Genomic DNA, 144,179 nt, shown 5'->3' with positions numbered 1-144,179 from the left:
CTTACACATTGACAGTTCCTCAGAGAAGAAGGAGGGTCCTTAGCCTGTCTTGTAGGATACAGAACAGATAACTTTAAACTTCTCGGAATCTCGGACGTGTTCGACACTGGCATGTGGTTTCTGTCTCCACTATATGCGTGTGTTGTGTCGGTTGGGCGCGACTCCCCCCGTAGGAGGTTCGAGTCCTCCCTCAGACATGGATGTGTGTGTTATCCTCAGCGTTAAGTTAAGGCCCCCACACTAGAGATGGGGGATCCGCTCCTGAACTAATTCACAGAGTTGAATCTTTCAAAGGAGTGAACAATCAGTGATTCAGAAAAAAATAACGGTAGCTCCAAACGTTTCCCACAGCAGAGAGAGAGAGAGAGAGTCGGAGCAGACCAGTGAGGCCTCTGCTGGTCAGAGCACACTGCACGCCACACAACACAGCCAGCGCCGGCCTCTACCCTGCTTCTGCCTTGGCTGCCTGCATTGTGCAGTGCCCCATTGGATTTTGTGTTTCACATATGCCGTGCCCTCTCTGTGCTTCCTCTGCCGCGTGCAGTGTCTGGCGCACCTTAACTTAGCATAGCACTCCGTCGGCAGTCGTTTCAGACGCACGTCCTGCCCTCTGGGCAGTTGATTCGAGCAACAGGACAGAGAGCCTCCTAGCGGAGAACATAAGAACTACTTGCAACAACCTGCTCGCACGATTTGCCTCCGAGCGGGTGAGTGGTGGCCGTTCACCACTCCCCCCACCCTTGGAACTCGCCCGCTCAACGCTCACCCCTCACCCCACCGTTCTCGACTCTAGCCAGAGCGTTGAGCAAAGCAACTCAGGTGTCACTCTGGTCTCTGCGGTCTTAGCTCACGCAGCAATACAGCTCGCGGCTCGACCAGCTTGACTCAGGGCCTCTGCATCAGGCTTGCACAAGCAGCTCGACGCTTGACCGAATTTCGATTATGCGTGCTTGTGCAAGCCTTCATGCGTGTCCATTCTTGCTCGTGTGTGCCTAGAGTAGGGAGGCTAGAACAAGCACACATCTGTCATTCGGACACAGACCGTGGAGAGCGCAGGTTTATTTAGATTTTGTGTCGTTTCCTTCTTCGTTCTGATGTCGAACTGGGAAGTGCTGGAGGAATTTATTAGGTGCTACGAAAGACAGCCAATGTTAATGGAATATTGGCTCAAATGGCTCTAAGCACTTTGGGACTTAACATCTGAGGTCATCAGTTCCTTATAACTTAGAACTACTTTAACCTAACTAACCTAAGGACATCACACACATCCACGCCCGAGGCAGGATTCGAACCTGCGACCGTAGCAGTCGTGCGGTTCCGGACTGAAGCGCCTAGAACCGCTCGGACACAACGGCCGGCTATGGAATATTAAAAGTAAAGAAAATCACGATAAAATGCAAAGAGATGCGGCATATGAGGTGCTTCTCACAAAGTACAAAGAAATAAAGCCATCAGCAACTAAAGATACTGTTATTAAGAGCCGGCCGGAGTGGCCAAGCGGTTCTAAGCGCTACAGTTTGGAACCGCGCGACAGCTACGGTCGCAGGTTCGAATCCTGCCTCGGGCATGGGTGTGTGTGCTGTCCTTAGGTTAGTTAGGTTTAAGTAGTTCTAAGTTCTAGAGGACTGATGACCTCAGAAGTTAAGTCCCATAGTGCTCAGAGCCATTTGTTATTAAGAAAATTAATACATTATGAACGAATTACGGACGAGAAAAAAGGAAACGAGACAGCACTTACAAATCTGGCGCTGCAGCAGATGAAGTTTACAGACCTGTCCTGTGGTAAACAAACTGATGCTCGTACGTGCGTGCTTGAGTCGTGTGGAAGCGCGAGGAATTTGTGCACACTTGAGAAAGCACGCTTGCGCAATTGTGATTGTCAAGGATGCCAGTAGAATGAGTGGGGGCCTTTAAGTTAGATTAAGTAGTGTCTAGGCCTAGGGACCGATGGCCTCAGCAGTTTGGTCCCTTGGGAACTTACCACAAATTTCAATGTGTGTCGGTTGACCTTTCCTGGAAGGGTGTATAAGGGTCGTCAACAGCGTCAGATGTTGATTTATCACTGTGAAGGACGTGGGTCTGTCGCGTTCACGTGTACGACAACGTTATCAACACCTGACAGAGTTTGGAAAGGACATCATTGCAGGTCTCCATTTGACTGGCTGATCGAATCGTGTAATATTGAGATTGGTGAGGCATTCGAATGTAACAGAGCGGTTTCGGACACGTCCGAAAGAAAGTACACCACATGTATCATTAAGGCGATGACGACCAGCGATCCCTTAAGGGCAGATACACACAAAGCGAGATTCCGCGGGTAATGAAACTAATGAACAGGGGCAGTGGCACTGCATCAGTAGTATGCGGTAGAGGCTGAGAAGCTGAGTCCGATGGGAGGCGTGCTAGAGTAACCCGTGCGATTGTGACGACAACTGCCGGCCGCGGTGGTCTCGCGGTTCTATGCGCGCAGTCCGGAGCCGCGCGACTACTACGGTCGCAGGTTCGAATCCTGCCTCGGGCATGGATGTGTGTGATGTCCTTAGGTTAGTTAGGTTTAACTAGTTCCAAGTTCTAGGGGACTGATGACCTAAGATGTTAAGTCCCATAGTGCTCAGAGTCATTTGAACCATTTTTTTGTGACGACAACTGTGTCCGGTTGGTGTAGTGGTCAGCACATCTGCCTAGTAAGCATGAGACATGTAGTCGAATACTCGGCCAGCACAAACTTTCAAGTTGCCCCACTGCCCACTGGCAGCTAACGTCTTTTAATTCCTTTGTATTTTAATGTTTGTATTTCTTCCCCTGAACTTTAATACTGTTTACTCAATGAATAAAATGGTTCAAATGGCTCTGAGCGCTATGGGACTTAAATGTTGTGGTCATCAGTCCAATAGAACTTAGAACTGCTTAAACCTAACGAACCTAAGGACATCGCACACATCCATGCCCGAGGCAGGATTCGAACCTGCGACCGTAGCGGTCCCGCGGTTCCAGACTGTAGCGCCTAGAACCGCTCGGCCACTCCGGCCGGCTTACTCAATGAACAGATTGACTGACATGGGTAATAGGCTACAACTGTGTCTCTCGTCTCAATCACTGCCTTCCTTTCAATCGTTCAGTTCTTCTGCTTTGATAATCTTCGGTTATCGCAATAAAGAACAAGACAGAGGGAAAGAAGCAAGTAACCCGTTTGTTATTTCAAACGTAATCCCCATAGCTTTCAATACATTCAACGCAAGACGGTCAATGCCTTCACGGGAAAATGGCTTTGCGGTTGCCTATGTAACCGTGATGACACCCAGGTGTGCACCTCTTCGCACGAAGAAAATCGGCGGCCGCGAATGTCTTCCTTCAGGACTCTAAAAGTATGGAAATCACATGAGAAGTGATTGGGACTGTATGGACGATGCATAAATCCTTCCTAGTGCGACTTCTGCAGGTATTGAAAGAACCTTAGCAATATCTGGGACTGCCTCGTGTTGCCAAGTTTGTTTCGACTACGATGCAGACGTTTCGCTGGGAAGCCCTTACACATCAGCTATACAGTTCTGATCTCTCCCCATGCGATTTCTGTACTTTTGGTGACGTCGGACGAAGAGTTGCACGTCTGGGGCACAGTCTGGTTCCGTAGAAAACTGCAAACATTTTTCCATAAAGGCATTGACCATATTGTCTCACAGTGGAATAAATATGTAAACAGTTATGACGATTACTTTTGAAATAATGAACAGTTAACTTATTTCTTCTTTTCCACTGTCTCGTTTTCATTTGACTGCCTCTTATACTTGCAGGTTCAGCATATCAGAACAATTTACACTGATATCTTGTCGTGTCACTAAATCTCCGTTATTCCCAACGATCGGTCCTATAATTCCATTTCCTTGAATGAAGCCATTTCGTATATTCAAACTACTTTTTAACTGGAATGAGATTTTCACTCTGCAAAGGAGTGTGCGCTGATATGAAACTTCCTGGCAGATTTAAACTGTGTGACGGACCGAGACTCGAACTCGGGACCTTTGCCTTTCGCGGGCAAGTGCTCTACCAACTTTTTTTTTTTTTTTCGTTGTTGATCGTTGTGTTGGGTCGTTGCGGACGTCACATGACATCCCTTCAAGTTCGTTTATTGGTCCTTGCACTCAGTTTTTTTTTTATTACAGAGGCCAACTGGCTCTCTGACCGAACACACTGATCTACCGTACCGGCTGTGTGTCGGACCGAGACTCGAACTCGGGACCTTTGTCTTTCGCGGGTAAGTGCTCTACCACTGAGCTACCCAAGCACGACTCACGCCCCGTCCTCACAGCTTTATTTCTGCCAGTACCTCGTCTCCTACCTTCCAAACCTTCCAGAAGCTCTCCTGCGAGCCTTTCAGAACTAGCACTCCTGAAAGAAAGGATATTGCGGAGACATGGCTTAGCCACAGCCAGGGGGATGTTTCCAGAGTGAGATTTTCACTCTGCAGCGGAGTGTGCGCTGATATGAAACTTCCTGGCAGATTAAAACTCTGTGCTGGACCGAGACTCGAACTCGGGACCTTTGCCTTTCGCAGGTAAGTGCTCTACCAACTGTGCTACCCAAGCACGACTCACGGCCCGCTCTCACAGCTTTGCTTCTGCCAGTACCTCGTCTCCTACCTTCGTGAGTCGTGCTTGGGTAGCTCAGTTGGTAGAGCACTTGCCCGCGAAAGGCAAAGGTCCCGAGTTCGAGTCTTGGTCCGGCACACAGTTTTAATTTTCCAGGAAGTTTCAGTCTTATTTTTTAACTGGTTAAAAATTTTTGTAATCTTATTCCACCCAGGCCTACAGTGAGTGATTAGTGGCTCATGAAACACATAGCTAAGAATTCTCGAAAGTTCATTAATTCCGAGATAACGGCATCAACTTTGCTTTTTAAACGGAACTATGGTTTTTTTTTATCGGCACCAAAATATCAGATACCGATGTGGCAAATTCAGTGATATAACGCTTTTCTACATCTAACAATAAATTGCTGATTAGAAACACTGAATATTTTGATTCCCCTTTTTTTCTAAATTAATTAAACAACTGTCCGTTCCACAGATGAAACGACACAACTTGTTGTTATTTTTGCTGCTGTGATCTCTAATTCAAAGCCTGGCTTGATGCAGCCCTCCATGCTGCCCTATATCCTGCGCAAGCCTCTTCATGTCCGAATAACTACTGCAACCTGCATCCTTCTGGATATGCTTACTGTATTCATCTCTTGGTCTCCCTCTGCGACTTTTATCCCCCACGCTTCCCTCCAGTACCAAGTTGGTGATCCCTTGATGCCTCAGAATGTGTTCTACAAGCCCATCCCTTCTTTCAGTCAGGTTGTACCACAAATTTCTCTTCTCTTTTGCCCTTGTCTAAATTGTTTATCGTCCATGTTTCACTTCTATACATGGCTACACTCCATATGAATACTTCCAGAAAGGACTTCCTGACACTTAAATCTGTACTCGATGTTAACAAATGTATCTTTTTCAGAAACGCTTCTCTTGCCATTGCCAGTCTACTATTTACATCTTCCCAACTTCGACCATCATCAATTATTTTGCTTCCCAAATAGACGAACTCATTTACTACTTTAAGTGTCTCATTCCCTAATATAACTCCCTCAGCATCACTCGATGCAACTTATTTAAAAACAATCTGGGAAACAAACGATTCTAGCTTCTTTAGCGAGGGGTCTTCTCTCCCTTTTCTTCTTCTTTCTTAGCCTCCGACATAGAGCGCGCTTTTAGAGGAGATGCAGTATTTTTTTCGTGTTTGTACCTTTTATGGCAATACATACGTTAAACTTGAAAATGTTGTTATTTAAAAAAGGTTATCGTATCTACCTCGTCCCAAAACGCATCTTTCTGTTTCAGAATTTGTTAGACGAGGCAACGGGGAAGGCCTACCAAGGTGATGCAATTTATCGGCCGTCATTGTAGCAATATGCAAATTTGCATGATTGATCAGCTTGCCTTCATTATCTTTTCATGATTTATACGTTCGATTCCAAAATTTTGTACGCATTTTTAAGCACGACAGCACTGGCGACACACACAGCCTTATTACCGATTCACAGGTTAACGTCACCCTATTAATGACTGACCACGAAAACCAGCTACGCCTATCATTTCATTTTCTTTGTCTGAACGTCTCGTCTTGATAGGGACAAAATATTAGAATTTGCTGGCCTAAACTTATTACTTCAAATGACTGTCTAATTATTTCTTCCATTTTTTCACATATGCTGTGTCATTTAAACAGCGGTTAAAATTTACTATAAAATAATATATGAAACAAATAAAACCGTGGAATCTCTCATTTTAATGCCAGCTGAATGACTTTCTTCAGTACGAAATATGTTTAAATGTTTGTAACGTTTAGAGACCAAGCACGATATTGCATCTTACCCTGGCGGCGCTAGTTCCCTTGGAGAGTGGCTTATACTTCCCGGTGGTACGTCTTTCAAATGCACGCCTTAGATACGACGCATAACCAGGGATCACTACGGGGGATTCCTTTCGCAACTCGCTAACGAAAAATTTTCGGATCCCAGTTCAAATGAACTTTTTGTAATGTCTGATGTCAGGAACACATCTCTACATTTATGTATTTGTAAATTCGTGAATAATAATTTCCCAATGACATGAAATAGCACAAATATAAAGCGTAACTTCAGCTCTTGCGCGCCGCAGTGTCAAATAATGACAAGAATCTTCGGCAAGTCCTCCCTGCGGTGTGACATTATCGCATGGCGGTGGCGGCCCACTTCCCGAGTACTCACGCGACAGAGACTGACTCATCATGGACTGGCCAAAGCACTTCCTGGCAACTGTAAAGATAAAGTAGCGCACATCTGGCGGCGACGGAAACGGTCGAAAGCGGCGGGGGACATACCTGAGGCAACGGAGTGGGGGAACCGTCTACTGCAGCCGGGCGTAAGCTCAAATATCCCAGCAGCTGCCGTCTTCCGCCTGCACGACACCTGCTATAAGAAATCTCTCGCCCGACTGACAAGATATTCTTGTTGTTTCCATTAAGAACAACAGCACCACTTACACAAGTGAAATCTGTTATTTGCTGTTAATGTTGCACATTAATCATCCGGCATAATGATAACACGAGAGACATTCGATAATTAATGAGACAAATTGACGTAGAAATGAAGCAGTTTATAGGAGTTTTGTATCACAGGGATCAGCTGAAAACAACAGACTGCTTTGTTTATAACCTCAATATTTACTTAATTAATTTATTATTTTTTGGCCTCTGGTATCTAAAGGCCATTCAGCAAACTAAATGTTAAGTAGCAGACATGCAGTACATTGACAGGATAACAGTGACAAATATACATAACATTAATGACTGACACCACAAGTTAATACATAAAACGAAAAAGCAGGTGCACTAGAAATGCAACTATTCAGAGCCTAAATTAAAATAACTATAGAAATAAAGTACATATTAACATAACATTTAACATAATCATAGTTCCCACTGCTGGGTTATTATTAGAGAGGTATCTTGGCAGCTTGTAAAGTAAAAATCTGAAAAGCTTTTTGTTATATGCAGCATTATTCAAAGAAAGTAGAATGCTGGTACTTGAAAACTCTGCTTATTATAAAAAAAGATTGTCTGCACCTCTCCTATTTTGCACATGCAAACAAGATGTGATATCACCTTCTGTAGTGTTAATACAGTCACAAAGCGGGGATAGAGTAATTCCAACGCGGCGGAGATGCATCGGAAAGCTTGCGTGTTTAAAACTCACATGACAGATGGCAGATATCAGCCATCTGGGTAAGCGAACATCGCGAAACCAGGGTCTACTAGGGATAACGGGCTGAACACAGACGTAATATCTTCCCCTGAATAGTTGAAACACGTTCCGATCCTCTTTCCATTGTTGAAAGGTATTCTGTGTGGACAGACTCTACACTTCAGAAGGCGAAAGTCTGAGGTCGATGAACGTTCCGGAAATTGTGGCTTCTTTAGCAAGATTGTCGACTTCTTCGTTATGAATAGAGGAGCGCCGGAACAAAACCCGATTTACCCACTTTTGCTGTATTCGCGTGTTTGAGCTGTAAGGGGGGAGATGTGGGAGTAATAATACATGCTGCAACAAAATAGTTTTCAGCACAACGCGACATCAAGTGTTTTATGGGGTGTTTCTTCTTTTTATAGCTTGTGGAGCCATTTAGAGATCACTATTTGTTACTTTCTGTTGTTGTCGTTGTGGTCTTCAGTCCTGAGACTGGTTTGATACAGCTCTCCATGCTACTCTATCCTGTACAAGCTTCTTCATCTCCCAGTACCTACTGCAACCTACATCCTTCTGAATCTGATTGGTGTATTCATCTCTTGGTCTCCCTCTACGATTTTTACCCTCCACGCTGCCCTCCAATACTAAATTGGTGATCCCTTGATGCCTCAGAACATGTCCTAGCAACCGGTCCCTAAAAAATGGCTCTGAGCACTATGGGACTTAACATCTGAGGTCATCAGTCCCCTAGAACTTAGAACTACTTAAACCTAACTAACCTAAGGACATCACACACATCCATGCCCGAGGCAGGATTCGAACCTGCAACAATAGCATTCGCGCGGTTCCGGACTGAGCGCCTAGAACCGCTAGACCACCACGGCCGGCAACCGGTCCCTTCTTCTAGTCAAGTTGTGCCACAAACTTCTCTTCTCCCCAGTCTTATTCAGTACCTCCTCATTAGTTATGTGATCTACCCAGCTACTCTTCAGCATTCTTCTGTAGCACCACATTTCGAAAGATTCTATTCTCTTCTTGTCTAAACTATTTATCGTCCATGATTCACTTCCATACATGGCTACACTCCATACAAATACTTTCAGAAACGACTTCCTGACACTTAAATCTATACTCGATGTTAACAAATTTCTCTTCTTCAGAAACGCTTTCCTTGCCATTGCCAGTCTACATTTTATATCCTCTCTACTTCGACCACCATCAGTTATTTTGCTCCCCAAATACCAAAACTCCTTTACTACTTTAAGTGTCTCATTTCCTAATCTAATTCCTTCAGCATCACCCGACTTAATTCGACTACATTCCAGTATCCTTGTTTTGCTTTTGTTGATGTTCATCTTATATCCTCCCTTCAAGACACTACCCATTCCGTTAAACTGCTCTTCCAAGTCCTTTGCTGTCTCTGGCAGAATTACAATGTCATCGGTGAACCTCAAAGTTTTTATTTTTTCTCCACGGATTTTAATCCTACTCCGAATTTTTATTTTGTTTCCTTCACTGCTTGCTCAATATACAGATTGAATAACATCGGGGAGAGGCTACAACTCTGTCTCACTCCCTTCCCAACCACTGCTTCCCTTTCATGTCCCTCGACTCTTATAACTGCCATCTGGTTTCTATACAAATTGTAAATAGCCTTTCGCTCCCTGTATTTACCCCTGCCACCTTCAGAATTTGAAAGAGAGTATTCCAGTCAACATTGTCAAAAGCTTTCTCTAAGTCTACAAATGCTAGAAACGTAGGTTTGCCTTTCCTTAATCTAGCTTCTGAGATAAGTCGTAGGGTCAGTATTGCCTCACGTGTTCCAATATTTTTACGGAATCCCAACTGATCTTCCCCGAGGTCGGCTTCTACCAGTTTTTTCATTCCTCTGTAAAGAATTCGCGTTAGTATTTTGCAGCTGTGTTTTATTAAACTGATAGTTTGGTAATTTTGACATCTGTCAACACCTATAAAAATTTCCGCGGTTTGTCCGACAATTGCATTTAACGATGGTGTGTCTCCTTGAAGTTTCCACGTTAGTTGAACAATTTTCAGTGATTTATTTTTTGTTTTCTGAAGATTTTACAGTATGGTGGAAGTTGTACGAACCGCGGAAATTTTTATAGGTGGGTATAGCAGTTGAGGAACGGTCACACCTCAGTGGCTGGGAAGGTGTATCCAGACTGGTCAGTTGAAGTGAGAACTCCTTCGGTTATTCGTGATGATAAACGTGTTACAGCTGAAAGTTCATGACGGTATCAGTAACAATATCAAGTGCACCAAAACAACTGCAAGGTGGGTCCCGAAAGAGTTACTGCAACAGCACAAGGAAACAAGACTCTAAGTGTGTACGGATTTGCAAGAAAGCTATGAAATGGAAGGTGACCCTTTCCTAAACAAGGTCTTAACGTGTGATGAAACTTGAGTTCACCATTTTGGACCAGAGTCCGAAAGACAACGCGTGGCAAGGAAGCGCACCAGCTCACCTATCCAAATAAATTCAGAACGCAGTATCAGTGGGATATATGATGGTGACCGTCTTTTGGAATGTCCAAGGTGTCGTCTTTAGTGATTATCTGAAAGATTATTGTACAATCAACAGTGCCTACTGCTCACGCATGCTGATGAACAAAGTAAAGCCAGCAATGAAAGAAAAATATCGGGGATCTCAAAGAAAAGGCGTGGTCTTGATACACAACAACGCTCTCCACCACACCGCCCAGCTGACCCAAGAAAAAAGGGGTTGGGAGATACTACCTCATCCTCCATACTGTCCAGATTTACAATACATTTCCAGCTATAAGAATGTATTGTGATGTAAACTGGGAGGCACCCATTCGTTTGCTAAGTTGCTAGTTGTACACATAGGAATGTAGGGTGAAAAAGCTGCAGACATGCGCTACATCCTCTTACCTCCAATTATTTTATTACTGTAGAGTGTGATTTCTAAGACGTCCTTCATTTGGATTCTGAATGCTATAGTATTCTCTCCCAATACCTACGAGCTTCAAGTCGTATGTATTTGGAATTACAAAATTTTTGGATGCAATGTAAACTGGAATGATTCTGTAAATGAAAAGCGATACACGTAGATCACATACTTACATCATAACAGATTAAATCACAAGAAGGTTTATCTACACAACTTAAATTAACAACTAATAGTATTGCTCGGTATTCGTCTAATTTTTAAGAAATTTATCTTTTTATCGGTTATTCTCTCTGACAGTACCAGTGGTGAGAAACTTACTGCTTTTGAGATACACTGATCAGTCTGAACATTATGACCACCTGATAGCCGGTATGTCCACCTTTTGTACGGATAACAGTGGCGACGCGTCGTGGCATGGAAGCAGTGAGGCTTTGATTGGTTGGCACCACATCTGCACACAAAGTCTCCTAATTCCCGTAAATTCCAGGTGGTGGGGCTATGAGCTCTGACCCAACGTTCAATCACACACCCCATGTGTTCAATTGGTTTCAGATCTGGCGAGTTCGGAGGCCACAACATCAACTGGAACTCGCTTCTGTATTCCTCGAATCACCCCATCACACTCCGACCCTAGTGACATCACGCATTAGCTTGTTGAAAAATGCCACTGCCATCAGGAAACATGGTGGTCATGCAGGGGTGTACGCGGTCTGCAACCAGTGTATGATATTCCTTGGGCGACTTCTTGTTTTGCACGAGCTCCACTGGATCCATGGATGCGCTTGTAGATGTTCTTCAGAGCATAATGGAGCCACTGCCAGCTTGTCTCCATACCGCAGTACAGGTGTCAAAGAGTTGTTCCCCTGGAAGACGACAGATTCGCGCCCTTCCATCGGCATGATGAAGATAGTATCAGGATTCATCATACCATGCAAAGCTCTGCCACTGCATCAATATCCAGCGCCGATAGTCACGTGCGCATTTCAGTCGTAGTTGCCGATGCCGTGGTGTTAACATAGACACATGCATGGGTTGTCAGCTGCGGAGGCCCATCGTTCAGAGTGTTCGGTGCACTGTGTGTTCAGACAGGCCTGTTAAAGTCTGATGTTAGTTCTGTCACAGTTCGCCACCTGTCCTGTTTTACCAGTCCGCCCAGCCTACGACGCCCGACATCTGTAATGAAATGTGGCCGCCCAACCCCACGACGTCTGGACGTGGCTTCACTTTGTTTCGCCACATATTGGAGACACCACAGCACTCCTCGAACACCCGACAAGTCGTGCAGTTTCCGAAATCCTCGTGCCGAGCCTCTAGGCCATCACAATTTGCCCCCAGTCAAACTCAGATAGATCGCGCACCTTTGCCATTCTACATACAGACAAAAGGCTCACTGACACTTCGTGCATCATGCATGTGGGTGAGTAGCTGTCATTAGCTCGCCAAGTGACGCTGCCATCGCCTGGACGGGTTTATATCGGTAGAAAGTAGGCGGTCGTAATGTTCTGGCTGATCTGTGTATATACACTGAAGAGCCAAAGAAATGGTACACCTACCTAATACCGCGTAGGGCCCCCGTAAGCAAGCAGAACTGCTGCAACACGACATGGCATGGACTCGACTAATGTCTGAAGTAGTGCTGGAGGGAACTGACACCATGAATCCAGCAGGGCTGTCCATAAATCCTTAAGGTTACGAGAGGGTGAAGATCTCTTCTGAACATCACATTGCAAGGCATACCAGATAAGCTCAATTATGTTCATGTCTGGGGGGGTTGGTGGTCAGCGGAAGTATCTAAACTCAGAAGAGTATTCATGGAGCCACTCTGCAGCGATTCGGGACGTGTTGGATGTCGCATTGTCCTAGTGAAATTGCCCAAGTCCGTCGGATTGCTCAATGGACGTGAATGGATGCAGGTGATCAGACAGAATGCTTACGTACGTGGTACCAGTCAGAGTCGTATCTGGACGTATCAGGGGTCCCATATCACTCCAACTGCACACGCTCCACAGCATTACAGAGCCTCCATCAGCTTGAACAGTCCTCAGCTGACGTGCAGGGTCCATGGATTCATGAGGTTGTCTCCTTACCCACAGACGTCCATCCACTACTCGATACAATTTGAAACGAGACACGTCCGACCAGGCAACATGTTTCCAGTCATCAACAGTCCAATGTCAGTGTTGACGGGCCCAGGCGAGGCGTAAAGCTTTGCGTCGTGCAGCCATCAAGGGTACACGCGTGGGCCCTCGTCTCCAAAAGCCCATATCAATGATGTTTCGTTGATTGGTTCGCACGCTGTCATTTGTTGATGGCCCAGCATTGATATCTGCAGCAATTTGCGGAAGAGTTGCACTTCTGTCTCGTTGAACGATTGTCTTCAGTCTTCATTGGTCCCATTCTTGCACGATCTTTTTCTGGCCGCAGTGATGTCGGAAATTTGATGTTTTACCGGATTCCCATATTCACGGTAAACTCGTGAAATGGTTGTACGGGAAAATCGCCATTTCATCTCTGAGGCCCAGTGTCCCATCGCGTGTGCGCCGACTACAACACCTCGTTCAAACTCACTTAAATTTTGATTACCTGCCAATGTAGCAGCGGTAACCGATCTAACATCTGCGCCAGACACGTGTTGTCTTATAAAGTCGTTGCCGATCGCAGCGCCGTATTCTGCCTGTTTACATATCTATGTGTTTGAATACGCACGCCTACACCAGTTCCATTGCCACTTGAGTGTATATAATTCACTGCTTTTGGAGGAGCGTTAACGCACATTGGAGAGAAGAACAGTGTGAACACCGCTCATATCAATTCATCGCTCAGCGGTAGGTTATGGATGTCGCTGATTAATTGCCAGAGCCACGTGGAAACGTTATCTGACGGTCTACGAATGGTTATGTCGTCCTATGGTTTTAACACCAACTTTTGTCGTCACGCATTATTTTTTTTTTTAATACGAAAACACACTTGCTACAAAGTGTAGCTGGTCGACGTTAAAATGAGTGTTCTTATGGAATATTGTAATAATCACGAGTAGGTGACTCATATATTATCCACAAACAACCTACTATTAAAAAAGCTATAGAAACATTTTTTTGGTTTCGTCTTCAACGCGACATGGTTCGTAAAGCTACAGGGTGAGGCAGTTAAAAGTAGCCCGCCTGCCCTTTGAATGCGAATGCAATATTTCTACTTCTAAACAGCTACAACAGTGTGCAGCTTTATGCAGCAATCGATTATTATCATTCTTCTGTTAATATTTCTTCAGTGAGGTTAGGCGTTTCTCTTTGCGGTCTGCAAAATGACTTTCTCGAGAGAAGGAAGAATAGCAATTGTGAAAGTATATGTGAAAACTGGTTCAATTCAGGAAACTCTCGAAATTTTCGGGGTCATGTATCCAGATAGAGGGCTACCAGCAAAGAGAGCTATATAGAGTCAGTATGAAAACTGGCGCACCTACAGATCTATGCAAAATGTAAAACGACAAAGAATTCCTACAGTTCGCACATCAAAAGTTATTTCAGACATTCGCCGAAGAATTACTCAGAGCCCAAAGAAGTCTACACGTAAATTGGCCCAACAGGCGCATGTAAGCAGAAAGAGTTGCCAGCGGATATTGAAAAGTCTTAATCTAAAGCATCGTGCGACGGTTGTGCAGCGATTACGGGAGGATGACAGAAACGTGTAAACTAGAGCATCAACGATGGTTTGTTGGACTCTTTCCATTACATCATGGGTGATGAAGCATGGTTTCATCTTTCCGGTCATGTGGATTCACAGAACACGAGATACTGGGGCAACGAAGAACTCTAACATTGTGTGCCAGCACCCATTCCGTGATGAAAAAATCGTCGTTTGGTGCGGTGTAACAGGAACGTGGGTATTGGATCGATATTTCTTGACACTACCCTCAACACAGTTCCATTTAGGGAAATTTTTGATACATTTTCTGCACAACTCACTGAATGTGAAAGACAATACGAACTGCTTCTTCCAACCAGATTGGGCAACATGTCACATGTTTAAAGTATCCCTGGGATGAGTCCACCATGTCTTCGCTGAGGAAAAAACTGTCAGCAAACATTATGGCCACCACTTTCGCCAGATCTAACAACATGCGATTTTTTCCTGTGCGGACACTTGAAGAGTAAGGTCTACGAAACAAATCCACACAATACAGGAACGGCAAGCCAACATCAGCCGTGACGTTGCCGTCAACGATACTCGAACTTTACGACAAGGTATCTGAATATGCTTGGACGTGAACAGCTGTGTATGGATGTGCTGCGTGTAACAAGGTGAAAATCCCCATTAATGTACAAGTACAAAATAAATGCCCAGTCTTTGGAAGCGGTAACATCCGTCAAGTATCTGGGTGTGACTATTCGAAATGATCTCAAATGGAATGATCAGATTACACAAGTAACGGTCAAGGCGAGCTCTAGATTGCGATTTATTGGTAGAATCCTGAAGCGATGCAGTCCTTCAACAAAGTAAATTGCTGACAATACATTAGTTCGTCCAGTCTTAGAGTACTGTTCCTCTGTATGGGACCCTTACCAGTTGGGTCATATTCAAGAGATTGAAAAGGTCCAAAGAAGATCGGCAAGATTCGTGACTGGTACATTTAGCTATCGCGAGAGCGTTACAAATCTCATAGAAAGTTTGAAGTGGGACACACTTGCAGAGAGGCGACGTACTGAACGGAAGCGGCTGCTAACTAAATTCCGAAATCCGATCTTCGCCGAGGATGTAGAGCATATGTTATTACCACCAACTTTCAAATGGCGCAATGATCATCATTCAAAGATAAGGGAGATTAGAGCTCGTACTGAGGCGTTCAGACAGTCGTTTTTCCCTCGTGCGATCCGCGAGTGGAACAGAGAGGGGGGGTGGGGGGAGGAGGGGGAATATGACTTTGGCGCGAATTGTGCCCTCCGCCACACACCGCTTGGTGGCTAGCGGAGTATATATGTAGATGTAGATGTACAGCAGGTTTCTTTCAGCATCTTATATAACTGTATTTTTCACTGTAAATAAATAGCAAGTCCATTTCAGCTCCTTGTTTCTGTATTTTCACAATAATCTTGTTATATCTACATGGGCTACTTTTATCTGCACGACCCTACATTAGTGCGCATGACTAGATTGTGTTTCATAGGTGCGTACCTAATGCAGACTATCATATGCCTGTCTACAGTTTTAAGTACTTAACTATAAATCGAGGCACTATTGTATAGAATGTGGTATATCTGCTTGCAGCATATAACTGATCTTATTACACTATTTTTTACGTCTGTATGCATCCAAGTCTAGATTGCCCATATTATTTTGTCAAAATACACCTCTTAGTTCTACTTAAAACAACTTAGGAGTCATTCACACATTGTGGCGACCCTTCATGCTGCGGTAACTTCCAACGTTAACATTACCTCGTTCTTCCTTACAGTTGCCAAGCTAAGATATACTGTTCATTTGGGAACATCTCACTTTTTTAAGACATTCCGGCTGATACTTTAATAAATACATATTGCAGTAAATTTCCTCCCTTAGTATGCATTTCGGTGTATAGAGTAACGCTATGCGTACAAAAAGCACATGCATGTTGCTTGTCGTTGGTGGATGCACTCTCGCACCCTACCCGTGCTCCTATGGTATCCACGATGCAGCGCACACCAAAGAGGATAAATGGGCTTGGAGTTTACAACTGTATTGAAAATACAACCAGATTTAGAATGTATGGCTGGAAGATCACATGACCAGGAGTGCTGCTATTTGGTCTTCATCCAGAGATTTTTGCTATTAGTAAAAGTAATCGTAATCAACGGAAAGTATTTGCTGTTGGTAGGCATTCTGATCGTATTTCTGTGCTAAAACGCGTTCCAACGTTTGTCCTACACAGATACAAACACTGAGACAGACTGACATGGGAGCCAAAGCAACACCTGCCGATGAATTAAAGTAAATATGTACAAGTTGACAGTTGACTTGGGTAGAAGTACACACATTCCAGGTAATCGGGACTGATAATTGCGTTATAAATTTATGTTCTGTTCTCTATAGATTTAATTACTTAATGTGTAAATCAGTGACACAAATTTCCAAATAGCGATGCTGACAGTGGTATTGTAGACTATATCTCGGTAGAATTTTATGTTGCACATCTGGATGACTGTCTATTAGCCACAAGCAAATTACATTTCACTATCACTATCGGATGCATGTGCATACAAGAATGTTGGTTTACTGGAAGACTTGTCAATGGCAGCTTGGTTTGGAGGTAGCAGGGATCAAATAGAGGGAGCGAAAGGTTCTTTGCAAATTGTGCTGAAACTAGACTACGGTTATAAAGAAGACATGGAACAGAAGCTGTCGTTGAGAAAGGTATTAGACAAGCATGAAGCCTATCACCCATGTTATTCAATCTTTACATTGAGTACGCAATGAAGAAAACCGAGAAGTTTCGAAACGCAATTAAAGTTCAGAGAGAAGGAACAGAAACATTAACTTCTGCCGATGGTATTATAATTTTGTCAGAGACATCAAGGGACTTGGAAGGGCAGTTGAACGGAATGGGTACTCTAAATAAATCTGGTGACGCTGAGGGCATTAGATTAGGAAATGAGACACTAAAAGTAGTAGATGAGTTTTAGTACATGCAAACAGACAAAGGTTGCGGCAGCTATTCACCGATGAAGAAGCTTGCACATGAAAAAGGAGAACTGCACCAAAAGCTTCAGAAACATCTAAAGTGATGCAAAGGCTAATAATAACAGGAACTACCACCTACAAACTGCCGATTCTGGCGCTCGGAATCTATTATCGTGCTGTATTTACGGTCACCACCTGCTTTTGACCAACGTGTGGGCGTGCTAAAGCTGCTAAGTTCTTTCCTCGAGCTATACGAGACTGGAATAATAGAGAATTGTGAAGGTGTTTGTTACATAGTTTAATTCTTAATTTCTTTGCGTGTTTTTGGTACTTGCATTGTTTAATTCATAAATTTCGAGCGTATTATAGTATTTGAGAGTTGTAGCATCGCGTTTTAGTACCTGAATAGTGTAAATTCGCGTAGTCGTTTGTCTACTGTTTTGTTTTGAACGGCCAGTGTCGGTTGGTCGCAGTCAGTGTGCTCCCTGCCGCCGTTGGATAAGCAGCTGCAGCAGCAAGTCGTATACTCCTAGCTCACTCATTTGTTACATAGTTTAATTCTTAATTTCTTTGCGTGTTTTTGGTACTTGCATTGTTTAATTCATAAAATTCGAGCGTATTATAGTATTTGAGAGTTGTAGCATCGCGTTTTAGTACCTGAATAGTGTAAATTCACGTAGTCGTTTGTCTACTGTTTTGTTTTGAACGGCCAGTGTCGGTTGGTCGCAGTCAGTGTGCTCCCTGCCGCCGTTGGATAAGCAGCTGAGCAGCAAGTCGTATACTCCTAGCTCACTCATTTGTTACATAGTTTAATTCTTAATTTCTTTGCGTGTTTTTGGTTCTTGCATTGTTTAATTCATAAATTTCGGGCGTATTATAGTATTTGAGAGTGTAGCATCGTGTTTTAGTACCTGAATAGTGTAATTTCGCTTAGTCTCCTTCCGCCGCCGAGCAGTGTCAGCAGTGCGCAAGTAGCAGCATTATTGCATTTACTAGGCAATCTTGTATTTTAATAACCGTTTAAATTTTGTCGATTTGTTTGTGCTCTCTGTAGATTAGTTCAGACGTTCTTAGCAAAACAGTTTTTAGCATGGATAGGGACTGCAACTGCTGTGTTCGGATGCAGGCTGAGTTGGCATCCCTTCGCTCCCAGCTTCAGGCAGTGTTGGCTTCGGTCACACAGCTTGAGGCTGTTGCCAATGGGCATCACTGTGGGGGTCGGGATGGGGGTTTGTCGGGGACAGCCAGCTCGTCCCACGCATCCCCTGATCGGACTACGACTGTGGTTGCCCGGGATACTGCCCGCATTGAGGCTGATCCCTCACCTGTGGTAGAGTGGGAGGTCGTTTCAAGGTGTGGCAGGGGGCGAAAGACATTCCGGAGGGCTGAACGGAAAGCCTCTCCAGTTTGTCTGACGAACCGGTTTCAGGCTCTGTCTCAGGCTGATACTGATCTTCGGTCTGACATGGCTGCTTGTCCTGTTCCAGAGGTTGCCCCTCAGTCTGCAAGATCCGGGCAGTCGCAGAGGGTGGGCTTACTGGTAGTTGGGAGCTCCAACGTCAGGCGCGTAATGGGGCCCCTTAGGGAAATGGCAGCAAGAGAGGGGAAGAAAACCTATGTGCACTCCGTGTGCATACCGGGGGGAGTCATTCCAGATGTGGAAAGGGTCCTTCCGGATGCCATGAAGGGTACAGGGTGCACCCATCTGCAGGTGGTCGCTCATGTCGGCACCAATGATGTGTGTCGCTATGGATCGGAGGAAATCCTCTCTGGCTTCCGGCGGCTATCTGATTTGGTGAAGACTGCCAGTCTCGCTAGCGGGATGAAAGCAGAGCTCACCATCTGCAGCATCGTCGACAGGACTGACTGCGGACCTTTGGTACAGAGCCGAGTGGAGGGTCTGAATCAGAGGCTGAGACGGTTCTGTGACCGTGTGGGCTGCAGATTCCTCGACTTGCGCCATAGGGTGGTGGGGTTTCGGGTTCCGCTGGATAGGTCAGGAGTCCACTACACGCAACAAGCGGCTACACGGGTAGCAGGGGTTGTGTGGCGTGGGCTGGGCGGTTTTTTAGGTTAGATGGCCTTGGGCAAGTACAGAAAGGGCAACAGCCTCAACGGGTGCGGGGCAAAGTCAGGACATGCGGGGACCAAGCAGCAATCGGTATTGTAATTGTCAACTGTCGAAGCTGCGTTGGTAAAGTACCGGAACTTCAAGCGCTGATAGAAAGCACCGAAGCTGAAATCGTTATAGGTACAGAAAGCTGGCTTAAGCCAGAGATAAATTCTGCCGAAATTTTTACAAAGGTACAGACGGTGTTTAGAAAGGATAGATTGCATGCAACCGGTGGTGGTGTGTTCATCGCTGTTAGTAGTAGTTTATCCTGTAGTGAAGTAGAAGTGGATAGTTCCTGTGAATTATTATGGGTGGAGGTTACACTAAACAACCGAACTAGGTTAATAATTGGCTCCTTTTACCGACCTCCCGACTCAGCAGCATTAGTGGCAGAACAACTGAGAGAAAATTTGGAATACATTTCACATAAATTTTCTCAGCATGTTATAGTCTTAGGTGGAGATTTCAATTTACCAGATATAGACTGGGACACTCAGATGTTTAGGACGGGTGGTAGGGACAGAGCATCGAGTGACATTATACTGAGTGCACTATCCGAAAATTACCTCGAGCAATTAAACAGAGAACCGACTCGTGGAGATAACATATTGGACCTACTGATAACAAACAGACCCGAACTTTTCGAATCTGTATGTACAGAACAGGGAATCAGTGATCATAAGGCCGTTGCAGCATCCCTGAATATGGAAGTTAATAGGAATATAAAAAAAGGGAGGAAGGTTTATCTGTTTAGCAAGAGTAATAGAAGGCAGATTTCAGACTACCTAACAGATCAAAACGAAAATTTCTGTTCCGACACTGAGAATGTTGAGTGTTTATGGAAAAAGTTCAAGGCAATCGTAAAATGCGTTTTAGACAGGTACGTGCTGAGTAAAACTGTGAGGGACGGGAAAAACCCACCGTGGTACAACAACAAAGTTAGGAAACTACTGCGAAAGCAAAGAGAGCTCCACTCCAAGTTTAAACGCAGCCAAAACCTCTCAGACAAACAGAAGCTAAACGATGTCAAAGTTAGCGTAAGGGGGGCTATGCGTGAAGCGTTCATTGAATTCGAAAGTAAAATTCTATGTACCGACTTGACAGAAAATCCTAGGAAGTTCTGGTCTTACGTTAAATCAGTAAGTGGCTCGAAACAGCATATCCAGGCACTACGGGATGATGATGGCATTGAAACAGAGGATGACACGCGTAAAGCTGAAATACTAAACACCTTTTTCCAAAGCTGTTTCACAGAGGAAGACCGCACTGCAGTTCCTTCTCTAAATCCTCGCACAAACGAAAAAATGGCTGACATCGAAATAAGTGTCCAAGGAATAGAAAAGCAACTGGAATCACTCAATAGAGGAAAGTCCACTGGACCTGACGGGATACCAATTCGATTCTACACAGAGTACGCGAAAGAACTTGCCCCCCTTCTAACAGCCGTGTACTGCAAGTCTCTAGAGGAACGGAGGGTTCCAAATGTTTGGAAAAGAGCACAGATAGTCCCAGTCTTCAAGAAGGGTCGTCGAGCAGATGCGCAAAACTATAGACCTATATCTCTTACGTCGATCTCTTGTAGAATTTTAGAACATGTTTTTTGCTCGCGTATCATGTCATTTCTGGAAACCCAGAATCTACTATGTAGGAATCAACATGGATTCCGGAAACAGCGATCGTGTGAGACCCAACTCGCCTTATTTGTTCATGAGACCCAGAAAATATTAGATACAGGCTCCCAGGTAGATGCTACTTTTCTTGACTTCCGGAAGGCGTTCGATACAGTTCCGCACTGTCGCCTGATAAACAAAGTAAGAACCTACGGAATATCAGACCAGCTGTGTGGCTGGATTGAAGAGTTTTTAGCAAACAGAACACAGCATGTTGTTATCAATGGAGAGACGTCTACAGACGTTAAAGTAACCTCTGGCGTGCCACAGGGGAGTGTTATGGGACCATTGCTTTTCACAATATATATAAATGACTTAGTAGATAGTGTCGGAAGTTCCATGCGGCTTTTCGCGGATGATGCTGTAGTATACAGAGAAGTTGCTGCATTAGAAAATTGTAGCGAAATACAGGAAGATCTGCAGCGGATAGGCACTTGGTGCAGGGAGTGGCAACTGACCCTTAACATAGACAAATGTAATGTATTGCGAATACATAGAAAGAAGGATCCTTTATTGTATGATTATATGATAGCGGAACAAACACTGGTAGCAGTTACTTCTGTAAAATATCTGGGAGTATGCGTACGGAACGATTTGAAGTGGAATGATCATATAAAACTAATTGTTGGTAAGGCGGGTACCAGGTTGAGATTCATTGGGAGAGTGCTTAGAAAATGTAGTCCATCAACAAAGGAGGTGGCTTACAAAACACTCGTTCGACCTATACTTGAGTATTGCTCATCAGTGTGGGATCCGTACCAGGTCGGTTTGACGGAGGAGATAGAGAAGATCCAAAGAAGAGCGGCGCGTTTCGTCACTGGGTTATTTGGTAACCGTGATAGCGTTACGGAGATGTTTAATAAACTCAAGTGGCAGACTCTGCAAGAGAGGCGCTCTGCATCGCGGTGTAGCTTGCTCGCCAGGTTTCGAGAGGGTGCGTTTCTGGACGAGGTATCGAATATATTGCTTCCCCCTACTTATACTTCCCGAGGAGATCACGAATGTAAAATTAGAGAGATTAGAGCGCGCACGGAGGCTTTCAGACAGTCGTTCTTCCCGCGAACCATACGCGACTGGAACAGGAAAGGGAGGTAATGACAGTGGCACGTAAAGTGCCCTCCGCCACACACCGTTGGGTGGCTTGCGGAGTATCAATGTAGATGTAGATGTAGATGTAGGTGGTTCGATGAATCCTCTGCCAAGCACTTAAATGTGATTTGCAGAGTATCCATATAGATGTAGATGCCAAGTGTAGATTGCCGAGGGCTCTGAGGGGTGTGTTAGTATGACTTACCTGAGCATTTTTACTCATACCGGTAGAACCGCTGGTTGTTATTTTGGGAATAACCTCAACAGACAGTCCCTCGCAGATTAAAACTGTGTGCCGTACCGAGACTCGAACTCGGGACCTTTGTCGTTTGGAAGGTAGGAGACGAGGTATTGGCGGAAGTGAAGCTGTCAGGAGGGATCGTTCAGTCGTGCTTGGGTATATCAGTCTGTTGAACACTTGCCCGTGAAGGCAAAGGTCCCGAGCTCGAATTTCGGTCCAGCACACTGTTTAGTCTGCCAGGAAGTTTCATACCAAGCTACTGGGGTTGGGTGCTTGCTATAGAAACAAGACTGGATAAAATGAATGATGCTGGAAAACATGTTTACTATTATTTGCAGTTAAACACTCGCAACTATGGCTGACAAAACTCCACCTTTCCAGAGAAGGAAAGGAAAGAAGGATACACGGCAAATCTTGATGTCCAGCACTTTAAACCTGATGATTTTATTTTAGTAAACAAAAAGCACGTGGAATGTGAAGACGAGCGCGGTTACACATCAAGACAAGTCACCTGTCGTTACAAATTACTTCCCTGATACACATAGCTGTACACTCCACTGTGCTATTGGTAAAAAGCCACTGTAAGCTTATGTTGACACATCTGGATCGATCTAATCTATAATTATATATCGCTTGCATACCACGTTTCAGGAAGTGTTTCTCATTTTCCAGTGCGCTGGTCCAGGATGTGCACATTTACCAGTCTAAAGTGTAATTACTCTCAAGAGGGAATGTGAACGATTCCGTGATTCCTGCAGTAGGGCAGTGTCTGTATTTTACACTGTCTGTGAAGTCGATGGAATGTTCCTTCAGACGTGAGTGCCTGTCCGAAGGAACAGATTCTGCTGACTGTTGACAACCATATTAAATTATGAAATGCATTCGTAGTTCGCGAAAATTCTAAGAGTAGGATGGAGACTCTGTTGCATAGATGTGAAAAATACACACTAAGCCAGAGAGAAACTTTTTATGATAACTGCGATGTTAATAATATGGAAAAATCTAGTGAAAGTCTTTGTCTCCATGACGGTAAATATGAGAACGCAAGGAACAGCTATATACCTCATTTATCACTTGCATGACACATTTTGGAAAATGATTCGGATTTTCAAAGTGCAATTTTCGTCGTGTGTTACATAAAAATGTACATTGGTTACAAAATTTGCTCGTCAGCATGAGACCCTTACCCCAGGTTGGATTAAGAGATGTGGTATATAATTTTCACACAACCCTGAAAAATTACACCGAAGACAGCGAACTATAAGAGGAAATCACCACTTGCAAGGTCCGCCCTCGGTAGCTGAATAGTCAGCGTGACAGATTGTCAGTCCTCTGGGCCCGGGTTCGATTCCCGGCTGGGTCGGGGAATTTTCTCCGCCCAGGGACTGGGTGTTGTGTTGTCCTCGTCATCATCGACTGCAGGTCGCCGAAGTGGCGTCAACTTGAAAGACCGGCATCCGGCGAACGGCCTGCCCGACGGGGTGCCCTAGCCATACGATTAAATAAAAAGTAAAAACCACTTTCAAGCATCTCAGACAACCTCCAAATGAAGTGCCACATTTACCACCTTCCAAGTAAACGAAAAAGAAGAATTTAAGCAGAGATATACAGGTAATATCTTATCTACAGAGGTCTCCTCTCGTCAGCATCACGCACTGAACCTCACCCTTATATCAGCCAATTCGTGCTTCATATTGAATGACACTGTCGTAGACGGAAAGTTGTGGGAGCTATTACTGCTATAACGACATATGAGAGACAGGACAGGAGGATTCATGGTAAATCTATCGTAAATCTCAACGTACAACACTTTAAATCTGCTGATTTTACTGCAGTGGAGGGATATCACAAGCAATACAATAACACAGCAGTGACGTAGATCTGGAGTGTAGCGGAAGTTTGTTTGAATGTCATGTTGTGGTACGTTTATTTTACTTACAAGCCTGGGAGGCACTGGCTGATTCCTGCGCTTGCTGGTTCAAAAAATGGTTCAAATGGCTCTGAGCACTATGGGACTTAACAGCTGTGGTCATCAGTCCCCTAGAACTTAGAACTACTTAAACCTAACTAACCTAGAGACATCACACACATCCATGCCCGAGGCAGGATTCGAACCTGCGACTGTAGCAGTCGCACGGTTCCGGACTGCGCGCCTAGAACCGCGAGACCACCGCGGCCGGCGCGCATGCTGGTGTTTCATGATGATTCACTCCCTATGATGAACAGATCAAGAAAGATGCCACCCACACATAGGCTCTCGCCGGCCGCGGTGGTCTCGCGGTTCTAGGCGCGCAGTCCGGAACCGTGCGACTGCTACGGTCGCAGGTTCGAATCCTGCCTTGGGCATGGATGTGTGTGATGTCCCTAGGTTAGTTAGGTTTAAGTAGTTCTAAGTTCTAGGGGACTGATGACCACAGCTGTTAAGTCCCATAGCTTCCCACGCCCGGGTTCCTGGGTTCGATTCCCGGCGGGGTCAGGGATTTTCTCTGCCTCGTGATGGCTGGGTGTTGTGTGCTGTCCTTAGGTTAGTTAGGTTTAAGTAGTTCTAAGTTCTAGGGGACTGATGACCACAGCAGTTGAGTCCCATAGTGCTCAGAGCCATTTGAACATAAGCTCTAGTACTAAAAGTGGAATGATTGGGGAAGAAGGGGGGGAGGGTCTTGTTTTTCGTTGGTCTAGCGAGAAAGGTGCGGGATGTGAGAAAGTGTTCCATTTCGTGGGAGTCTCTGTCAGCCACTCAAGATACCTGTAAACAGAAATGAAGAGAATTGATTATTCGTCAGCGAGCTTTCAGAAGATTCGAGCAGCAATGTATTTATCGTTAATTTTTTCCGATATTTCTGATAAGATATGATCCACATGCAGGGGGATATGATAGTTTCGTCTCTAGAATCACATGCATCACTCCTGTCCATATTTGAAGGAAACTGCTTGCTGTTCCTGAAGGCAAACCGTACCAAAATGATGTACACACACAATTCGCCTAGAGGAGTGGATAGACTGATATCTTTCGCCATTTTTGCAGAAACATCTAATAACTCACAAGAATCAAATTTAGATACAATGTCATGCTTTGTAAAGAATGTGTTTGAGTCTTCCCCCTTACTGAACAAAATTTTCCACCATTCTGCATAATATAAAGTGAGATAATTAATGTTGACAAACACTGCATTGCCACAGTGTCTTTCATCGGAAGGTATGTTAATGTTTACAAACGTTTTGCATAATATATAGTAGCATCATTAATTTAGACACACAATGCATTGTCAAAGTGTCTTATACCATAAATAATGGGAATATTCGCAGCCATTTTGCATAATATGTTGTGACATCATGTAATTTATAATGTCAAAGTGTCTTATCTCATAATATTTACCACCAGTTTACTGAGAGCATTATGACAATATGACGTGATATGAAATGGTAGTAACCCGATGAGATGCTGTTGTTATGTGATTTTGTTGTGATGAAATGTTGACGTAAAGTCGAGAGCAGTGAGACAAAACTCATGTAATTAGAATAATTATAATTTAACACATTATTTATAACAAAAACCCACACCTTAATCCTCTCACTATGGGGTAAAGACCATAATTGACTAAATTCATGTCATTCAAATAATAATGTAATTAATTTATTATATACAACAAATTATCATTCCCTAGTCCCCTCACTACAGGGCTCAGACATAAAATGACAAAACTCACATAACTGGAATAATATTAAAATTAATGTATTATTTGTAGTAAACCAACACCCTGACCCAAAACAAACCCGATCTTCTCCTTATGATGCACAGAACAAGGGTGACTTCACCTATTCAATTACTTCAGTTATAAAGGATGAGGAGGAGGAAGGGGGCTTGATTCTTATTGGTCCATAGGAGTGGGGATGGGGTTCTTACGCAGGATTGTGATTCCTCGGTCACCCAGGGGAAAAGGGAGTGGGAGGGTGACATCGCTCTGCTGCCTCTGGTGTATGGGCTGGACAGGGGGAAGGGGGTGGGGTAGGCTGGCCCAGTGGTAGTGGATTGGGGAGTGACCTCGTCCAGTTTCCTGAGGTGTAACCTGACACTGCAAGTGACCTTGAGATAAGATCGTTACCTTGGCTTGAACTGGCCCTGCATATCTACTCCTGACCAGTTGTGCTCTTTTGTCTATTCAGTTTTCTGTACATTTAGCCAACTGCCCAGAACACAAGTTGGTTCTATGATTTCATAATTAATTTGTACTGCACTATTTTCGATATGTTGATCAGACATTATCTTAGTCTTATAATTATTGGCTTTCAGAGCTACTTTCAAACTTGTTCTATCAAGTTCCTGCTTTACTTGTTATTGTTTATCTTCACCATGGCAAACAGCACGATATTTTCAGCAAAACATACTTGGTTCATGCATATAATGAGGAGAACTATAGTTTTAGCAATAACTTCAAAACATATGTTTCTTCGATTGCTACAATGGTCACATAAAATTACATCGTTTCCTTTGGGGTAACGATTTTATGCTGAATTTAAAGCAGGGAACATGTGAACATTTGTAGAACACTGGTAAAAAACAACCCCCACTCTTTTTTCTATTGTTTTCCTGTAATGGCTATAAGTACAGACCAGTCATGTGGAGGCTATTCAGTTATGCACATCAAATCGTTGGGCTGGCCCTCAAACAATGTGGTTGTATTATACAACAGGTGTGCTTGTTTCTACTGCAGCAATGTTCTTGTGCTAAATGATCAGTCGTCTCCAGCATTTGGTCTGTTATATAAAATATTACAGATGTCCACAGTACGTGTCGCATTATGGGCTTTGTACGAAAACTTTTAATTTTTGTAGATATTCAGAATAATCAGTTGTTTAGAACTTGCTACAATGTTCTATTAAAATTTCTATATGTTTTTCACTCGTTTCAACAGCGTAATCATCAGTTCTCTTTACCCCTTACAGAGCCATTTGTACATGCCGATGAGAGTAAGCAACAGGCCCTAGAATAGGTCTCATAGTGCGCTCTGATTTGACTATGTAAAGTGCTCCATATATTTGTTAACCATTTACCAAGTCCTGTAAGCCTGGATAATTGGGCAAGTGGGAACCAAACGGCTATTCAGGTTGGTGTGTAGAATCAATGAGTCTGAAGACATATCATCAGAGTTTCGTAAAATATCATCTACACAAATCCGAAGATAGCGATGGCAGATATACGTGCAGACTATCGCACAATTACCTAAACATCTCACACATCCAAGTTGCTGACAAAAGTGATATACTGAAGAATGGAAAAGAAAAATGAGATTCTGCTCAATGAAGATCAGTTTGCCATTCGGAAAGGTAAAGGCATCCGACAAGCAGTTGTGCGATTGATAATGGGAGCAAGACTTAAGAAAAATGAAGATACGTTCGTAGGACTTGTCGACCGGAAAAAAAGTTCGACAATGTAACATGGTGCAACAACTTCTGAAAAAAATAGGGTTAACCTATAGGGAAAGATGGGTAATATATAAATAATATGAACAACAACTAAGAAGTAACAATAATAACAGAGGACTAAGAACGAAGCACTCGGACTAAAATGGGAGTAAGACAGGGATGTAACCTTTCACCCCTACAGTTCAGTCTACAGGGTGGTCAGAAGCAGTCTAAAAAGTTTGTAAGGGTGTTGCAGGGTAGGCAATGCTGATCAGAAATAATTTTTAAGAAAAAATTCGGTACCTTGCGCCGTTTCCGAGTTAAGTAGTGTTGAAGTTAGCCAATCAGGTAGTTGCGTGCGCAAATTCAAACGGCATGCCAGATAAAATTAGTGTCAGTGTTTCTCAGAGCGTACATGGTACCGCACGAGACGGCTCAGCCTTTGGTTCGGGTTCGATCTTTACTAATGTCCCAAGTCCATTTTTTGTATCGCTCTCTTGTTAGGTTTTAGGAAACCATACGAAGAACACCTTTACGGACACCTTCTCTGGCGGGCCGCTTGAATTTGCTTGCGCAACGGCCTGATTGGGTGATTACAGTGCTAATTAACTCCGAAACGACGTAAAATATAGATTTTTTTCTTAGCATAACCTACTCTACTAAACACTTATGAGCCTTCCAGGCTGTATCCGACCATCCAGTACACATCGAAGAATCACCGACAGAAGTAAAAGAATGGTTCAAGAATACGATTAAAATTTAGGGTGAAAAGATATCAACGGTAACGTTCGCTGACGACATTGCTATCACAGGTGAAAATGAAGAATTTTGGGGGTTTGTTAGATGGACTGAACTGTCTAATGAGTACAGAATATGGACTGGCAAGGAGAGGTCCTCAGCAGTGGGATCCAATTTTTGAAACCATCTATATGCTTAGGTAGGTTAAGGCCCCAGGTACCACACACTGCAGCCATTCACCCTGGTGGGCTCAAATTTTCTAGTAATTGACGAAAAAATTTTAGAATTTTGGGTGACACACAATAGTGTTAATAAAGTTCCAACAAACAGTTGGGTGGCTGGTTTAATGGGTCGGACATCAGCTTCACATTCAGGAGGTTGTGGTTTCAAATATTGCAAAGAGCAGTTTTTTATTGTTAAATCTCTATCGAAATGGCTTTCATCATAATTTTTATTAAATGAACTGATTTAAACGCAATTTTTTATTTCTGTTCCCTTGTCACATAATTTTAACCATAATATCAACTTCTTCAGTTGCTCTCATTTTTCTTCCTATCAATCTTTTTTCACTTGAAATCTTTGTTCATGTGTTTTTAATTAATTTTATGTATTAATTTCGATTAATTTCTTTTGTTTTGTCACCCTGTTTTTTCGTGCACATTGCTGTATTCATTATATCTATTTTTAATTTGTTTGAATTTCGCTATCTCATAAACACTTCTTTCATTTAATCTTCATTTGCTTTATTTTGTCCATAGTGCAATAGATATTTAGATTATGTTTCAAATGTTTGCAAAACGATTACCACGCAAAGAAACTGCACATCTGGTAACGAAAAATAATTTTTCACACCACCACACAGTCGATAGAAATAGTTTATGTGGTCTTTTGTTTTATAACTGATGGATCGGAATTTCCAAATAGTTAAATATTACAATAGATAAATATAATTAAATTCATATTCACAAAAATTTCAGTTGGAGAAAGAATGATATAAAGACAAAAATGAAGCAAATGAAAAAAGTTGATATGGTGATTACAATAATGTGGCAAAGCAATAGAAATAAAAAATACATTTAAATCAATTAATGGAATAACAATAATATCGGAGTCATTTCTATGAAGTTTCACCGCCCCTGACAAGTTCGAATCCATAACCTAATGCATGTTAAGCTATTATTTTTTCCATTACAACATGCAACCAAAACACCTAACTCAACCTTTTTAATGTTATTGCGCAGCACGCAAAATTCTGATTTATTTATTTTTTCATCAGTTACTCACAAACGAAGGCCCACCAGGGTGAATGGTTGCACAATGTGACACCTGGGATCTTAACCTACATCACTACACATTTGGTTTCAGACAGTCGATCCTACCAGCCACCGATGAGGACATGAACCGCAGAAGAAAGGTGAACGTAAAGCCGGGTTCCCACAGGGCGTGCTTGATTTCGTGCCATGACAGGAGTGAAACCATCAGTCGTGGGGCGTGGACAGCTCACACGGAGTGAAGTGTCAACGAAAGCATGATTCAGTTGATCGTGCGAAGCCAGCCATGAACGAGCCCCTTATCAAGAGTTGTGCTGCGGTGAGTTCGGTTTTTGCTACTATTTTGGCACAGAGAATGAATCGGTTGGTGGAACCTCAAGAAAAACGAAAGAAAAGACAATGGTGGGTCAGGAACTGGATACTTCAAAGAACATCGAGGGCACATAATTTCGTTGACGTCGAACTAAGAAACCATTACTCTGAAGATTTCAAAAACTTATTACGAATGTCTCAGGCGCAGTTTGACTACCTTTTCGAACGCGTTTCACCTCTGATTTCAAAATCAGATACTAATATGAAACAAGCAGTAAAAGCAAAAATTAAACTTCAAGTAACTTTACGCTATTTAGCCACAGGGGACTCTTTTAAAAGTCTGGAATATTTATTTCGTGTTCCAAAGAACGCAATTAGTAAATTTATACCTGAAACCTGCGAAGCGGTGCACAAGGCAGTTATGGAATACATACAGGTAATTACAATAACATACAGTATACAACTTTTTCATTTATTATTCTATTTGAATTTTCAACATAGTAATGTACGAGTATTCTAGGTCTAAGTATTTAAGGAATAGAAAGAAACAATTATACGAAAATGGTTGATCAGCATAATAATATTGATCATTAAAATGTTACCAGAATAGAAAGAAAGTAATCGTTTGAGTAATAAAGTAAGTTCGACCTATAAATTTGTAAATAAATAGTCATCTGAGAAATCAGCACTCATATTTGATTCTCTCTTACTCGGTAGTGTTGATTGGTTGGAGGGTGTTGGTGGTGGGCACATTGCATTTGAAGAGCACAAGGCAAAAATGATGATATTCAATTTTTTCCCATTTTCAGGTTATGACAGGAATTTGTAGCTCAAATACGGCCGAATTTGTAGTGGGGGTGTACACGGCGAGAATTCTGTTAGTTACTAAGTTATTTGCAATTTTATTTTTGTTGTGCACGGTAAAACCGATGAATGCCATTTATGTTCACGGCACATATGATAAGAATCATTTCATAAGGTTGGCAAAACCTGCTTGATCAGGAGTTCAACGTGCTGTCTTCATTCTTTTCTTTACTTTGTGTTTGTGGTTAGAAAGTTGCCAAAGTTTATAGCTTGTGTTCTTGGTAATAGTTTCTGAGAAAATGAGTGAATTAAGTGAGTCAAGTGTGGATGAAGACTGTGAAAACGTCAGTAAACCTAGCACAAAGAAGAGAAAATCCCATGGAAGGGTAAGAGATGAGATGAAAAAACTTAAAGTGTGTACTCACGAAACGGCCCGATTTCAGATGTAACTGACTACAGTGTTTTGATAGATTTTGTGAAGGTGAAAGAAAAAGATTAATTTCTCATTTTAATAGTTTAGAATCTAATGATGCTCAGTCCACGTACGTGGCTGGGCTTATCAATGTTTATGACGTCAAAAATCGCAGACCAAGAAAGCCTGAAAATGAATCACGTTTAATGATAAGAGCTACACCTACAAAGTAAGAATAAAGGATGGTGATAATATTATTGTTTATTTTTGTCTATTTTTGGTTTAACTGGGAGAAGGGTTCAAACTATTCAAACGAGTCTGAAAGAAACAGGTGAACCCCCAAGAGACAAGAGAGGAATGTATGACCACAAACATTGTAGGACCTCAGAAGTAGTTAATCAAAGTGTCATTGATCACATTGCATCGTTTAAGGGCCGTACAAGCCATTATAGTTTTGATAAAACTAAAAAAACATACTTGCCAGACACTTTAAATTTGAAAAAATGTGCACATTGTACAAGACAAGTAGGCCTAGTGGTAAGATTGCGTCTTATGAATATTATAGACAGATATTCGTATCTAAGTTTAACACAGCTTTCAGATATCCCAGAAGCGACACCTGCAGTGCATGTGACAGGTACCAAGCAGAAATGAAAGCTCTAAACCTCCAGCTGGAACAGACTAATGATGACAAGGAAAAAGCAAATATTTTAAGCAGCATTAAGACAAAGCAATGTGAAAATGAACTACACTTGAGGAAAGCTAACATGTTTTATGACACAAAGAGAAAATGTAGGAAAATTTCAAGGAAAAGGGAGGATACTGAGGCACCTACTATTGATGTTCAAAAAAAATTTAAGGTTACCTAATTTGACCACTGTCAATTGTCATTGTATTTATTAAATGTCCGCAGCCTATCTACGGGAAATGCAACTTTTCTTGCTTACCAAGAAACAGAAGGAGGTAAAGGAGCAGACGAAGTAGTATCGATGTTGTACTATTATATCTTCACCATGTTACAGTCCAATGTCAAAAACTTGTACATATTTTGCGACTCTTGTAGCGGACAGAACAAGAACTACACCATGTTTTGCTTCTGTCATTATGTGGTACAAATCCTAAAAAAACTAGACTGCATAACAATCATATTCCCTATTCGCGGCCTCTCTTGCCTAGAATGCGATAGAGATATGGCCCTTTAAACGGCAAATTTCCCGCAGAGATACCAGAACATTGGGTAAATGAAATAAAGAATGCCAGAGTAAAGCCTTCGCCTTTCACTGTGATTGAAGCTGATCAAAACCTATTTCGAAAATGGACTGTTTTTTTGGAAAATCACTATCACAAGAAAGGCCTATTTGCTACACGACCAGTTCGCGAAATAAAATTTTCAAAAAACCATTGTAGGTTAGTTGAACACAGATCATCTCACACTGGGCACTTTCTTATGTCACCGATCCTAACACAACACCAGCTTACCAAGCTTTCAAGAGAGACAGAAGACCCTGGTGATAATACGTCCTCCTCTTTACCACCAATTCTGCGTCAAGGTAAGAGAAAATGACTCAACACTTTACCTTTGCTTTCCCATATCAATAATCTATAGACCTATATTGGGTTATAGAATAATACCTCATAACAATAGTGTAACCTTGAAAGTAATGAAAACTTATCAGTACACAAGTTTTTTATGACTACCATCACTTTTACCATGTTTTTTGTGTACCTATTTAAGTTTTTAATTAATAAAGCACCTTAAAATTGAAAATGTGTTTATTTTATTACATTTATTACCTAAACAAATAGATATAGAACAATAAAAATGTTGTGATAATTATACGGTGAACGTTTATGATATACAAGAGACTAGAGCAGAAAATTCGTCGTCCTGAAAAGTTACAAAAAAGTGACTATCATCATTTTTTCCTTGTGCTCTTCATTTGTTATTTGTGACGTAATTGACTCTTGAAGCCTCATGGCAACTGGAGGCCCAATACTGCGTAGCATTGACGCAACATGCTTTCCGGAATAGTCGTAGGAGTCCTCTTGGTTCACTACTGCAGCACGATTTGAAATAGCTTGTAATTTCTCAGTCGCACATGAAAAAAAAAAAAACCGATTTTGGAGTCGAGCAGAGCTTTTTCGCTGATTTTTGATGATGAAGGCTGCGATGGAGTTGCAGGTACTTTTCGTTTTAGTACTGCTTTGGGTGTCTCAGTTTCTGCTGGAATTTGTGATGTGCTTGGCGTGGTCTCGTTGAGATCGTCGACAGCAGTTAAATCTACAGATAGGGATTGTGGCTTCTCCAGTTGTGATTGTTCCTTTGTATTTGTTGGTGACACCTGCAATCAAAACATCAATTTTTTTTCAGGCGCCGGCAACTTCAGATAAATGGAAAAATATAGAGAATGGGTTTAAAGGACGATGGAACTTTCCAGGCTGTGCAGGAGATCTGGACGGAACTAGATTTAGCTGATTCCTATTATTGTTTCCTGTATGTTGATGTAGGAGCTAAAGGAAGAAATTCTGATGGTGGTATATTTCAAAACAGCACATTGTACAACGCTTTGGAGACAAATTCCCTTGCAATGCCAACTGATTTTGTTATTGTAGGGGATGATCCGTTTCCGCTGAAGATTTATCTAATGAAACCTTACAGTCGGCGTTACATGTCTCGACAGGAAAGAATCTACGACTATCGAGTTTCAAGGGCTCGAAGAGTTGTAGAAAATACTTTCGGCATACTTGTGACTAAGTTCAGAGTATTTGAAAAACCAATATCTTTAAAAATACAGTCGGTGGACAAAGTAGTACTAGCCTGGTGCTCGTTGCACAACTGGCTGCGGAAAACGAATCCCGCCTGCATCTCACGAGGCTTAATTGACTTCGAGAATGAAAACCATTGTATTTTCCCTGGATCGTGGCGTCAGCAGGAAATTACTGGCCTACAGAACCTTCCGTAAACTGCTAACAGACATCCACATCGACAGGCACAATAAATTCGGGATAAGTACCGTGATTACTTTAATAATGAAGGTGCTGTGCCCTGGCTAAATGTACTACTCGGCGACGTTCCAAATATAGAACCGTAGAGCACATCAGTGTCAATATTGTGCTCAGTTATTTTGTACATGGTTGTCTTCAATTAGTATGTGTCACAAAGTAAATGCATTGCTAGATATATTTTATTATAAGAATGTACTGTTATAGCGCTAGATATTGTTGTATTGTAAGAAGCTGGTACTGTTCCTATGATATACCTACTATTCTGTATAATCATTATAAAAACTGTTGTAATAATGTAAATGTAAGTAACAATTTTGAAAATGTATAAAATTTCAAATATGGAAAAAGTTTTATTTCGCTTACCAGATTTGATAGTGCGGGTCGTTGCTGAACGAATGGGCGAATGAAAGAATTCATCTTGTCAAACCAGAATATTTTTGGTTTATAAACCTCGTCAGCGCCAGCTCCAGACCGTTCGCTTTCGATTATTCTCTTCAGTTCCTGACAATTCGAACTCCTCAAGTTTTTAAATTTCGCAATTACTTCCTTCGGTCCGAATCCTGGAATTTGGAGCGCATCACTAATTCTTTTGGCAGCAGCCATTCTTGCATCTCGGTCTCTGTATTCTTCTCTGCTTACATCATACAAGACCTGCTCAGTAGCGTAAAGTTCCAGAAATTCTAAAGTTTCACTGTCTTGCAACTTGATCATACGACCTATAATGGCACTAGTTGCCATCTTGTTGTTCGTAGCACTAGATTTTGTAATCTGACACAGCCAAATATGAGGCAAACTCCCGACTGAAGATCAAACACGTCTGAAATGAAGCGTAAGCCCTCAAGCCTGCCCGTGACGTCACTGTCAAACTCGTCTCTTCGTCCACAGGGGTAGTGTTCCACGACAGCATGTTTCACGCTAGCGTGTCACGCCTCGTGGGAACCCGGCTTAATGAAGAGTAGCAGAAGTGACGTTAGCGATAAACTTAACAACAAAATTGGATACCACGAAGCAGACGAAATTAACTAATTATGCTATCTTGGAAGCAAGACATGCGTGACGTCCGAAGTAAGGAGGACAAAAAAAGCAGACTAGCATAGGCGAAGAGGGCATTCCTGGCCAAGAGAAGTCTGCTAATATCATACATCGATCTTAATCTGAGGAAGAAATTTCTGTGAATATACTTTTGGAGCACAGCATTGTGTTGTAGTGAACCACGGACTGTGGTGAAACTGGAAAAAAGAATGACATAGATACAAAAGTCTTCCTTTTTTTCTCCAATTCACATATCAATCCGGCTATAAAAACCAGAAATGTATTCACCCAAAAATCATCCTTTACCTCAAAAGTAGAATCAAGTTCGGCCATTTCGTCCAGATTCAGTTGTCTTGACTTTTCTCTTTTTTTGGCTGTTTTATGCATATTTTTATCTTACTCTTTTCGAAGCCAGCGTTTTCGTATATGTCGTGCGTAGAATGATTCTCTCGAACTTATTCAAGTAAACAAGCGTACAACTTTATTACACTCCAAGTACCGCTATAAACACTATACAATAGTTAGTAGCATCGAATTTCTTCAATATTGCTGACCAAAAGTTTTCATTATTGCGATTTCCAGACACTGCAGACTGCTCAATAATCCAGTCGCCTCGAATCTTACTGAAGCCTTTTGAGATCCATCGTCCTGAATAACTTCTAAAGCTGATGTTCGTCCTACCCCATTAACACTGAGAGTGTATCGTGACGCCCTGTTCAAAGTGTTTCGGAAATTCTGATTGTAAAATATTCCAACGGCGGATCGTCGAAGCTGAGAAGGAAGAGTACATTTGTTGCAACAAGCGGAAAAATGAAGCCGTTTGAGGACAACACACAAGTTTAGGGCGGGGGGGGGGGGGGGGGGGGGGGGTGAGCTGCACACGGAATATACACAGCTAGAGGGTTTATTTGTTTATTTCTAGCTTTGAAACCAGAATAAGTACCATGTATATTGCTTACATTGACATATGTACGGAGATATAATAAGGTGGCGCTACGGACCTACGCTGTACATTGCTTTGAAGCCGGCGCCACCATGTTAGTAGCCCCTCAACATAAGCAGACTACTGTTTACAGTCGCTTCTGGTTCTAAATTTCTGCCTTGTTCACGCAACAGTTGTCTTACATAGTAAATATTACAGTGCTTTCGTGAATAACACAGTCTCACGAAGGCAGTGTCGGACGTTATTCTGATCTTAAAGGCATATTTTATCCAGTGATACGACGCATTTGATCTCGTTAATGTAACTTTCTTCTTCTTCTTACACGCTTCGAATGACAAGGAGCGAAGTATGTGATGAGAAAAGGCTGTTTTCGTAAGTCAGCATTTTCCTTAATAGGGACTGACGGAACTGATGTTCTCTCCCCGAAAATGCTGAGGACCTATTTTGCTGTATCTGTACGGTTTGCAATATTTCCTTCTCACAGCTTTCAACCGGAGCGCTCTAGGACAGCTAAAATCAAATTGCATAAATGAAACCACTGCAGTAAAAGTAACCAGCACAACTAAATTCCTGTATATAACAGAAAATGTCCACTTGAACGAGTCCACTTACAAATGACAAACTATTTCTTCAGACTATAATCAGAACGACTAGAATACCTGTAAATGACGCAAGCTGGCATTTTTTTATCAGAACACTTTCACCAGAAGCTATATTTGGCCCTACTAACATGGCAAACGTCGGCTTCATACTTAATTAGTAAATTTATTAACGAATCAGCTAATTCTTATGATTTGTGTCCTGAATTTGGAACAGATAAATCTTGCAAAGGGAAATCCATCTTTTGATATAAACGTCACAACAAAAGACAGCTGAGCTACATGTCACCCATTTGTTGCAACAACGTCATAACTCAGAAATGACGATTTTTCAACTACCTAGTTTTAACACTTTTAAAGGCCACCGAAATCCTATGAGAAATGTGTAATTGCATGACCTTGAAAAGTAGTTGAAAGTAAGTAGTTAGAGGCAAGGCAACCCCCGTTTCTTCACACATTGGAAAAGAAACATTTGATGTACTCCCTTTTCCCTTGTTCCTGTGAAGTTCTTTATGTTTGGTTAGAAAGGATCGAATTCTCCTACTAGCGTAGTAACAACTCGTATTAGCATGTCCCATCAACATTTTTCTTCTGTCTCGAGCGGAAATATTAGTTGCTTATCTATCCTCACCGTAATTTGTCCTCTAATTTTTAAAGTGAACACGCTGTTCCTACGTTCAGCTGAATTTTCATGGGCAGTTAATTGTGGCTGACGGTTTTTCCACTCATTTAATCCCTCATTAGGTTTTGTAAACAACAAGCATGGGACACAAAATACACTGCCCTTGCATTGAGAGTATACTAAATATAGTCTTTTTTGTTTCTCACCATTCCAAATGATTATGTAAAACAAACCTTTATTTAAGAGTCCCGGAATGTCAGTACAAAGCCTGCATGAATCACTGAAATCACAGTCCATATTCTGTTGCCACAGGACCTTGTTTAACGATCTGATCGCGAAGGAATTCATTTATTATCCAGCTCGCAGAATCGTCAAAAATTGGACCACTATCATAATTTGCTTTGTGTAATTTATGTCAACTGAAATTACTGTTTCCGCGACATTATTATTGCTTACATTAGCGGAAACCCTTACTCAGAATACCCACGGGCTGTTCACCACATTGTTACCCTCCACTTTATTACACTCTGATGTTTCTAGACGCGAACTCGAGCTGCAACTAGCTGGCTGTGTTTCATTTTTAAATGTTGTTATTGTTGTGATCTTCAGTCCTGAGACTGGTTTGATGCAGCTCTCCATGCTACTCTATCCTGCGCAAGCTTCTTCATCTCCCAGTACCTACTGCAACCTACATCCTTCTGAATCTGCTTGGTGTATTTATCTCTTGGTCTCCCTCTACGTTTTTTTCCCTCCACGCTGCCCTCCAATACTAAATTGGTGATCCCTTGATGCCTCAGAACATGTCCTACCAACCGATCCCTTCTTCTAGTCAAGTTGTGCCACAAACTTCTCTTCTCCCCAATCCTATTCAACACCTCCTCATTAGTTATGTGATCTACCCATCTAATCTTCAGCATTCTTCTGTAGCACCACATTTCGAAAGCTTCTATTCTCTTCTTGTCTAATCTATTTATCGTCCATGTTTCACTTCCATACATGGCTACACTCCATACAAATACTTTCAGAAACGACTTCCTGACGCTTAAATCTATACTCGATGTTAACAAATTGCTCTTCTTCAGAAATGCTTTCCTTCCCATTGCCAGTCTACATTTTATATCCTCTCTACTTCGACCATCATCAGTTATTTTGCTCCCCAAATAGCAAAACTCCTTTACTATTGTAAGTGTCTCATTTCCTAATCTAATACCCTCAACATCACCCGACTTAATACAACTACATTCCATTATCCTCGTTTTGCTTTTGTTGATGTTCATCTTATATCCTCCCTTCAAGACACTATCCATTCCGTTCAACTGCTCTTCCAAGTCCTTTGCTGTCTCTGACAGAATTACAACGTCATCGGCGAACCTCAAAGTTTTTATTTCTTCTCCATGGATTTTAATACCTACTTCGAATTTTTCTTTTGTTTCCTTCACTGCTTGTTCTATATACGGATTGAATAACATCGGGGAGAGGCTGCAACCCTGTCTCACTCCCTTCCCAACCACTGCTTCCCTTTCATGCCCCTCAACTCTTATAACTGCCATTTGGTTTCTATACAAATTGTAAATAGCCTTTCGCTCCCTGTATTATACCCCTGCCACCTTCAGAATTTGAAAGAGAGTATTCCAGTCAACATTTTCAAAAGCTTTCTCTAAGTCTACAAATGCTAGAAACGTAGGTTTGCCTTTCCTTAATCTAGCTTCTAAGACAAGCCCTAGGGTCAGTATTGCCTCACGTGTTCCAATATTTCTACGGAATCCAAACTGATCTTCCCCAAGATCGGCTTCTGTTAGTTTTTCCATTCGTTTGTAAAGAATTCGAGTTATTATTTTGGTGCCATGACTTATTAAGCTGATAGTTCGGTAATTTTCACATCTGTCAACACCTGCGCTCTTTGGGATTGGAATTATTATATTCTTCTTGAAGTCTGAGGATATTTCGCCTGTCTCATACATTTTGCTCACCAGATGGTCGAGTTTTGTCAGGACTGGCTCTCCCAAGGCTGTCAGTAGTTCTAATGGAATGTTGTCTACTCCCGGGGCCTTGTTTCGACTCAGGTCAATCAGTGCTCTGTCAAATTCTTCACGCAGTATCATATCTTCCATTACATCTTCATGTACATCCTCTTCCATTTCCATAATATTGTCCTCAAGAACATCGCCCTTGTATAGACCCTCTATATACTCCTTCCACCATTCTGTTTTCCCTTCTTTGCTTAGAACTGGGTTTCCACCTGAGCTCTTGATATTCATACAAGTGGTTCTCTTTTCTCCAAAGGTCTCTTTAATTTTCCTGTAGGCAGTATCTATCTTACCCCTGGTGAGATAAGCCTCTGCATCCTTGCATTTATCCTCTAGCCATCCCTGCTTAGCCATTTTGCACTTCCTGTCGATCTCATTTTTGAGACGTTTGTATTCCTTTTTGCCTGCTTCATTTACTGCATTTTTATATTTTCTCCTTTCATCAACTTAATTCAAAATTTCTTCTGTTACCCAAGGATTTCTATTAGCCCTCGTCCTTTTACCTACTTGATCCTCTGCTGCCTTCACTACTTCATCCCTCAAAGCTACCCATTCTTTTTCTACTGTATTTCTTTCCCCCATTCCTGCCATTTGTTCCCTTACGCTCTCCCTGAAACTCTGTACAACCTCTGGTTTAGTCAGTCCATCCAGGTCCCATCTCCTTAAATTCCCACCTTTTTGCAGTTTCTTCAGTTTTAATCTACAGTTCATAACCAATAGATTGTGGTCAGAGTCCACATCTGCCCCTGGAAATGTCATACAATTTAAAACCTGGTTCCTAAATCGCTGTCTTACCATTATATAATCTATCTAAAATCTGTCAGTATCTCCAGGCTTCTTCCATGTATACAACCTTCTTTTATGATTCTTGAACCAAGTGTTAGCTATACTTAAGTTGTGCTCTGTGCAAAATTCTACCAGGCGGCTTCCTCTTTCATTTCTTAGCCTCAATCCACATTCACCTACGACGTTTCCTTCTCTCCCTTTTACTACTACCGAATTCCAGTCACCCATGACTATTGAATTTTCGTCTCCATTCACTACCTGAAAAATTTCTTTTATCTCATCATACATTTCCTCAATTTCTTCATCATTTGTAGAGCTAGTTGGCATATAAATTTGTACTACTGTAGTAGGCATGGGCTTCGTGTATATCTTGGCCACAATAATGCGCTCACTATATTGTTTGTAGTAGCTAACCCGCACTCCTATTTTTTTATTCATTATTAAACCTACTCCTGCATTACCCCTATTTGTTTTTTTACTTATAACCCTGTATTCACCTGACCAGAAGTCTTGTTCCTCCTGCCACCGAACTTTACTAATTCCCACTATATCTAACTTTAACCTATCCATTTCCCTATTTAAATTTTCTAACCTACCTGCCCGATTAAGGGATCTGACATTCCACACTCCGATCCGTAGAACGCCAGTTTTCTTTCTCCTGATAACGACGTCCTCTTGAGTAGTCCCCGCCCGGAGTTCCGAATGGGGGACTATTTTATCTCCGGAATATTTTACCCACGAGGACGCCATCATCATTTAACCATACAGTAAAGCTGCATGCCCACGGGAAAAATTACGGCTGTAGTTTCCCCTTGCTTTCAACCGTTCGCAGTACCAGCACTTCAAGGCCGTTTTGGTTAGTGTTACAAGGCCAGATCAGTCAATCGTCCAGACTGTTGCCCCTGCAACTACTGAAAAGGCTGCTGCCCCTCTTCAGGAACCACGCGTTAGTCTGGTCTCTCAACAGATACCCCTCCGTTGTGGTTGCACCTACGGTACAGCTATCTGTATCGTTGAGGCACGCAAGCCTCCCCACCAACGGCAAGGTCCATGGTTCATGGGGGGGGGGGGGGGGGCATTTTTAAATAGCACATCGATTTTTGCATTCCTTCTCTCAATTCCCTCTTCCTTTATTGCTTTATCTTTCGCAAGTTTCCGGGACTGGGGACCACTTACACTTCGCCGTCTGCCACGCATTTTCATTAATACTAAAATATAAATCACAAACTAAACAACTGCGCTCTATAGAATTTCAAATTATACTGAACTGCCAGCCAAGGGGCGGGCTATTACAATCACTGGCGATATTTTCTTTGAATCTGAAGTTTTAATCGGCATTGTTGGGTGTCGACACTGGCTACTCCTATGACAGTGTTAGCGGCGTCTCCCATTACAAAGCTTAATTGCAAGCAACGAGATTTACCTTCTCGACGTATATCACGTGAGAAGGCACAACAATGAATACACTGAATAGTGGTCACATAGTTGCGACGTAACTTCGTTACTAAACCAAAACCTGTCCTTATTCCGCTGCCTGACCAGATCGTTCGCGAAATTTGAGCTGATTTATGCCAATATTATTCATATACTTTTCTTTGTAAGTTAATTAGCATTCTGTTTTCAAGAGTTTAAAATATTTTTAAAAAATATTAGCAGCCTGTAAGCCAACCATGAAATCCACCGCCCCTTAAAATGCGCAGCAATAGGTAGCTGCCTAGTCTGCCCAGGCGTAAATACGTTTCTGGATATACCTGCAAAATTATATCATTGTACAGCTCATAGTTCAGGAGATAAGATGTCATAGACATTAAGCTGCGTGAAAATAAAACTGCAGCGTGAAATTCGCCACAGATACAGTCAAATATGTGTATAAACACGTCTGAAATGTGTTAAACATATGTGATATATATTTGACCTGTGCATACGCGGGCAAAGCCACGTGTGAAAAGGTCATCTTAAACCCCCTGGAACGATTTCAACCAAATTAAGCCCACATATTAGCTTATATCTGGAAAGAAATACAGATACAGTCAAATATGTGTATAAATACGTGTGAAATATGTTCAACATACGTGAAATATACACTACTGGGCATTAAAATTGTTACGCCACGAAGATGACGTGCTACAGACACGAAATTTAACCGACAGGAAGAAGAGGCTGTGATATGCAAATGATTAGCTTTTCAGAGCATTCACACAAGGTTGGCGCCGGTAGTGACACCTACAACGTGCTGACATGAGGAAAGTTTCCAACCGATTTCTCATACACAAACATTAGCCTATCGCGATTGCGGTTTGTCGTATCGCGACATTGCTGCTCGCGTTGGTCGACATCCAATGACTGTTAGCAGAATATGGAATCGGTGGGTTCAGGAGAGTAATACGGAACGCCGTGCTGGATCCCAACGGCCTCGTATCACTAGCAGTCGAGATAACAAGCATCTTATCTGCATGGCTGTAACGGATCGTGCAGCCACGTCTCGATCCCTGAGTCAACAGATGAGGACGTTTGCAAGACAACAGCCATCTGCACGAACAGTTCGACGACGTTTGCAGCAGTATGGACTATCAGCTCGGAGACCATGGCTGCGGTTACCCTTGACGCTGCATCACAGACAGGAGCGCCTGCGATGGTGTACTCAACGGCGAACTGGGTGCACGAATGGCAAAACGTCATTTTTTCGGATGAATCCAGGTTCTGTTTACAGCATCATGATGATCGCATCCGTTTTTGGCGACATCGCGGTGAACCCACGTTGGAAGCGGGTATTCGTCATAGCCATACTGCCGTATCACCCGCCGTGATGGTATGGGGTGACATTGGTTACACGTCTCGGTCACCTCTTGTTCGCATTCAATTCAGATGTGTTACGACCCGTGGCTCTACCCTTCATTCGATCCCTGCGAAACCCTACATTTCATTAGGATAATGCACGACCTCATGTTGCAGGCCCTGTACGAGCCTTTCTGGATACAGAAAATGTTCGACTGCTGCCCAGGCCAGCACATTCTCCAGATCTGTCACCAACTGAAAACGTCTTGTCAATGGTGGCCGAGCAACTGACTCTTCACAATACGCCAGTCACTACTCTTGATGAACTGTGGTATCGTGTTGTAGCCGCATGGGCAGCTGTACCTGTACCCGCCATCCAAGCTCTGCTTGACTCAATGCCCAGGCGTATCAAAGCCGTTATTACGGCCAGAGGCGGTTGTTCTGGGTACTGATTTATCAGGATCTATGCACCCAAATTGCGTGAAAATGCAATCACATGTCAGTTCTGGTATAATATATTTGTCCAATGAATATCCGTTTGTGATCTGCATTTCTTCTTGGTGTAGCAATTTTAATGGCCAGTAGTGTACATTCAGGGGGAGTACAAAAATATGGAAACATCAAATACACAACACATCACCATGTTTAATACAATGTATGGAAACCATTGCCATTCAAAACAGGTGCCACTCGTCTCGGAATGGATAAATACAGGTCCGTTGTGGTTTTCAAGGAAATCCTGTACCATTCATTCTGCAAAAAAAGTGGCGAGCTCATTTAACGGTTATATAGGTCGATAGCGATCACGCACCATAGTCTCCAAAGTAAACTGCAAAGACTCAATAGAACTGATGACTTTGGTAACCAGGGGAGATTGAGAATTCATCCTCGTGCTGGAAAAACCAGTCCTGGACGATGCGAGCTGTGTGGACGGGGCGCTGCCTCTTGGAACACAACGCTACAACTACCACAACTGGAGAACAAACATTGCACCATGACATGGACCTGATCAGCAAAAATGGCCACATAATTCTTGGTAGTAATGCGATCTTACAGGGTAACCATGTGGCCCCTATAGAATACCACGATATGGCTGCGGAAGTCATCGGCGAACCCACACCATGTTTCACTTTTAGGACCTAAACTCTGCCAGAAGTCCCAAACAGTGTAAAACAAGACTCATCTGACCAAATGCCTTTCTTCCAACGCACCTAAGTGCAGAGTTTATGTTTTCAACACCACGTTTTCCTTTTACGGGCTTCTGCATAACTGATCAATGGTTTTGGAATTCCAGTTCGCCCTCCGATTTCCTGATTATGGAGCTCCCTCCGCGTTGTTTTGGTGCTGACAGGATTCGCGAATGCAACATCCTTTGACTTTTGCAGCTGACATCCTCTTATTTTTCGCCACAATCCTCTCCAATGACCTTCTGTCACGATCACTCAACACACACTTTCGTCTGCTTTGTGACCTAGCGGATGATCTTTCTCCGCTTTTCCTGCATGTGGTGTAAATCTTTGATACGATGCCTCTTGAAACATTAAATAGTCCGACTACTTTGGTTACGAAACCAATCACCAAACGAGCTCCAGTAATTTGCCCAAGTTCGACTCCGCTGGGCCTCGACATAATGCACTCACAACAACACATAACACTGTTCAGACCACCACTCACAGTTGCATCGTATTGAGGTCATTTCCACAGGTGTCGTTCACGGTCAAATAGAACAGCGCAACCTGCATGTTTGACGATCATCTGCATTTATGTTCAAGCAAGTATTTCTCGCAATGTTCCCATATTTTTCTCTAACTCCGGTACAATGCTCTCAAATATTAGTGTGTGTCATATTGATCTTTCGCAGTTAGTCTTTGGTGGCAAGAAGGAGCACTTGCCCCCCTGCCCCCTCTCCCCCACCCCCCGCCACCCACAGTGTATTCTGGCGTACAGTGCTTTTTTTTTTTTTTTACATGCATATTGATCAACTAGGATCACGTTCGCAACTTCAGTTCCTCTTATTCCTTTGTTTTTGTTTCCTATTTTTCCAGTATTCCCTCATTTTCTCCCCATGAAGTCTCTTCCTTTCTTCTATCCATGTTGTTCCCGATTTTTTATTTCTTCTGTTTTGAAAGCCTTCCACGTTTACTATTTTGTTTTTAAAACGGTTTCTTTCTGCTATTTCTGATTCTTTGATGTTGTTTCTTTCAAGATCTTTTCTTACTTCTGTAATCCATGCTATTGTCGATTTCTTCATCCAGAAATATAGGAGTATTTGTTTTGTTAGTCTGTTTCCATCCATTCGGTAGAGATGTCCAAAAAAGGTTAATCTTCAGATATTTTCTCTATATTTTTGTAGATCTCCTCATTACTTCTTATTTTCCAACCATCTGCAGTTTTCATTGCACCCATTATTTTTCTAATAATCCTTCTTTCCAGTACCTCTAGTTTGTCCATCTTATAGTTCATCTTAGGCATTCAGATCCATATAAACATCCTGGTCGTAGCACTGTGGTGTAGTGTTTTAGTTTTGTTTTTCTGGATATACATTTCTTGTTGTAAATATTTATGGTCAAACCATATGCTCTTTCCATTTTGTTAATTCTTACATCTATTGCAGATTTTTCTAGTCCATTCTGTCGTATAGTTTCTCCAAGATATTTAATTTTATTTACTCGCTCTATTTTACCTATTTGTGTTTCTATGTATTTTGGAGCATTTTTTATATTTGCCGTGAATTTTGTTTTTTTCAGCTGAAATTTTGAGACCAGTTCTGTTTGCTAATTTTTCCAGAATGTTTATTTGAGTAACTGCTTCTGTCAGGTTTTCTGAAAGTATTGCGAAATCATCCGCAAAAGCCAAGCAGTTTACCTTAATTCCATTTGTGTTCCTTCCCAGAGTTATTGGTTCAATTTTGTGGTTTTTTAGCTCCGAATTCCAGACCCTTACAATTTTTTCTAGAACACAGTTAAACAGTAAAGGTGATAAACCATCACCTTGTCTAACACCAGTTTTTATTTCTAAAGGCTGAGATACTTCTCCCATAAATTTGACTTTAGATACTGTACCTGTTAGTGTTTCACGAATTATGTTTGCTAGTTTTGATCATCATCATCATCATTTAAGACTGATTATGCCTTTCAGCGTTCAGTCTGGAGCATAGCTAGTTTTGATTTAAGTTTAAATTTTTATTCATTACAGAATTGCAAACGCTTCTAGAAGCGAGTGTATTACGATCAATTCCCTGAGATATAACGAGTGTTTTTCGTCCACCGTACTTTCTCGTCATATACTTGTCGGCACTTGGTGCCTGTACTGCTCAAGAGTCAAGTTGCTTAACGCGCTGATAGCCTCGTGCTGCTCCAATGTCAGCTTCTTCTTAGCTGATCAATTATTGGATAGCGGCATCTAACTCGTCACACAAATATTTCACTTCCTATCGCTAAGAAACGATCTCCCAACTTGCTTAATAACTTAAGCTGAAAATTTACTACTGAATATTTAACCTTTCACGACAACAATTTAACTGTCAATATTTACGGAACAAAATGACATACTCTTACAGTTCTTGTACGGAGGAAGGGGGGGGGGGGAGGTTATTTTATGTGTTGAAAGTGACACCCATTAGTAGCTAAACCACGTCGATGCCGCTGAGCTGTGGACCGAACTACAGTTGTCAGTGCTGCCAATATGACAACTGCAAAGAACGTCTCTATGGTTTCTCGTATCTCGTTCAGTGTAGCTGGCTTCTGCTGATAAACTTCATTTTTCAAGGTTCCCAATAGGCAGAAGTCAAGAGGTGTAAGGTGTAAGTACCGCGTTGGGTACTCAACAGCTCCTCTTCGACCTATCCATTGTCCAGGTAGATTTTCATCAAATGGTTCAAATGGCTCTAAGCACTATGGGACTTAACATCTGAGGTCATCAGTCCCCTAGAATTAGAACTACTTAAACCTAACTAACCTAAGGACGTCACACACATCCATGCCCGAGGCAAGATTCGAACCTGCGACCGCAGCGGTCGCGCGGTTCCAGACTGTAGCGCCTAGGACCGCTCGGCCACCTCGGTCGGCGTAGGTGTTCATCCAAGTAGGCTCTAACACCTCCATTGTAATAAGGCAGAGCATCATCTTGTAGACGGAAACTTTCATTTCCAAACATCTCTCCGATGGCAGGTAAAAACGAAGTCTGCAGCATATTAAGGTATACCTCACCAGTTACATACCTTCAAAGAAGAATAGGGCAATCAAACGGCATGATGAGAGACCACACCACACATTGACACCCAGTAGATTAACATGTTTATCCACATGAACTGGGGAATTTTCAGGAGCCCAGTACACGCCGATGTGGCGGTTTACAGTACCGTTCAGTTAGAACTGCGCTTCGTCAGACCAGAAAACCATCCATGCAAAACGTTCATCTTCGCCAAGCATGCCTTCAAACCATTCGCAGTACTCCATCCTTCGATCCGAAATGTCCTCTTTCATAGCGTGCAGAATTTTGGAATGTACGCGTTCCACTTTGCAGCCTTCAGAATCGTACGCTTGATCGGCATACCCCGCTTTTCACGTGCACCCTGCTTCACACATTTCTGAGGTGACCTAGCAAAATGTTGCAACAGAGCAGCGCTTCTGGACTTGTTGGCGTTTTTGGTCAGCCAGACCTTTCCCTATGCACATCCTGAACAATTCCGTCGGCTTCAAATTTATCCCTAATACGATAAATTGTTGTATGTGTTGGTGGCTGAATTCCGTACACGTTACACCATTGCCGTTGTACTTCCACCGTGTTTTCGCACTTACCCTACCACTTCAATACGGACCTGCGTTGCCCAAACGACAATCTTACATCATTCACTGCTGCACTGTCATCTGCTATAAAATGCATGCCAAGATCTGTTGAGAAAACAATCGACATGTTACATCGACATCTACATCTACATCCATACAGCGCAAGCCACCTGACGGTGTGTGCCGAAGGGTACCTTGAGTACCTCTATTGGTTCTCCCTTCTATTCCAGTCTCGTATTGTTCGTGGAAAGAAAGATTGTCGATATGCCTCTGTGACTCTAATCTCTCTGATTTTACCCTCATGATCTCTTCGCGAAATATACGTAGGAGGGGGCAATATACTGTTTGACTCCTCGGTGAAGGTATGTTCTCGAAACTTCAAAAAAAGCCCGTACCGATCTACTGAGCGTCTCTCTTGCAGAGTCTTCCACTGGAGTTTATCTATCATCTCCGTAACGTTTTCGCGATTACTATATGATCCTGTAACGAAGCGCGCTGCTCTCCGTTGGATCTTCTCTATCTCTTCTAGCAACCCTATTTGGTACAGATCCCACAGTGGTGAGCAGTATTCCAGCAGTAGGCGAACAAGTGTACTGTAATCTACTTCCTTTGTTTTCGGGCTGCATTTCCTTAGGATTCTTCCAATGAATCTCAGTCTGGCATCTGCTTTACCGACTATTAATTTTATATGGTCATTCCATTTTAAATCACTCCTAATCCCTAATCCCAGATAATTTATGGAATTAACTGCTTCCAGTTGCTGACCTGCTGTATTGTAGCTAAGTGATAAATGATCTTTCTTTCTATGTATTCGCAGCATATTACACATGTCTACAGTGAGATTCAATTGTCATTCCCTGCGCCATGCGTCAATTCGTTGCAGATCCTCCTGCATTTCAGTACAATTTTCCATTGTTACAACCTCTCGATATGCTACAGCATCATCCGCAAAAAGCCTCAGTGAACTTCCGATGTTACCCACAAGGTCATTTATATATAATGTGAATAGCAACGATCCTACGACACTCCCCTGCGGCACACCTGAAATCACTCTTACTTCGGAAGACTTTTCTTCATTGAGAATGACATGATGCGTTCTGTTATCTAGGAACTCTTCAATCCAATCACACAATTGGTCTGATAATCCATATGCTCTTACTTTGTTCATTAAACGGCTGTGGGGAACTGTATCAAACTGAGACGTCCCCTTAGAAAAATTATAAATGACGGTGCTTAAACTGAAACACAATATTTTTAGCGCAACGCAATCTGACTTTCATAATTCTTACAAAAGAATGGCCCTGACTAACAATAACCTATACCTTTCATGAATCACTTACCTCACAAAAATCTTCGTTACTCAAACTACTGTAATACAGCGTGCGCCAGTACTGCCAGCTGAATAAAAGATTCTAACTACTGAAGGCACTAACTACTGTTCGGCATAGTTAGCAAATGAAAGATTTTGATAGAGAACAAAATGGTTCAAATGGCTCTGAGCACTATGCGACTTAACTTCTGAGGTCATCAGTCGCCTAGAACTTAGAACTAATTAAACCAAACTAACCTAAGATCATCACACACATCCATGCCCGAGGCAGGATTCGAACCTGCGACCGTAGCAGTCACGCGGTTCCGGACTGAAGCGCCTAGAACCGCACGGCCATCTCGGCCGGCGATAGAGAACAAACAATGTCTTTACCTTAATAGTGAACATATCAGTTCATGATATCCAGTATTACAAATTTACTCTTTCTGGCGGACACACGTCCAGATCGTCCGCTCTTAAAATTCTGCCATCTCTCTCCCCATATCCACCACTGCTGGCGGCCACCTCCAACTGCGCAACGCTATGCGCTGTTCACATCCAACTGCCCACCACTACAATAGCGAATATTTCAACAATGCCAACCAGCCACAGACTGCACGCAGCACAGTCAGTGATTTTCATACAGAGCGCTACGTGGCGTTACCAACATAAAAACCTAAACAGCCTACTTACAAAACGCCTTGCGGAAGGCAAGAAAAACAGCATCTACCTGAGAACCTGTGTCTATGACCCTCTGAGTCTTGTGGACGAATAGCGCGAGCTGAGTTTCACACGATCGTCTTTTTCGAAACCCAAGCTGATCTCTACAGAGTAGATTTCTAGTCTCCAGAAAAGTGATTATACTCGAACATAATACGTGTTCCAAAATTCTACAACTGATCGATGTTAGAGATATAGGTCTACAGTTCTGCACATTTGTTCGACGTTCCTTCTTGAAAATGGGGATAACCTGTGCCCTTTTCCAATCTTTTGGAACGCTACGCTCTTCTAGAGACCTACACTACACCGCTGCACGAAGGGCGTCAAGTTCCTTCGCATACTCTGAGTAAAATCGTACTGGTATCCCATCAGGTCCAGAGGCCTTTCCTCTTTTGAGCGATTTTAATTGTTTTTCTATCCCTCTGTCATCTATTTCGATATCTACCATTTTGTCATCTGTGCGACAATCTAGAGAAGGAACTACAGTGCAGTCTTCCTCTGTGAAACAGCTTTGAAAAAGACATTTAGTATTTCGGCCTTTAGTCTGTCATCCTCTATTTCAGTACCATTTTGGTCACAGAGTGCCTGGACATTTTGTTTTGATCCACCTACCGCTTTGACATAAGACCAAAATTTCTTAGGATTTTCTGCCAAGTCAGTACACAGAACTTCACTTTAGAATTCGTTGAACGCCTCTCGCATAGCCCTCCTCACACTACATTTCACTTCCTGTAATTTTTGTTTGTCTGCAAGGCTTTGGCTAAGTTTTTGTTTGCTGTGAAGTTCCCTTTGCTTCCGTAGCACTTTTCTAACTCAGTTGTTGTATCACGGTGGCTCTTTTCCATCTCTTACGCTCTTGCTTGGCACATACTGATCTAATGCATATTGTACAATGGTTTTGAACTTTGTCCACTGATCCTCAACACTGTACTTGAGATAAAACTTTTGTATTGAGCCGTCAAGGACTCTGAAATCTGCTTTTTGTCTCTTTTGCTAAACAGAAAAATCTTCCTACCTTTTTTAATATTTCTATTTACGGCTGAAATCACCGATGCTTAACCGCTTTATGATCGCTGATTCCCTGTTGTGCGTTGTTTTAAATAGTTCGGGTCTGTTTGTCACCGGAAGGTCTAATATGTTATCGCCACGAGTCGGTTCTCTGCTTAACTGCTCAAGGTAGTTTTCAGATAACGCACTTAAAAAAGTTTCACTGGATTCTTTGTCCCTGCCACCCGTTTTAAACGTTTGAGTCTCCCAGTCGATATATGGTAAATCAAAATCTCCACCCAAAACTATAACATGGCCAGGAAATCTACTCAAAATATTTTCCAGATTTTCTTTCAGGTGTTCTGCCACAACAGCTGCTGAGCCAGGGGGCCTATAGAGACATCCAATTAGCATGTTTGAGCCTGCTTAACTGTGACCTTCGTCCAAATTATTTCACATTTCGGATCTCCGTTGATTTCCTTTGATACTATTGCACTTCTTATCGCTATAGACACGCCTCCCCCTTCACTGTCTGGTTTCAGCCAACTTTCCGTCCCAAGTACTATGTGGGCATTGTGACCGTTTATTAATGAGAGCAGTTCTGGGACCTTTCTATAGACGCTCCTGCAGTTTACTATTACCACATTAATATTGTCATTCCCTGTTTCGTCTCAGGAAGCGTCTTGTCGGGCCTAGGGAGGGAATTCTCTAACCTAAAAAACCCACATGTGCACTCCACACGTTCTCCGCTATCCTTGTAGCCGCTTCCTGCGTGTAGTGCACGCTTGACCTATTCAGGGGGACCCTACATTTATCCGCCCAATAGCGGAGGTCGAGAAATTTGAACCCAGATCTCCGCAGACTCGTCTGAGCCTCTGGTTTAAACCCTCCACTCGGCTCCAAACCAGAGGAGCGCAATCGGTTCTGGGAACGACTCTACAAATAATTTGCTCAGATTCCACTCCGCAAGCGAGGCTTTCCGTCTTCACCAACTCCACCAACCGCCTGTATGAACTGAGGATAACCTCTGAACCCAGACGGCAGGAGTTATTGGTGGCGACATGAGCAACAATTTGCAGTCGGGTGCAACCAGTGCTCTCTATCGCCGCCGGCAGGACTTCCTCCACATCTCGGATGAGACCCCCGGCAAGCAGACAGAGTGAACACTGGCCTTCTTCCCCGACCTTTCCGCTATTTCCCTAAGGGGCTCCATCAACCGTTAACATTGGAGCTCCCAATCACTAATAAACCCCTCCCTCGTGTGCCTGCTCGGACCTTGCTGAAGGAGCGGCCACATGTCCACTCAGACAGAGCGGGCGATGCCACACGGCCAGCCTCCACATTTACCCTCCGCCTCGTGCGACGCGAACGCCTTTGAACCCGCCACTCCCCTTGGGGAGAGGGTGGCCCAACCGCGCCCGGAACCTGCGAAGATGTCTCGGCAGCAGGGACCGTGGGTGAAGCATGTAACACCTGGGGTGTACCATGCGACGCACCAGACTTCCCACTGCCGCTACACTCCGAAGCAGCAGCCTGAAAACGGCTAACCGCGGCCATCAGCACATTAAGCTGTTCGCGAACAGTGGCCAGCTTCTCCTGCGTCCGTACACAGCAGTCACACATCCTATCCATCCTAAGAAATCAACAGTTTACTGTAGAGTTAAGTAATCAACTTTTAACTAGACTGCTAATTCACTAAAGCTGATAGCTGACTAAACTGTGGTTACTAGTCACTTCTTGTTGGAAACAATGAAAATAAGCACTAACTGTCTCTGCATTGTATTCAAAACAAAGACGAAATCTATGGAACACTATTACTAGTACTCGAAAATTAAAGCTTTCTAAAAACAAAAACACACGGAAAAGAAGTGACAAGTAAGAAAAACGCAGTTAATACTTAAATTTGCGTAACTTGCTTCACAAGAGATGTGGAGCAGACGGCGGTTACGACGACACTGAAAGTTGCAACGGTACGCCACTTTGTTCCAAAGATATTAATTATCAAGGAGTGTCTACATATTTCCGGAACCCTCTGTGTAACTGACATTTTTAGGGAGACAGTCTCAGTAATGTTGTATAGTATTATTGCGCAGTGTTATCGACCGATCGACCGCGTAGTGACCGCTTAAGGCAAGCTCGGAGAGTTAGCTGCCCGCTGTAATAAAAAAACTGAGGAAATAGATTAACTCTGAATTTGATGAGATGTCATGGGACGTCCGCCCCGCAAAAATACAATGAAGAAAAAGGCACAAGACACCCATTGGGGCGCCAAGGAGAGACGGCGCCACAGGTGCATGCTTTCTTTACAAGATGTATCATATTACTAACGGCCTCTTGAGTCGTGTAGCTTGATAGCGCTTCCATCAGCATTGTACTCAATAGGCTTCCAGAAGAATTGGAAAAAAAGTGTGATAAACCCCAGGTAATCAAATTTAATGCGGAGATTTACTTGTGGCACGTTCCGTCTTTTCTGCACAGGAGTTCCTCACAATAGTTTACAGCTTTTCTCTATAGTATGTTATTTATTGAAATATTCTCTTCAATTTTTGTCGTCTTTATTAATTCGTTTTTTCACAGATTTTGTTATATGTAGATTACATACTGACTACTTCCATGACGAAGTACACTATGTGATCAAAAGTATACGGACACCTGACTGAAAATGACTTACAAGTTCGTGGCGTCTCCCATCGGTAATGCTGGAATTCAATATGGTGTTGGCCCACACTTAGCCTTGATGACAGCTTCCACTCTCGCAGGCATACGTTCAGTCAGGTGCTGGAAGGTTTCTTGGGGAATGGCAGCCCATTCTTCACGGAGTGCTGCACTGAGGAGAGATATCCATGTCGGTCTGTGAGGCCTGGCAAGAAGTCGGCGTTCCAAAACATCCCAAAGGTGTTCTGTAGGATTCAGGTCAGGACTCTGTACAGGCCAGTCCATTACAGGGATGTTATTGTCGTGTGACCACTAGGCCACAGGCCGTGTATTATGAATACGTGCTCGATCGTGTTGAAAGATGCAATCGCCATCCCAGAATTCCTCTTCAACAGTGGGAAGCAAGAAAGTGCTTAAAACATTAATGTAGGCCTGTGCTGTGATAGTGCTACGCAAAACGACAAGGGGTCCAAGTCCCCTCCATGAAAAACACAACCACACCATAACACCACCGCCTCCGAATTTTACTGTCGGTACTACATACGCTGGCAGATGACGTTCACTGGGCATTCGCCATACCCACACCCTGCCATCGGATCATCACATTGTGTACCGTGACTCGTCACTCCACACAACGTTTTTCAACTGTTCAATCGTCCAATTTTTATGCTCCTTACACCAAGCGAGGCGTCGTTTGGCATTTAGCGGCGTGATGTGTAGATTATGAGCAGCCGCTCGACCATGAAAACCAAGTTTTCTCACCTCCCGCCTAACTGTCATAGTACTTGCAATTGATCCTGATGCAGTTTGGAATTCCTGTGTGATGGTCTGCATAGATGTCTACCTATTACAAAATGGTTCAAATGGCTCTAAGCACTACGGGACTTAACATCTGAGGTCATCAGTCCCTTAGACTTAGAACTACTTAAACCTAACTAACCTAAGGACATCACACACATCCATGCCCGAGGCAGCATTCGAATCTGCAACCGTAGCAGCAGCGCGGTTCCAGACTGAAGCGCCTAGAACCGCTCGGCCACAGCGGCTGGCCTGCCTGCCTATTACACATTACGACCGTCTTCAACTGTCGGCGGTTTCTGTCAGTCAACAGACGAGGTCGGCCTGTACGCTCTTGTGCTGTACGTGTTCCTTCACTTCACTATCACATCGGAAACAGTGGTCCTTAGGGATGTTTACGAGTGTGGAAATCTCGCATACAGACGTATGACACAAGTGACACCCAATCACTTGACCACGTTCGAAGTCCGTGGGTTCCGTGGAGCGCCCCATTCTGCGGTAGCCTCTTGGGGCACCAAGTTGAGAGGGGCACCAGAGGCACACAAGTCCAAACTTTATATACGAGGACTAAGGAAATCTGTCAAAGGTGAAAGTATATGACGTTAAACGCAAAAATATTCACCAATTTCACTACTCTAATCGTCCTGGACAGTATAAGTGTATTTTTTCGATGCGTCCCGCCTCACCCGCCATGAACCATGGACCTTGCCGTTGGTGGCGAGACTTGCATGCCTCAGCGCTACAGATAGCCGTGCCGTAGTTGCAACCTGAACGGCGGGGTCTCTGTTGAGAGGCAGGACAAACGTATGGTTCCTGAAGAGGGGCAGCAGCCTTGTCAGTAGTTGCAGAGCAATGACTGACTGATCTGGCGTTGTAACATCAACGAAAACTGCCTTGCTGGCTGATACTTCGAATGGCTGAAACCAAGGGGGAACTGCAGCCGTAATTTTTCCCGAGGGCATGCAGCATGCAGCTTCACTGTATGGTTAAATGATGATGGCGTCCTCTTGGATAACATATGCCTGAGGTAAAACAGTCCTCCATTCGGCTCTCTGGGGGGAAGGGGGGACTACTCAGGAGGACGTTGTTATCAGGAGAAAAAAAGACTGGCGTTCTACGGATCGGAGCGTGGAATGTCAGATCCCCTAATCGGGTAGGTAGGTTAGAAAATTTAAAAAGGGAAGTGGATAGGTTAAAGTTAGATACAGCCGGAATTAGTGAAATTCGGTGGCAAAAGGAACAAGACTTCTGGTCAGGTGAATACACGTTTAAAAATACAAAATCAAAAATAGCTAATGCAGGTGTAGATTTAATAATGAATAAAAATAGAAACGAAAATAAGTTACTACGAACGGCAAAGTAAACACATTATTGTAGCCGAGATAGACATGAAGCCCACGCCTACCACAGTAGTACAAGTTTATGTGCCAACTAGCTCCGCAGATGGTGAAGAGAAAGAAGAAATGTATGATACGTTAAAAGAAATTATTCAGACAGTTAAGGGAGACGAAAATTTAATAGTCATAGGGGACTGCAAGGGAAGAAAAGGAGAAATAGTAGGTGAATATGGACTGGGAGAAAGGACTGAAAGAGAAGGCCGCCTGGTAGCATTTTGCACAGAGCATAACATAGTCAAAGCTAATACTTGGTTTAAGAATCACGAAAGACGGTTGTATACGTGGAGACACTGGAAGGTTTCAGATAGATTTTGTAATGGTAACACAGCAATTTAGGAAATAGGTTTTAAACTGTAAGACATTTCCACAGGGCAGATGTGGTATCTGACCACAATCTATTGATTATCAACTGCAGATTAAAACTGAAGAAACTGCAAAAAGGTAAGTATTTAAGGAGACGGGACCTGGATGGACTGAAAGAACCAGACGTCATAGAGAGTTTCAGAGAGAGCATTAGGGACGGTTGACAAGAATAGGGGAAAGAAATACAGTAGAACAAGAATTGGTAGTTTGGAGAGATGAAATAGCGAACGGAGCAGAGGATCGAGTAGGTAAAAAGTAGAAATCCTTGGGTAAGAAAAGAGTTAGTGAATTTAATTAATGAAAGGAGAAAATATAAAAATGAGGTAAATGAAGCAGGCGAAAATGTATACAAACGTCTCAAATATGTGTGTGTGAATTCCTAATGGACCAAACTGCTGTGAGGTCATCGGTCCCTAGACTTACACAAACTTAAACTAACTTATGCTAACAACAACACACACCCCCACACACACACACACACACACCTGTGCCCGAGGGAGGACTCGAAACTCGCGGCCTCTCAGCTCGGCACAAACTTCTCAAAAATGAGATCGACAGGAAGTGCACAAAATGGCTAAGTAGGAATGGCTAGAGGACATATATAAGGATGCAGAAGCCTGTATCACTAGGGGTAAGATAGATACTGCCCACGGGAAAATTAAACAGACCTTTGGAGAAAAGAGAACCAGCGGTATGAATATCGAGAGCTCAGCTAGAAAACCAGTCCTAAGCAAGGAAGGGATGCAGAAAGTTGGAAGGAGTATACAGGGCGATGTACTTGAGAGCAATATTGAGGAAATACAAGAGGACGCAGATGGAGATAAAATGGGAGATATGATATGGCGTGAAGAATTTGACAGAGCACGGCAAGACCTATGTCGAAACAAGGTCCCGGAGTACACAACATTCCGTTAGAACTACTGATAGCTTTGGGAGAGCCAGCCATGACAAAACTCTTCCCTCTGGTGAGCTAGATGTATGACACAGGCGAAATACCCTCAGACTTCAAAAAGAATATAATGATACCAATCCCAAAGAAAGCAAGTGTTGACAGGTGTGAAAATTACCGAACTATCAGTTTAACATGTCACGGTTGCAAAATACTAACCCGAATTCTGTACAGATGAATGGAATAATTGGCAAAAGCCGACCTCAGGGAAGATCAGTTTGGATTCCATAGAAATGTTGGAACACGCGAGACAGTACTGATCCTACGACGTATCTTAGAAGATAGGTTAAGGAAAGACAAACCTACGTTTCTAGCATTTTTAGACTTAGAGAAAGTTTATGACAATGTTGAGTGGAATACTCTCTTTCAAATTCTGATGGTGGCAGGGGTAAAATACAGGGAACGAAAGGCTATTTACAATTTGTACATAAACCAGACGGCAGTTATAAGAGTCGAGGGGCACGAAAGGGAAGCAGTGGTTGAGCAGGGGGTGAGACAGGATTGAAGCCTATCCCCGATGTTATTCAATCTGTATAATGAGCCAGCAGTAAAGGAAACAAAAGAAAAATTTGGAGTAGGAATTAAAATCCATGGAGAGGAAATAAAAACTTTGATATCCGCCGACGACATTTTAATTCCGTCAGAGACAAGAGAGGACCTGGAAGAGTAGTTAAACGGAATGGACAGTGTTTTGAAAGGAGGATATAAAATGAACATCAAAAAAGCAAAATAAAGATAATGGAATGTAGTCGAATTAAGTCAGGTGATGCTGAGGGAACTAGATTAGGAAACGAGACACTTAAAGTAGTCAAGTTCTGCTATTTGGGAAGCAAAATAACTGATGATGGTCGAAGCAAAGAGGATATAAAATGTAGACTGGCAAATAGTAAGGAAAGCGTTTCTGAAAAAGAGAAATTTGATAACATCGAATATAGATTTAAGTGTCAGGAAGTCGTTTCTGAACGTATTTGTATGGAGTGTAGCCATGAATAGAAGTGAAACATGGACGATAAATAGTTTACACAAGAATAGAATAGAAGCTTTCGAAATGTGGTTCTACAGAAGAATGCTGTAGATTAGATGAGTAGGTCAAGTAACTAATGAGGAGGTACTGAATAGAACTGAGGACAAGAGAAATTTATGGCACTACTTGACTAGAAGAAGGAATCGCTTGGCAGTACACGTTATGATGCATAAAGGGATCACCAATTTAGTGTTGGAGGGAAGCGTGGAGGGTAAAAATCGTAGAGGGAGACCAAGAGATGAACACACAAAGCAGATTCAGAAGGATGTAGGCTGCAGAAGAGACTTGCACAGGATAGATTAGCATGGAGAGCTGCATCAAACCAGTCTCTGGACTGAAGATCACAACAACAATAAACTGTTCGATTAAGTCACCATCTGGAGAGGGTGGACAAAAATATGGAAACACTGCGAAATATCCATTCTTCAACATAAATGCAGATGCTAGCCAAGCCTGTAAGCTGCACTGTTGTATTTGGCCGTCAACGGCGCCTTTGCAATGTCCTCGATACGTTACAAAAGTAAGTCATGGTCACAACAGTGCTCTGTGTATGCAGTATGTCGGAGCTAAGTCAATTCGAACGGGATAAATTGTTGGTGCTCGTATGTCGCATGCTTCTGTAACCAAGGCAGCGGAAGTGTTGGTTTTTCAGGAGGCACCACATCCAAGCTTTGTACTGCGTACAGGGAAAGCGGAAAAAACGTCATCAGCCAAGTCACAAAGCGGACGAAAGTGTGTGCTGAGTGATCTTGATGGACGATCGTTGAAGAGAACAGCGACGAAAAATAAACGAACGACAGCTGCAAAACTCACTGCAGAACTGAATGTCGCACTCGTAAACCCTGTGAGCATCAAAGCAACACGAAGAGAGCTCCATAAGCAGGCTGGAATTCCAAAACGACTTATCAGTGATGCAAAAGCCCATAACAGGAAAAGGAGGTGCCGAAATCATAAAATCTGGACTATGGAGCACAGGAAGAAGGTCATGGAATAGCGATATGCACATATACATATGAAGGTCGTATCGCTTACACAAGGCATAAAAGGGCATTGCGTTGTACTCACGTGATTCATGTGAAAAGGTTTCCGACGTGATTATGGGCGTATTAACAGACTTTGATTGCGAAATTCAATATTCTGCGATCCGCAGTGTCAAGAGTGTGCCGAGAATATCGAATTTCAGTCATTACCTCTCGCCACAGACAATGTAGTGGCCGAATGGCTTCACTTAACGACCGAGAGCAGCGGCTTTTGCGTCGAGTTATCAGTGTAAACTGCCAAGCTTTTTTATAGAGTGGAGCCCCTCCACGCCCACACCGGCATGATGACCAACACAAAAGGTCCACGGCCACCTCTGCATAGCGATTAGTGTTCACTAAGTGAGGCCTCCGCAGGATATGGGTACTGCAATGTTTGCGTACAGCTGGTTATGATTAACCATTAACACGCGAACATCTGGAGATTGACTGGATCGAAAATTGAACGAAGGGCAGCGGTTTGAAGAGCAGAGGAAAGAAAAGTGCCAAGGCAAGGGCCGAGGGAAAAAACCTCTGCGATAGTTGTGTCGGGTAGCAAGAGCAGTAGCAAATTGCCGCCCGCAGTGGCCCAGCGGTTCTGGGCGCATCAGTCTGGAACCGCACGACCGCTACGTTCGCAGGTTCGAATCCTGCCTCGGGCATGGATGTGTGTGATGTCCTTAGGTTAGTTAGGTTTAAGTAGTTCTAAGCTCTAGGGGGCTGATGATCTCAGAGTTAAGTCTCATAGTGCTCAGAGCCATTTGAACCAAGTAGCAGATTACTTGCTGTCTTCGACAGACGATGCAAGGGTTAGGTAGGTTAGTAGTGGGTATCATGCAGGCGAATACCTTTGACGTTGCGAGGCGTTTTCACCCGGCGGCTGCAGCGGTAGGGCGTTGTCGTCTTGGCCAGCATCAGCATACCTGTAACAGTTGAGTTCATCATCGGTTTGTGTCCGATATACCGGATGTACAATGTAGGATAGTTTAGGCGGTTTGTTTGTGCGTTAGTGAGCGAGTTTATCGGATTCCCCGCTGTTGCCCGCTGATCGGTTGTGATAGCAGCTGGCATGTCCAGTCAGTATATCTGATGTGCAGAGGCTCGCCAATGTTGTCGCTTGTTCGTCTGTGTTAGCTCGCTATAGGTCCTTGGGCCATTGGTTGCTTGTGCTTCCATCTATGGTGGTCATCATAATTCCTTAGAGTAAGGATGAAATGATTGTTCGAGTGTCTCGAGTTCCTGTATAGTCATGTGACGAGTTTTTTGACTACTTCATTGAGGGTATCGAGGCAGTATTCATTGCGAATATCCGCGATGCGAGTGTAGCGTGGAATGTTGCTAGTTGCTAATGATATGTAGCACTTTGTTCTGTATGACCTGCAGGCGGCGCAGACGCTTAGGAGCTGCATGTCCCCAGACGGGAGCTGCGTACATCAGAGGTCTGATTGGTGTCGTGCACCTCAGTACCCTCCTACTTAGCGTACTTTCGCTGTTGAGCAATGGATAGAGTTGTCTGCGCCTCACGTGCGCTCTGTTGGCAACGTATTCTGTGATGTTCCCCCCCCCACGATGTAAGTTTCCGGTCCAGCCAGCCAGATATCTAACTTTCTCTGGGAAACGTATTGGGCCTGCATGTAGTGTTAACTGCCTACAGTGTTGAAGTTCGAGCCATGGTTTCGGTCTGTGTGAACAGAACTGCTTCGCACAAGCAAAACTGCGAGAAATAACAGCAGAAATCAATATGAGACGTACGACGAACGTATCCGTTACGTCAGTGCGCCAAAATTTGATATTAACAGGCTACGGCAGCAGACAACCGATACAAGTGCCTTCGCTAACACCACGACATCGCTTGCATCGCCTCTCAGGGCTCAAGGTGCTGGACGACTGGAAAACCATGGCCTGGTCAGATGAGTTTCGATTTCAGTTGGTAAGAGCTGATGGTAGGGTTGGCGCAGAAACCACGGAACCATGTAACCAAGTTGTCAACAAGGCACTGTGCAAGCTGGTGGTGCCTCCATAAAGGTGTGGGCTGTGTTTACACAGATGGACTGGTTCCTCTGGACCAACTAAACCGGTCATTGACTGTAAATGGTTATGTTTGGCTACTTGGAGACCATTTGCAGCTATTTCGTGTTCCCAGTCAAGGATGGGATTTTTATTGATGTCAATGTGCCATGTCACTGGTCCACAGTTGTCTGCGATGGTTTGAAGAACATTCTCGTGAATTTTGAAAGAAAAAAAAAAGAAAAAAACATTTCACTGTCACTAGATTTAGATTTACGAGGGAGTCCTGAAAAGTAATGCCTCCGAAATTTTTATTCCGTTCTCAATATCGGTTGAGGTATTACTTGTCGTGCAAATTGCTCTGTTGACCTTCCCGCCTCGCTGATGCAGGCTGCAACCATCTGTCGCTGGAACGCTTCGAACTGTAGTGTGTACCACCTAAAGCCGTGTAACAAGGCATGTGTGACGTAACTATGTCGTTGCTTGAGTAACAGCATACTGTAATCGAGTTTCTAACCGCAGAGTCCGCAGCTCGTGGTCGTGCGGTAGCGTTCTCGCTTCCCGCGCCCGGGTTCCGGGGTTCGATTCCCGGCGGGGTCAGGGATTTTCTCTGCCTCGTGATGACTGGGTGTTGTGCGATGTCCTTAGGTTAGTTACGTTTAAGTAGTTCTGAGTTCTAGGGGACTGATGACCATAGATGTTAAGTCCCATAGTGCTCAGAGCTATTTTTTTTTTTCTAACCGCAGGAAACGTGCTTCCAATAGAAATCCATTGAGGAATGAAAGCTGTGTACGGCGATGATTGTATGGAAATCAGTTATGTGCGACGTTGGGTTGCTCGTACTCGTAATGAAGGAAACGAGGGTACTAAACTCAACGTGTATCTCAGAGCTCGGAGCGTTCTCAAAACTTAAAGAACGCCTTCGAGGACTTCACTTCTATAGTGATGCTGCGGTGCAAGCGGACGTGAGGTTGTGGCTCCGTCAGCAATTTCAAACGTTCTACAGTGATGGTAACAACAAACTGGCCGCTGAGGGAAATGTGTTCGTCGCCAGGGTGACTATGCCGAGAAAAAAGTATCTAGACATGAATGGTAAAGATGTAGATCGTTGATAAAGTTTGTATTATGTAAAAAGCTTTAAGAGTTGTCACATAAAACATTCGGAAGCATTACTTTTCAGGACGTCCTCGTACCGAATTTTTATAATTAAAGTACAGCTAGTCGGAGGCGTCTAGAGCGGGCTGTAGTCATGGTATTGTAGCAAAACTTGGTAGATATGCTAATGTGTTAATATAGAACACTGGAAAAAAATTAGTCCTAATTTTGGCCATCAGATGCAAATCTGACGCTGTACAACATGTCGTCAACGTCTCCAGTATTCATACTGTACAAATTTTGCAAGCGCGATTAACAATCAAATCAGCATTGTGCCTTTCTCACTTAGAGGCGTTTTGTTCTGACGGACGACGAATGTTGGGTACAAAGTTCCGAGCTTCTCAGCTGTAATGTTTTAGTAATATGTTCACCTGAAGATGTGGCTTTTAATGCCACAAAACCGGTAGTGATCCAGTAGTAAAAGACTAAATACAGCTGAAGCGGTTTACTAATACCCTAGATGAATAACCATATCTGTGGTTGCCCTACCGACAAGGTTGTCTGCCTTACTCACTTGTTTGACCTTTTCCGCCCACGTCCCGTTCCTAATCCATTACATATGAAAACATTTCTATACGTCTTTCTTGCATTCACAGCGCCAGATTTGAACCTGGTGGCCAAAATTGGAACAATTTTTTATTCCGGAGTAAATCTGTTATGCATTAACGCATTAGAATATCTACGAAGTTTCGCTGCAGTATGATAATTACAGCCAAAATGGGATCTCTGTGAGTAGCTGCACCTTAATTATAATCACCCGGTATTTTAAAGGTCTCACCTAGAGCCTAGGGAAAGGAAGCTAATGTCTGAGGGGTGGGGGAGGGGCGCCAAATGACATGTCGCTTGTGTGGGGAAAGCGTTCTCGAACCTCCCCCCGGTATAATCTCTGTTCCACTTTACTGTCGGGCAGTCTGCTGACTAGTTTGATGCGGTCTGTCACGAATTCCTCTATGGCTCCAACCTCCCCATCTCAGAGTAGCGTTTCCTACATACGTCCTCAGTTATTTGTTGGATATATTTCAATCTCTGGCTTCCCCTATGGTTTTTATCCTTTATAGCTCCCCATACTACCATGGAAGTCAGTCATTGACGTCTTAACACATGTCCATCATCCCCTCCCTTCTTCTTATCAGTGTTGTCCATGTCTTCCTCTCTTCACTGATTCTGGGGAGAACTATTCATTCCTTAATTTATCACTCCACCTAATTTTCAACATCCTTCTACAGCATCACATCTCAGACAATTCGATTCCCCTTCCATCCCGTTTTCCCACAGCTCATGATTCCCTGCCATACGATAGTGTGCTCCAAAATTAGAAATTTCTTCCTCAAATCAAGGCCAATATTTGATGTTAGTAGATTCCTTTGGGCACATGTTTTTTATACTCTTCTTGCTTCGTCCCTCATATGTTATTTTACTTCCAAGGTAGCAGACTTCCTTCACTTCGTCTGCTTCATGGTCCCCACTTTAGATGCCAAGTTTATCGCTATTCTCATTTCAGCTACTCCTCAACACTTTCGTCTGTTTTCGGTTTACTCTTTTTACCAGGGCCGATCCAAGAACATTTTTCCGCACAAACGACATACCATTTGGCGTTTCGGCCACACCCCTTTTTTTCTTCATCCCTCGGGCAATAGCAGTCTTTCCTTGTGCTCTCGGAAAGATAACAGAAGCAAAATCGTTCCAGTAAACAGGCGTCCGGAAACGGACCGTTTCTGAGATAATTGCGATTGTGTTCTTACAAGCCGGCACTTACCTGTACTTTCGCACGACGTACTGTGCTACAGACGCTGACATGTGTGAAAATTACAGAACTATCAGTTTAATAAGTCACGGCGCCCCTCCCCCACCCCTCAGACGAATGGAAAAACTGGTAGAAGCCGACCTCGGGCAAGATCAGTTTGGATTCCGTAGAAATGTTGGAACACGTGAGGCAATACTGACCCTAAGAATCATCTTAGGAGATAGATTACGGAAAGGCAAACCTATGTTTCTAGCATTTATAGACTTAGAGAAAGCTTTTGACATTATTGACTGGAATACTCTCTTTCAAATTCTGAAGGTGGCAGGGGTAAAATACAGGGAACGAAAGGCTATTTACAATTCGTACAGAAACAAGATCTCAGCTATAAGAGTCGAGGGGCATGAAAAGCAAGCAGTGGTTGAGCGGGGAGTGAGACAGGGTATAATGAGCAAGCAGTAAAGGAAACAAAAAAAAATTGGAGTAGGAATTAAAATCCATGGAGAGGAAGTAAAAACTTTGAGGTTCGCCGACGACATTTTAATTCCGTCAGAGACAACAAAGTGCCTGGAAGAGCAGCTGAACGGAATGGACAGTATCTTGAAAGGAGGCTATAAAATGAACATCACCAAAAGCAAAATGAGGACAATGGAACGTAGTCAAATTAAATCTGGTGATGCTGAGGGAACTAGATTAGGAAACGAGACACTTAAAGTAGTAAACGAGTTCCGCTATTTGGAAAGCAAAATAACTGATGATGGCCAAAGTAGAGAGGATATAAAATGTAGACTGGCAATAGCAAGGAAAGGGTTTCTGAAGGAGATCGATTTGATAACATCGATTATAGATTTAAGTGTCAGGAACTCTTTTCTGAAAGAATTTGTTTGGAGTGTAGCCATGTATGGAAGTGAAACATGGACGATAAATAGTTCATACAAGAAGAGAATAGAATCTTTTGGAATGTGGTGCTACAGAAGAATGCTGAAAGTTAGATGGGTAGATCACCTAACTAATGAGGTGGTACTGAACAGAATTGGGGAGAAGAGGAATTTGTGGCACAATTTGACTAGAAGAAGGGATCGGTTGATAGGACATGTTCTGAGGCATCAAGGGATCACCAGTTTAGTATTGGAGGGCAGCGTGGAGGGTAAAAATCGTAGAGGGAGACCAGAAGATGAATACACTAAGCAGATTCAGAAGGATGTAGGTTGCAGTAGTTACGTGGAAATGAAGAAGCTTGCACAGGATAGAGTAGCATGGAGAGCTGCATCCAACCAGTCTCTGGACTGAAGATCACAACAATAACAACTGTGCTAATCAAATGTATCTGAAGTGTAAACTTTTCGATAATGTGCCAATCTAGCTGTCTAGCTGGGCTCAAATGTCGCCGATAGCCTACCTTGCCCGTAAGTTGAACCGTGGCCTCAGCGCAGTGGAGGGTGCACTGACTTAGCAAATGTCATGGGATAGTGGGACACAGGTGGCGCAGGTGTGTTGTATGCGCTCCAAACTGCCCCTCTGCCAGCCATAGTTGTATAAGAGACTTTCTGAGAAGTGGTTGTGCATGTGATTTATGTAACATTAAACATTGTCGCGAGTAGACGCCGTTCGAACGTTATATGGTGGTCGGTGCCCGAGGTGCAGGAATCTCGAAGTCGTCAGTGGTGCAGGAATTCGGCTTCACATTTTCGGCCGTGCCCAGAGTATATCGTGAATAGTTGAATGAGTGTGTCACAGTCCACAACAGAAGACCTACCGGCCATCCAGCCACTCGCGATCACCGTGACCGGCGGCATCCGAGACGGGTCATCTGTAGTGACACAAGGGCAATACTACAACCGATCACGACTCAGTTCAACACAGGACGTGCTAGACACGTCTCCCATGGACAATTCATAGGAACATGGGTTCCTTGGGGTATGGCAGCCGGCGCCGCAAGCGGGTGCAACAGTTACTCCAAAGTCATAGGGCACGTGGATGGACACTGGAACAATGGTGTAACGTGATACGGTCGGACGAATCACGTTTTCAACTGCACCATACCGGTGGGAGACACTGTGTGAGGCGCAGACCACATGAATAGATGGATCCCGCCTGCCAAGAAGGTGTGGTCCATGACAGTGGTCTCTTTGTTATGGTCTGGGGTGCATTTCTCTGGTGTAGAATGGGCCAACCTAGTTATTCTGAAAGGGACTTTGAATGATCCGCAGAATGTTTAGTTTCTCGTGTACAATCTCCATCCATTGTTGGCCTTCCAACACTCTGGCGGTTCTGCCGTGTTTAAAAATAATGCGCCGCCACATCGTTCTCACGATGCACAGGAATGGTTCCAGGAACATGCACGGGAGGTCCAGACACTGAGATGGCCTCCCTGGAGCCCAGATTTGAATACTATCTAGCATATCTGGGATGTCATGGAACGCAGGCTCCGTGCATTGGATGCTGCACCCACGAATAGACCAGAACTGGCTGCCGCTTGCAAACGATTTCGTGTCAGCTGTTTCCAGAGGAGTACCGGGGACTCACATCTACGGCGTCTCCCAGTAGTCCGCATGAATGCCGGACATTTGCCACGCCGGACATTCGCCGAGCTTGCCCCTTCGCCAGGTAGCTTGAGTAGCGATCCCTCAGGTAAGGGACGCCCTTCCTCGTATTTCTTCTGTCAACTTTCTAACCGCCGTCTAAACATCTTACTCGATACAACCAGTACGTAAGGGAACTTCTTCTTCGACATCATGGCTAAATACAGAGCTTCTTTTCCGAAGTCGAAATATTTATAACTTTTGGGAAACGAAAGCAATACCGACGATTATGTCAGTATGTAATTAGTCCTGCCAGGTATAAATAAATATCCCTCTGTCTGTACGGTAGCTTCCTTTCACGCTTACTGATTGCGATAGAAACAGTCCATCGCTATGGGAGCAACAAGAAAGGAACGCTGTAAAGAGAATGCGAATGTACGCTAATCATTTCTTTTTGATCATTGCATTTGTGCCTACTTTAATTACTACAACTGCATGCCCAAAAGGCAATAAGGAAAGAAGAAATGGGTAAGTGAATGTTTGAAAAGAAGAACGACACACTCCATGTTAATTTAGTCTCTAAAATCCGATATCCCTTGCGGCGAAACATTAGTTAATAAAGTGTAGCGGTACAATGTTCAAAATATGGCTGAAAATACGTTCAGTAAATAGAGATAAGAACATCTACGACTGACATGTCATCTAAAGTCAACGTACAGTTTTAAAATGTTAGAAATAAGGAAATGAAGTAATACAGAATGCAATGCTTGTAACGTACGTTGTTGTTCTACATTGTTTAGCTCTGGTATTTACAGTGTCACAGAGAAAGCATCCTAGATTTTGGAGGGAAAAGCCGTAATTGTAATGGCTTGCACTATAACAGAAAGAAGGAGCACAACTTAAGGAAAAATAATGTAATGTGTGTTCCAGCTCACAAGCGACATTGAAGCAGATAGTTCAAATGCTCAAATGTGTGTGAAATCTTATGGGACTTAACTGCTAAGGTCATCAGTCCCTAAGTTTACACACTACTTAACCTAAATTATCCTAAGGACAAACACACACACCCATGCCCGAGGGAGGACTCGAACCTCCGCCGGAACCAGCCGCACAGTCCATGACTGCAGCGCCGAAGCAGATAGTTCCTGTGACTTAGTATGGATAGAAGTTACATTCGACAACTGTCTCCTTTTACCGACACCCGGTCTCAAATGAAACAGTTGTTGAACAGTACAAAGAAAATTTGAGTCTCATTACAAATAGGTACCCTACTCATACAATTATGGTTGGCAGTGACTTCAATCTACCTTCCGTGTGTTGACAAAAATACATTTTCAGACCCTGTAGTAGATAGAAAACAACTTCCGTAAGTGTTCTAAATGCTTTTTTTTAATTTTTTGAACAATTAGTTCACGAGGCCATTCAAATTGTAAATGGTTACGAAAACACACTTGACCTCTTAGCCACAAATAATCTGAGCATCACGACGAATCCAGGGATTAGTGAACACACAGCCGTAGCGAGGCTCAATTCCGTAACAAAGAAATTCACCAAAACTAAACGCGAAATATATCTATTTATAAAAGCAGCTAAAAATTCGGTTGACGTCTTTCTAAGAGACAGTCTCCAATCCTTCCAAACTATGTAAGTGAACGCCATATGTGGCTTATGTTCAAAGAAATAGTATCAACAGCACTTGAGAGATTCATACCAAATAAATTAATAAGAGACGGAACTGCCCCCCGTGGAGCACAAAACACGACAGAAAGCTGCTGCAGGAGCACCGAAAAAGGCTCGTATAATTTAGACGAACGCAATATCTCCAAGATTGGCGAAGTTTTACTGAGGCTCGAAATTTGGTGCGGATTTCAATGCGAGATGCATTTAATAGTTTCCACAATGAAACTCTCTCTAGAAACGTGACGGAAAATCCAAAGAGATTCTGGTCCTATGTTAAGTAAACCAGTGGAAAGGCTCAGTAAGTACCTTTACTGCGCAACAGCGATTGTAATGTTACTGATGACAGTGCCACTAAAGTGGTGTTACTAAATGCGGGTGAGGAGGAGGAGAAGGAGGAGGAGGAGGAGGAGGAGGAGGAGGAGGAGGAGGAGGGGGGGGGGGGTGTGGAGACAAGGGACCCAATGTCCCCACACCGTCCGCATGGCCAGAGGAGGCCCCACACGAATTAAACGTCTATCCCACGACATTTGCAAAATCAGTGTACAATAAATTGTAGCATGTAACTTGCTTAGGTAGTATTGTATATCGTGTTAAGGTAGGCCATGGGCGAAAATTGAACCCAGTTGTATGGAAACATTACCGCATAGTTTACATTCAAATAAATTTATACTAACCAGGGAATGTCTTTTAGTAATCGCACTCACACTTCATAACCACACATTCGGAATTACCTCGCAAATGGCGGCCTCATATTTACTGGAACATTTTTTCTTCTGCTGTCGTATACTTCACCAGTGTTAGTTTTCGCTACTAGTAACTACACACACGGTATACACATTTTGCACTTAAGCGCCTCTGGCGCGCCTCTCTGGCCGCTTGTCTCTTAAACCGGCCCTGCTTTTCGCTGAGGATCGCAATGTCATCAGTAAAAGCCTAAGGTCTTGTACAAACTATCATACAAAGTTGAGCGATTTTTGTATCTAGACAGTGTCTATAGAGAATCGAGCGACTTAAACAGCTGAGAGACATTTCATGTCTATAAACAAGCGTTTTCTACAAAATCGCAGAACCTTTGATTCCCATTCGAAATGGGAGACATGAGACAATTCTTAGATAATATTCAGCGATATTTCGTAGCGTGGGCGAGATGGTAGACATGGCCTCCATTTTTCTTTGCAACGTGGCATAACTTAGTCGGCTTTTTATCATTTTTGTTTTTATTATTGTTAAAAATTACTTACGAAAACGTGGAAAACGGAAAAGTGTTGCAGCTGACTGAAGATCTCTACGCAGTATCATGTATCATGTTTGTGGGAAGTTAGCAATTCCGAATTTAACAATCGCAATAAGAAAAAATTGTTTATCGCAAAGCTAGCCAGAAAAATATTGCATTATCAGTCAGTGACGTTGAAAAAAAAAACATGTTGTCTTCTACTTTCAAAGTCGAAAGTAAATTACAGCCGAAACGAGGCCCCTCCACAAAACGTTCACGTTTCCACCGGCATCTCCTCTTCCGATTTCTTTCGCTGCCCATTATTATCACTGCAAAAGCCACGATCCCAACAAGATTAGTCATCTTCATCAAAAATCGAGGAAGGAGGCATCCACCTATTTACACGAGACAAAGTATGTAGACTGTCTGCATATTGTATTGTCTAGCCGTGTGTCTATAGACAGTCTCTCTACAAGGACTGTATACAATCGCTCAATTTTGTGTACAAGCGTGTACTTACATTATGAGGAAGAAGATTATCAACTTCAAACATTGGAGGTGTGATCAAAAAGCAAGGGAAGTTTTAAATTTCGGGGCCTTCATACACCGATTATCAAAATTTTTTATCTTGTTGGTACACATGTTCCTGATGTATGTTTGCATTGTCAGCTATTTTGAATATTAAGTTTGTTGTTAACTGTCGATAAGGCTATACGTGTTTTCGAGTGCTCGGCGAATTTTTGCTTTCGAAGAAGGCAGATCAAAGAATTTGCATCAAATTTTTCTTGAAAAATGGAATAATGCGCAGCACAGCATTCGAAACGTTGACTGTGGCTTTTGGTGAGTCTTCTATAAGTAAGACAAGAATTAACGAGTGGTATAAACGTTCCGAAGATGATTGAGAAGACGTTGAAGACGACGACCGCGCTGGATGCCATAGCAGATAAATTGTTGACGACAGTGTGGAAGAAGTACAGAAAATGGTTCTGTAAAATCGCCGGATCACCATCAGATAGGCTGCTGATGATGTCGGAATATCCTTTGACTCATGCCAAGCAATGTTTTCGGATGCTAAGGGCATGAAACGTGTAGCAGCAAAGTTTGTTCCGAAATAGTTGAATTTTGACCAAAAACATCGTCATGTAGACATCGCTCAGGGATTGCTGAATGAAGTCGACAACGATCCAGAACTTCTAAATAAGGTTATAACAGGTGACCAAACACAGGTATGTGGGTATGACGTCGAAACCAAGGTCTGAAGATCCAAGACCAAAAAAAAAAAAAAAATTCGACAAGTTCGATCACATGTGAAGGTTCTTCTCACCGTTTTCTTCGATTACAGTGGGGTAGACATCATGAATTCTTGCCTTATGGTCGTACGATCAATAAGGATACTACCGGCAAGTTATGCGTCGTTTTATGCCGAAGGAAATAACCAGTATTGTGGCCAAATCACTCGTGGAAATTGCATCACGATAGCGCTGTCGCCCACACCCCAATTCTTGCTCGTGATTTTTTTGGCTAAAAACCTAAACTGTTATGTTGTCTCAGCCACCGCAGTCGCCAGACGTTGCCACCTGCGACTTCTTTCTATTCCAGAAGCTGAAGAGGACCATGAGTGGACTTCGTTTTGCCACCATTGATGAGGTAAAAACAGAATCGCTGAAGGAGCTGAATACCGTAATGAAATGTCAGTTCCAGAAGTGCTTCCAAGATTGGAAATATTGCCGGCACGAGTGTATTACGATGAGGTGACAAACGTATGGGGTATTTCCTAATATCGTGTCGGACCTCTTTTTGCCGGCGTGGTGCAACAACTCGACGTGGAATGGACTCAAACGGCCAAATCATTCGCTCGAATGGACCAGAACGTTCTTCAAACCAATCGCGAACAACTGTGACCCTATGACATGGCACATTGACAGCCATAAAAATTCCATCGTTGTTTGGAAGCATGAAATCCATGAATAGCTGCAAATGGTCTCCAAGTAGCCAAACATAACCATTTCCAGTCCTTGACCGGTTTAGATGGTCCAGAGGCTCCAGAGCATTCCTTGTAAAGGCAGCTCCAAGCCCCTACCACGCCGTAGAGGAGAAGCGAGGCGACTGTCCCCCAATTGAAGCAGCTGATCGCCGCCATTTGCAGAGATGAATTCTAGTACTGGGGTTGTGATTTGAAGTATATGAGACGCAACAAGAGCAAATTGAAGCAAAAATTAAACACATGTTTGTTTAAAAAAAATACTGAGTATTCGAGTCTATTTTAAAAGTATACTTAAATGAATCAAGTTTCCTAATTTCCGAAATACGTCTGTATAGAGACGCGAAATTTAAGAACGTAAGGCTCTTTCCTGACAAGGTGGAGCGAATTTACATCGAGTTATTTGCATTAGATAATTACATGAAACTTTTAAAGTAACAGACAGTTGATTATATTTGCCCCTAACTCCCTTGCCACTGCAATATTACTGGAAAGTCCATCACAAGTAACAGCTAATACACTGACATTTACATCATACAACATTGTAATGGCCATCTCCAATAACATGTCATTGTGAGTAGCGTTAATAAGCGAGATTACTTTATCGTTTACTAAGTTTTTAGCTTTTAGTTCTTCTAGAACATTTGCTAATTTGCAAATCTTGTGTGTCTGTATTTTGCACTTTTTGTTCACTGTATTTAACTTAGTCTTACATTGCCCAATTTTTGCTTCCTCCCTTTCTTCAATTTTTTCGAACTTTTCCCTCAGCTTACTTGGACTTGATGGAAATGAATAATTGTGGTCTCCAGTGTAACCAGAAACGTGCACATCCACACACACGTTTTCTGCTGTCTCAACATTTCTTGGCTTTGGCTTTCGAGGTTTCCTTGCCTTGGTAACCTGGAAAAGGAACGTTCAAACTTATACACACTGACAGTATTTCCACACTATTTAACCTAAGCCTATATTGCACGATTTCCAGGACACTGTACCTTTTTCAAATGAGTTGCAAATCCAAATACTGTCGGTATAGCATCGTCCTTCAGTTGACGTCTATTTACATAATTTTCCATGTAACAATTCTCTTCAAAATGAAGAGAGCACGGCAAATGATCTGCTGTCGGTTGGAAGTTCTCTCTCCGAGTAGCAGCTATCCATTTCCGATTTATAAAATCATCTGTAAGGGGAAACCTAAACAAAAACAAACGCTCATAATGTATTATTTCTCCATGAAAATACTATATATAAGTAATAGAAAGTAACGAACAACCAGAAATGACTGACCTGTGACATGTAATATTGTTTCCGTCTTCGTCTTTGCTTCCGTTCTTACTGTTACAATTAAAAGCAGCACACGAACGAACCATGTTTACGCACTGTTTCCCTGAAAATGGCGGCTTTTATCACGTTCAGTGTGGGGACGCGACACTAGCGCCAATGCGCTGTCTAGTTTTTATTTAGCAAGTCTGGCAGCTCACACCTTTATGGAGCCACCACCATCCTGCAGAGTGCTTTGTTGACAACTTGGTTAGATGGTTCCGTGGCGTCTGCGCCATACCTCAGCCCTATCATCAGTTCTTACCAACGTAAATAGGGACTCATTTGAACAGGCCATGGTTTTACAGTCGTCGAGCGTCCGACCGACATGGTTACGAGCCCAGGAGAGGCGCTGCAGGCGATGTCGTGCTGTTAGCGGAGGCAGTGGCATCGGTCGTCTACTGCCATAGCCTATTAAGGCCAAATTTCGCAGCACTGACCAAACAGATACGTTCGTCGTAAGCCCCACGTTGATTTCAGCCGTTACTTCTCCTAGTACCGCTTGTGCGAAACAGTTATGCTCACACGCAGAACGAAACTACAGCGCAAACATCAACACTGTAGACAGGTAACAATATATGCACGTCCAACACGTCTCCCAAAGAAAGTTAAGATACTTCGGTGTCTGGCTGGCCGGAAACTTACATGATGAGACCACATAGAATACGTTGCCAACAGAGCGCACATGAAGCGTAAACAAGTCTACCCGATGCTCAACAGTGAAAGGACATTAAATAGGAGGATATCGAGGTGCAAATACATGACACTAATTAGACCTCTGATGTACACAGCTCCCGTCTGGAGATATGCAGTTTTTACGCGCCTACGCCGCCTGCAGGTCGTACGGGACAAAGTGCTACCACTAGCAACGCCCCAAGCTACATTCGCACCACGGATCTTGGCAATGAATACCGCCTTGAAACCCTCCATAATGTATTCAAAACACTCGCCACACGACTAGACAGGAACTTGAGACACTCGAACAATCCTTTCATCCTTACTCTGGGGAACCATGATCATAACCATAGGTGAAAGAATAAGCGACCAAAGACACTGTTAGTTAGGGTACAACCACCTATAGCGAGCTAAGGCCGGTGTTACACTATCACATTTCTTTGTCAAAGATTTGATCAAAGATGTGATCAAATATTCCGTCAAATATATTTGACAAAGATCTTTGACGTAGCGCTAGAAGGGGTATTACACTGTCATCATATTTTTCGTCAAAGTTCAAGAAGGCTGACAAGAACAACTTGTTATTAACCGCAGCAGTTGCATGTACCACAATTGCACTGTGTGCACATGCGGAAGAGAAGCGGGGGGTAAAAAGGAATCATACCTGGGTGAAGCCGTGGGTTTTACGACGACATGATAAAAGCATTCAACAAAACTTGTTACGTGATCTTATAGTGGAGGACATCAAGTCGTACATCAATTACTTAAGAGTGGATGAGCATACATTTCTGTATGTCCTCAATGAAGTGTATCCTCATATCACGTAGCACAATATTCACTTAAGAACTGCTACATCTGTAGAAGACAGGCTCACTGTAACACTCCGATTCCTTGCTACAGGAGAGGGTTGGGTTAGGTTAGGTTAGGTTAGGTCTCCAATCTTCTTAATCTATTTTTGTATTCAGCGTGCCTCACGTTGTAAAGCGCCTCATCAGCTTCATATATCTCTATTAATTTTGTAGTTGTCGGCACACACCAATTGTATTTACTGGCAATGTTTATTAAAAGTTTAAAACACTACAGACGACAGAATGCTGCAGCGTTGCTAGCGCTCCATGTGGTAACATGTCGTATTGCAGTGAACAGAAGACAAGCGACTTCTTTGATCAAATCTACAGCGAGGCCCTAGATTTGATCAAATATTGGACGACATTTGACAAAGTTCACTATTACACCATCAAATATCTTTGACAAAGATATTGGACAAAGATATTTGACAAAGAAATTTGATAGTGTAATACCGGCCTGACACATACACGCACAAGCGACAATATCGGCGATCCCCTGCATATCAGCAATGCTGGCTGGACATGCCAGCTGCTATCACAGCCGGCCAACACGCAACAGCAGGGAAGACGATAAATTCGCACACTAACGCACAAACAAACTGCCTACACTACTCTACACGGTGCATCCGTTAGATGACTAATCGATGATGATGAACTCACAGGTATGCTGATACTGGCCAAGACGACAGCGCCCTACCGCTGCAGCCGCCAAGTGAAAACGCCTCGCAATGTCAAAGGTATCCGCCTGCATGATTCCCACTACTAACTTACCTAACCCTTGCATGATCTGTCGCAGATAGCAAGCAATACGCTGCTGCTCTTGCTACCCGACACGACTATCCGAGAGGTCTTTTCCCTCGGCCTTTACCTTGACACGTTTTTTTTTCTCTGCTCTTCAAACCGCTGCCCTTCGTTCAATTTTCGACCCAGTCTATTTCCACTGACTGCGTATTAATGGTTAATCATAACCAGACGTACGCAAACATCACAGTAGCCATATCCTGCGAAGACCTCACATGGTGAACACTAACCACTATGCAGAGGTGGCAGTAGACTTTTTGTGTTGGCCATCATGCCAGTATGAGCGTCGAGGGGCTTCAACCAGAAGTTTGTCTGTTTACACTGACAATGCTACGCAAACGCCGCTGCTCTCGATCGTTATGTGAAGGCATTCAGCCACTGCATTGTCTGTGACGAGAAGTAATGACTGAAATTTGGTATTCTCGGCACACTCTTGACACTGTGGATCGCAGAATATTGAATTTCCTAACGATGTCCGAAATGAAGAGTCCCTTGCTTCTAGCTCCAACTATAATTCGGCGTTCAATGTCCGTTAACTCTAGTCTATGGCCGTAATCACGTCGGAAACCTTTTCACATGAATCACCTGAGTGAAAATCACAGCTCTGCCAACGCAATGCCCTTCTATATATACCTTGTGTAAGCGATACTACCGTCATCTGTATATGTGCATATCGTTATCCAATGACTTTCATCTAAGTTTTTATATGAAAGGAATCACTTTGAAGGAGACAAAGCAAAATTTTTTAAGAAAAACTGAAATTCCCGTTACTTTTTGATCACACTTTGTATGACACATTCATAATTATCTTAATAACACAGAAGTAATCTACCTTCAAAATTACTGAGTGCATAACTATTAGTTCTCTAGAATGTAAGTTTTCTGCCTCTCATGTAAAATTTAGTTTCTGTGACATGGTAATTTCCAAAGTTACCAACTTGGTTATATTAAAAACGATTTTTTTTTACTCTTGCCCTCCTTTGAATAAATTTCTGCTGTCGCCTGTGCATGGATGACTGTTTCTTTGGGAGGAGCCTCAACTCCACGTGTACCGGTATGTCTTGACCAGGCAGAACACTAATACCGGTTTCAAAATATTCTCCTTTAGTTTTTTTACTGATCAATTTTTTTCGTTGCTTCTCTAAAACCGTTTCAGTTCTCGAAAAATATTGCAGAAAGTATTAATATCGTTCCTCCGAAATATGTTACTTCCACCCGTCTTCCGCTACCGTCAGCTACTAGGGTAAGTCAAAAAGTATCTGCAATTTTGCTCTAAATTTCTTTAGGCTTTCTCTACGGCTTTGAGTGCTCACGAGCCGGTAGATGGCACCGTTGTCTTCGCCTGTGATAGGTATCTACATTGCGTTTTTGCGACGTAGTAATGGCCGCACCACGCTCTGCTTCAAAGACGTAAGCAAGACGTGGGGCGGGGGGCAAGTAGTCAGGATGCCCCCTCTCCCCCCCCCCCCCAATCACTTAATGAAACTAGACATGATCTAGTTGCTGTGTAGTGAAATTGAAAGATATTTTAATTTTCAGTCATATGACGAAAAAGGGATACGCACTATCGAAGGTCAGCAAGGCTAACGACAGATTTAAACAATCTATACAACAACAGCACTATCGGCTGTCGCCCATCCCTGTTTCAGCCAAGACCAAATGTTGGTCTTGCTTCAGCTCAGTTGTATTTTTGTTAATCAGTTCAGTTCTTACTTGCAGCAGAATTTAATATAAGTGCTACCGTTTATTGTTTTTGTTGTGTGTGCTATTGTAACAGTTTCTAATTATGGATAAGTCAGCAACAAGAGGAAAACCTGTTTTGATTCATTCACTAATGTTATAGGAAATTAAAAATATGTACGCACTACTATAATACCCTAGCTACCTATGTATAGCAGTTCAATGATAGCACCAGAGTCGTTATTTGGTGGTTGGTAGAGCTTTGGGGTTTCAATATTTCAGTATTTCACAAGGCAGTGGAGCGGTAAATATCACTACAAATAATATTAAATTAAAATCAGTACATATAAAAATACACTTGGATTTGTCTGTGTTGCCCAAAAATGCGTTGATCAACGAAAATATCGCCCAAACGGCGATGGTTGCATTTCTTTAAAAAAAATTGCTCAATGTTCCATCATTAGTAGCCATTAGTGGCCAGCTTGGCGATATCTCACCGTTTGGTGAACCCTGGCGGTACTCAGTTAGGAAAACCAGTTCCGATACGGAAGGATGGGGAGCGGTTTTTGGAGAACGGAAGGGGTACCTCATCACCGTTTTTAAAACATTTTTTCAGTGGGCTACTTGAATTCGTCCGAGACGACTGCGTCCTGCATCCTTCCCGCACTCTTCCGTCCAAAATATAGTTACGCTGTTCTAATACGGTACTATAATAACTGAAGCTAGCAATTCCACATGCAATTAAATCTTAAAATAGCATGTATTCATGCATTATCAAATTACTAAACGCTCACCATTAAAGGAGAAACACGCAGTGTCATAATTCAGTATTTTAATGTGAAGTATTTTATTTTATTTTGAAACAATATACAACAACCAGTTTTTTCCAAGTTCTCCAATGACTTGGAGCAGCTCTTCACGTTGAGCCAATGAGCTAGCAATCCCTGGATTCGGGAGCCGAGGAAGTTTGAATCCATCCCCTTGTAACGTTAAAAATAGTTTTCTGTGGTTTCCAATTTTCATTTTAGGCAAATGCCGCGGTTGATCCCTTGCTATAGGCTACAGCCAATTCTTTCAGAATACCTTTCTTCCCTGACAGATTCCAATTCCCTCGAATATGAAGCCCCTCTGCTGAAGTAAAGAGCTGCATTGAAGCATCTCTCCGTAGACTCTTGCGACTAAAAGCCATATGAACACAAATAATATTCCAAATTCTCCTCATTTAGGCTCATGTATTTGTCTGCCGAAACATTCTTTAATGACGAAAACGGTCTTTCCTACATTGCAAGCCCTGACAGATGCATACATAAATGAGGAAATTTGTAAAAATGTAAGGTTGAATAATTCTTGTCTGTCGAACAGAGATCTCTCTATTCCAAAAGCACTATCGATAATATTGTCAGTATGCCAAACATTAACGCTCGTGCACTCCTGAACGCTTCCTCAGCTCAAATCCGAACTGAAAGAAGTGTTAAACGACCTTGGAGGGTGAAGGGAAATTGGAGCAAGAGTGTTTCTTATTGTTTTGCCGAAATACAGTACTTCATAGTAACGAGATTATACCTCCGCTTGGTGAAAACACCGAAATCATTGGTGGTATAAAATGGTTTATCGTTCTTTATGGAAATTTTCAGTATAAATGAAAACCATGAGTCTTCTTACATCCTCTTTAACAAATCGGACTCCGACCTTTGACAAAATCCAGGATACGTCCTTGTCTGTTTGTACTATAGAAGAACATCGCTCCGTAATCGGTTTTTTCGTCATCTTTTTTTTTTTCAGCACAATACAGCGAAGTGTTTACTAGTGGACTGAACAATTCAGAAGTGGTCCAACGAGCGTGAAGGATGAGGAAGAAGCAGTGCGCCCGGTTACAACCGCAGCTGACGCCAATACTGAACAAGTCTGTACCTTGATTCTTAATTACAGGCGAGTGACTGTTGATGATGTGGCAAACAGATTCAGGTTAGTCATGGTTCTGCATATTAAATCATGCATAACAGGTTCAGCTTTTACAAGTCTATGAGCGATGGTTTCCAAAACAATACGATGAAGAGCACAAGCGTATCCATGAAGAAATCTGTCGGCACCTACTAACAAAGGTGAAATGTTTTTGAAGCGAATCATTACTGGAGATGAAACATGGATTCACCACTTCGAACCAGAGAACAGCTCTGATCAACAGGTTATGGAAGCGGTGCGTAAGTGGCTTGCTGCGAAGCCAAAGCCATTGTTTGCAGAGGGTATCAGAAAACATGTGCAGCGGTGAACCAAGTGTATTAAAAAGCGGGCTATGTTGAAACATGATATCAATTCGAACTGTGTACTCTTGTTATAAAAAAATTATAAGCATTGGTTCCAGATACTTATTTACTTAATCACATATTATATTATTATTGGTGGTACAATTTTGGAAGGTGTTTATGTAAATTGTACACAAAATATCAGTATAAAAACCATTCTAAGAATTTCCAGCGTATAGTATCCAGTTTCTCGAAAAGGAAGGAAAGAGGATTAGGGTCGACATTCTGTCGACAAGTACGTCAGTAGAGACGGAACACAAACTCGCAATGTTTCAAGGATGGGAAGAAAAAGCAGTCGTTCACTTGCAAAGGAACCATCCCGGCAGTTGCCTGGAGTGATTAAGGGAAATCATGGATAATCTAAATCTGGATGGCCGGACGCGAATTTGGATCCTCGTTCTCAAATGTGCTAATGACTGTGAAATCTCGCTCGGTCAGTCTTTCGACCGGTTTGATTGACGCCCTACCAGCATCGTACTCTCCACTGAACTGTCCGCTCAAAATTCTCTGGATGAACTAGTTTTCCAGTCAGATGAAGAAGGATTTGATAGGAAGGTTATAGTTGAAGATCCAGTCGACGACGCGGTCATTAGTGACGGTTTTGCCAGAAGATACAAGTGGGCCATGCCTAGCAAAGTACTGAGCTTAAAAATGCCATCTTCATTTCTCTTTAGTTCTTGAACTCCTTAAAGTCCTTTAGGGAGATAAAAAGTATTTGTGCACTGGTGTGTCCCTCTGTCTCATTATCTTAAGATGATAACAGGCCACGATGGAGCTTTTTACTGAACAGCGTTCACTACATGAGATGGGAAGCAGACCTCAAGACCCTTTAAACAATCTTTGAATTTAAAGGGAAACGAATTGATCTAAAAACAGCTATCACAGTCTGAGCACCAGCTCTTCAATGTTGCTCGCTATGAAACTTATATCACATGTTTCAAGAATAGTTGTTACCCGAAACTAACCAGGTAGCACGACATGCTATTCAAAGCTTTTCGTCTTTATTCATACGCTTCATCATGTTAAGTTTTTCCATAAATAATTGTAATAACAGAAACTCCAAAATAAGTTCCTAAATTCCTACCATGACACAAACTCTACCATAATCCTTTAGCTATTCAAATCGTATTTCAGCGTATACCGTCACTACCGTATGATATCTGACCGCTGGTCACCTCTAATAAATGAACTGCTAAGGAGGGACTCGTAGAGGATAATCACTTTATTCACTCCTTTCCTATATTCGCTGGATGGCGAGGAAAGAAATAAAACGATTCGTTCCCGAAATATGGGAGGGACCAAAAAAGAATTATGTGAGTTTCTTCGAGTTAAATGCCCGGATGATTCTTATGTAATTAGTTTACTTGCATTGAAAGTTCCTAAATTCCTACCATGACACAAACTCTACCATAATCCTTTAGCTATTCAAATCGTATTTCAGCTGGAGTTGCAATGGCGAAGAATTCAGTCAGCTGATTTGATCAGAAATACAAAGGCATATATTCCCTAATATTCACTCACTAACGCAACAGCTACCTCACTGACGTGAACAGTTTCAACGAACTGCTTTTTTTTCTCCCTTGTTCACGAATGTCATGAAACCAGCCACGTAACGTACCTTTGTTTTCACTATGGGATCAGCTGACTGCGCCTGGTCGCTTTCCTCGGCCGCTGCTGCCATCTGCTGAAATATTCGCCCACATACCACTGAACCCTTTCCATTGTTATTTCTGAGGATAAAGATGGCTGCTGGATGTTGTGGAACCAAGAAACAGAAGCTGAACAATTCTACCAGTATAACGTGTAACGGGACATCGTTAATACCAAATGGAGTGCGAAATGGAATGGTGGCGCATCCAGAAATGTGCTTTTTTTGTTTCGATGTTTTATATTGTCATTTACATAGCCTTGAGCCTCCGAAAACCCCTAACTTCTGCAACGATCCATAGTGAGTATTTTATTACTGTACTTCTATGATTGTATAGAATTTTTTGGTAATTTTGTTCCTCGCAGTTCTATGTTTTAATGCAGGCAAATTTACGGTCAAGCTGGATCCTAAGTGCAAGTGCAGGTATTCCTAGTTTCTATGACGAGTTGCATTACTAGTCAGTTTTTTCACTAAATAACGTAGTTGATTGGGTTTTGGCTGCATATTTGTGCAGTTCTTCAGCGTAAATTTTATTTGATTAGCAGAACCAACTCAGAAATAAAATACGCTTCACAATGTGCAGCAGCTTATTTTGCTGATTAGCATTTGAACAAAATAGTGAAGCAAAGACCCTAGGAATCTCCAAAATGTACTGATTGTATTGTATTCAAATGATATTGATGCAATCCTTTTCTATTTGTTGAAATTAATACAACGGTAGGAAAACAAATATATATTTGCCTTACAGTGTAACCCTATTTGCTGTAAAAGATCAGAAGTAAAATAGAAAAATATATTATTGATTTTGGCATAATGGTTCCTTGTAATTGGCAGTAGTTAAAGATAGTGGCAAGTAGCCATATGTTTCAGCTGTGTACCTTTATTGCTGCTTACCAAAGGCCTGTTTTGTGATGGTAATCTAAAAAAAACCATGCCCTCATGTTGCCCGTGTTTGAAGGAACAAGAATTTAGAAAAAAAAATTGCAAGAAATTACTAAATGTTGTTGACAAGTAGCTTTTCCTTGCATAAAATAGTAGGAGCTGTTATTTTTTATGTGGAGTCAAGTAGACATCGACAAGATAAGATATTGGGGTTATGTTGGATAATCCTCATTCTGTAAAAAGTTTGATGATACTGTTTGTTAATGTACTGTTTGCTCATTTGGAGAGTTTGTCATTTCTAGTCAGCAACTGACTAGGCCTATAGTTGAGACTTAACTTAGTAATGCTGCTGTTTTGAAATGATAATTGTAGTAGAAGGATATTGTAATTAGTGTTTACTTTCTAACAGGGAGCATCAGTTAGAGAGTTTGATCATTGACCTATAATTTTTCTTTGGTAGCTGCTGGTGGTTGTTTTGACTATATTCCGAAACAGAACAAATACTCATGCCTTTATGGTTCAAACCTATTTTGTCTAGCTAGTCATTTTCCTTATCACCAGTCAGTTGTTACTTTGTGTTCACGTTTCACTGTTCTTAGTAGTTTTGACCTTACTGTCTCGTAGGAAAATGTAGTAGGTCATCAGGATGAGGGAGATTTTACTGTTATTGTTCACAAACACACTCTAGACCTACATTTATCCTCATTTGTTCTGTGAAGTTATTGTAAATTAAGATTGAAGTTGTTAAGTTGTGTCTAGTGATTTTAATTAATTGTTTCAAACACTCTGGAAACAATGTTCATTAAGGATATTCAGCCAGCTATATTGTGCATTGATAAATACTGCTTTTGTTTGTTCTCACAAAGTGTCACTTAAATGCTGCAATGTATACAAATTAAATTTTTCTGTCTTGTTTCAGTCCCCTGTTCGTGACATGGAAGATTGGAAAGGATAGGCGGCTACGAGGCTGTATAGGCACCTTTAATGCCATGAATCTCCACTGTGGATTGCGGGAGTATGCAGTAACCAGGTGAGCAGAGCTCTCAGACTGGTTTCCCCTGGCCGGACACTTCACTGCTTTGATTTTGATTGAAGTATTAGTTTTAATAAGTCTAAGGAACTACTGTGGCCCTATCTTTATATAGATCTGTGAATTCATGTTTGGAACTGGTAAGTAACTTACAGGGCATTCTGAGTAGGTCTGACCCACTGCCGAAGCTCCTAATCCTAACCTGTAAATGGAGGAAATTTTTGTAAATGTTTGTAAAGAAGTTGTTGGTCAGTGGATCCATTCTATTGTGTTGCTTGAAAGATGAAAATAGGGTGGGGGAAGGGATTGGAATTGGTTACTGTACAGTAATGGTGATGTAGAATTAGAGATAGTGTTGCTTCTGCTGAAGTTCGTACTAGATAGCTTAGCTCTCGTGTTTTTTTTTCCAGGTTTGTATATGGGACAGGCTTCAGTTCCTCTTGTAAGTGAATCCTCAACAAATATATTTGGCCATAAAGACATAATATAATTTTCTTCGCTTTCAATGCACAAATCTAGCATCATTGAAGAGTCATGTTAATCTGCATTTCTAAACTAGGCACGTCTTAAGAAGGGGAAAGCATAGATGATTAATGTGGAAATAATACACGAATTCACATGAACAGATCTGTATTAATGGAGTTGAAACACAGTAGGCAAATTACACACCAGGTGAAGTTTAGTTGCTAGATAATGAAGTGATGCAGTTTATTGAGTTCATATTTTCTTAAAGCTGTGGAATTTTTTTGCCTTGACTTAAAAATGTTCTTTCAAAAGTTTGCCATGCTGTCTTAAAGCTGAAAACAGTGACATATATCATAAGAAGCAAATACAAATAGGTTACATGTTACTGAGAGGTGTCTGTGTGTAACTCGTTTCCATTAAGTAATTAACTTTCTTTAATAAGGTGTTATGGAGTGCCATGCATTCATGTTCTAGATTTGGCATGTAGTGACGTCCCCTGTGGTAATACGTCTTTCCTGGGTGCACCATTGTTCAAACTCCATGTTAAACTGTAGATTCCAACATAACTATCGAGAGTTTTCAAATGTTGGAGGAAGGCAATTACATACAAAAATCACGGCAATAATACGTAGTAGAACACTGTAGTGTCAAAAAGGTAGTTTGGAGGTAGCTTTGCTTTGAATTTGACTAAGTACCATCTTATACATCTCACAGAGTGGGCTACCTTCACTAGGCTATTGCCAGTTTTATCCCTTTTTACTCGCTGAGATTAGTTACTCATCTCCAATGGTTTCACAGCCAGTTGGTTATGTGAAAATGAGTACCATTGTTTTTCTACTTACACACTGAATCTTAAACACAAGTATTATTGTGCACTTTCCGAGCACAATTTTAAAGTAAATCAGTAGAAACAATAATAGATTACTGCCATGAAAAATGTAAGTGGACTGTTAATGATGGCAGGCATAAAAAATTATAATAGTTATGAGAAAAATACTAATTTACTAACAAACATTTTGGAGTTTGCTTTGATGTAGCAAATATAATCAGCATGAACAAGAAATAATCAGATAAATACAAGTGGAATATTTTACTTATCAAAAAATTTGGTGTTTACATCTGCTGCTTTTTTTCCTTGGAATTTTTTTCTCAGAACAAATTAGGGGTGCCCACATTTGCCAACTGTGTATTACCACCACTCTGGTATTTACATGTTTCTTAATTGCCTGTGAAAATGTTGCACTGAGTGTGAGAGCATAATTACTTGTTTTTTAATTTTATTCCTTGAAACACTTAAGAATATTCTGTCGAAGTAGTTGAACTGGCCTACCCATTAACAACTTAACTATCTGTGTAAACCACTGTTTATGTTGATATCTTGTATGAGCTGCAAGTCTTCTGAGGTGACCTGTCTGATGTGCTGCACAGCATATGTTTACAGCATTGAGTTCCTGATGTGTTCATAGTATGACATGTGAGTTTCTCAGGTTATTTTATTGTCATGGGTTTACTGTACAAGCATAAGACAGCTTGATATCTTTCATTGTTCTAGTAGCAAATTTAATATTTTACAGTGTGTTTGCCTATTCGTGATTAATGAAATCTAAAACAAAATCCTGTCCTTTATACATTACTTTCTACTAGTTTCAGATTTGACTAATGGTTACAAATTTCTTCTTAATTGCATGCCATTTTGTTTTTAGATAACTGCATTTCCTAATTCCAGGTCAGCAGTCACAGACAGTGCAGAAAAGGTTTTATTGTGCAATATGGCCCATTCCGTATAATCTGCTTTAAGCATGATACAACTGTAATTAAACATACTGAATGAAGTTTTCATTATTTATTACTTAATTTGACTGGCTGATTCTGTTTTTCTGCCTTTAAAGATGATGATGGGAGAAGGAAAAGTTTTGTGGCAACTGGAGTAGTCAAGACTGAGAAAATGGTTTTGGTTCTTCCACAAACAACACTTATGTACAAACTGCAGTACTTCCATGAAAGTCATAGGAGGAAAAAAGGGGTATTTTGCTGTCCAGTTTCTATGACATTCGGGCATCAACTCTATAACCAAAGTTTTTGAATTACCATTTCACTCACTTCACTCTGCAATGCAAAATCAAAATTTTAAAAAGTTCAAAACAAAACTGTTTATACCTCATAAGATCTTAAGCATGAGATACAAAAAATTGAACTACACTTAAGGACATTGAGTTGGTACATACTATGTTTTATGGTAGCCATCTAAGTTCACAATCCAAAAATCATTTAGAAAGTAATTAGAACCTGAAAGTAGTGCTAGATACCATCACTACTTACTTCACATGTGATGTTGCTTATAAATACTTCATTAAGCTGCAGTAGATTGACTGAATGGTATTTAGAGCAGAGTGTGATCTATTTAAAACTACAGCTCAAGAATTTTGTGACCATTGGTTGTTACATTTGCTACCCTTAGGCAAACATTCTAGGAGATATGGGCAGACTGTTGTCATTATTGTTACTAAGTCAGTCACGAAAAAACTCTGAAAGTTGTAGAAAAGCAGTAACATTTTTCACCAGAGTGCTGCTAACAAATTCTTCAGCTGTTGAATCACCCTAAGATACCCTTTTGAGTAAGACATTATGAAAAAGAAAAGGAAAAAAATATATATAATTTGTGATGGGTTGCTCCAATGCACTAAAAGCAGAATGTAGTTACAGAGATTCTTATTCAATAGACAATGTGTATGAATTGTTGATTGATGATACATTCCTAGTAGAGTTGGTGAGTATGCAAAAACAGGATCATAAATTTTGCTGAACTCTTGAAACTGTGCTGCAAACAGTCACCTTAGAAATCAAATTAATTTTTTTGAATGTGTAAAGATCATCATTAGGCTGTACAGTACAATGATCGGGTTTGTTGATGGATTATTGATGCTTGTGAAATGAGTAAATAAAGTATGTGGGATGTGAACTTCTATAGTGTTTGAAGGGAAAAAATAAATCACAATAATTTATGACACACTTCTCCATATATAAAAGAAATGGGAAAGAATGGTGGATGCCCCACAATGAACATGAGGAATGTAATTGTTGTGACTCGTAAGTCACAACCATAGGCTATTACACAATCAAACAGAAATGGGAGAAAGAATGTTGGACAAAGGCAGAGCGGACAGGAAAACCAATGCTAGGAAAATATTTGTTTATAAATTTTTTGTCTTATTGTAAATGTTGTTAAAAAGCTCTTGAATCCCACAGAGCTAAGCAGAAAGAAAAGATTATACACCCAGAGCCGTAAGTTTTAAACAGACATTGAAATTGTTATTGTGCTTTGTAGTTTGTTGTTGCAATTTGCTTAGAAATTTTTTATTTTTAAATGTCTCGTTCATTTTAAGTTAGAATTGCTGAAAGCGATTTTCTTAGTTGCCTGCACCCATGCATTGTTTTCATTTCCTGTCTTAGAAACGTCCTATTCATTTAATTCTTCTTACCTTCCCCACAGAATCGGTACTGTAGTGCGATACATAGCCCTGTTGAACTTCATTGGCGATGTTAACGTTTACAACCTCCTCCTTCTATTACTGTTATTGAGAGGACCCGGCCCACTAATGTGAACACAGTCGATTCCATCTGTTTTCTCAGTGATTAATGTTGTGACCATGTGAAACGACTTAGATCCAGCCATAACCGTGGGTTTTTTGATTGCTGTGGGAGAAGGCTCATCAAACTAGAGTACATGGAAATATTAGTTCACTTTAGTATATAAATGAACGAAAGATTTACTTAACATTGACACAATTGCCTGCTACAGGATTGCTTGATAATTTACAACTGATACTGACTATGAAAGCATCACATGATACACAGTTTAACCAACTGTCATTGTGAGGCACTATGTTAGACATTTACAATTGTAAAAGTTTGTCTGAAACTTTTATCAACTCATTGGTCCTACTGGGTGATGTTGACTGCTGTAGCTAAGGTCTCGAACTGGGCTGAGCTTACACTTGCTCGACACTATATTGACCTCCAGTGCTAGGGTGCTGCTGTGTGGAAGGGGAGATGTGGTCTTCAGGTTAGCCTCCATACCTCATTGCAGATTGCAGCGAGACCTTGCTAACATCTGTGTTATCAATTCTAGTTGCCGACCTTGTTGTGGCACTGCGATGTCTGGACGATACCACAGCTAATTAGTAACAGGTTTAAGAAGTTTTCCAGCAATTCTGTCTCAGACCAATAAAGCAAGGTAAACAATAATGCAAACATAGGTATGAATATTAAAAACATGGTTTTGTCTGGAAATGGTATGAGCTCTGTGTACTTAGCAGTGGTAATATATTTATTAATGAATTGTGGTAGCTCTTTCTGTGCAGTTCTGTTTTAAGTAGCAAATTGAGTAAATATTATTTTAAAACATCTGAATTTGTAAGCACATTGAAGAACATTTTCTTGGCTTCAGAGCCCAGTAATTGATACAGAATCCAGTTGGCATGTTAGCTATATACGTGAATTGTAAATTATTTATTTTGATTAGTAAGACATTGCATTTCAGTGATTTTTAGAGCTAAGTGTTTTTTCCAAACCAGAGAAAAAAAAAGAACTTCTTAGGGTTTGCTTTAGAAGTGTCGTAAATTCATAGTTGCTTCAGAACATATATTGTGTTCTTAAAAAAAGTTTGCGCAAAATATGAATGGAAACGAAGAGGTCAGTTTTTCCAAGATGCAAAGAATTACAGAAAATTGATCTGTCAAAAGAACTGATAGAATTTTTTACAAGAATAATTTTCCTTTTTGGGGCCGAAAAGTTTGTGGCTCTACTAGCTCAGGTGTGTTTGACAGTTGCTGCATTAAGTATGATATTTGCAATGAAACTGGTAGAAATTACTCTGTTTTGTAGTTTTACCTGTCTCAGTAAGATATGAGTAGGAAGAACCACCTGTATGAAGTGAAACACATTTAAGACATTTTTGCTAAAGGTCTGTAATAGGTATTTTGGTGCATGTACTATGCCAAGAAACTCCCAAATGTACAAAAATTTACTTATGACAATGAATTGCACAGATATAAACTGAAACAACTCTCAGGCTATCATGTCTACGCAAAGTTTTGTTAGAAGAAAGATGGAATTTAAAATTGTAGAACAGGATTTGCATTGGGTTGTAGAGCATCGGAATATAAGAAAATGTTAGCTTATTATGTTGTACATTACTAATGAAACAGTGGAGAGTTCAGCTTGGAATATCAACAATTTTGTGGAAAGGATAGATTGCTAATCACAATTAAGATAACAAGTGTAGTTGCAGAGAGGCACAATGAAAAGACTGTTCCACATTGAGCTTTCAGCCAAAGCCTGCCTCAGAAAGAAAAATGTACCTTCATACAAGCTGGTGCACCTCATGCACATGTGACTGCTATTTCTGGCCACTGCAGTAAGAATGCCAATTTTACTGTAATGTGTGTGACAGCTGTGTTTGCTTATGTGATTATTTGTGTGTTTTCTTTTATGAATAAGGCTTTGGTCAAAAGGTCGATGTGGAACAGTTTTTTCGTTGTGCCTGTTTGCATCTCATTGTGTCTTCTTTACAGTGAGCAGCAATTTATCCTTCTCATGAGTGCTGAACATTAATAATGGTTTGTAGAGACATTCACGTGTCCTTTTCTCCTTCCTAAGATTGCTCTTTGGTAGATTGTAGTATATCCCATTACCTAACCTTGTTATTTCTGAAGTTTTTATCTTCCTTTTCTTGTGGAGGTTCTGGTTGCTTTTTGAAACATTTATTTTATGTGTATGTAGGCTAGTTGCCTTCCAGAAGCAGAAATACTATTTACGTGTCCAGCTTTTTTCTGCAGTAGGAAATCTAAAATTGTTTAAGAAGTTACTAAAGTGTTATGATTGCTACAACATGGCCTGTAGTTTGAGGAAAGTGGAGTTTAAGAATTGTGGAGCATCCATCTACAACTATCCTATACTTCAACAACATCTAATTAATACCACATGTTCTTCATTGTAAAAGCAGTAAACGGTCAATGGCTAACGTTTCTGGGAAACCAGGTGAAGCTCTGATTTTTATTCTTGGAGGTGAAGTGGTCTTAAAGGTGTTCCATGCAGCCTTGTAGCATGCCTGAAACATCGTGAGATATTCTCTACAATACATTTGAAACATATTGGATCACTTCATTACGTATGGTAACAGTGGGTTTAATTGCAACATGTAACATATGTCTGTCTGTTATTTATGTATAATACTTTTAAAACAATTTGTGGTATGAACTATATATCATATTTTGACTTTAGATATATATTTTCAACTGTAAATGTAAATTTACATCCCTCTTAATACATACTGGAAAACATACACTGACTTCAGTATTTCTGCTGCACGCAAATGCAGGCTTGAAATTTTGAATGAGATGTTTGATCACCAGATCTGTATCTTTGACTGGAGAGTAGCAGACACTAAACATTACTTCTGAAGAATATGTTTTCACAAACTGGTAGTAAATTGAGATTCGTATGTATAGTATTAAGCATGTTGTATCTGAATGCAGATTTTTGTTGCTCAGTAATAATATATTTTGTGCAGATCATGCTGAGATACAGCACTGGTGTCCAAACTTCATTGGTTGCAGGTAAAATCTACATCTTCAGCTGATAAATGAAGTGCGATGTTACTTCGTGTTGCTTACCATAATATAGATGTTGTATTTCAATGCCATATAATATTTCCTTGATACTTTTTTTTTTGGGCATTGTACTCTGCATTTACTGCTTTCAGGCTCACCTCGATCTCGCAGTCTCTACAATGCATTGACTTCCAAGTCTCAGATGATTTGGGCATTAAGCTCCAGATACAAATGCTTGCTTTTGCATCTAATAGTGGTATCTTTGCATATTTGAACAATGTTAAAGCACATTGTGGTTAACATCACATTTAAAGCTGAAGATCCATCAATGAAATAAAAGAAGACATGTTAAGCCATCCCAATTGGAGCTTTTTATGCTAAAGCTTTTGAAGCAGTGAAAGCATACAGCAGGTTCAGTAGAACATTTGCTGTTACCGCAGTGCACTAAATGTTAGGAAATGGGATCTCCAGCATAAATGTTCATAATTCAGTTTTTCTTTTAGTTGTTCATTTGCTTTTGAAACTCTTACTGTTGTTAAGCAGTTATCTCCATCCTTTAAGGACATAGGTTTTTTTTTTTTTTCAGAATAATTTGACTAGTTTAAAGTATGAAGGTCATTAGTTGCTCATTGTCTCCCAGAAGGCCAACCCCTCGTCCAAGATCGTGGGAGACGGACAACGGCACATAGTAGGGGATATCTGTAGGGATGAAATATGGCTAATAGCTCATATGTATGATTGGTGCCACAGTTAATGTGATTCCCTTACAGAAACCCTGAAGAGTGGCGGCTGACGGGGCTCTGGTGAAGCATGATGCTAGCAGCAAAATATCAGTGGATGAAATATAGATAGGTTCCGTAGAGTGACAAAGAAAAAGGGAATTTACTGCCTCTACCATTACATCTTCAATGTTTACACACTACAGAAATGTACATGCTTTCATGCTTCCTATGTCACATTACAAATAAAAGCTAAGATATAGATGACATAATGGCCTGTGTTTTCATTTTGGTCTATATAAAAGAAAATGCTGGCTTTTCTCCTCCATTGAGGAAGGTATATCTGGGACAGCATGATACAAAGCTTGTGTGTGGGAATGTGGTTGTTTCAAAAGAGTTCGCTGTCGATTGCAGTTATGAATACCTACAAAATGTTAATACCTGAAAGCCAAGTGGCATATTTGGTGCAGTTTGATACTGTTAGGTTGCTAATGGGCTTATGCAAAACTTAAGTGCCTGGAAATTTAAAAGTACCTAATTACTGAAGTAAGCATATGTTGATGTGGTTGAAAGAACATATAATGGAATAAACAAGTGTCTACAGACCACATAGAACATACTCTTGATATTGAGAGTCAAACTCAAATGAATTATCCTGAGATAAGGCAGCAAAAAAAAAGGGGGGGGGGGGGGAGAATGAAAAGGAAGACAGTACAATCATGAAACGTAACTGCGTTAAATATTACAATAAAATTGTTCTTGTCTCCTGTTGTGTTCTAGTATGAACCAATGGTTCGACCACTATGCCAAGTGGCCTGTGTCAGGATGGAAATTGCCCCTATTATCTCATCATTTGCCACTGTATAGCTCATCACTAGAGGAGAGGATTCGAGAGGAGGGAGCTGAGGTTCATTATTAATAGGTAATTAACTTGATTTTTATTGGCTGATTATTTGCAGGATGGGTGTCACATCGTGGCAACAGCTTCCTCCTAATTCACAATATTATCCCATAGAATCAAATATAAATGCAGTCAGTTGGGACCTAATCTCGTCTCACTTCTCCACTACAATCATTTAGTATTCAGGCAATTCTTAGACATATTTCTCATGTGATAAGAGACAGGGAGAAAAATTGAGTATGTAGACCTGTAGTTGCCCTGAAGTAATAGTGGTGACCTTGATGAAGACTACTTGTCATAGTGGCTGAAACATTGACATTGTAATGATAGACATACTACAGCTGATTTTTTTGAAATAGACTTCTATGATGTTTGAAAATTGATAAACAACTGTCTTTAAGATGACTACATTTTTTAAGGATGCTAATAAAGTAAAAGAGAGGGAGAGGGAATTTTTAGCTAGATGTTGCTTGATGATTTCAGTTACTTTCAAAAAGCTGGAAAATTGCTGACTACAGAAAAACTTACTGAGGAATATTTTCGGAGGCTGAAAGGCACACAATAATTAATCTGAAGTGGACATGAAAGGGCTGCACTGTTGCCTATTTAAAGTTAATAGCCATATGTTCAGACGTACAAGTGCTACTTAACAACTTTTACTTCTAGTATGAAGGTCGATATTGTACCAGATTTGATGATGATGTAAGATAAGAAGACAGAACAAGGTTTCTTTTTTACATCAATGAGATAAGCCTACAGAAATCAGTAGATTATCCAAAGAAAAAAAGAAAATAATGAAGCACAGAAAGCAACAGAGAACAGGACGATGTAGTTTGGTGACACATAAGGAAGTAATTAAAATAAAGTATTCAGTATAAGCATGTGAAGTGCGAGAGGAGGCTTGAATATGAAACGAATGGGAGAATAGTTTCAGTAGACTAGAATGGTAGGGAAATAATTGATAGTAGAAAGCAGTACTGATATTGAATGGAGGAGAATGATTTGGGTACAGAAATTTCGCAGTAGCTGTGGAGTCCAAACCATTGTTGTGTAGAATGCAGATGTATTATAATAGCCAATTTAGGGTTGAATGGGGAGGAATGAAAAATAAGCTCTAGGGAAGAGGACAGAAACAAAGGGAACGTAATCTGACCAACTACTGTAAATCCATCATTGTAATCATGGGAGATAACAATGTTTGACTACATAGCAGGTGAGACATTTCAGAAAGAGAAATTGTCAAGATTAACAAAGAAATCTACTCACTACAAGAGATTCGCAAAATACTTGCAGTTTCATTTGGTTGCATTATAAAAGTTATTTTTTAAATGTACTCTTTAATTTTTTCATCAGTTATTGTCATTTTTATTTTTTAAATTCTAACAAATAAATTGACTATTGTTGAGATAATGTAAGGAGATCCTTGTCGGCTAGCAGCGTTGTTGCAACTTTCAACTGCAAAGCACAAATGGGTACAGGTGAGACAAAGGCCTTGTGTAGAGCTGTGAGAACTCGGAGGTATATTGATTTGGTTGATGTAGGCGAGCAGGAGGCTGCCACACTAAGCCCACTGCAATTGTAGCGGGTCTTAACTGCTCCGAATTGTTTATGGGTTGCACTACATTGTGATGAAATAACAATTGGATTTGAGCTTTGAAAAATCAATAGAACAATATTTTGAGCTTAGTATTACTGAATAATTTGCCTTACACATCATTAAAATTCTAAGTTGCAGGAAACGACAGTTTAAATAGCCATTCTGGGCAGGTGAAGGACATGATGTGCAGTACATAATACTGTATTGGGAAAGTGTGTCAAGGTGCTGTCTTTTGTTTCTTCTCCTTCATAGCAGCTGGTTTATCACATTAATCAGTTATATTCATTTACACTTTCTTGGTTTCAAGCACTTTGTTACGGAATAATCCCTTGCACACTAGAACACACAAGATTTGTTCTGCATAACTACAGCTATGCATTGAGGCAAAGGTGTATCAATCTTATTGTCCCTCTCTTCACTATTGATGCAAATGTATGATATTACTAATGCATAAGAGAGGGAAATCTCTCATTTCTACAAGCAGTGCACTGTCCAATGAACAAAATGACACTATGAAAGAAGTGTTTTAATTTGTACCTTTCGTTCATTGTGTGTTGAACCTCTTCCATTATGTAAACATTGTTGAGATCATTCAATCATCCTCTTTTCTTTTTTTTCCAATGTTACATATTGTTTCATTCAAAAATTGTTCCTGCTATGAGACTTTACAAAGCTGCCAAGTTACTGAGGTGATGGCCACACATGCCTTTTGGAGGGATGTGGTACAAAGGGTGGATGTAGGAAAAAAAGATGTCACAGGTATGAGCACTTCCATTTCTCGTGTGATAGTAACACCGGAAGAAGAAGAGACCGTTCATTTCTGTCTGTCATTTGTGCTGCTTGTTGCTTGTTTGAAATGAACTGTGGCATCCCATGCATTACTTCCATGTTGATTTGGCTTCCAACCAAAGTTTTATGAAGAGCAGTACTTGGCAATCAATAAAAACAAAAGATTTTTAGCACCACATGGCACTAAAATTTCTCTTACATTCTGTGAAATTTCTTTAAATATTGTGCAGTGTGATTTGAATTCGCAGTAAATTGTTCAGAATTAACTAATGAATTTTAAATCCACCCATTTTAGTTGAAGATCCTGTATGTCATCAGCATATCTTACAGGCTGAAATGATCATTTGCACCAGGTGTTCCCTTAAGCACACAAAAATGCTGTTTTGTTCATAATGTTACTATCAACATGGTTACAGGAATGAATTTGTGCTGTATAAAATTAGACCTTTTCAGAAATCTGCTGATTACCCTGTCCTTGTTCAGATTTTCATTAATTACTTTTATTAGATGTGTGATGAGGAATGAGATAGTACTGAATATATAGTTAACTGTGACAGCAATACCACACAACATAGGAATAGATCCTCCCTCCCCCCTCCTCAAAAATGTGTGTGGATGTTTTGTGTTTTAAATGGATTTGCTATGCATTGTTGATGTAGTTTTCAGACAGTGTTTTAGAGCCCAACAAAACATTCAAAACACTTCCAGAATGAAGTTGTTCGTGCCAGCATTGTGACCAAAATGTCCTTGAACTAATCTTAGTTCTCAGTTTCAAATATGCAGATGGGGAATATATATTGCAAATGCTGATACTAAGATGAAACCAGAAAGAGAAATTGCAAGCTGATAATTGTGGGACAGTTTCAGGTGAACGTGTGTGTCCAAACTGTGGGGTAGTTCTAACTGTAAGCACAATATGTAAGTTGGGAATCTGGATGTAGGTTATATTTCAGTCATGCAGTCATTGACCTCAGATGTGTGCGTTAGTACTGTCTAGTATGTCATTTCAGTAAAATGGTACTGTGTTCCTTTCTGCTACATCCATGTGCACACATTCTGATACTCACCTCAAGTCCTATGCTTTGTGATCTCCCATAAGAAAAATTTGTTCCTAGTGTGTAGTTTTGGTAGATTAATAGACTTTTAATTATTCAAAGTATGAATATTAACTTTCTTTTTCCTTGATGTATGAAACTGTTCAGACTGTAACCTAACCTCTCAATCAGAATACCATCATCACAAAATATATATCACAGTTGTCCTTTGCTATTGTTTAAAAACTGGTAGAAACACTGGACTCTCAGTTTGGATCCAATAAAGAATTGTGTAAAGAGGGCTTTCTGTGATATTCTTATATAGCTTCAGTGGTTTTCGTAAAACACTGTTACAGAATGTTAGTATGACACTACAGACAAGGTCACAGACAATAATGTCTCTATCTTCATCCAGTCCATAAAAATAATCCATTTTTGAAAATATAATGTAATTGGATAGATAAAAATTCTATTCACTAAGTGGTGGCAGGAGAACCCACATATAATCGTATTAAAATTTGCACTGCTTCAGAGCCTGTGGCCCCTCCTCTGGGTAGAAGGGTTGAAGGGGAAGGAGGAGGAGTGAAGGAAAAGGACTGATGAGTTTAAGTAAATGGGGAGACCTTCAACCTTTCAGACAGAATAAATAGCCTGTGGCTCTGAAAGCTTGCAGGTTTTTGTACCTTTGTGTGTGTGTGTCCTCTTGCTGCCATTAGGCGAATAATTTTTTTATCTATCCAGTTACATTATATTCATCCACTCCATGCTTTATGCAAAAACCCCAATTCCATGTTAAGCTCTTAATTTCCTTCCTTCTTTTGCACCAATAGAAAATTAGACAATGCCTTCAACCAAGAATGATTTTTTTCCTCAAGCCTTGCCAGAACTTGGAGATTCTCCAACTCTTACATGTCTTTACTATCAGTGGGACATTGAAATATTATCAAAGGAAAAACTATTAACTATTTCCCCAATTAACCATTCAGTATTTTACTAAGGGGTGTATCAGTAAAGATCTAGTAAAATGGGGTAAAATATGCAATTGCTTGGCATAAAAACTGAAAACATACATAAAGTAATGAAACTTCTTGATTAATTAAAACTGTGTGCCAGACTGAGATTTGGCTGAGGACCTTCGCATTTCAGTGGCAATGAAGTTTGGAAGGTAGGAGATCAGGTACCGGTGGAAGGAAAGCTGTGAGGACATGTCAAAAGCTATGAGGACAGGTCATGAGTAATGATTGGGTAGCTCAATTGGTAGAGTTAAAGTCTCAGTCCTGGATGCAGTTTTAATCTGCAGTTCCGTATCAACTCACACTCCACTGCAGAATGAAAAAGTCATTCCATTAAAGTAATTGACGTTAATATAAAAACTTTTATTGATGATGCCAAATGTGTTAAAGTTTTACTGATCACTAAATTCTCTATCGGTCCCGAAATAGCATTCATACAACAAACTGAATGTGTTAGATAATGCTTTCAGGCAGTCTCTTTAGTCTTCTTGATATGTTTTGTTACTTTGGTGATATTTATTTACCAAAAATTTGAATATCTGGGGCAGTACTTAACATGTGAAATAACACAAGATTTCTTATTTAGACAATAAATAAAAACTAGCAGTGAGTACATTTCCATCATCTCATACTTGATTCTCAATAGCATTCATTATCAAAGTGTCCACCTATTTCAATTTTCATTTATTCCTTTCTTTTGGTATCTATTCCAATCATGCTCTCTAAAACTTTGATAACGTATTTTAGTCAATTTAATGTTATACATATATCTAAAAACAAAGATGATGTGACTTACCAAATGAAAGTGCTGGCAGGCCGACAGACACACAAACAAACACAAACATACACACAAAATTCAAGCTTTCGCAACAAACTGTTGCCTCATCAGGAAAGAGGGAAGGAGAGGGAAAGACGAAAGGATGTGGGTTTTAAGGGAGAGGGTAAGGAGTCATTCCAATCCCGGGAGCGGAAAGACTTACCTTAGGGGGAAAAAAGGACGGGTATACACTCGCACACACACACATATCCATCCACACATATACAGACACAAGCAGACGTATTTGAAGACAAAGAAACTCTTTGTCTTCAAATATGTCTGCTTGTGTCTGTATATGTGTGGATGGATATGTGTGTGTGTGCGCGAGTGTATACCCGTCCTTTTTTCCCCCTAAGGTAAGTCTTTCCGCTCCCGGGATTGGAATGACTCCTTACCCTCTCTCTTAAAACCCACATCCTTTCGTCTTTCCCTCTCCTTCCCTCTTTCCTGATGAGGCAACAGTTTGTTGCGAAAGCTTGAATTTTGTGTGTATGTTGGTGTTTGTTTGTGTGTCTGTCAACCTGCCAGCACTTTCATTTGGTAAGTCACATCATCTTTGTTTTTAGATATATTTTTCCTACGTCGAATGTTTCCCTCTATTATAATCATAATGTTATACATACCTTGATAATGTAAGTAAATACAGATTTTCATAGAGATTATGACTCATTATAAACAACTGCACTGTTACTCTGTTTTATGAAATCATGTTTTGAATGTATACTGCAGAATATGCAAATTTCTTTTCAGTAGTAAAGAAAATCGCCAAGATTCATAGCATTTCATCATTATTCTCTTTGTGGGGACATAGGCAACAGCAAAGGAATTGTGTAGTACATTAATGGACCAGTTTTTGCAGATGTTTCATGAAACTTTATAAAGTGCTTTCTGAAATCTTTCACATTTCTAGCAACTTGCATGTAGAAAATATGAACTTCTCTTAGTACCCAATAGGTCTTAACATGTCACTTTTGCATAAATTAATTATACTATTTTCTGATGTTGGTCAGTTTGGCAAAAGAAAATTTTTTTGCCTGTGTTGCTGAAAGAACAGTATTAATCTTCACGCTACTCAAAGCGTATGAATAGATTTGATGTAGTGTTTTCCAACAATGTATGCAAGGAGGCTCATGAGGAATTCACTGGACAAATAGCTTATGACACTTCTTCATTCATATAAACCATGTACATATTGGTTGTTCTAGATTTTATAAATAATTTACTGAAGCTTCAAAGCCTAACCTAAGGTTTAGTAGCATGCATAAATGAGTAGTTTCATATTTGTTCATCTGAAGTTAACTTTCTGCAGTAGTACATATAACATGAAATGAAAATGGTATTTTTCATATAACCAGTGTTGTTTTATTTGATGCAAGTGCTTTCAAGGACTCTCGGTTCAGTCCTATCACAAGAGATGAGTTCTCCAAACTCCACGTATCCGTCTCTATCCTCCGCCATTTTGAAGATGGCATGGACTACCTTGATTGGGAAGTGGGGGTGCATGGAATACGAATAGAATTCCACAATGAAAAAGGAAGCAAACGTACGGCTACCTACCTTCCCGAGGTTGCACCAGAACAAGGTATACTTAATAAACTTAAGATACATTTGTCTACTTGCTAAGCTTATATTAACACACAGTGCAATTTCATTTTAATTAATATTTTTCAAATAAGTTTTATTTGATTTTTGAAGCAATTTCCAAACTGTTACACAGGTATGGTGCATGTAATTCATAAAAAAACTCTTTTGTTTTAGTCATAACTTTTAATTTGTTATGTGGAATGTTGTGGAAAACATTGAGAGGGCATTTCATCTGCCTCTGTTTGATAGATGTATTTTGCAGAGTTTGGTTTGAGGTAATATTCACATTTACTCAACAGGAGAGTGGCGTAGGTTGCATATCGTATTGTAGTGTGTGTTGTTCTATTTCATAAATTAATGAAGATGTCATGCTTACATTTATGTAAGAAAATTTTCGTCTCAGAAATGACCAAAGTACCAATTAGGCCTTGATTATGTAAGATTAGAAGTGTCCAGGTACCTTTTTGTGATTCATGAAGGAATGTATCGCTATCACTGCGTCGTCATATACCTTTATAGAGGATGCCAGATAGAATGTGAAGTCCAAGCAGAAGAATTGTGAAAATACAGTGTTTTCACTCAAACGTTTATGTTAACTGCTACATGAACACTTCTTAAGTTTAAATGCTAAGGTTATTCTTATCAGGTGAAAAAGTCTGAGGATGCAATTACTGCAAAACTTTGACAACATCCATTGCTTTTATGAATGTTTGTGAGAGCATAAAAAACAGCAGTTGGAGATAGTCAAGTTTCTGAGGAAGGAATATGGCACTCAGCAGTGGTAATATATTAATATACTTCATGACAAGAAATAAGAGATTATGGTGAAGTGTTACAAAGCAAAGTCAGCAATTCGTGTTTTGGTGTAAGTAGGTCCTCATAGACACCTTTCGCTCCGTTCAAATCTGACAGTAACTTGTGTATATGCAAAATGCCAAGCTGTACTATTGTTTGGAGTCCACATGAACTATAGGCCTCCTTATTATTGTCTGGGAAGGTGAACTCACAAATCTGAAGAAAGCAAGTGAATGCTAATACAACAGTCGCTAAATAAAGTGCTGCGGTGTTCAAATCGACCTCCAGGTTCACAACAGTTTAATTTTAATAATTAACAGCCTCTGTTGCACCATTTACGTAGGTTTTAGTCGGGACAACCCAAACTTCTTCAGAATAACAGTAACTAGTGTTTGTCCATAGTGGACATCGTCAAGCTAAAACTATAAATCCATAAATCATTGTCAGACTATAAAACACAACAGTTTGTTCAGACTCATCTCATGAAACTGTCTTCTTTCATGTGCACACTGATTACTTAGTTTAGTGCTACAGAAAATGATGGCTGTAAATGTAGTATGCCTGGACACTGCAATTTGTATGGCCAATTCACATGGAGTGTACAGATGCCTTCTCTGACATTTCATAGAAATCTAAATGTGGAAAGATATTGGGCCTTTTTGATGGTGCTGTTAGTTAATTTATGCTTGTCATCTTCAACTCTGTTCCTGTTTAGACCACCTTCCGAAACACATTGTAACAACGCAACAGGAAGTTCCAAAAACTAATGCAAAGTAAGTTTGAGCAACAACGGACAATTTTTTCTCATTCATCCTGCTTCAGTAGTCAGCTATACTAGGTAATGTGTTCTGGGGGCATTGCAGCTTCTTGGAGCATGTTTCACACACCAGGCTTCAACATCTAATAAAACAACAGTTTTGTGTTAGGAGAGGGCTAAAGGTTTTCTCGTTCAGCTTATGAAGTCCTTATGGCACATTCCACTTGAAAGATACAGTTGTGAGCCAATAGTCTTTGTACATAATAGTGAGAAAGTTAGTAAATATTGTGTGAATATGAACTGCGTATATTCACACTCAGTGAACCTGAAAAGCATATATTGTGTGTGTAATTCTGGAATGTAACTTCTACCAAAGTGAAAGGCCCCCGTGGTTCCTCCATTATTTTCTAAACATATATATGAGTCTCTCTGCATTTACTTCCCTTCTCTAAATGAGAACCATGGGAGTGTGATAGAGCTAAAGCTCTCAAAGATCTTGAATGTAGAAAGCTTGAGATAAAGATTGTCCAGTGATCAACCAGTTCTGCAAGGCAGCCACCATGACATACTAATTAGCATTGCGAGCTGCAAATGCAGAGGTCACATGTTCAGTTCCCAAGGGGTACTTCAGATTTCAGTGGAAAGTTCTGGAAGGAGGTGCACTTAACATCTGTAGTCCAAATGAGAAAGTACCTGATAAAAAAAAGAGCAAAATTGATATGCAAGCTACTGAAGTAGCGTCAAAATGCAGAAGCTTGTGCTAAGCATGCGACATTCCTTTACTTAAACAGTTTTTCAAATGACCAACTGTGATCACACTAGCACTGTAAGAGTATTGGATGTAACCAGATTGAGACCACATATCTACAAGTTGTTGCAAATAGCCACTTATCACTGGATCCGTTAAGTCTCTGGAGCCTATTTAATGAAACATAGCTAATTAATGTGCTTCGAAAGGGAAATAACATAGTGGTAAGTTTTTGACACAAGTTTTATTATTGCACTTAACAGTATTAACCTCTTGACAAGTACAGATTTCCACTTCCAAAAGTTGTGTGTGTGTGTGTGTGGGGGGGGGGGGGGGTGTCCAATGCCTGAACCTTTCATCTTATTGTTGGCTTTTCCATGGAGAATTACTTTAACACATTGTAAGGAATCTTTTCAACAATTTGCTTTTCTATGAAGATTTTTACACATCTAGGCAGTAATTCAACTCTCTAAACTGTGTGTAACTTGGGGAGCTCCTTGAATTATTCTCCCATGTTTACAGGAAGCTGTCCATTTCTCAGTTGTGATGACAACACAGGGAATGTGTGAGAAATTGTACTTAAACAATGAACACAACTCACAGAAACCAGGAATTTCACAGTATTTATTTATGTGGGATTTGCAAAATTCTTGCTTTGTAGAAGAAACCTTCACTATCGAAACATACAGTATTGGACTAAAATACTTGTAGATGGCAGCAATAAAGGCAATGGTTAAGAGTTCCCTGTTGTATTGGATGTAGGTACTACACACTGATCATGAGACTGTTAAACTGATAACAGTATTTGGCTTCCTGAAACAGTGTTCTGCTGCCAAATGCATCAAACTAGGCTAATAAAGATACCAGACATACAAGGACAGCATCAATTAATTAACTGTCAGTACCATTGAGGCACTGAACAATTTTTCTAAAGAACTATTCAAAACATCAGGCTGGTTTAAGAGCAAGGATACTGTATGCATGCACCCAAATCTCATGGCTGTGCAGCCTGTTTCTGATGGTGTTGGGAAACACAATATTGTAGGAATGAATGGTTCAACATTTTGTTTAGAATGAGAGTAGATTCTGCCTTAACATCAGTGCTCATCCTACGAGAGAGTGATGACGGCTGGGAGAGAATAATGTGATGGAGTGTGTTGGGCAGGAACATAAAGGACCAATTCTGAACAGTCTGTTGGAAGCCATAGACCATGACCTAACTCCTCTGATACTTGTTAGGCGCAACACTGGATATGTCTAATCACACTGGATATGTCTAATCATCTTCCAGAATATCCTTCTACAGTTTGTACGACATGAGGAAGATTCACTTAGCCAACAAGATATTGCCTGTACATACACTTCTCGCATTGCAAAGTGTGTTCTGCAAAACTTTTAAGTCCACTCACTAGCATTATGACTATACCATGTTCGTTATAGAGCATTCTTTCTGGTGATACGATGTTCACATTAATTTAACCATTTGTGACAAATGTGGAAGTAACATGTAACTGAAGACGCCAATATAACATACAGTTCCTCCAGTGCTTGATATCATGGCAGCATTGTAACTCTAGGTACTTATAGAAGATACTAAAGTTATTTTCTAAGACATTTTGTCCCTGAGGGTAAGACTTCATGCTTATGACCATATATACTCTACAACACGTCCTTGAGAAGGAAATAAATTTTGATATGTGTAGTATTGTTGCTTTCTGGTGTTTTTCTTTTCGCTCTAGCGTACTGTCACATTGGTTGATTACTCGTGAGGTGGACCTCAAAATAGTCACTCATGAGGAAATTTGTCCATATGTGTGCTGGTGTCGCAGAAATGTAGTGTTCACTTTCATTACCAAGTAGTGTTTGGTAAATGACAAAGGGCCCGGTTGTTTTCAATATACACAGACATGTATTTAGAATCCACTTAAAACTCAGTATCATGTAACTCTTTGGGTGGTAACAATAATCATTGCCTCCGGAGCATCTGATTGAGATCATGGTGTTGTGGGAATGTTAATGTTGTATGTTGCCAGATTTTTATTTTACCCTCCTTTTCTTCTTAAGTTTCAGCAGTAAATACTTCCTTCAAACTGTAAAATTAGTTTTCCATACATTTATGACTACCATCCAATGGATTGTTCAGAAACAGAAGGGATAACAAATCAGGATAGATTTAGCTCTGCAAAATTTTCTCTACAGAAAGATACTGTTCCATGTTAACATCATTAAATTAATTGTCATATGATGGAGTTCAAATATGGGAAGGTGTACTGTTCACACACTTTTCTTTCAGTTTCCCATTCATGAGAACAAACAGTGAATCTCTGTCATCAAATAACACTGCATGCAGTCATGCACACAAGTGTGTTGAATGATTTTTTCTTGCTGTGAAGTATTCCAAACATTTTTGCTTGAAAATGTGTATTAGTTGTTTTGTGGATCCTCTCAGGAAAAATAATTCCCATTACATGGAAAATATAAATATTCCTTCATCGATATGTATTATTTTCAGTTTGTTAGGTGCTGGGAAAAAGGCATAAAACAGGTCTTCTCTCTTCGACAACTCTTCATGAAGTAAGAAGAAATTATTCTTTCTCTGCTCCCTTATGAATATGTTTGAAACTGGAGAAGGAAAAGTGCATGCATAGTACACGCTTCTGAGATGACAGACTGACTGTTCCAGACACATTGTATCTGCTAACAACAGAGCCACTTTTCATAAATATTTACTGAACAGTGTTGTAATTCGACACAGATATCTGATGAATTAAAGCTAAGCTCATAAAATTAATTTTCTCCGAAGACACTGAGAAGATACAGATCAAAGTCTTTTAAAAGTTTCCAATTTTCTTCTTCATTCGAGTACCTAATTTTTTGTGTAATGTACAGAATCACACCAGAATTTTTTGCTTTGGGATAATGCTATTTTGTCAAAAATTGACATTTTAAGCCCTTGGCTGTGTACAAAATATAGGTTTACTTACACAGAAGATTACAGCAACCAGTCACATTTTACAATGCTATTTATTTATTTAGACAGCGCCGTTACTGGTTTTGAACTGATAGGTTCATCTTCAGACAGCTAGTTCACGTTTTACATTACATTCTGTGTTTTGTTTCCCCACTTGACAAAACTTCCTTGGGGTAGTGATGCCCTACAACCAAAACAAGATGTGAGACAAAATCTCTTTAATTGTAATTTTGCCTCTCAACAATTTTAAGTGATGTACACAAATTATAATTAATAATAATGATAATAATAATAATAATAATAATAATAATTTGTTTACATCACTTAAAATTGTTGTGAGGCAAAATTACAATTAAAGAGATTTTATCTCACATCTTGTTTTGGTTGTAGGGCATCACTACCCCAAGGAAGTTTCGTCAACTGGGGAAACAAAACACAGAATGTAATGTAAAATATGAACTAGCTGTCAGAAAATGAACCTATTGGTTCGAAACCAGTAACGGCACTGTGTAAATAAATAAATAGAATTGTAAAATGTGGCTGGTTGCTGCAACCTTCTGTTTAAAGAGTCAACGTATATTTTGGATAATGGTTGTTGAACTACATCTAGGCAAAAATAGATTACAAAATTATTAAAGTTTGATTTGTTCAGAGTAGTCAAATATTTCAGTTTAATGAATATTTTGTACATTTCACAGTATGTGATGCTTACTATAAAAAATAGTTTATTTTGTTCAATGCTTTGAGATGTATACATGAAATTGTCTTGTTAAAATGTGTGATTACACTCAATGCTCTGAAGTGTATTATTTTTTCATGGTATTTAATCTTGCACTTATTGTTCATCAAAGGCCATTATAATGAAATTATAAGACCTTGAACAACTCGTCTAACTCTATGCAGCTGCATTGGGAAGCATCACCTACATAAGTTTTCATAGGGATGTTACAGCATCACCACAAAATTGTATGCAGAATGAACATGGTTTTTGAAGGATATTTTTGTGGACATGCGGTATGTATTATTGTAAAATATACCATGAAAAACTAATATTACTGTTGAGTTTTGCCTGTGTATTGTATACTGTGTAATGTTTGTTTCTCATATAGTCATTTACTCCTATGTATGTTACTTTATTACTGTAAAGTGTGTGGTAGAATGACTTTTGGTGTTACGGTTTGTCTTAGTTTCACAGAAAACAATACTACACTGTGCTCATGTTATGTTGTAAATGTTTGCATTTGTACTTTGTTTCTAAGAAGTATGTTTTGCCAGCCATTGTTTCTCCATCTGTGATACATGATTTGGTATAATGACTTCTTATGTGGGCATCATTGGTCACTACTGTTTTTTGGTATCAAATTAAAAAGGTTGGTGAGAGGTCACAGTAAAATCTAACAGCAGCTAAAACTCTATAAGTCAGTTGGATTATTTGCAGCACTGGGAAGCAGGTAAGTTAGGTAATGGTTCTTCAATGAAAGGATGCTGTAGGAATTGCAAAGCAAATGTAAAGGGACTAGGTCATAGTTTAAGTGATGAGTAAACTTAGTTGGACCATGTACTTTTGTGTCCTTGATTTGTAACTGGGGTGATTGTTCATGAAAGTTTCAGTGAAATATGTCTTCTCCTTTTCAGTGCCTCCATAACTTTGACATCTTTCTTCTCATCTTGTGTGGGTCTGTTGTTCTTCTCATAGGAACAACAAAGAAAAGTATCATTTTAATGTAATTCATGGGACACCACTACCACCACAAAGTCTCAAATCTACATCTATACTCTGCAAAGCACCTGACTGAGGCTATGTCTCATTTTGCCAGTTATTAGGGTTTTTTCCTGTTCAGTTCAGATATGGAGCTTGGGAATAATGTTCAATTGTTTCTGTCCGTGCTGTAAGTGATCTAATGTTGCTCCCATGATCCCTACTGAAGTGATACACGGGATGGTGTGTTTCTAAGAGTCATAATTTAAAGCCAGTTGTTGAAACTTCATAATTAGGCTTTTTTGGGATAGTTTATATCTGTCTTGAAGAGTTTACCAGTTTAGCTTCTTCTGCATCTGTGTGGCCCCCTCCCACCAGCAAACAAATCTGTGACTGTGTTGCCCTCCTCTGTATCCATTCAGTACCCCCTGTTAGTCCTATGTGGTAGGAGTCCCACACGCTTCAGCAATAACCATCCCACTGTGGGAGCGCTTGTCGCACATGGACAAGCTGAAATACGTAGTGCAGGTGGAACACACATATGTCTGAGGTCATTTCAGGCGTATGTGGCATCCGTGAACTCGGCACTGGTACACAGTTATTGGGAGGCCAATCATATGTGGCACAACATGCGTGTGTGGGAAGTAAGGGTGAAATGCACTTGCCCGAAGTTTACACAAAACGAACACATTTGTATTGTAAATGTTATGGTATATTTACACACACCTGTAGTTCAGAGGACATAGACATTAATTTATATTGTCCTTGATGTTTTTTTCCAATGATTTTGAACTAGCATCTCAACTTTTGGTGTGAAAATACTGGTCATTAGGTGCACTGCTCCAATCAGATGAACATCTGTAAGACTAAACTTCGATTTTGTCAGTTTCATTATGGAGAATACACGTTCGCACAAGTTTACTGTTCCAAAAAAACTATAAACATGAGCAGCTATTTTAAATAACAATGGAAACTGTTTGCGTGGGAAATATTTGTGGAAGCTTTCCAAGGTTTTTTGCTGTGTGAATCTTCTCCTTCAGCACACGATTGCATTGAAATCAGTGATTTCCAACTGAATTTCAGAAAGCACATGTTAAACGTTAACTGCAAAAGGAGTTGCAAAAAGGTTGACATTGCATTCCAGTCGATTTAAGTCCTCAAATCTAATATCAGAAATGCCTTCGAGAGACTGTAGCACCGTTAAAACCCATCAAAATGTTCTTTGAGTCTCTCCAGTTCCAAATTGTTTTCACTAACAACTAGTGCAACACTCAGGAAGTGTGCACATGACATTTCTGACAGTTGCTTTGCACTCAAAAGCAGTTTTCTCTTGAACGCCAAAATAGTGTCAATTACCTTATTTCCACCTTGCAAAGCTACATTCAAGCTATTCAGGTGCTTGGTTATGTCAGTTAAAATCGCAAGGTCTAAAATCCACTGTGGGTCGTCCAATTCTTTCACTGGTTTTCTTCTCGCATCCATGAATAAAGCTATATCTGTACTTAAATTAAAAAATTGTTCTAAAATGACTCCTAGACTCAACCAGCGTACTTAACAAAAATATGGAACATTACAGTATTCACACTTGAGATCTGCTGGTAACGACTTGAATTGTCTGTGTTCCAAACCATGCGATCTGAGAATGTTAACTGTTTTTATAACCACGTCCATGACGCTGACTAGTTTGGCACATTTTGATAGCAAATTATCGCAGTGAAGAACGCAATGTATTGCTGGTAGTTCCTGCTGGACACCAACGGCTTTCAACTATTTTCGTATATCAAAATGACGACACTAGATGTAGGACCAATCACTGCAGGAGCCCCATGTGTTGCAATCGATGAAAGTTTTTCCCGACATAAATTGTACTTCTCTATTATATGTTCTACGCACGAAACTATGAGGTGCTGTCAAAAATTTTTGGGACTGTTGAAAACCTTACCTTTGGACTAATGGTCACCATCACCCTCAAAGTAGTTTCCATCCGCACGTACATACCGGTCCCATCGCTTCTGCCACTGGTCAAATGTTTTCTGGAAGCCCTGTTTTTGGAGGGCATTTATCACTGTCAGTGATGCTTCTTGAATCTTCTCTTGAGTGTAGAACCGATGGCCTTTCAACTTGAGTTTCAGTTTTGGGAATAGTGCAAAGTTGCAAGGTGCCAAATCTGGTGAGTACGGTGGTTGGGGTACAACCGCCATGTTGTTTTTTGCCAAAAAGGTCTTGGTGAGCAAGGACGTGTGACAGGGTGCATTGTCATGATGCAGCAGCCAGTTCCCCCTTGATGCCAAAGTTCGGGCTGTCGTCGCCATACTTTTTCACGGAGCCGTCGCAAAACGTCACAATAGTACGCGAATTCATTGTTTGGTTGGGTGTGACAGATTCTTTGTGCTCAATGCCCTTGGTATCAAAGAAAACAATGATCATGCTCTTCACTTTGCTCTTCACCTGGCTTGCTTTTTTGGGTCTTGGAGAGCCCGGTCTCCTCCGCTGGGACACACGCGTACGGCTCATGCTCTGTCCTCCAAACACTTGTTGAATCATTGCAAGGGTCTCCATAGCACTTTTCCTGAGATTCACACAGAATTTGATACACACGTGCTGTTCTATTTGTGGATCCATCGTGAAAACACCACACACCGAACAGAGTATTACGAAAATCACTGTGGACACGCAACACGTCCTTCCAGCTGAATGCCACTCCGCACACTGACTCATCAGATATGCAACTCTTGCCACCTAGCAGTCAAAATACTACTACTACTACTACTACTACTACTACTACTACTACTACTTTCCAGATGGCAGTACCAGTCCCAAAAATTTTAGATTCCACATCGTATAGTGTCGGCCGTCGTTTTGTAATGCATTGGCACTACATCGAAGAGTTCCTCAATCACATTAAACTGAGCATCAACTCCTCGCAAAAAGACTGCAAGTTGAGGAACATCGCGTACATCAGTGCTTTCGTCCAATGCTAATGAAAAGAAAACCAAATCTGCAAACTGTTCTCCATGAAAGAGGAGAGGTTTTAAAAACAGTAAGACTTGCTGGGCACAAAATGGTTGTGGCAGCAACAAAACATTCTTTCATTAATTCTCCATCGCCGAAGGACCGTGATGTTTTAGCTATTTTAAGAGTTACACGATAGCTTACTGTCATCGCTGCATTGTTGTGGATGATGGGGTAGTCATCCTGTAAATTCATAATAGGAGAAGGTAAAAGTGACAGAAAATGCACATAACATATTACTAATAACAGTAATAATGTGAATCATTGTCGTAATTATCTTCTTCTGGTTCAGTTCAATAAGTTTGGTGTCAATTCACATTGTACTTCTTCCGTGAAGACAATGTTGCATTGCAAATCAAACACTGAGGTCTTCTTTGTGTTCCAACAGAAAAGAACTCTTCTTACCACTGTGGATTAACGAGTATGAGTTCAAAGGACTAACTCCTCCTCGGCCATTTTCCACCCACTAGTTCTATTTTACCGCAAACCCCGAATGCGATGTCTACATGGACAATAGAAACAGCGGGAAGTAAACAGACCGAGTGGCTCTGCGCAGTGCAGTGATGTGTGTAGCTAGGGGAGTAGATGGTGGGGTGGTGGGGGCACTGCTGGCTGGCAGGGGGGGGGGGGGGGTGAGCCTCGGGCAGGCCTTCTGGACATTAGCGAGTGCCCGCACTAGTGAAACAGTATTTGTCCGGCCCTGGTCTAGACATATTGGACATGGGTGCTGTGGCTCTTGTCTTACTGAAACCATGTTCTTTGGTTATAACCAGGAAAGTTTTGCTATTCAGGCACCAAAATGTCATTTAATACTGTGACTTAACAATCTGAATTCACTATAACTGGACGACTGCTCTTGTCCTCGAGAAATTACAGGCCAGTTATTCCTCGAGCTGACATCATAGCCCATACAGCAACTTTGGCAGATGAAGGGGTTTCTCATGCTTACTGTTTAAAATTCGTTGCTCTGCAGTAGTGACGATTTTGCTTATTGACATCATCGTTCACATGAAAATGAGCCTTGTCAGAAAACAAGATATTGTTAAATGAAGGGCACTTAGTGACATCATTAACGCATTGCACCCTATGCCTGTCATCCTGAGGCTTTAAGTCTTGCATCGATTGGATTTTGTAAAGCTGCAGTTTAAGGTCATTTTGCAGAATTTGGTGCAGTGATGATCTATGCACATTTAAAAAACTTCCATGGTAATGAATGGAGAGGTTAGGGTCATCATGAACATACTCATTTGCGCTCTCAATGGATTCACCTGTTCTTGATGGACTTGGACGCCCTGATTTAGGGCTGACCAGTGTTGAATCAGTTTCCTCAAATGTTTTGATCCATTTCTGGATCATTTGGAGCATAATTTACACAAAGCAATCCATGATCACTGCAAAATTTCCTCCATGCCACACTCACCGAATCACTGTTTTGTGCAATTCTCGCTCACAGAACACATGGTCTGTTCCCAATAAGTGCTCCACATCGACTGAATTCATGCAGAGAGAGCTCTTCAGACATAAACTTTCTTTTGAGACACCCTTTACATGTAGTGCCTGTGTTTTTTTTTTTTTTTCAGACATCTATGAAAGAACAGACACCATTTTGATCCTGCAGCCATCATGGATCAAGACCCAAAGGAAATAATGATGTTCAGCTGCTAATGGACATTGGGACAGTGGTTTACACCAATGGGTAAAGCTGAAAATTTATGCCAGACTGGTCTCCTGCTTGTGAGGCAGATGCTCTGACCACTGAGCCATCCAGACACAGTGGTGTCTGGACTGCACGGACTAATCTATTATGCCTCCAGTCAGATGCAAATTCTCAATGTATCCACACACTACTGACAAAATGCCCCTGTTCATTATCCTCATTAATCATGGTGTCTCGCTGATTCCAGTAAGAGTTCAAGTGAAGTGTTAATTTGCACTGAAGGGACCAGTGGCCGCCATCACTTTAAATATATGTGTAGTGTCTGTTCTTTTGGACATAATTAAGTTGAGGCTGGCTGATGATCCCTTCAGTGCAGATGCACACCACACTCAGTCTCTTACAGGAATTGGTGAAACGCTGCTAGTAATGAGAATAATGGGCAGAGGCACTACATCATAGTGTGTGAATAAGCTGAGAATTTGTGTCTGATGGGAGACAAATGCTAAGGTAGTCTGTGCAGTTGTGATTATCGCTGTGTCCGGATAGCTTAGTGATCAGAGCATGTGCCTGGTGAGCAGAAGACCCAGGCTTGAATCCTGATCGGGCACAAATTTTCAGCTTTCCCCATTGACGTAAATCAGTGTTGACTAGCAGCTAAATGTCATTATTTGCTTTCTGTGAGGTAACTAACTTGATCAACTGACCAGGTACCGTCCTGTTCAGATTCAAAGTAGTGTGTGATGTCATCTTGCATTGCGAGCATGATAAGTGATCATGGAAAACCCTTCATGAGAAGTCATGACAACTTGCTGTGAATGTCACAAAAATGAGAAAGGTGTGATAATGCTAACAGAAGGTTCAGGCAAATGCTGACAAACAAAAGTTAAGTCAGTGGTGTACAAATCGTGGAAGGAGGGACAGTATGCCAGGTGGAACAGGATTCAAGTATCTGCCCCCAAAGCAGGACAAGTTAAATACACGCAATAACTATTTCTTTATTGATACAGATAAATGTGTTATTGGATAGTAATTTCTGTGATATTATGAACAATACAAAGAAACAGTCTCTGTGAAAACTTCACAGATTTTATTGCACAGAACTGGTTTCCCAGGCCAGCAAGACACTGAGAAAAAACTGCTCAATCTACATCTACATTTATACTCCGCAAGCCACCCAACAGTGTGTGGCAGAGGGCACTTTACGCGCCACTGTCATTACCTCCCTTTTCTGTTCCAGTCGCGTATGGTTCCCGGGAAGAACGACTGTCTGAAAGCCTCCGTGCGCGCTCGAATCTCGCTAATTTTACATTCGTGATCTCCTCGGGAGGTATAAGTAGGAGGAAGCAATATATTCGATACCCCATCCAGAAATGCACCCTCTCGAAACCTGGCAAGCAAGCTATGCCGCGATGCAGAGCGCCTCTCTTGCAGTGTCTGCCACTTAAGTTTGCTAAACATCTCCGTTACCAAATAACCCTGTGACGAAACGTGCCGCTCTTCTTTGGATCTTCTCTATCTCCTCCGTCAACCCGATCTGGTACGGATCCCACACTGATGAGCAATACTCAAGTATAGGTCGAACGAGTGTTTTGTAAGCCACCTCGTTTGTTGATGGACTACATTTTCTAAGGACTCTTCCAATGAATCTCAACCTGGTACCCGCCTTACCAACAATTAATTTTATATGGTCATTCCATTTCAAATCGTTCCGCACGCATACTCCCAGATATTTTACGGAAGTAACTGCTATCAGTGTTTGTTCCGCTATCATATAATCATGCAATAAAGGATCCTTCTTTCTATGTATTCGCAAAGTGCGTATTTGCTGCAGATCTTCCTGCATTTCGCTGCAATTTTCTAATGCTGCAACTTCTCTGTATACTACAGCATCATCCGCAAAAAGCCGCATGGAACTTCAGACACTATCTACTAGGTCATTTATATATATATTGTGAAAAGCAATGGTCCCATAACACTCCCCTGTGGCATGCCAGAGGTTACTTTAACGTCTGTAGACGTCTCTCCATTGATAACAACATGCTGTGTTCTGTTTTCTAAAAACTCTTCAATCCAGCCACACAGCTGGTTGGGGGTTGTTTTGGGGAAGGAGACTAGACAGCTAGGTCATCAGTCTCATCGGATTAGGGAAGGAATTCGGCCGTGCCCTTTGAAAGGAACCATCCCGGCATTTGCCTGGAGCGATTTAGGGAAATCACGGAAAACCTAAATCAGGATGGCCGGATGCGGGATTGAACTGTCGTCCTCCCGATTGCGAGTCCAGTGTTTAACCCACACAGCTGGTCTGATATTCCGTAGGCTCTTACTTTGTTTATCAAGCGACAGTGCGGAACTGTATCGAACGCCTTCCGGAAGTCAAGGAAAATAGCATCTACCTGGGAGCCTGTATCTAATATTTTCTGGGTCTTGAACAAATAAAGCGAGTTGAGTCTCTCACGATCGCGGTTTCCGGAATCCATGTTGATTCCTACAGAGTAGATTTTGGGTTTCCAAAAACGACATGATACGCGAGCAAAAAACATGTTCTAAAATTCTACAACAGATAGACGTCAGAGATAAAGGTCTATATTTTTACGCATCTGCTCGACGACCCTTCTTGAAGACTGGTACTACCTGTGCTCTTTTCCAATCATTTGGAACCTTCCGTTCCTCTAGAGACTTGCAGTACACGGCTGTTAGAAGGGGGGCAAGTTCTTTCGCGTACTCTGTGTAGAATCGAATTGGTATCCCGTCAGGTTCAGTGTACTTTCCTGTGTTGAGTGAGTCCAGTTGCTTTTCTATTCCTTAGACACTTATTTTGATGTCAGCCATTTTTTCGTTTGTGCGAGGATTTATAGAAGGAACTGCAGTGCAGTCTTCCTCTGTGAAACAGCTTTGGAAAAAGGTGTTTAGTATTTCAGCTTTAGGCGTGTCATCCTCTGTTTCAATGCCATCATCATCCCGGAGTGTCTGGATATACTGTATCGAGCCACACTTATTTAACGTAAGACCAGAACTACGTAGGATTTACTGTCAAGTCGGTACATAGAATTTTACTTTCGGATTCACTGAACGCTTCACGCATAGCTCTCCTTACGCTAACTTTGGAATATGAATATAAAATGTGCTTGAATAAACAACTTGTCATTTTTTTTTTTTTTTTCATACACTCTGTGGGCAATATTGCAAAGCAGTGCCAAGCAACATTTCCTCTATGACTGTAACAGGGAAACTTTGGATTATCATGTAGGAATGGACAAAATAAAGTTAAAAATACTTAGTGACAAGCAAAACTGAACTTCCGGCTTGAATTATGGAGCACCAACCAAATTTATTTTATTCCACTTTGTATTACTGACCCGGTTTCCATTGTTTCCATACGGCTGCACCACTCATCATCATCATCATCATCATCATCTCCTCAGAGCTGAAAGTCCAAACGAGTGCAGGGTGGTTCTTACCCAAAAATGTACACATCATTGCCATGTATATTGCATTCAGACACACATTTATCCATGGAAAATTTGATTATTAATAATGGTGACTCGTTTATCAATTACGAAAACTTTTTAGCATACAACACAAGATCAGCACACACAATTGCCTTTCAACACTCCAGTGATGGAGTTAATTATTCAGTTGTGGCACAAAAACAGTTCACACACAATTGTAACAGTTTATGAAAGAGGAATACAGTGCAGTAATTCCATTAATTAAGTCCATAATGAGTATCACCATGTCCAGCAATCATTTATTTTGATGAAAATAAAATTCCAAACTTACTACCAACCACAACACGTTTCATTTAAAATGTTCCTTAATTTGAGGTTCTGTAATCACTGGAAAGTCTTCAGACATTAATATTAATGAGTTTCACAGTTGTCAGTGCATGTATATTCGCCTAGAAAACATGCAGGAATTTGTAGTGCACCAATATCGAGATTACACCCAACATTGGTCTTCCTTGTGGGCTTTCAAACTGCAAATTCACAATTTTGTGGCAATTTGGACACACAAAAACTGGTGTAGGAATAAACTGTTATTTCAAAAATATGTAATACTTTAAAAAGTGGGTATGTTGTATTTTACTGTTTTTATGTGGTCTAAGAATTAATGTGATTTTTGTCATACAGAAGATTGTGTTTGTTGGATATAAATTGAAAAAAGTACATCAAAATTATTATTCTTACATGATGTGAATCCTCTTGTTTACAAGTATGAGCACCACATTGCAAATTATAAATTTGAAATTATTGATTAACTCAATAATCAGTCAATGCTGTATGTCTTTTGTACAGAAAAATTAAAATAACAAAAATATTAAGTCGAAAGCTGGAACATAACAGTGGTTAGGTTCTGAAATGAAAATTGTTGGCAGCTTAGAGCTTCAGCTTAATTATTTTGAAAATAATTAGTTTTCGGTAAGTTAAAATACGTTACTGGAAAGTCGGAATGCTTAGCTTAGCTTTCTCAGATACACTGATTAGTTCATAAGAGTTTACATGTTGCAAACTGTAGTACTGATTTCAATTAATTCTATTTTCAAATTATGAATGCCGTAATTACATCAAAGTAAACAGAACAATCAAAATGACAATGTAACAATAAATGCAAGTGAAATCAAGTCTAAATAAGAACTTGAGGATTTTGTGTAAATGTCACATGTCAATAGATAAACGTAGTGAAAATGAGATAAAAATTAGCAAAAAGTACTTATTTAGTCTTCTAGACCAAATTTGAATGGAACAGCTGTAGCTTTAGCTGCTAATGAATAAACATTGTGTGTCAACTTGCTTGTTGCAAGCCTTTTGGCAAAACTGCACTGGAGGCTTGTGTGTCACTTTTGCTGATTTCATATTCAAGTAGCTATTCAGTTGGCCTCACAAGGTTGAGTGAACCTCCTTTCAGACCTTCCCACCAGATAAAAATTCAAAGTGGTCCCTGGGATGAAACTCCATATCTCAGAGTTGCTGCCACTAATCCATTCGAACAACTAGTTTTGTAGCTGTGATTTTAGCTTTTGCTGTTGTGATATTAGAAGCATTGAAAGGCTGTGTATCATGCCAAAAAAATGTTGATGACTAATGGAGGAGAGATACTGTGACGATCAAGGAAACTAAAACAGCAGATGATGGATCAACAGTCACCCCTGTTTAATATAGTGACATCATCAGGGAAAATAAAGTTACAAATACTGAAAGTGAAACTTCATAAGCAGGTAATGTGTGGAAAATTGTACTATTTGTATTCTTGTTCTGAGTGGCACTTAGTTCAGTGGTTCTTAAAGACATAGCATGTAAGTATTCCACTTGCAAGAGTATCGGTGTATACGCTATTGCTGCATCCCCCGACTGCTTTCCACACGTGAACATGACAGTGCTGTCACAATGGCCAAATAACCAGTTTAGTTTGCTGAATCATAACAGACTTTAAAATATAAGAAATTTGACCAAATCTCTGCCACTTCTTGAAGGCTTGATAAGTAATCTTCTGCGCAAAAGTTTGGACACAGTCATTACTGAAGTATGTGTGGTGTCACCGCCAGACACCACACTTGCTAGGTGGTAGCTTAAATCGGCCGCGGTCCATTTAGTACATGTCGGACCCGCGTGTCGCCACTGTGTGATCGCAGACCGAGCGCCACCACAAGGCAGGTCCCGAGATACGGAATAGCACTCGCCCCAGTTGTACGACGACTTTGCTAGCGACTACACTGACGAAGCCTTTCTGTCATTTGCCGAGAGATAGTTAGAATAGCCTTCAGCTAAGTTCATGGCTACGACCTAGCAAGGCGCCATTAGCCTTACATAGTTTGATAGTTATCGTATGAAATGTCTCATCAAGAACGTTGTAAACCAATGACGAATTAAAAGTTAAGTATTATAGCAGCTACGTACTTTTCTTGCTACCATTCATTACGTATCTTGTTTCAGACCTCTCTGTAGACTAAGAGAGATTACGCGTGCCTTTCGGCTACTTCAGTGTGGCGTAGCTGTCTTGTTACGCCACAACAGTATGTATTTAACTCTCTGATCTTCTACACAGTGGCACTTGACATTGTCTACTTTGTTATAGCCCATCTTGCCGTATTAACCCCAAGCTGCCTGCTCTTGATCTCAATCTATTCAAGGACTTGCATGTCAGCACGCCCCTCTCATAATCAGGCAGTAGAGTTTCAGATACTGTTTTCCAACCAGGAGGCAGTAGAGCCGCTCTGCTGGTGTAGATTTTAAACAGCGTATTAAATGTCTGTATGTCTCATTGAGGGCTTGACTCACTTGTTTGGCGTGTCTCGATTTATACTAAATGGGACAGGTGTTCTCTGCAGTGGAATAACACAGTACAATTGCAGAAGTTCAGATTGTTTTGACTTCACTATCCCATATTGAATCAACCAGTTTTCTAAGGAGACTGTACCTGGTGGAAACTTTGAACTTGGTATTATTGTATGTAAAAGATCTGTTGAGTGTTATTCCTTGGTATTTTGGAGCACTGCATTGTTCAAGTTCAGCTCCTGACCAGATCATCTTTAAATTCTGAGTGCTTCCCAATTTCTCAAATGGAAAACACAAATTTGTGTCTTAGATGAATTTGGTTTAAGCTGGTTTGCTGTGTAGTATCGTAGTCTTTCAGGAGTATTAATGAGGGTGTTTCCACTGAGTCAAAAACTGTATGCTCTATGTGAAAAGAGCAAGACCATCTGCATACAAAAAAACTTCCAGTATTGATGGCTGTAGGTTGGTCATTTGTAATTATATTACATAGTGTTGTGGTCCAGTAAACTTTGAGGAATACAATTCTTCTGTAACCTCCAGTAGCTGTGCTGTCCTTGAAGGACAATGTAAAACTTGAGATTTTGCAGTAGAATGATGACGAATCTGGTTAGCTTAAAGTCCTTGGTCAGTAGTACAGCTTAGTTAACAGTAGCTGCTGCTCATAGGTCAACAAATACCACTCCAGTTGCCTTATGAACTTTGAGACAATCTTCTGTGAACTGTGTGTGACTCGAGAGAGGTCTCCAGTACAACTTTTACCAGGATACAATCCAGCTTGTTAAGGTATAAGTAAAGGGTCAATTATGAACAGAAGAAGATCTAAGATAAATCTTCCTAGCAATCTATAGAGGTGTCATAGTAGTGCAACTAGTCTAAAATTATTCAGATTGTCTCTTCTTTGCCAGGTTTTAGCAGGGCAACTACTCACACTGTTTTCCTTATATTTAGAATTTGGTATCAGTTCATACATTTCTTTGTTGTTAGGCCATACTGCTTCATCTTTCTCTTTGAATATCATCACAGCTAACTAATTTTCCATTTTTACTCTGACAGTATTCCCTAATTCAGCCATGTCGAATGCTATTGTAAGATCGTTATTCTGCTCATGGTCTACTGTATAAAGCTTGGGCATTTTAGATTTGTGGCTGGCCTTCCCGCTTAGCAGTAGCTGATGTGCTATTTGGTTGTTGGTGGTGATTTTAGGTTTATTGGTCTCCATTGGTTCGTTGCTAAGATCTACAGTCTCTTGTCAGATTGAAGCCGTCAATCTTTCTAATCCAATGATCCTTTGTGTCTTGTTTATAGCGCAAATGAGCTTGTTTCCACAGTTACTTCACTAAAAGAATATTTATCAAATATCCTTTTAGCAAAGTAACAGTGGAAACTGGAAACAAGAGCTCATTTGCACTATAAAGGAGACACAAAGGATCAATAGATTGGAAAGATTGATGGCTTAAATCTGACTAGAGACAATAGGAAATCTTAGCAATTTATGAGATAAATTGTGGTATTCTGAAAGTAGAGCAGATTGATCTTATGCAAGAGCAGATGTTCGGCATTCCTGAGGCATAGACATCAGGAGCCTCTCTTTCCAGCTGATCTTCTACTCTTCCTCTGATCTAACAACAACGAGGCAGCTACAGCTGACCATTAGAAGGCTGGAATCCTGGGCCCAGACAACTGTTTTTCGGTTCTCACCTGAGAAGACTGTGTGTGTCAATTTTAATTGTGCTCGGCAGAGTTTTAACCAACCAGAGCTTACAATGGGGGGACCATATTTTACGTTTTCAAGACACTGTGAACACTTTGAGTTTATTATTTGATTGGAAATTAACATGGCTCCCACACCTGAAAGACCTATGAACAAAGGGCTTCCAGTTGTTGACCGTTTTGAAATGCCTTGGCAGGAAAAACATGGGGAGCTGACAGGTCCCGCCTCGTGCAATTTTATAGGGCGTCTGTCCCATCACACTTAGACAATAGGAGCATGGTCTATGGATCGGCCCATCCTTCCTACCTCCAAATGTTAGATGTCCATGATGAGGGCATTCGGATATTGACTGGAGCCTTTCGGACCAGCCCAGTTCAGAGGCTGGTGAACCACCACTCTGGATTCGGCGACATATCCTTTTCGCTCGACAGGCGCTGGAAGTCTCAGCGTCACCTCAGCCATTGGCGTTTCATTCAGTGATCCAACCCACCTTCGAACGACTGTTCAGGAATCAGCACAAAGTGACCCAACCATTTGGTATACGTTCTACGGACTGTCTCAAGGATCTGGACCTCTCTGGCATGAAAATACACACCCAGGGATGGAACGCAGTGCCACCTTGGTGTCTTCAGAGGCCCAAAGTGATTTTAAGCTTGACACAGTACACGAAAAGTTATACTCCAGATTTGGTTTTTACATCTTTGTTTTTGTCCATTTTAAGTATGTGCGGTAGTTTTATCGTTACTTATACAGATGGATCCCAGCAGGAGAATGCTCTCGATTGTTCTGTGGTTTTCCGTGGTAGGGTTTTCAAAGTGCGTTTTCCAGAACAATTTACAAATTATGATCGGAGTTATATGGTATTCTGATAGCACTGGGGGGAGTTCAGACATCACCATACGAATTTTCGTGTCTATTCCGACTCTTAGTGCGCTGCAAGCACTTCACCAAATGTATCCAGTAGACACGCTGATTCAGTTCATTCCTGACTCCTTCCAGCAGCTCCAACGCCGTGGCAAGGACGTGATCTTTAGCTGGGCATCTGGTCACATTTGTATACAGGGTAACGACATGGCTGACAAAGCTGCCAAGGAAGCATGTTGGGATGGTGCTGTCCATCGATGTCCCCTCCCGTTGCACGTCATTATCTCATTTTCTGACAGATGCATCATGCGTCAGTGGGAGACTGAATGGTTGTGGTGTCAGACAACAAACTGCAGTTGCTCAAATTGACCACAAAGGCTTGGCGGACTTTGTGTCAACCTCACTGCTGAAAGGAGGTTTTGCTTACCAGACTGAGCATCGGGCATAGCCCTATCTCACATGGCTTCCTCCTCCGGCGGGAGGATCCACCATTCTGTGTAGTTTGTGACGTGCCGCTTTCAGTTCAGCATATTGTGGCTATGTGTCTCCTATATACTGATATTAGGGCAGCCCTCGGTCTCGCTGGAGGTGTGCCCACGATCCTCGCAGATACAGATACCAGTTTTTAAAGAGTGGTGAAATTTTGTGAACTCTCAGGCCTCATCCCTAAACCGGTGGGGAAGGGTGGCAGACTTCAGTACATTATAAACTGCTCCGCATGTGGGGGCTCCTTTGTCTCCACCCATGAGATTTCATGTTGACTTACCGTCAGAGTTCTGATGACCATGATGTCTAGTGCCCCCTCAACCCAAATCATCATCATCATCATCTTTCCAGCTGCAGTGAAGCTATCATAGGATTTTTTATAATAGGTTCTATTCTGAGTACCTTAACATATAACAATTATGCAAATTTTAAGCATTCTGTCATTTTGAAATTGTACCTCCTACAAAGAGGTGCATTCTGAGGTCTAAAGGCATTAGTCTCTGCTGTGGGTTTGGTATTGTGGAGCATACAGATTTTACACATCATTGACTACTATTGAATATAAGGTCATGGCTGTAACTTTGGCTCCACTTAGTGTTGAATGATGTAGGTAGTTTTGCATCATGATTTAGAGTAAGATGATTCTTTTCTGTCCATTCTTGCACTGCTGCCCCAGTCTAACCTGTGACAACCTGCATATTTTTGTTATTAAAATTGGTTTATTAAGTGTAAATACAGTGCAAGATGGTTTGCAATGGGGAGAGATGGTAAAATTAACTGTTCCTATACTAAGAATTTAAATATAATTTTTCTCCATAACTGCTGTGCGTATAACCTGGACATTTGGATGGATAAAAATAGCTTTTTGGTGTTAGTAGTGGTGTATTCAGACAGCGAGATGCAGCCTGTTCATCTTTGGTCTGTGCATCTCACTGCTTCTGTGTGTCTTCTGTATGCACAATATGTGACATACATATTTGTTTCATTGACCTTCTAGCACTTCTTTTTTAGTTGTTGAAATTTCTTCATGTTAACTGAGATGATTGTTAACTGTGGCCATAGAACGGCTCAGTTGATGTTTCTGGTGTGAAAAGAGTGGCTGCCAGGTAATTTTGATTCATTGTTTGTTCACTGCCCAAGGTTTGCTTAATTGCTATTTTTATTTTGTCACTTGATTGCTATTTTTATTTTGTCCACTTGTCATAGCAGTCTTCAGGAAGGTTCGTTTCATATGCCCCAAGTATCAGTTAAATGGACATTTTGTAACCTGCCCCATGGAAGTTCTGACAGTAACCAGCAAATTATTTACATATGTATTGTGGACAATTGTGGAGATTGAGGTACATCCAAAACTTCTTAGAGATTTGATGATTTCCCCCTAAATAGAACATACAGAGTTCTAGTTGCAAAGTAGTTCATCATCATTCACAAAGCTAGTCCAATATTCTGCAGGTTCTTTTATGTTCAAAGGGCAGTTCTGAGATGCACTCCGCCGTCATGTTAAAACTATTTGTCAACGTTGAGCTTTCATTAGCAGTAGTTGTTAAATTCAACTACCAAGCGTGGTACACATTCAGTAACAGAGTAAATTGTTCCTTCACTTAATGTAAGGAAAAGCATTCTTGATGAACCAATATATCAGTATTTTGTGGATATTTTTATCGTCAATGAGTACTAAAGTTCTAAATTTTGTGCAAAGCCATATGGACTAGTAATCAAGCATGACTTTCAAAAGTACGAAAGGGTTTGCCAGAGCCCTGTGTCATAAAATTGATGACACTCAAATTGTTTAATGAAGCAATGTATAAACCGTATATTTAAGCTACAGTGGCAATACAAAAATATTTAACAGGGGTATACGTAGATATTAAAGTTGTTTTGTAAGGTCATGGCATGTGCTGTGGTCATCTTTCTTCATGTTAAATGGCTGTCTTTTCGCGGTGTGTTCAGTTACCTCCATTGCTGTGGGCCCTTGGAACTTATTAACCACTATTCACAAATTGTCACCGTATACTTAAAGAAGACACCACAATTAACAAGATGGTGGTCAGAACAAAGCTTGTTTCAATTTAACAGTCAATATTTGACAAGTTTTGAAGTCACCCATTTGCATCCTTCTGTATGTGGACACTACTATCAGAAACTGTTGTGAGGATTTTGATCCAGTTTCCACTAACAGATACACTACCAACAAGGAAGGTTTTCGTATGTAATTTGTAAAGATTTTAAACAGTGGAAAATCCAGGATGGAATGTAACAATTATGAGAACGAAAGTTGCTACTCTCCACATAGCGGAGATGCTGAGTAGAAGATAGGCACAACATCAAGACTCTCACAATTAACGCTTTTGGCCATTAAGGCCTTCATCAACAGTAGACATACACACACCAAAAAAAGTTTTGCATCACCTCGGTTCCAAGAGTTCCAGAACCTGTACAGAAAATTGGAATAGAGATAAACATAAACACCATTTCTGCCCTTTTTATTATGTTATACCATCATATAGTGATGTTATACCACCATATAGCAAAACCTTCAGAGGTGGTGGTTCAGATTGCTGTACACACCAGTACCTCTAATACCCAGTAGCACGTCCTCTTGCATTGATGCACTTCTGTATTTGTTGTGACATACTATCCACAAGTTCATCAAGGCACTGTTAGTCCATGTTGTCCCACACCTCAACGGCGATTCGGCGTAGATCCCTCAGAGTGGTAGGTGGGCCACTTCGTCCATAAGGACCCCTTTACAATCTATCCCAGGCATGTTCTATAGGGTTCATGTCTGGAGAACATGGTGGCTACTCTAGTCAAGCAATGTTTTCATCCTGAAGGAAGTCATTCACAAGATGTGCATGATGGGGGTGCGAATTGCCCTCCATGAAGATGAATGCCAAGCCGATTTGCTGCCGATGTGGTTGCACTATCGGTCGGAGGATGGCATTCATGTATCGTACAGCCGTCACGGCGCCTTCCATGACCACCAGCGGCATATGTCGGCCCCACATAATGCCACCCCAAAATAGCGGAGAACCCCCATCTTGCTGCGCTCGCTGGACAGTGTGTCTAAGGCATTCAGCCTGACCGGGTTGCCTCGAACCACGTCTCCGATGATTGTCTGGTTGAAGGCATACGCGACACTCATCGGTGAAGAAAACGTGATGCCAATCCTGAGCGGTCCATTCAGCATGTTGTTGGGCCCATCTGTACCGCACTGGATGGTGTCGTGGTTGGAAAGATGGACTTCGACATGGACGTCATGAGTGAAGTTGCGCATTATGCAGCCTATTGCGCATAGTTTGAGTCGTAACAAGAACTCTTGTGGCTGCACGAAAAGCATTATTCAACATGATGGCGTTGCTGTCAGGGTTCTCCGAGCCATAATACATAGGTAGCAGTCAGCCACTGCAAGTAGTAGCCCTTGGGCAGCCTGAGTGAGGCATGTCATCAACAGCTCCTGTTTCTCTGTATCTCCTCCATGTCCAAACAACATCGCTTTGGTTCACTCTGAGACGCCTGGACACTTCCCTTGTTGAGAGCCCTTCCTGGCACAAAGCAACAATGCAGACTGTCTAGGCATGGTTGAACTACAGAGCCGTGTACCTCCTTCCTCTTGGAATGACTGGAACTGATCAGCTGTTGGGCCCCCACCCGTCTAATAGGTGTTGCTCATGCACGGTTCTCTACATCTTTGGACTATCCTCAGTCAACATGGAAGCTTTAATTGTGAGAGTCCTTATGCCTATCTGCGAATCAGCATCTCCGCTGTATGGTGTCAGCATCTCCGCTGTATGGTGAGTAGCATCGTTCCTTCTCATAATTGTTACATTTGTAAATATTTTGTACGCATTGTCTGAATCATGCTGAATTAAAGTTGTGTTGTGAGGAACATTACATCGCCATGTAGCGAACTGCCACCATACCTCGAGAGAGCAGAAGAGACCCAAGAGTGCAGCAAGCATGATTGAATCCACATCTGGTTTGGTGGTGTAGCAGTAGACAGGGTGTATACGACCTGGGACAACCGGAAGATCCGGGAAAAACCTGGGAATTTTTTCATCCGGGAGAAAACTGGGAAAAACCCGGTAATTTTTTAATATTCCAGGAATTTTTTGTTTAGTTTTCTGTTAAATTTTTGTAATTTTGACTGGTAAGAATCAATACTCTAACAAAGGATATTACTGTATCCCGCTACAGCAGAATAATACTGCAACAATAAAACGTGAATGAGGAAAAAAAAGAAAATAAAACATAAATTGCAAAGGAAATGTGCCATATACAACAACAAAATACAGTGCTCATGCAAGCGTTTGCCAGCAGCAAAATGTGTCAAAGGCTTTAGGAAGACTATGCAATGCTTCATAACAACAAATTGCCTCTGATGAGCGTGACGTCACAACAGTTTGCCTTAGATTTGTTTTAGCAGTTACAAGTGGGTTCATGCGCCTGCGCAGTTGAGTGGCATATGAGTAGAACCTTCTCCCTTTTCTGGCTACAGAAATGTGGCTGCTGCTGTGTAAGCAGTCGCCGCAAGCAGCTAGGTGCCAACTGGAAAAATTTTACTGCCGCGCCCAAGCTAGGGCTATGAGGGAGGGGGTGCCAAATTCATATTCTTCAGGAGTAAAAACATAGTTTCACAAAGTGTCTTGCATCCAGCGCACGTTGGTCTATTGATTACTCATTGAACACTTTCTATAAGTTGATTTTTGAATGAATCATAAGCTGCGTGGGGTAGCCGTGTGGTCTAGGGCGACTAGTTATGGTTCGCGCGGCTCCCCCCGTCGGAGGTTCGAATCCTCCCTCAGGCATGGGTGTATGTGTTGTCCTTAGCACAAGTTAGATTAAGTAGTGTGTCAGCCTAGGGACCAATGATATCAGCAGTTTGGTCCCATGGTAAAAAAAAAATAATAAGTTGATTTTTGAATTAGTGCACAGTTTATAAGATGTGTCTGTCAGGGGAATCCTCATCCCATCTAGAAATAAACTTCCCTGCAGTCAAAAGGGGACCGGGCTATACAAGCTGAGCGGAGTAAAGCCTAACGAGTGAACGCCGATCACTGTCTGATTATGTGGTTGATTGGGTTTGCGAATGATAAGTGTTGTTATAATTACTAGGGAAATCCATAGATACAGACTACCAGAGTGGAAATAAACGACTAACAGGAATAACAGGTAAGAAATATTACGCATTATCTTCTCGGTGTATCCAGGAAAATGAAATTTTGTCAGAAAATTTTTGGCCAGATCACTACACAAGTAAGGGCCAGCTGTACAGCCCTGTCTAGCAGCTGCTTAAGTTATATTCTGGAAGTAGCGCGGAAAATGGTTTGTAGGAACATAACAACACCTAATCGGAGAATATTCAGGGATAACTAAACCTGTGATTGTGGCAGGGTTTGTGAAGTTAACTGGCGAATAAGTTTTGACAAAGGCAGGAATAGTTCCAGAATTAGTCATGACAAGATTGTTTGTTAGAATGAGGAAGGAGAAGAAACAGGGACATCACACAAATTAGGGAAGTATATGACGATTCCAAATTTATATTAAAATCTCATACTACTGCTTTTCGATCTATCATGCTCGAGAAACTGGAGCATATGAATGAAATGTGAAACTATTTTCTAACATAAAGCTTTTTGCTTTTAGTAGGCCTAATAGGCATTTTATGTTGATTCTCGTGAATTATATTCTGATGTGTTATAAAAATGACCATTTGTGCCAAAACAGTCCCGTTATTTGGTGTGTGTTACAATTTCTGCAGTGTTAGAAAGAACTGTTTTGTTTTATTTAGCAGACAGTGACGAAATAGATGTAATCAGACCGAGAAACCACGCCAGTCTTGGGTACTGTTTGTATTAACAGCTTATGCAGTATTAGACAACGATATTTCAATTTTTCATGCAGCAAAACGTTTGATGAACTTTGATGAGATAATAGATTCTGTCGCAGAAAGGAAAGCACGCTGTGTAAAGCTGTAGCAAGATTAGAGGGAAAACAATGCTAGCAGCTAAGGATTGAAGAAGTGTGTACTGTATTGCTTGTTTCTTGTCTTTACTGGTTTTATGTATCCTATATTTAATTTTATGTCACCCAAAACAGCAAGTTATTAGCTAACAGGCAATAAAGAGTGCAAAATTTTCTGAAGAGTTCTTGTTCTCCCGATTACAAATAATCCCATCCAGTATTAATTGCGAGGGTTTATATATAAAAAAAGGAGGGGCAGGATGTCAAACCGGGCGACTGGGAGCAGGAGAGGCACCACAGGACATTTTAATTTCCTCTGTCCTGAATATGGTTTGATGCCATCCAGTACGAAATATACACGTTTCAATCCGACGGAGCGAAATACAGTGACGTGCGGTAGAAGAATGCTGTGTGAAGAGGGGTGGCACTGCACTCTGGCACACTTAAGAATAAATGACGTCTTACGTTTCCTGGAACATATTTGTTTCATGTATCAGACATCTTCAGAAAGATGTGTGCTACAAAATGAACATAGTTTTGAAAATTCGATTTTTTTAATTTTTGGCGTATCTCAAACGCTCGAGGGAGGGGGCAGGGGCGGGATTTCCACTTTTCTGACAGTTATGCATTAATCGCCTTGTAGAACAAAGAAGTTATTTTTGTCGATTTGCTAAAGAAATTTGGCTTTTATTAATCTTTTATGCTGAGGCAGTCAAATTGGCTAATTTCAACTGCTTGCTGCATTTCAAGTGCACGTTTTCATCTTCTAGCACATATGGCATTATGCCATAATAAAGAATCAAATGAGTTAATACAGTACTGGTACTCAAAGAAAATTTACATCCCGAAACCCACTCTGAAAAGCTTAATGTCAGGTCGAGGCCTACTTCATTGGGAATCTGGACATATGAATGTGCTCTTTAAGTATGCACTTTAAATGTGCCATTTTAGTATGGTTCACGAAATTCCGATGCTCTTGGAGTATCCTCTCATGTCTCTTTTCTTTTGCAAGATATTTTAGTGTTTTACATGTACGAACATATGGGCTTCATGCGTCATAGCAGCTGCCAAAGTGTGGTGGCGCCTGTTATCTGGCACTCTCTGACGACTACGGAAATGAACCTATTTCTAACAGGTCGCGGGAAAATATTGTGAATGGTGGTTTGAAAAGCATTACTTTCAAAGTAAATTTCCTTTTATGCAATTTGAACCATGTGCGAGAATGTACGATGAATTTCTTAAATCACAGAGCGTTCGATGAAGAGCCATTTAGAAGTATTTTGAGCCTGGATCAGACGTTCATATCACGCAAAAAAATCAACATTATATGTGAAAGCTTAGCTTCTCTTGCAGCTTATTAACCTTAGAGACCAATATTATATGTGAAAGCTTTACTTTTCGTGTAGCAACACTATGTATATTAATTTAAAACGTTAACTTTTCCTGTTCGTGTATCCGCACTACATAAGTGATATTGCTATAGCTGACTACATCACGTGTCCTGTGGTCTGAATATCCGCTGTCATCGGCTGGTGGGATCACGTGACATGAGCTATGACTGGCTTACAAAAGCGCATCCCAATCTCGATTACAATGGATCGGAAAGTAACATGCGGTGTTTGGTGAAATTCGAATTTATACTTTCGTAATACCAAAATGTGCAGCGTACATGTTGCTGCACATAAAGAAATCTTTCCAAAAGGAGTTTTCTTCCCTGAGTTTCGTTTTCTAAAGTGCCGGGAAATTCCACGTCCGTGTATAAAAACAGAACCATTCAAAGGATTGATAAGTTTTACAGTTCCGAGGGAAAATGTACTGTCACTTAATAACATGGAAAAAATGTGTTTTCATCCAGGAGAAAGTGTATTTTTAACCAGGAAATCCGGGAATTTTTTCCCTTGTCCGCGTATACACCCTGAGTAGAGCATGTAGCTGGAAATTGAAATGTTGTGGATCAAACCTTGGCAGGATCACTTTCTTTTACTCTGCACTTTAACGTGGCATTTCTGTCTTAATGATGTGGAGCTTTGCCTTGGATTCCACGTTACATTGTGCCTACCTTTTTCACTGGTTGGGTAACTGGTTAGAGGCATGAGTCGCCTAAGGGACATCCAATTGATTGCAATTTGTTTGAGAACAGCTACATGGGGGAAAAACAATAAAAAATAAATAATACATGAATAAAAACTTTCCTGAAAATCTACTTCAGATTAGAATGCAGATTTGCTCCATTAATACAGGGTGTTTGTAAATGAAATATGTGGTTTTAAAATTTACCAATAAATTGATTTACTTCTTTATATGGGATAACCATGCAGAATGTGCAGTGATAACTGCACAAGTTTTTGATGTGTTAATCACAATCTTGCAATATGTACACCCTTCGTCACACAACTCATATACATGGTAAACTATTTCTTCCTAGATGGCCTGCAGTGCGTCCTTCATCTGATAACACACTTCAGGGACACAGGTGTTGGCTATACGTAAACTCTGTCTTTCACAAACCTCTACAGAAAGAAAATGCAGGGTGTTAAGTCCAGTGAACGGGGCAACCAGGAAGAATGTTGTTGTCTGCCATTGCAGCATGTCCAATCCAGCTTTGATGAAGAACATGATAAAGATGCTCTCGTAAATTCCTGTGAAAATGGGGCAGAACACTGTCCAGTTGCCAATGTAATCATCATCACTGATCTTCAGCTGGGGTTATAACGAGGTCACCAACATGTGTGGCAGTGAGTTACTCATCACTGTTCGTTGTTTGAAGAAGAGTCTCACGCAAAATGCCCAAAAAAAAAGTTCACTTTTTGGAGAGTCACACTGATGCTCTATCATTGTATGTGGTTTCTCACTGTGCCGGGTACGGACATTGTGTGTGTGTTCATCTTTACATTTGTATCTTTCCACTTACATGGAAAGTTGATCTGCAGAAGATGAGTCTTTCTATAAAAACAGTGTCCTCCATATTTAACTGCAATTCTTAATGAAACTCACATCTTGTCACATTGTCTGCTGGCATAAGGGCCTGCACTAATCCCTCTTTGTACAGTTTAAAAACATACCTGCTTACACAACACCTCCTCACTACAGTCTTTGGCATTGAAAAATATCTGCTTGATTCACTATGTGACTTGCAAAGACTTCAATGAAATGCCTTGCACACTCTTTCGACATTAGCATCAGACAAACACCCCCCCCCCCCCCCCATGAACCATGGACCTTGTCGTTGGTGGGGAGGCTTGCGTGCCTCAGCGATACAGACAGCCGTACCGTAGGTGCAACCACAACGGAGGGGTATCTGTTGAGAGGCCAGAGAAACGTGTGGTTCCTGAAGAGGGGCAGCAGCCTTTTCAGTAGTTGCAAGGGCAACAGTCTGGATGATTGACTGATCTGGCCTTGTAACAATAACCAAAATGGCCTTGCCGTGCCGGTACTGCGAACGGCTGAAAGCAAGGGGAAACTACAGCCGTAATTTTTCCCGAGGGCATGCAGCTTTACTGTATGATTACATGATGATGGCGTCCTATTGGGTAAAATATTCCAGAGGTAAAATAGTCCCCCATTCGGATCTCCGGGCGGGGACTACTCAAGAGGATGTCGTTATCAGGAGAAAGAAAACTGGCGTTCTACGGATCGGAGCGTGGAATGTCAGATCCCTTAATCGGGCAGGTAGGTTAGAAAATTTAAAAAGGAAAATGGATAGGTTAAAGTTAGATATAGTGGGAATTAGTGAAGTTCGGTGGCAGGAGGAACAAGACTTCTGGTCAGGTGAATACAGGGTTATAAGTAAAAAAACAAATAGGAGTAATGCAGGAATAGGTTTAATAATGAATAAAAAAATAGGAGTGCGGGTAAGCTACTACAAACAATATATGAGCGCATTATTGTGGCAAAGGTATACACGAAGCCCATGCCTACTACAGTAGTACAAATTTATATGCCAACTAGCTCTACAAATGATGAAGAAATTGAAGAAATGTATGATGAAATAAAAGAAATTATTCAGATTGTGAAGGGAGATGAAAATTTAATAGTCATGGGTGACTGGAATTCGAGTGTAGGAAAAGGGAGAGAAGGAAACGTCGTAGGTGAATATGGATTGGGGCTAAGAAATGAAAGAGGAAGCCGCCTGGTAGAATTTTGCACAGAGCACAACATAATCATAACTAACACTTGGTTTAAGAATCATGAAAGAAGGTTGTATACATGGAAGAACCCTGGAGATACTAAAAGGTATCAGATAGATTATATAAAGGTAAGACAGAGATTTAGGAACCAGGTTTTAAATTGTAAGAAGTTTCCAGGGGCAGATGTGGACTCTGACCACAATCTATTGGTTATGACCTGTAGACTAAAACTGAAAAAACTGCAAAAAGGTGGGAATTTAAGGAGATGGGACCTGGATAAACTAAAAGAACCAGAGGTTGTACAGAGATTCAGGGAGAGCATAAGGGAGCAATTGACAGGAATGGGGAAATAAATACAGTAGAAGAAGAATGGGTAGCTTTGAGGGATGAAGTAGTGAAGGCAGCAGAGCATCAAGTAGGTAAAAAGACGAGGGCTAGTAGAAATCCTTGGGTAACAGAAGAAATATTGAATTTAATTGATGAAAGGAGAAAATATAAAAATGCAGTAAGTGAAACAGGCAAAAAGGAATACAAACGTCTCAAAAATGAGATCGACAGGAAGTGCAAAATGGCTAAGCAGGGATGGCTAGAGGACAAATGTAAGGATGTAGAGGCCTATCTCACTAGGGGTAGGATAGCTACCGCCTACAGGAAAATTAAAGAAACCTTTGGAGATAAGAGAACGACTTGTATGAATATCAAGAGCTCAGATGGAAACCCAGTTCTAAGCAAAGAAGGGAAAGCAGAAAGGTGGAAGGAGTATATGGAGGGTCTATACAAGGGCGATGTTCTTGAGGACAATATTATGGAAATGGAAGAGGATGTAGATGAAGATGAAATGGGAGATATAATACTGCATGAAGAGTTTGACAGAGCACTGAAAGACCTGAGTCGAAACAAAGCCCCCGGAGTAGACAATATTCCATTGGAACTACTGACGGCCGTGGGAGAGCCAGTCCTGACAAAACTCTACCATCTGGTGAGGAAGATGTATGAGACAGGCGAAATACCCTCAGACTTCAAGAAGAATATAGTAATTCCAATCCCAAAGAAAGCAGGTGTTGACAGATGTGAAAATTACCGAACTATCAGCTTAATAAGTCACAGCTGCAAAATACTAACACGAATTCTTTACAGACGAATGGAAAAACTAGTAGAAGCCAACCTCGGGGAAGATCAGTTTGGATTCCGTAGAAACACTGGAACACGTGAGGCAATACTGACCTTACGACTTATCTTAGAAGAAAGCTTAAGGAAAGGCAAACCTACGTTTCTAGCATTTGTAGACTTAGAGAAAGCTTTTGACAATGTTGACTGGAATACTCTTTCAAATTCTAAAGGTGACAGGGGTAAAATACGGGGAGCAAAAGGCTATTTACAATTTGTACAGAAACCAGATGGCAGTTATAAGTGTCGAGGGACATGAAAGGGAAGCAGTGGTTGGGAAGGGAGTAAGACAGGGTTGTAGCCTCTCCCCGATGTTGTTCAATCTGTATATTGAGCAAGCAGTAAAGGAAACAAAAGAAAAATTCGGAGTAGGTATTAAAATTCATGGAGAAGAAATAAAAACTTTGAGGTTCGCCGATGACATTGTAATTCTGTCAGAGACAGCAAAGGACTTGGAAGAGCAGTTGAATGGAATGAACAGTGTCTTGAAAGGAGGATATAAGATGAACATCAACAAAAGCAAAACAAGGATAATGGAATGTAGTCTAATTAAGTCGGGTGATGCTGAGGGAATTAGATTAGGAAATGAGGCACTTAAAGTAGTAAAGGAGTTTTGCTATTTGGGGAGCAAAATAACTGATGATGGTCGAAGTAGAGAGGATATAAAATGTAGACTGGCAATGGCAAGGAAAGCGTTTCTGAAGAAGAGAAATTTGTTAACATCGAGTATTGATTTAAGTGTCAGGAAGTCATTTCTGCAAGTATTTGTATGGAGTGTAGCCATGTATGGAAGTGAAACATGGACGATAAATAGTTTGGACAAGAAGAGAATAGAAGCTTTTGAAATGTGGTGCTACAGAAGAATGCTGGAGATTAGATGGGTAGATCACATAACTAATGAGGAAGTATTGAATAGGATTGGGGAGAAGAGAAGTTTGTGGCACAACTTGACCAGAAGAAGGGATTGGTTGGTAGGACATGTTCTGAGGCATCAAGGGATCACCAATTTAGTATTGGAGGGCAGCGTGGAGGGTAAAAATCGTAGAGGGAGACCAAGAGATGAATACACTAAGCAGATTCAGAAGGATGTAGGTTGCAGTAGGTACTGGGAGATGAAAAAGCTTGCACAGGATAGAGTAGCATGGAGAGCTGCATCAAACCAGTCTCAGGACTGAAGACCACAACAACAACATCAGACAAACAAGGTCGACCAGGACCTTCCGGCTTCCACGACTGTCGGTACCACCTATCTAAGTTATTTGTGTTTGGTGGCTCTTTCCTAAACCCTGAATGAAATTCACAGGGTACTGTAGCCAGAAATCTGAACCCCAATGAAGTAGCATAGGCCAAGACCCTACAAAACACTCTTAATACCTGCATGTACTTCTGTTAAATGTTTTTGTACTGCCATTGTAGCCTGAAGATGAGATTTACACCTCAAAACATGTTGCTTTGTTAAATAATTTGAGTGTCTACAAATTTTGTGACTAATAGCAGTATCTGTAAAACATTTTTGAAAGTTCGTTTTACTCAAATGATTTCATTCTTGGGGACTCATGAAGACATATTCTTTGACGTGAATATTTGTGAATTATTACCCATGAATATTTGTGAATTATTACCCCCTACTTCATGTACAGTCTTTTCAATAGTGGTTTACGTATCTGTTGCAGCATTTGTTCTAAAACAGAATGTGAACATATTGCTGCTGGATAGCCACTAAGCATTTAAAAAAACCACATTACTTCAAAATTTTCTGTTTGAGTTTGTTTTTATGTTACTTTGTGTGTTTGGCTTTTTTTTTAATTGTAAATAGGGAATCTGTTTTACCAAGAGACAGAAGTCTTTGTTTTTGGATATATCATACAAATTATTGGCTCATACTGTGGCCTACTGGGTCCTACTTACCTGTTTTTGCTGTTGACTGAATCCTTAATTAACCTTCAGATTCACATACAGTCATTCCATGTTAGGACATCGTACACAAAAATATTTTAAACATCAGTAATGCTAAAATATTGTAATTATTAACTTTAGTGATATTACATTATTTCATTTTTGGTGTGAGATAAAATAAATGTGTGTGTTAAATATGCACCAAATAAGAAACCCACTTCCAGAAATTCGTAAACATATGAGAGCAAATTCTCTTTGTAGTCTTTGCGTAGGAATCTCCTCCTTTTTTGCCATCTGGAAAACAGAGTTTTTGGGAAAATTGTGATGCGCGCGCACACACACACACACACACACACACACACACACACACACACACACACACACACTTTTGGCGCACACCTTGCACCATGAGTCAACAGACTGGAATAGTTTTTCACGCATTTCCATTAACAGGAATAAACTAATTGGACTACTGAAATTTTAATGTATATGAAGCCCAAAAAACCATAAATTCCAGTATTGAGAGACCCTATTATATCTGTTGTTACTGTCCTCAGAGGAGGTGTCTTCCAGTATTGTGTGAATGTATAAGATGGCTTATGGAATAAACATTTCTTAATGAGGATGCCACAATACAAGACAAAAATACCACAGTTCACATTGCTAGTTTTACAAGCATAGATTGAAAAAACTGCTAATAAACTTGAACAGCTCCTCTAACTGACAGTCATGTGACTTGACCATTACTTAATACTGTAGATGCTCAACAGATGGGGCAGAGAATTTTCTGGTAATTAACTCTTATTTAGTTTCTTAATGGAACAATTGCAGCAGTGCATTCTAAATGGTACAGAGTTCCTCTGGAAACAATTCACAAGCAGTGTTCATCCATTCACTTTGTCATGAAATGAAAAATATCTTCTCCAAAAACTTTTTACATTTTCAAATATGATAGCATGCTGCACATTCAACATGTGATATATTCTGCTCCATCATTATATCACACTGGCTTCCAACCCCTGGCTACATGGATCATATCAGTGTTAAAGACCTTGGCACAAAACCTACCTCAGCCGCCCACTTGATGCATGTCACTCCATCCCTGTTAATGGCATAACTTATCCCATCAGGAGGAGAACTACATATGGAAGCAGGCATGCCGTAAACCAACTCTGCTGAAACTGTTGCATGGCTTTTTATGTGAGCTGCTACTAACTGGTGATTCATCTGTTGAAAGGGCCGCAGCTAAGCTGGTAAAGGCTTTTCATTCCAGTTGAGCTCCAGCTATCCTAGCTTTCAGAACGGTCAGTTTTCCCCTCCTACTCAGAGAGGAAAAAACTTAACAGCTCTGAAAGCTAGGAGTAGTTCTCCCTCTTGTAAACGTGGATATAAGCGGTACTGGAATTTTTCTAGCTGTAGGCAAGTAGTAGCCAGCTGTTCTACCTCATTGTAAGATTTTCACTGTTTTTTCTTGTTTTTATATGTATTTCTCCCTACATTCTCCATTATCACATCAATGGTATGTTTAATATTTTCAAAACGGATGTCTTATACTGAAGTAAAAAATTGTGGATATTTTTTGAAACTCATTTTACATTTTAAAGACTGTTTGCTCATTTTAACTATATAGCCTTGAACTATATACTAAATGTGATTCAGACTATAACATTTTAATAGGTGTGTGAAGTACCTCTCATGTTTTTTCATACAGTATGGCGGAGATCCTCTTTAGAATTTTCAGTTGCTACTGGAGACACAAGAGCTATATATTGTATTTTTGGTTCATGTGTCCTTTACATTACTGTATGCAGTTAATGTATCATTCTTCTTATGTCTGAAGCCTGTTATTACCATGCGTCCATTGCCCTAAGGTGCGCTACAGGTGCAAAGTGCTCCATATGCTGCCTCCAAAGCCAACCAGTGTACTTCATCACTGGCAAAACATGCTTCATTATGGCAAGTTTCACCTGTGAAACTAATCGTGTCATCAGCATGCCTGACCAATTGAGTCACTTTCCTGAAATTTTTTGCATATTTTTACACCTACCTCCTGCTCTGGTTGTACTTGTCTGATAGATTTCTATCTCTGTTTTGACACTTAGCAACAAATCCAGGCATCCACTTTCCACAAGGTGAATTCTAAACAATGCAGAGGTTTAAAGCATATTTTTTAAAAAAATTTTCCAGAATAATGATTTTACAAAATTGTGCGGAGAAATTATTGTTTAATTATATCTGTCTACTTTAGCTCTTCTTTATTTGTATTTGGTTAGAAAGTGTGGTGTGGAGAGTGAAGGAACTATAATTACAATATGAATGATTAGTGTCACATTGCAGAGAAATCCAACATTAAAGATTACTACTCTGTAATTTCATGTTGCAAGTGTTACATTAGCAGATGGAGATGGGGCCAGAGAAAAGAGAGTAAGAAGTTTGATTTTCACCCTGATGTAGTATGCTGTGATTTTTATAATATAAAATAATGTGTACTACGTGAAAGCATTACATGTAAATTGTACTTTTTTTCATTATTATGCTGTCTACCTTGGAACATTAGTCTAGTTTCATTTTGTAATGTTATAAGTTGTTTTGTTTGTTTGTTTGAATGTTATCAAGACCATTAATAAGAAACACACACACACACACACACACACACACACACACACACACACACACCTAATTATATAAGGATTTTTTTTTTTAATTTTCAGCCTGTTGGTACACTCTATTTATTAATATTACAGTGGTTCAAAGAATTTGAAGCAGTATTGTGGAAGTAATTTTCAGTAATTGTAGAAAGAGCCTCAACATGTCACTCTCAATCATAATTATATGTTAAGTGAAGATTTTCTTTTTTCTCTGAAATTTGTCTTACTAGGAAGTTGGTTAGTGACTGAAAGTGCTCTTGTCTTTCTGGATGTAATACATTGAATCCTACATTTAAACTGAAATATATTATTTTAGGTTGGGACCAGATCCAGACAATTGATTCTTTACTACGAAAAGGTGGCTACAAGGGTTCTGTGACTCCAGATATTAGAAGAAATATAAAACTCACACGTTACCAGAGCGAAAAGATATCTGTGAGCTATCAAGACTATCTCAACCATTGGCGCAATCGGCGGTGCTAGCAGATACTGTGGGGCCCTCCTGGCCCCAGCAGTGGTGCAGTGATGTGGACTGCTCCACCGCAGACTCTGAATCTACATCACTCGCAGCAAACTGCCCCTTTGGTGTTGCCTCCTGCACCAATTTTGCATCCACAGTTTGCTGCCCCTCCACCACAGCCCTTTGTTCTCAGTAATCATCAGCAGCAGTTGTCGACAACTTCTGTGGTGCACTGGTGGGACCAACCTGGGCCATCAGCCCTTTATCATGATGCTCAGTCCACATCCAGCAGCTACAACCACAACCACCACCAAGTGAGAAAACGCAAGTGACGATAGCTGTTGTTAATTGTAAAGAAGCTGTGTTGTTAGTTCACAGTTCCGCCTTGTGCCTACAACCAGCCTTGCATTGAGAGCTTTTACCTGTGATGTTACTGGGTTTTTGAATTAGGTCTAAAACTGAAATGGCAGCTTTCACCGATAAATGCAAGTTGGATGATAATATTTGTTGCAGTGCGTGCAAAATCGTGTTACTGAAAGTTATCAGTGTCATAATTTTCCCCTCATGATCTCAGCGAGTGGACATAGTAGATCTGTAATACTACTGAGAAACATTTGGTGACAAACTTAGTAACGTGAAAGTGACTTACGTCAGTACAGTGTTATTGTGTTTTTACAGATATATCTATATGTATATGTATACAGGTATACAAATATATACAAAGCTGTATAAAGCGGCCTTAGAAACAGATGAATGTTAAATTTGCCTACGGTACTTCAAGGTATGTTGAAAATGTGCTAAATCATGTGATATGAGCAAACGTGTCCATTTGAGTGAATTAGCATTATTTGAAATACCCGTACTCACTGCCATTTATTCGTCTGCAAATGGTGAATGTTAAAAATGAGTGTATGAAAAAAAAAAATGAAAACATGGTGGCAGATTGTTCCTTGTGATCTCCTCATAGTGATCGCTTTTGTCAGAAATTTCGTTTGTGTACGACTGTCCATTTTTATAGAAGTGGTACTATTTCGGATATCTTGCTGAATATTGGAACTTCATTAGCAAAGAAAATGTTGCTAGGTAACTCAAAATAACTTATTTTCAAGAAAAAAAATCGAAATGTAAAGATCAGCTTACACCATGTTATATGCTCAGGAATAAGTACTGTTTACACGACAAAATGAGGAAAGTGTAGTTTATGGAACTATGTGTAATGTTTTCCATATCTAAATGTCAAACATTTGTAAAATTTTTGTTAGTGTTGATATTTTTGTGACTTTTTTGCCAGATAATTTAAGAGGAATGAGCCTGTTTTTAGCTATACTATATGAGAAACTTAGTGGAAGAATGATTACTGCTTACAAAGGACTTTTGATTCTGATGAATTACATTGTGCTTGTGGATAGACTATTCTTTTCAGGTGTTACTTACTTGTTAATCAGGAATTTGTCTTCTTTCAGGCCATTACTTTGTAATGGGGAGTACGAGAGATGAAACTAATACAACATTTTTTCTTCATTGTGGAAAATAATTTTTTTATGTAGTTTCAGGATTTATTTAAGTGATGATGAGCTTCAGACTTTTGGAAGCATCTTCTTGTAATCAGTACTGCAGTACCAAACAAATTAAGAATAGTTAATATATAGGTATATATCAGCCGTTCAACAGTTTTTATGTTAAATTTACTGACTCGCCAACTATTTCATTGTTTCTGCTGTAAAATGACAATTCTATTAAAAGTAGTTGTAGTGTATCAGTATGCCTACTCTTAATATAGTTATAGTTTTATATTATCCCTGTTCTCAGAGATCTTACCATCACTAGTAAAAACTTGGTATAGATAAATACATTCAATTTGCATTTTACATAAAATAGGGGCTTGTTCACTTTCATTCAGTAACGGTTTTCTTCTTTTTTTGCAGTGTATAAGTGTATATGCCACTGTGTGTGTTGTTCGTTATTACCTATAAGATGTAAATGGAAATAGTAAAATCAAGTAATAATATACTGACATTTATGAGATGCTTACTGTAACTAAACTAACATTATTTTCCATGATTTTTTGTGCATACCTTATTGTGGTACTGCAGTATTCAAGTAAAGATCTCGAAAGAGGTGTGTTTTATATGCGTAATTATTTTTGTTGAATTAATCTAAAGCACTTCTACAAAGTCACACTTAATTGGAAACATCTGTTATACTGTGATCCTCACGATTTGTGTGAACACTAATGCAAGAAGCAACCAAAAAAACTTAAAAGTGTGAAAATTTGTGGAATGTGCCTGTGTTGCTCTTTTTTAAATGTTTTAGTATGTGTATTGAAGAGACATTGCTCTGACCATCGGAAAGGTAATATGAGAAAATACCGTATAAATGCTGAGGAAGACCACTAGTAAGAAATGTTGCCAGACATGCTTGTTTTGCAGTTTGTCAGTTTTGGACTTAAGCTTGTGGTTAATGAATGATAAATATTCTCATATGCTAGGTGCTGTTTTCACTTAAATTGTTCTGGCCTACAGTGGATTCCAGGAACTGTGTGTCACCTGAATAATTGTTTGAAACAATATGTAATCACAGGACTAGGATGAATGCCCTGTAAGTTAGAGTGAATGTGGAAGCATAAATATGTTAAACTGTGTTGTTACAGTCTGTTTTCAATAGGTTGTTGAACATTGGTTTTCTTAAAATTTTTGTAAGTTTTGCTTAGGTGGAGCTGTCATGTTAGACATTTTCCAGTAATGTAGCTCTGCATTAATAGAATTTGTTTATATTGGTGTGTTTTGATAGAATGCCATGTTTTTCCTTATGGTACATGTGTGTAATGTTGTTTTTTAAGGGAAGAAACTTAAAAACAGTGCTTCAGTTGTTACAGAAATAAACTGTATTTAAAGATACATGTGCATTAAATGTTTCAAAATTAGTTAAATTTGCAGTAGATGTCACATTTTACATGTTTCATATTTCTGAACTGTGTGTAATACATATTGAGTATTACATATTCTGAATCTAAATAAAACTGTTTTGAGTGTAAACAAAGCAACAAATGTGAAATTTTAACATTACTTAAAATAGCCCATAATGGTTTGCTGTTTGCAAAAAAAGCATTGATATTTATTTTAACAGCAAATTGTTTATGTTCTTCAAGCATTGCCTCAAATAGGTATTAGTGTTTGTATTGTGAAACTGAGATGAAAGTAATCAGTCTGAAATAGAATGTTTTGTACTGTTACAAAGCACATTTAATGCTACCAACACTATTTTGGAAATAAAAGATGATAGTAGTATTGATGTATGCATATTAATTGTACTGTCACTACTGTTTGTGTATGTTTCTGAGGGCTGCAAGATTACGGCAAAACACACACACACACCAAAAACTGCTGATGACAACAGTGTTGCAGAAAATTTGTTTGCTTTTAGTATGGTAAATGTTTTATATTCTTGTTAAAGGATTGTATATTCATAATTGTAGGTATTCATACCATTTTTGTTCTATGAGTAAATTATACAAGTGGTCAAGCAGTTATTACTTTCCTAAAACCACACAGTTTGCATACATTGGAACTGAATTCCATCATAATTGCTACAAATTTCTCTGTAACATTATTATTTGTCAGAGGCTGCCTCAACACAGATAAAATATTTTCTAAGTATACAGAATATGAATCCTATAAGTGAGTAATCTTCCTGGTGTAAATGAGGAAAAATTTTTTTTTTTTTTTTTTTTTTTTTCGACTAGACACACACAAGTTTCCTACAGGAATGCAGATATTACTGCATTTTCATAACCTGATTATCTGTTATATTTTCACAAAATTTGACGTTCTGTCCCCATCTCTATTTTTTAATCTAACAAACAATATTGTGTTAGCAAAAAATGCATGTGGGTATAAATTCAATTTTATTAGTGTAAAGGAAAAGATAGAAAAGTTAGAAAAAGTAACCTACACTGCCAGATAATACTCTCAATTATACTTTTTGTTGAGTTGTCGGAGGATAGTCACAAAGGTGTAATTATCACCTCACAGAAAAAATTAAGTTAAGGAATTAATATGTTATTTGACTGCAGTCCTGCTGCTCTTTAAAGGAGCCACAACGAAACAGTGCAACCAGTTGATAATGAATTATTTATGTGAATTTATTTTGATAAAGTGGAAATGTTGCAAGTGTGTAATGCCAGTCTAGGCAGCTATAGAAGTCGTCGGGATTGGCTTGGCACAGCTGCAACATTGCTGTTGTTCTATAAAACTAATTACCATGTATACTCCACTTTATCAGCGAGTTGCATCATTTTGTTTTGGCTCCTTTAACAGCATACTACACTATGCAATGTGAGAATTCCAATGAGTAGCAGGACTGCAGACATGTTTGTACAATCAAACAACATATAATTCCATAACTTCATTTTTGAGATTGCAGTTAAAACTTCATGACTACCCCTTGTTCAACTCGTACTCAGAGTAACTCATATTCCAACTATGCCACTATTGAAATGTTCTCTAAAGGGGGATGAAGTTTGGTCAACACATCCACCTACCACCTTATATATTTACTGTAGTGTGTGGTTCAGTGTTAAAGCTTAGAGCAAGCTTTGATCACTTTCTGTGGGAAAGAGGAGAAGGAACTATTCACAAGCAAGCCAATATGGAGAAATGCAAATGATATAAAAATGAAGACCAAACTAGAGACTTATGACTATTAAGTGGAGAGCAATTTGCTTGGAAACACCTTTCAATACAAATGATTATCAGATTAGTTTCTCACGGACTGCATAGGTTTCAGATATTGATCGAATTATTTCAAACAGGTGATGAAAGAGCAGCTCTAGTAACTTTGGAACTGAAATTGAGAATGGATTTACATTGATAGGAATGCCAAGTTAATCTGTATGGTTTGGACTGAAGAAGTGCCCTCTTGCAGGCCTCGGAATCTTGTGTTCATGCAAGTTTGAGTATATGGTGTGAGAGGACTCACTGTTGTCCCTTTATTTCCACTCAAAAGGTAAAACAGAAAACAAGGTTTTTGATACATTTATCACCCCTCTTCTAATAAATGGGAAGGTACACAATGCATTATGCTCGCTAAATCATCTCAGAATTACCTGCCTGCCTTGAACAAGGGGCATATAAATACAGTTCACAATGGGGAGCAGATTATACTGGTCAGGTTGTCTTGACTAGCAACATGATAAACTGGAAGCCACTGTAGTCAGAGCCAGTGTTAGCTGATTCCTGACAGCTGGCAGCACTGTTGCCAGCTTTCAGCTTTAAAGTGCAAACAGCTGCAGGTGGAAATAGTAGCCTTCTATACAGCTCTGGCAACATTGAGGCATTGCTGTAGATATGTTTACAGAAACAAAGTAAGTTATTCATTGAGGGAGGCACACGAAGCTGCTGTGCCCAGCCCTCTGCAGCTGTCAGATAATCTTATCCAAACTGAGCTATAGGAGTGTTAAAAGTGACAGAGAACTTAATGCACACTCGCTATAAAATTCTTCTCATTTTACCAACCAAGCATAAATTTAGCACAACAACATACTGAAAATGTAAATTCAGAACCATGGAAAACAATAAAATATTACTGCATAAGAAATGAGAGGCATAACATTTAAGACCCACACAATGACAGTTCAGAAACCAATACTGGTCAGTCAACCCACAAAATAAATAAATAAATTACAAATCCTTAGTTGAAGATTTGTTTAATACAAATTGCAGTTTGACTATGGGTATTCATTGTGCACCACCTCACAAATGGGGGGGAACAATTTCACTGTCAGAAACAGGTGTTTGATAAAACCCAGTCAACACACAGTGACACAAATTGTCTTCTTGACGAAGACTAGTTTTCTGATCTGTGATTGCCATGCGCCTGATATCCATTCACCTAAGATTTTATTAACCTGTCTCCCACTCGCAAAATACCATCTGCATCAACAAATAGTTATAAATCCTTTAATTTGCTGTTATTTTGTGCACAGGACTTGGTCTTCAACAAAGAAATGTCAATTCCATGCTCACTACGTTGAATAGTGCCAAGACCCTTTGCACTTTTGACATTCTTGTGGGATCAGTGGCCTAGTTGTCCTGCCTGTTGCAGTCCTGTGTTGTTAACAACCTCAGTGCCTAGGCCAACACACTATACTTTAACGATAGGTATTTACACAGCAAATTCATCATCAAGATTAATAACTGACAACAAGCATACTTGTATAGACCTTTGTGGTGCACCTTCTACACGTAGCGAAAGCCAAGTTGTGCAGTCCAGGCCCTAATTGGACAGCTATGGTGGGCCAAAACATTACTGATGAAGTGACATCAAATGTGCCAGATTGAGACCATGTGATAGGTAATCAGCAAGATAGTCTTCTGATTTGAAAAGTCAATTTGGGATCTCAACTCACTCCCCAGTTTGAGACACTGTTGGCAATAAAGGTTTTCCATTGATTAGTACATGACACCCATCAGAAAACTCGTATGGAATCCTCACAAATGAATATCGATGTTGTCTCATGACTGAGATGAGCTAAAAGCAGAACACTGCACAATTCCAATTTGCTTGACACAAGGTACACAAGCTTTGGCTGCAGACAATGAGACTGCAACAGCCTAATGTATACACCATATGCAGACTATGAAGTGTAACAAAAACCAGTTTAATGTGTAGGGGTAGTTAGTGGCTTGTAGGGAAGCAGCAGGTTTGCTGAATAGGACTGGGGGAGAGAGCAGTGGTGGGGTGCAATGGGGTAGGCATGTGCCGGTGGAGTGAGGAAGGGGATGACAGGACAGGAATGTGAAACTGTTGGGTGGAGAGTACAGGGACATGTGTTAATGGAGTTTGAGCCCCGAAGGGTTGCAGGGGTACCTCCCATCTGCATAACTCAGAAAGGTTGGTCATGGAGGGAAGGATCCGGACCACCCAGGTTGTAAAGCAGCCATCGAAATCAAGAACGTTATGTTCAGCTGCATGTTGTCCCCTGGATGGTCAAGTTTGTTCTTGGCCACATTTTGGTGGTGGCCTTTCATTCTGGTAGACAGCTTGTTGCTTGTCATACCAACATCTGTGACTCTCGGAACCCTCCTGGCCTCAATATCTGTTAATCCACTGTTCCCACACCCTCCACCCAGCAGTTTCCCCTGCAGTTTCCCCATTCCAAACCATGTCACCTTCATCGGGCACTGCACCCCGCCAGCTCTGGTACCTGTGAATTACTTGCTTAGACCATGCACCTGCTGTCCCACATTCCTAGCCAGCAAATCTACTGCCTCCTTCCATGCCACTAGGTACCCACCTCCAACCCCTCTTCCTGCCTCCAGCTTTTTTCCCCCTCTACCCTCCTGCATAGCCGCCATCCCACCCTAGTCCACCTGCCAGAATGCAATCCTGGCCTTGTGTACTGGGCTTGTGCCTGTCGACAGCTCATTGCTTCTGCCATTCAATGTGTGGTCTCCTTTACGCCTAAATTATTTACATTCTGCTAGAACTTTTCTAAGTATTTGTACAGCCTAGTGACTCTCCTACATCCTAAACCTCAAGCTGTTTATCCTTTGTTACTGTCTTGTAATTTACATCTACTTTGTCTCTCCTATCTTGTCCTCCTACATCATTTCCTTCCCTTTCCCTGTTGCATTTGTCATGCATGTGCTTTCACCGGCCCTGACTAGCATACTCATAATTGACTTTGTGACACCCTGTACTAACGATCATGGCTGTTTTGACTGTATCGCACCCTATTCTACAAACCACCACTCCACAGGATCACAGTACACTCCTAGCAACTAAGCACTATATTTCATTCCAAAGCCACCCACTCCTCCTCACACATTGCTCCCATCTTTCCTTTCCTGTGCATGAATATAACTTACAAGCGATCATATATCCTTATGTCACAGAACTATCCCTTTCAGTCCCCAAACTCATGCCTTGTTAGCCAGTTACCCAGTTCCCCTACAACCACCTAATGCTTTCGTTAGTCCATTTCCTGTGTCACTGCACATTTTCCTAGCACCATCCCAACCCAAATGGACCCCTGTTCCACCTATTTTCATCATTTCAGAGAAGGATCCCTGTCCTTAGTTAAAACTCAGTCCTACATCCTGTTCCTGAAATGCTGCCTAAGTAATGGCATCCCCTCCATTGGTGTAACCATAAAAATTCCCTTTTCTGGATCCCACCCCTCCTTTCACAATGACCTTCGTCTTTCCAGATTCCACCTATTGTATCCCTCATAAACCTGGTACTGCAGAAGCACATCTCCATCGCACAAGCATACCAAATCACCTCAGCTCCTTAAGATTTGTTACTATGCAATCCTAACTCCATACACCACACTTCCAAAACTGAAACCCCTGCCCTCCAACACCTGGAGGAGCATTCCACACCCCACCTCCACAAGTTATCCAACTTTTTGACATCCTGCTCCTTCTCCTACCTACAAGCACCACTGCCCATCAACTACTATCCTACCCACAAGAATACACTTACGAACCCCTCAGAGCACCCAGACCGTGACTAACTGACCTTTTCAATTTGACACATCCTCCAAAACTCCCTCTCAACACTCCATGAAATCCAGAAACCAAACAAACATAAAACACTTTTGTTGTTCTTTACACCAAATACCTCAGCTCTACAGAAGTTTCGGTCCTATCCAAATTTATCACACTCAGCCCCTACACCCAAGTTTAACAATGTTAGACTTGCCAAAGACCTACTCTATTCCTTCCAATCTGTATGT

General features: G+C 40.9%; 2 protein-coding genes across 4 annotated transcripts; one reads left to right on the top strand and one right to left on the bottom strand.

Annotated features, from left to right (window-relative positions):
* Positions 1 to 31,666: 31,666 nt before the first annotated feature.
* On the bottom strand, positions 31,667 to 80,792 carry LOC124778014 (THAP domain-containing protein 1-like). Of its 3 annotated transcripts, none has more exons than XM_047253591.1 (5): positions 80,734 to 80,792; positions 72,484 to 72,682; positions 72,205 to 72,391; positions 60,041 to 60,115; positions 31,667 to 33,739 (listed from the first exon to the last, which is right to left on the bottom strand). In XM_047253591.1, the coding sequence occupies exons 2-5, from the start codon at positions 72,562 to 72,564 to the stop codon at positions 33,612 to 33,614; spliced, it is 471 nt and encodes a 156-aa protein (XP_047109547.1). In that variant the 5' UTR covers positions 72,565 to 72,682; positions 80,734 to 80,792; the 3' UTR covers positions 31,667 to 33,611. The 3 variants fall into 3 exon arrangements, with proteins under 3 accessions (XP_047109547.1, XP_047109544.1, XP_047109545.1); XM_047253588.1 differs by lacking the exon at positions 80,734 to 80,792 and adding an exon at positions 72,776 to 73,323; XM_047253589.1 differs by lacking the exon at positions 80,734 to 80,792 and adding an exon at positions 72,776 to 73,323 and having other exon boundaries at positions 72,265 to 72,391.
* A 22-nt stretch (positions 80,793 to 80,814) lies between these two features.
* Positions 80,815 to 138,958, top strand: LOC124778013 (AMME syndrome candidate gene 1 protein homolog). The gene is made up of 4 exons (XM_047253587.1): positions 80,815 to 81,063; positions 82,565 to 82,675; positions 97,998 to 98,203; positions 135,296 to 138,958. Exons 1-4 carry the CDS (start codon positions 80,858 to 80,860, stop codon positions 135,460 to 135,462), a joined length of 690 nt encoding a protein of 229 aa, XP_047109543.1. The 5' UTR covers positions 80,815 to 80,857; the 3' UTR covers positions 135,463 to 138,958.
* Positions 138,959 to 144,179: the final 5,221 nt, after the last annotated feature.

This window comes from Schistocerca piceifrons, chromosome 2 (assembly GCF_021461385.2).
Source record: "Schistocerca piceifrons isolate TAMUIC-IGC-003096 chromosome 2, iqSchPice1.1, whole genome shotgun sequence".
Lineage (NCBI taxonomy): Eukaryota > Metazoa > Arthropoda > Insecta > Orthoptera > Acrididae > Schistocerca > Schistocerca piceifrons.
This window is presented reverse-complemented; position numbering and strand designations above follow the sequence as displayed.

Excerpts from the sequence above, each read along its gene's own strand:
- LOC124778014 (XM_047253588.1), bottom strand. The coding sequence starts at position 72,858 with ATGGTTCGTTCGTGTGCTGCTTTTAATTGTAACAGTAAGAACGGAAGC. Across the intron at positions 72,392-72,483 it reads TTGCAACTCATTTGAAAAAG|GTTACCAAGGCAAGGAAACC; the intron begins GTACAGTGTCCT and ends TTCCTTTTCCAG. Across the intron at positions 60,116-72,204 it reads GGAAGCAAAAATTGGGCAAT|GTATGCTGATGCTGGCCAAG; the intron begins GTAAGACTAAGT and ends CAACTGTTACAG.
- LOC124778013 (XM_047253587.1), top strand. The coding sequence starts at position 80,858 with ATGGCTGCTGGATGTTGTGGAACCAAGAAACAGAAGCTGAACAATTCT. Across the intron at positions 81,064-82,564 it reads AACTTCTGCAACGATCCATA|TCCCCTGTTCGTGACATGGA; the intron begins GTGAGTATTTTA and ends GTCTTGTTTCAG. Across the intron at positions 82,676-97,997 it reads CGGGAGTATGCAGTAACCAG|TGCTTTCAAGGACTCTCGGT; the intron begins GTGAGCAGAGCT and ends ATTTGATGCAAG.